Here is a 133,617-nt window from a genome sequence, read left to right as displayed (position 1 = left end):
ACAGGGGGCTGTGGGTCAGGAGTGAGGGGCACCAGCACGGTGGGCAGGGCAGGGGGCTGTGGGTCAGGAGTGAGGGGCACCGACAGAGCTCGGGGGGACTCAGCTAGCAGGGGCTGGGGTCGGGATTGAGGGGCAGCGGCAGAGCTGGGGGAGCTGGGCTGGCAGGGGCTGCGGGTCGGGAGTGAGGGCACCGGCCACGTCTCACCGTTTCGTGTCCACCGTGGTGACGTTGAAGGTGACGCCTTTGAGCCACAGAACCATGAACAGCCGCTGGGAGAAGGGGCAGTTCCCGATCTTGGCCCCATCGCTGCCAGCCTGGCACAGAGCAGAGGGGTCTCAGCATCCACCCAGTGCCCGGCCCCACCTCCCCCGGGCCCAGAGAGGGGCAGGATCGTCCCCAGAGCTTCCACCTGCCCACCCCTGTCCTGCCCTGGAGCTGCCACCCCACAATGGGGCAGTGCTGCCCCGCCCCCGGCGTTATCTAGGCTGCAATACCGGCAGCCACCACCAGGTGGCGCCCCCTTGCTAGACAGACCCGTAGGGGGTGTGGCTGCCATACCCGCCTTGGCCACCAGGCGGCGCCCCCTTGCTAGACAGACCCGTAGGGGGTGTGGCTGCCATACCAGCCTTGGCCACCAGGTGGCGATCTAAACCTGCCCTGTAGGGACCCTGCAGCGGGTTCCCCTTTTCAAGTCCCCATGGCCCCCTCGGCTCCCCCAGGGGCTGTGCTCCTCCGCTCACCCCCTCCTGCTCAGTGCCATGGGGGCGGGGCAGGGACTGGATCTCCAGGGATATGGGGGGAGGTGCACCCCATGGGGGGGGAGGCGCTGACTGACAGGCCCTCTCCTGACAGTGCCTTGGGGGCTGATGGGGAGTGCCTTGGGGGCTGATGGGGGGGGAGCTGGGGGCGGGGGTAGCAGCAGGAAAGGGAAGGACCTGTGGGGTGAGCTGGAGTCTGCAGCGGGGCAGGGAGGCAGCGATGTCTCAGGGTAGGAGGGGATGGGGTGGGTGCAGAGAGGAGGTGGTGTCTATGGGGGGCAGGGGTGGGGGCAGGAAGGGTTGTCTGGGGCACGAGGGGATGGGGTAGGGGCAAAGAGGAGGGGATGTCTATGGGGGATGGGAGGCAGGGGTCTCTGGGACAGGAGGGGGTGTTGGGGGCTGGTAGGAGTGTGAGGTTCAGGGCAGGAGGAGGGGCACAGATCTCTGGCTGTTGGGGAGGGAGTTGGCTGGGGGGTTAACCCCCCCTGCCCCCTCCAGTTCAGGGGGCCACAGGACACCCTGCCCCCCCCCCAACGCAGGGGTCACAGGGCACGGCCCTGGAAACAGGATCCCGGCTCCTGAGCCAGATCCTGCTGCCTGTTGCCAACACCCACCAGGCCCCCAGCGAGTTGCCAGGGAGATGCCCGGCAACCAGCCCCCTCCGCCAGGTGACAGGCAGAGCCCGTTGCTGGGCAGCTGCTTCACACCCGCCCTTTCTACCAGCACCCACAACCGGTGCCTTTGGAAACACAACCTGACACACACAACTACCCCTGCAAAGGGTGGCTACAGTGACACAAGGCCCCACCCCTCTCGTCTGGGCCACACCCACAGCCGGTTGCTGTACAAACAGGTCACACACACACACAAGGTGTCAGGCCTGCTGGGTTGCCATGGAGAACAATACACTCTGTCCAGTGATGGTTATTACAGAGACACACCTGCCCCTCCCTGCTATAGCCGGCAAACCCGGACGCCTGGGTTCTCTCCCTGGCTCTGGTAGGGGAGTAGGGTCTGGTGGTCAGAGCAGAGGGGGCTGGGAGCCAGGACTCGTTTCTCTCCCTGGCTCTGAGAGGGGAATGGGGTCTAGTGGTTAGAGCAGGGGGGGCTGGGAGCCAGGACTCCTGGGTTCGATTTTTTGATTGACTACCTGTCTCTGGATGAGGGGTGGGACATGGGGCCTTCCCCATCTTGGGGCCTCCAGCTCTGACCCAGCCCCAGAGCAGGAGCCCAGCTGGCTGGGGAGGGGGGGAGGCGCAGCGGGGGATGGGATCCGACTCAGGCTGGGTTTATGGGTTTACTTTGAGCCAGGGAGGGGGAGGCAGTCGGTGGCTTTGGGGACGATTCATCCCTAGCCAAGTCCCAGTAGAAAAATGTTAATGCTGGGCAGGGAGTAGCAGTGGGTGAGGAGTGAGGGGCACTGGCAGAGCTGGGGGGGGGGGCATCGGGTCAGGAGTGAGGGGCGCTGGCAGCCCTGGGGCCGGGGAGAGACTGGGGCTGGGCTATCAGGGGCAGTGGGTTGGGAGTGAGGGGCACCAGTAGACCTGGGTGTGTGTCATATGCCCTGTACCATGAAGTGCTGCAGTGATTCCCCTTTGACTATCCCCTCCCTGCTCTCCCCTGTGGGTCCAAGCCCCCAGCATCCACCTTCACCCAGTCCTCAAACAACCAGATCCCTGAGATAACGCCCGGCACCCCCATTCCCACCTCCAATCTGTCCCCCCTCCTCCTGGGCCGGTGGGCCCCATCCCTGCCCGACAGTCTGAGAAAAGGAAATGCAGGGCCTGTCCCTTTAAAACCAGCCCCCCTTTCCGTGTAACGCCCCCCCCGTCCTTACATCAGCCCTGGAGGGACATTCCAGCCCCAGGGACTCCAGGAGGGTTTTATAGGGAGACTCGCCCTTCCCAGGTATAATCTGGCCAGGCGGAGCTGGGAAACGTTGCGTCAACCCGAGGCAGGTTCTTTACTGCGCAGTGGTTGTGGCCCGCTCACCCCCTTCCCTACAGTGATGTCACCCCAGCAGGTTATTTCAGTCACATTCCTTCACCCCCTTGGGTTAAATGGTTCCTTCCTCTAACTTCAGTCGTCCCCCCCGCATCATGGATCTGCTGCGGGGGGTCAGCAGGGGGCACCAGGTTGCAGGGAGGGGGATCAGCAGGGGGTGCCGGGCTGCAGGGAGGGGGGTTGGCAGGGGGTGCCGGGCTGCGGGGAGGAAGGCGGGGGGTCAGCAGGGGGCACCGGGCTGCGGGGAGCCGGGTGGGGGTCAGCAGGGGGTGCTGGGCTGCAGGGAGGGGGCTGAGCAGGGGGCGCTGGGCTGCAGGGAGCAGGGAGGGGGCTGAGCAGGGGGCGCTGGGCTGCGGGGAGCAGGGTGGGGGTCAGCAGGGGGTGCTGGGCTGCGGTGAGCCCGGTGGGGGGTCAGCAGGGGGCACCAGGCTGCAGGGAGCAGGGAGGGGGGGTTGACAGGGGTTGCTGGGCTGCGGGGAGCAGGGTGGGGGTCAGCAGGGGGTGCCAGGCTGCAGGGAGCCGGGTGGGGGGTCAGCAGGGGGCGCCGGGCTGCGGGGAGCAGGGCGGGGGGGGGTTGGCGGGGGTGCTGGGCTGCGGGGAGCTGGGTGGGGGTCAGCAGGGGGCACCGGGCTGCGGGGAGCAGGGAGGGGGCTGAGCAGGGGGCACTGGGCTGCGGGGAGCAGGTGGGGGTCAGCAGGGGGTGCTGGGCTGCGGGGAGCCCGGTGGGGGGTCAGCAGGGGGCACCAGGCTTCAGGGAGCAGGGAGGGGGGGTTGACAGGGGTTGCTGGGCTGCGGGGAGCAGGGTGGGGGTCAGCAGGGGGCACCGGGCTGCGGGGAGCAGGGCGGGGGGGGTTAGAAGGGGGTGCTGGGCTGCAGGGAGCCGGGTGGGGGGTCAGCAGGGGGCAGGGCAGGCGGCTCGTCTGGGGCCTTTCTAGAATCAGGGACCCGCACCAGGTGCTGCACAGACACGTAAGGAGAGAGGCAGGCCCTGTCCTGCCGAATTTACTCTCTACCTAGAGAAACCAGAGAGAAATCAGATCCCCATTCAACAGATGGAAAAACTGAGGCACAAGAGAACGAGTGACTTTCCCAGGGTCCTCCCTCCTAGGACTGGGGAGAAAACCCAGGAGTCCTGGCTCCCCACCCTGCTGATCTAACCCACCAGCCCCCACGCCCCTCCCAGTGCCAGGGACAGAACCCAGGAGTCCTGGCTCCCAGCCCCCCCTCTAACCCAGCAGATCTCACTCCCCTCCCACACCGGAGTCCTGTTCTGCTGTAACTAAAGTTACACTAATTTGCAGCCACTCTGAAGTTCAAGGCGCCGCACCCCAGGGAGTGGGTGAGCCCAGCCCACGGAAACCAGCCCTCAGCCCTGTTTGGATTTTAAACAGACAAAGAAAATCTGGTCCAGGAACCTGCTCCAGGGGAAAACAACAGGAGACAAGAGGGGGTAGCTAGGAAGGAAAACCAGACACAGGAGGGACCATGCACCGCTGAGGATAGAACCCAGGAGTCCGGGCTCTGAGCGCCTCCTTCTCTAACCACTAGCCCTCACTCCCCTCCCAGAGCCAGGGAAAGAACCCAGGAGTCCTGGCTCCCAGCCCCCCTGCTCTAATCACTAGCCCCTCCCTTCCTCTCCCCTGGGAGAGAAGCCAAGAGTCCTGTTTTGTATCCCTGCCCCACCCTGATCCAGACATACACACAGGAAAGAGGAAGAAAAAGATAGAAAGAGGGGAACAGAACAGACACCGCAAGAAAGAAAGAAAATCAAAGGAGGAGACGGAGCAGAAGGAAAGGCCGTGGCTGCGTTACTCAGCTGCTGGGGCGTACAAAGCTCGTATAAAGTTTGGATTAAGATCTCCCGGGGGTGAGATTTATGGGGCGGGGGCCTCCTACTAGGGAGGGAGAGAAAAGAGGAGTGGGACAGAGCCGTGAGAGAGGCAGACAGTTTAACAGAGCCCATCCCCAAGCACAGCCCAGTTAAACCGGCCAGCAAGCGAGAGAACGAAAGGCAGGCAGAGAAGGAGGGAAGGAGAGCGAAACAGAAGAGGAACTGGACAGACCCCCCCGGCTGTGTAAACAGAAGCAGCCCCAGTTTGATTGTCCAAGGTGGATCTTCAGACCAGTTGAAAAGTTTTCCTCCAATGAACTTTTCCCCAAATCAAATGTTTCAAACTGCTGGCAAAAAAAATGGTTCCAGCCGAATCACTGGTTTTTCCCCATCTTGGTTCAAAAATTGGCCCAGTTTCGGGTGTTGCAAACCCCGCCCCAGGCACACTGGCTTCCGAGCGGCTTTATTTCGGTTTAGCTTAGGCCACTTGCTCACCACCGGCCTTGTTTACATGGGAAACTCGCTTCAGTGTTTGAACAGATGCAGGTGCTCCGGGGATGCGTTGGGCGGCCTGGTGGTGGTTTCATGTCACCTTACGTGACAGAGTTGAGTCTTTTGGCCGCATGGCCAATTAATTCGAGTTGGCTGCATTCGAGATAGCGTAGTCGAGCTGCAGTGAGACTGCCCACAGGACAAATTAACTCCCAAGATCCCCAGAGCGGGCGAATTAGCCGCTGATCAGTTGCGCCGTTTCAACCCGAAGCCTCAGACTAAACCCAAAACGGCTTTCAAATCATGCGCGAATTTGAGAGTTTGAACATTTTTCATTCCCAAATTGGGACAAAAAGCCAAAATCTCAACATTTTACGCCACCCGGAAATCTGACCAAAAAACCCGCTTCTGGTGAATCAAAACATTTGGTTCATTTCAAAGTGTTTCTTTTCGGTCTGGATCTTTTTAAAACTCAAACTTCCAACCCAAAAGTCATTTCCAAGCGAAAGCCGAAGCTTTTCATTCCAAGAATGGCAAAAAACAGGATGGGTCAACATTCGCCAAACTTTTCCCCCCGATTTTTTCACCCCGGAACAGAAACGTTCATTGAAATTGACACTTTCACAAAGGAATGTAGGTGCTGGGAAACTGGGGTTCCCCTCATAGTGAAAAATGTTTCATGGAGAAAATTCTCCCGCACCCCGTACAGTCGTTGGGCCAAGCCAGGCACGAGTAACGCTGCACTCAGGGGAAGATTAATCCAGGACTTAAGTGCTTTCATTAACCCTACAGCTCGTCGTGATTTTTCAACAGCTCTTTTTGCATTAAAAAGTGTCACTTTGTTGAAAACGTCGGCAAAACAGGATCGGTTTTGACAAATCGCCGACTCAAAAATAAACCACCGACAAAAGTTGTGGCTACATTTTCGAAACAAAACCAAACAACTCCGGTTTTACGATTCAAACCAGCTTTTTATTGGGACACTTAAACTAATCAGACCGAAACAGTTTTTTTTAAAGTTTGAAAACAGGAATTCAACATTTTGATTAACCCAAACTGACCAAACGTTTGGGGGTTTTCAGTCACGTCTGGTGGAAATGGCCACTTTTCTCTCTCCATGCAAAGCTCTAAGATATTCGTGGGCTGGGGAAGCCAGCACCAACCCAGCTCGGCTGGACGTGGGCGATTTCAAATCAGGTTAAAAGCGTCTCAAAGCAGTTTGTATCTGAGGGAGGCGAAACCGCTGTAAAACCAGGGATCACGTGCTGTGCTGTGGGAATTCAGATCTAGCAAGGGCAAATGGCTGGAAGTTGAAACTGGACAAAGTCAGAGGGGAAAGAAGGTGTAAATTTTTTTAACTGGGAGGGGAATTACCCACTCGGACAACTTGCTGACGGAGGTGGTAGAGTCTCCGGTTTTAATTCAAGATGCAAAGATCTGCCCAGGCTGGGCCAGGAATCAACGCAAGGAAGTGCCAGGTCTGCGTCAAACAGAGGCTGGATCACAACGGATCCTCAAATCTAGGAATTTCGCAGCCCCTCCGGGGGCTGAATATTAAAGCGCAGGAGTCCAGGTGCTGAATAAACGGTGGACGTCAACGGAGAGCAGCGAGCTCAGGGCTCCTGATGCTCGGTGGTTTTTGATTTGGGCGTAGGCCAGGCCGGAGAGAAACAAAACACACCTGCCGCCAGGGAATGAAAGCCATGCAAAGAGGCCGTGTGTATTTGCATCCGGTGCTAACTTTAGCCTCTATCAGTCTGACTTTCCCACCTGGGCCGGTCCTGCACGAGTGTCTTCTGCCGAGCCCGTGACACCCTAGCCACGCTTGGAAACGTCTTACACGCAGATCTCAGAGCAGGATCAGGCCGGAGCTGGGGCGGCCGCGGCAGATTGCTCAGTTCCTTGGTCATTTTGAAAAGGTGGTTTGGGGGGGGATTAATTGGGGCTGGGGTCAGACAAAGCTTCTTTCTGGTCGAACGCCCGGCTGACGAAGCAGTTTCATTTTCAACCCTTTCAGCGTCGGAGGAGAGGAAGGATGCAGGCCGCAAAGTTAATTTCTCCCCCACCAAAAAACTAAATGAATCGAAAAGCTTCGAATTTTTCTAAGCCACAAAGCTCGTCTGAGCAGCCCCGAATTCGCGGGACACGTCAGGGTCTCCCAAGCTGCAGTTTTCGCACACGCACCCCAAAAAGAGTTGCACCCCCAAGAAGTGCACCTAATGATCTATAGGGTACGGGACAGACCCCGTGTGTGGTTGTGGGGTCCCGGCCCAGCACACCTTGTCCCATGGCCCACCCGGGCGTGGCCGGCTGGGGCTGTGGCATTTCGGGGCCGGAATCCGTTGAAGACACTTCCCCAAATGGGGCCGACGTGAGTCTCCGAGTGACCCCGAGAAAGAGCCGGGGGGTGGGGCACAGGAAGGTGGGACCCACCCGGAGGCTGGGGAGGGAAAAGGAGAGCGAGGCAGAGCCAGAGGAGGAAGGCAGAAGAGGAAGGGAGGAAGTGGGGGGGGAAGTGAACCGGAGCCAGGCGAGCGGCGGGAAAGGGGGTGTGAAAAAGACAGAAGGGGGCAAAAGGGTGTGAAAAGGAGGGGAGGGGTGTGAAGAGGGAAGCACCCTGAAGGGAGGGAGACAGGAGGGGTGAAAGGAGGAGGGGGAGTGAAAAGGGGAGCGGGAAGGGTGTGCTAGACGAAGGAGAAAGGAAGGGGGCAGTGGGGGCAGGAAGGAGTCAGAGCCCCCCCACTTCAGGGGGAAGGAGGAGGGAAGTTGGTCCCCCTCCCCCCAGATAATCAGCTCCCCCCGCCCCTGGGGGGGGATTCGGAGGGCGGGGAGTGAAGTGGGGTTGGGGGGGGTCTCTCTCTGCTCCTTCCCGGGGTCTCATTCTCTGGCCCCACTCCCGTTGTGGGGGGGAGGGGCATGCCGGGCTCCCCCCGGGAAGGGGGGTCACAGCGGAGCGGCTCCGGAGTTTGGGGCGCCCCCCCTTACCTTCACAAACAGCTCAACCTGCGTCTGCTCCTCGGCCATGGCCCGGGGCTAGCTCCGGGGCGGGGGGTTAGAAACGGACAAATCACCCCTGCTCCGCGGCTCGGGCGCGTTTCAAGGCTCCCCCACGGGGCGGGAAAAGCCGGGGCCGGGTCGTGGGGCGCGAATCGCCCCACTTCGGAGTCCTGCGAGCAACTCTCGGCGCAACACGGAGCCGATCCGGAGTGGCGGGTCCGCCCCGCCAGCCCCACCCAGGAAGAGAGTGAGTCACCGGGAGGGGAGGGGGCAGGCTGGGGCGGGGGGGGGGCTACCTCTCTCTCCTGCCAGCCCCGCCCCCTCCCTCCCTCTGCCCCCCGCCCCCTCCTTCCCCGGCGCCCTCTGCCCCCCACTTTCCCCCACCTCCCGCCCTCTCCCCCTGTCCGGGACAGACAGATGGTACCAGTGAAAGACTCGAGTCCTTTGGGGGCAGCGGCAGACAGACAGAGCGGCCCCCACGGATCAGGACTCCTGGGTTCTCTCCCAGCTTTGGGAGGGGAGTGGGGTCTAGTGGTTAGAGTGTGGGGGGGCTGGGAGCCAGGACTCCTGGGTTCTCCCCGGCTCTGGGAGGGGAATGGGGGCTGGTGGGTCAGAGCAGGCGGGGCTGGGAGCCCGGACTCCTGGGTTCTCTCCCAGCTCTGGGAGGGGAGTGGGGGCTGGTGGTTAGAGCAGGGGCGCTGGGAGCCAGGACGCCTGGGTTCTCCCCGGCTCTGGGAGGGGAGTGGTGTCTAGTGGTTAGAGCAGGGGCGCTGGGAGCCAGGACTCCTGGGTTCTCCCCGGCTCTGGGAGGGGAGTGGGGTCTAGTGGTTAGAGCAGAGGCGCTGGGAGCCAGGACTCCTGGGTTCTCCCCGGCTCTGGGAGGGGAGTGGGGTCTAGTGGTTAGAGCAGGGGCGCTGGGAGCCAGGACTCCTGGGTTCTCCCCGGCTCTGGGAGGGGAGTGGGGTCTAGCGGTTAGAGCAGGGGCGCTGGGAGCCAGGACTCCTGGGTTCTCCCCGGCTCTGGGTCGAGCAGGGGGGCGGGTACAGGGAGGAAAGGCCCACGTGGCCGTGGCAGGGCGGAGACTTGAAGCGACACAATAAAGCGCTGTCCTGAGCCATGAATGAGCAGCCCCTGGCGAGAGGCCACGGAAATCCGGTGTCAGTCATTTCAACGGCTCACAGACCCGGGGGCCGGAAAACTGGAGGGGGGCGGGCACGGATATAAAATCACCCCACACTGATAACTGACACCCCCCAGGGGGCTGCGGGTCGGGAGTGAGGGGCACCGGCAGGGCTGCAGGGGGGCAGGGCTGGGCTGGCAGGGGCTGCGGGTCGGGAGTGAGGGGCACCGGCAGGGCTGCGGGGGGGCAGGGCCGGGCTAGCAGGGGCTGCGGGTCGGGAGTGAGGGGCACCGGCAGAGCTTGGGGGGGCAGGGCCGGGCTAGCAGGGGCTGCGGGTCGGGAGTGAGGGGCACCGGCAGAGCTGGGGGGGCAGGGCTGGGCTGGCAGGGGCTGCGGGTTGGGAGTGAGGGGCACTGGCAGGGCTGCGGGGGGGCAGGGCCGGGCTAGCAGGGGCTGCGGGTCGGGAGTGAGGGGCACCGGCAGGGCTGCGGGGGGGCAGGGCTGGGCTGGCAGGGGCTGCGGGTCAGGAGTGAGGGGCACCGGCAGGGCTGCGGGGGGGCAGGGCCGGGCTAGCAGGGGCTGCGGGTCGGGAGTGAGGGGCACCGGCAGGGCTGCGGGGGGGCAGGGGCTGCGGGTCGGGAGTGAGGGGCACCGGCAGGGCTGCGGGGGGGCAGGGCCAGGCTAGCAGGGGCTGCGGGTCGGGAGTGAGGGGCACCGGCAGGGCTGCGGGGGGGCAGGGGCTGCGGGTCGGGAGTGAGGGGCACCGGCAGAGCTGCGGGGGGGCAGGGCTGGGCTGGCAGGGGCTGCGGGTCGGGAGTGAGGGGCACCGGCAGAGCTGGGTCCCATGTTCCCCTCCCTCCAGCTCTGTTGTTTACCAGGGTCAGGGGGAGGCTGATCACAAAGCTTCCCCCACTCTCCCCCCCCCCACCCCAGTGCTTGGGGTGTCTCAGGCCTGGCCAGTCCCATAGGGACCAGAGCCAGCCTGCTGCCCCTCCCCCATGTGTATCTGTGCATCCTGCGCTCTCCCGACCCCCCCGACCTCTATCCACCCCCCCCATCTGGCTAATCCTGGGCCCCCCCATGCGTCCCCTGTCCCCCTCCACTCCAGCATCACCCCCCAAGCTGCCCCGCCCCCTCCGCTCATGCCATGCCTGCTCTGTCAATATTGAGCTTGGCAGCTGCCCGGGGGCCTGTGACCCCTGCTGGAGGCCGGAGCCCGGGGCTGGGGGACGCCTCGGGACCCTGAGCTGCTCCCTGAGGGGCCCAGCCGGGCTCCTGCCCACGGGGGGCTGATTTAACCCCTGGTAGCTCATATCCCTCCCCAGCACACCCAAGGGATCCCCTGGACTGCGGCTGGGCCTGGGTTACCCATTAACCAGCAGCAGCCTCCCCTGCCCTGGGACTGAGCCTGCAGCTCCAGGCCAGCACCAGGGTCCCTGGGTAACCAGCCACCCGCGTCCCACCCCAGAGGGGCCGCACCTTGCACGGGTGAGGGGGCCCCGTGTCAGCCCCCCCACACCCTAGGGGGGCGCACCTTGCACGGGTGAGGGGTCCCCGTGTCAGCCCCCCCACACCCTAGGGGGGCCGCACCTTGCACGGGTGAGGGGTCCCCGTGTCAGCCCCCCCACACCCTAGGGGGGCCGCACCTTGCACGGGTGAGGGGTCCCCATATCATCAGCTCCCCCCCCACCCTAGAGGGGCTGCGTCTCCGTGCCGGGCGAGAGTCCCTAGGTAACCAGCCGCCACGCCCCACCCCAGAGGGGTCCCTGTATAACCAGCCCCTACCCCAGAGGTGGCTGCATCTCGGGGTCAGTGATGAGACAGCCAAACATAGGGGCCCAGCGAGCCACGAACAAGAATCCTCAGCCGCTCAAGGGCCACGAGATGCCCACAAACTGCCCCGTGGGGTAGAGCCTGTGTGATGGAGCAGGGGCTGTCTGTGTGGGGATGGGAGAGCCGGGGATGTCTTTAGGTGAGGGACAGGACCTGAGCCTGTAACCTGGGCCAGGTGGGGGGAGGGGTTAACACCTTGGCCCGGGGAAGCTGGACAAAGGAATCGGCCTGGAGGAGGGGCTGGTCAGTTTCGGTTTTGGGCTGGATGAGGGGAATTCAGGGGATCCTATGCTGGACCCAGGCACCCTGAAAGCCCAGAAGGACTCGGTGGAGGGGTCCTGACTGTGCCTGCAAGCTCTGCTGTAACCGGTGTTCCTGTTGTCCAATAAACCTTCTGTTTTACTGGCTGGCCGAGAGTCACTGTGGGTCCCAGGAAGAGGGCTGCAGGGTTGGACTCCCCCACGCTCCGTGACAGCCTGCCAGGACCTGGGCTTCTGCCCCGATCTGTCACCACCCCCAGGGCAGAAGCCCCAAGCTCCCCCCTGCCTGGTCTGCCCCCTCCCAGACCAGCTCTGCCGGTGCCCCTCACTCCTGACCTGCAGCCCCTGCAACCCCAGCCCCTCCCCCCCAGCTCTGCTGGTGCCCCTCACTCCCGACCCGCAGCCCCTGCCAGCCCAGGGGGACTCTGGCCGTTCGATGTCTGGCTGTTTCTCTCTCTGGTCCCCAGGGCTGGCGCCTCCAGATCGAGTTTCCTGGCTCTGGCGGGTTGGCAGGAGCAGCTGTCGGCTCCAGGCCCAGGGACCGTCTGTTCATCTCCCCTGGGCACCGGGGCGGGGGGGACGTGGGCCCAGCCAACACAGCAGCTGCCACTCACGGCATCTGGGACTCAGAGCCCCAGGAACCGGCCTCGGGCCTCAGGACAAAGGAGGAAAGTGGCAGAAAAAAATCAGTGATCTGGTGGCAGCAGGGGTGGGGGGGGCCTGCCCAGGACTGGGCTGGCAGGGGGTTGTGGGTCAGGAGTTGAGGGGCACTGGCAGAGCTGGTGGGGGGGCAGGGCTGGGCTAGCGGGGGGCTGCAGGTTGGGAGTGAGGGGCACCGGCAGAGCTGGGGGAGGGGGGCAGAGCTGGGCTAGCGGGGGGCTGCGAGTCGGGAGTGAGGGGCACCGGCAGAGCTGGGGGGGCCTTGCCGTCCGCATGGTGCAGTGCTGCTACTGGCCACAAGGTTTCAGGCTTCTGCCACTCAACCTCCCTCCCCCGCCCCCCCAACCACTAACCCCCCCATTCCAACCAGCCCCCTTCTCCAGGAGTCTCCCGCAGGAGCTGGAGGTGGATGCTCCGATCGGGGGGAGGGGGACAGCGGGGGGGTGCTGGGGGGCGGGGGACAGTGTGTGGGGGAGGGGCGGAAGGCCGGGGGGGGCCAGGCTGAGGGCCCCTTGCTCCACGGGGGGGTACAGAGGCCACCAGTCCCTGGCTTGGGCTGAGCTGACTTTACAGTAGGTCCTGCAACAAGCAGCATTTCCGCAAACCCGGCCCCAACAAACCAGAGAGACCCGACCATAACAAACCAGCCCTGCCCAGCGCTCACTGGAGACCCTACAATAACAACCCACCCACCCACCCTGCAGCGCTGACAAGAGACCCGACCATAACAAACCAGCCCTGCCCAGCGCTCACTGGAGACCCTACAATAACAACCCACCCACCCTGCAGCGCTGACAGGAGACCCGACCATAACAAACCAGCCCTGCCCAGCGCTGACAGGAGACCCAACCATAACAAACCAGCCCTGCCCAGCGCTCACTGGAGACCCTACAATAACAACCCACCCACCCCGCAGCGCTGACAGGAGACCCGACTATAACAAACCAGCCCTGCCCAGCGCTCACTGGAGACCCAACCATAACCAACCTGTCCCACCCCCGTTTTGATACAGGAGACCCTACAATAACAAAGGGTGCCCAGACCTGGGGAGCAGACGAGGAGGCTAAAGGGAGGGCAGCTGATGGGGGCAGCGGCTGGGTTCTTTGGGTCTCCTCCCACCCAGGGCTTGGCCCCCTGGCCCAGATCCCAGAGTGGGGAAGGTTCATTAGCTGGAGCCGCTAATCAGCTGGCCTGGAGGATTAAGAGGACAGGCTGGTGAGTCACATGACCGGCTCTCAGCTGGGATCACCCCCCCCCGCCTCTCCCCCCAGCTGCTCTGACTCCAAAATGGGCAGGCGAGGGACGGACAGACAGACGAAGCCACCGCCACGGAGAGAACCCAGGCGTCCTGGCTCCCAGCCCCCCCTGCTCTAACCCACCAGGCCGCACTCCCCTCCCGGAGAACCCAGGAGTCCTGACTCCCAGCTCCTCCTGCTCTAACCCACCAGATCCCACTCGCCTCCCGGAGAACCCAGGCGTCCTGGCTCCCAGCCCCCCACCCTGGTCTGACCCATGACCTCCCTGGTCGCCTCCCCTCCCCCTGCTGCCCCCGAGGACCCTGCCCTGGGCCTGGCCCCACGGCTGCCCCGGTCCTTCCTCCGCAGCCTGCGGACCCTCTTCGAGATCCTGGACGAGCAGCGGCACGGGGCCGTGCACCTCTCGGAGATCGAGAGCCGCTGGGGCCGGGGGGGCCCGGGCCTGAGCCCCCCGGTGGGGGCGCAGCACGAGCACCTGCCCCCCGGGGTGCTGCCCGCCCTGCAGCAGGTGGCGGGGCCCAGCGGGGGGTTTCTGAGCTTCCCCCGCCTGGTGGCCGGGCTGAGAATCGCGCTGCTCCAGGACCAGGAGGGGGAGCAGGGGCCTGGCCCGGAGCTGGCTGAGACCGGACACAACTCGGCGCAGGAGAGGCCGAGCGGGGGCCAGACGCGTGAGTGAGGGGGCAGGGCGGGGGGCCCGGACTCCTGGGTTCTCCCCCCAGCTCTGGGAGGGGAGTGGGGGGCTGGTGGTTAGAACAGGGGGGGCTGGGAGCCAGGACTCCTGGGTTCTCTCCCCAGCTCTGGGACAAGAGTGGGGGCTGGTGGGTTAGGGCAGGGGGGCTGGGAGCCAGGACTCCTGGGTTCTCTCCCTGGCTCTGGGAGGGAGGTGGGGGCTAGTGGTTAGAGCAGGGGGGCTGGGAGCCAGGACTCCTGGGTGTTCTCTCAGCTCTGGGAGGGGAGTGGGGGCTGGTGGGTTAGGGCAGGGGGGCTGGGAGCCAGGACTCCTGGGTTCTCTCTCAGCTCTGGGAGGGGAGTTAGGGCTGGTGGGTTAGGGCAGGGGGGCTGGGAGCCAGGACTCCTGGGTTTTCTCCCTGGCTCTGGGAGGGGAGTGGAGCTGATGGATCAGAGCAAGAGGGGCTGGGAGCCAGGACTCCTGGGTTTTCTCCATGGCTCTGGGAGGGGAGTGGGGGCTGGTGGGTTAGCGCAGGGGGAGGGCAATGGCAGCTCTCGGGGGTGGGGGTGGGTACAGGATCTGTAGGGGAATGGAGGGCAGCCATGATGCTGTGGGGCCAGCCCCCCAGTCTCTCAGGAAGCGGGGAGTCAGCCTGGCAGCATACGGCCGGGGGCTTAGCAGGGCTGATCCTGTCTGCCCAGCCATGGAGAGCCCCAATCCTCTTAGAGCTGGGCCCGCCCCGACCCCACGGCCAGCCAGAGCCCTGGGGAGCCGGCCCCATGGCGGGGGAGGGGTGAACCATTCAGTTCAGCTACGAGAGGGGCCCGATGCTGCCCCCCGCTCCCACGGGCGCTGCTCCCAGCGTCTCGCCCCCGGCCTGGCACCTGGGAGTTTTCCTTCGGGTTAAGCCGCAGATTAAGGCGTCTAATCCGACCCACCGGCCGGCCGAGCGCCAGCCCCAGCTGCTGAGGACGCCTCCTTCCCGGATCGCCGCCCTTGGCCCACGAAACTCCCACCAGAGGGTACAAGCAGCTTCCCCGCCCCAGAGGTGGCTGCATCTCTGACCCGGGGGAGGGGTCCCTGTATAACCAGCCGCCTTGCCCCAATGATGGCTGCATCTCCACCCCGGGGGAGGGGTCCCCATATAACCAACCACCCTGCCCCAGAGGTGGCTGCATCTCCACCCCGGGAGAGGGGTCCCTGTATAACCAGCTGCCATGCCCCAGAAGTGGCTGCATCTCCACCCCGGGAGAGGGGTCCCTGTATAACCAGCTGCCATGCCCCAGAAGTGGCTGCATCTCAATGCCGGGAGTGGGGGCTCCAGCCTGGGGCCATTGGGCATGAGTGACAGAGCCCAGAAAATCTTTGGTCTAACAGTGACAGGGAGGGGAACCTCAAACAGCCCGGGCCTGCGGGTCGGGAGTGAGGGGCACTGGCGGAGTGAGGGGAGCCCAGGGGCTGCGGGTCGGGAGTGAGGGGCACCGGCAGAGCTGGGGGGAGCCCAGGGGCTGCGAGCTGGGAGTGAGGGGCACCGGCGGAGCAGGGGAGAGCCTAGGGGCTGCGGGTCGGGAGTGAGGAGCACCAATGGAGCAGGGGGGAGCCCAGGGCCTGCGGGTCGGGAGTGAGGGGCACTGGCGGAGTGAGGGCAGCCCAGGGGCTGCGGGTCAGGAGTGAGGGGCACCGGCAGAGCTGGGGGGAGCCCAGGGGCTGTGAGCTGTGAGTGAGGGGCACCGGCGGAGCAGGGGGGAGCCCAGGGGCTGCGGGTCGGGAGTGAGGAGCACCAATGGAGCAGGGGGGAGCCCAGGGGCTGCGGGTCGGGAGTGAGGGGCACCGGCAGAGCAGGGGGGAGCCCAGGGGCTGCGGGTCGGGAGTGACGGGCACCGGCAGAGCAGGGGGGAGCCCAGGGGCTGCGGGTCGGGAGTGAGGGGCACCGGCGGAGTGAGGGGAGCCCAGGGGCTGCGGGTCAGGAGTGAGGGGCACCGGCAGAGCTGGGGGGAGCCCAGGGGCTGCGAGTCGGGAGTGAGGAGCACCAATGGAGCAGGGGGGAGCCCAGGGGCTGCGTGTCGGGAGTGAGGGGCACCGGCGGAGCAGGGGGGAGTCCAGGGGCTGCGAGTCGGGAGTGAGGAGCACCAATGGAGCAGGGGGGAGCCCAGGGGCTGCGGGTCGGGAGTGAGGGGCACCGGCGGAGCAGGGGGGAGCCCAGGGGCTGCGGGTCGGGAGTGAGGGGCATTGGCGGACCTGGAAGGAGCCCGGGGGCTGCGGGTCGGGAGTGAGGGGCACCGGCGGAGCAGGGGGGGAGCCCAGGGGCTGCGGGTCGGGAGTGACGGGCACCGGCGGAGCAGGGGGGAGCCCAGGGGCTGCGGGTCGGGAGTGAGGGGCACCGGCGGAGTGAGGGGAGCCCAGGGGCTGCGGGTCGGGAGTGAGGGGCACCGGCGGAGCAGGGGGGAGCCCAGGGGCTGCGGGTCGGGAGTGAGGGGCACTGGCGGAGCAGGGGGGAGCCCAGGGGCTGCGGGTCGGGAGTGAGGGGCATTGGCGGATCTGGAAGGAGCCCGGGAGCTGCGGGTCGGGAGTGAGGGGCACCGGCAGAGCAGGGGGGAGCCCAGGGGCTGCGGGTCGGGAGTGAGGGGCACCAGCGGAGTGAGGGGAGCCCAGGGGCTGCGGGTCGGGAGTGAGGGGCACCGGCAGAGCAGGGGGGAGCCCAGGGGCTGCGGGTCGGGAGTGAGGGGCACCGGCAGAGCAGGGGGCTGCGGGTCGGGAGTGAGGGGCACCGGCGGAGCAGGGGGCTGTGGGGCGGGAGTGAGGGGCACCGGCGGAGCAGGGGGCTGTGGGTCGGGAGTGAGGGGCACCGGCGGAGCAGGGGGGAGCCCAGGGGCTGCGGGTCGGGAGTGAGGGGCACCGGCGGAGCAGGGGGGAGCCCAGGGGCTGCGGGTCGGGAGTGAGGGGCACCGGCGGAGCAGGGGGGAGCCCAGGGGCTGCGGGTCGGGAGTGACGGGCACCGGCGGAGCAGGGGGAGCCCAGGGGCTGCGGGTCGGGAGTGAGGGGCACCGGCGGAGCAGGGGGGAGCCCAGGGGCTGCGGGTCGGGAGTGACGGGCACCGGCGGTGCTGCCTACGTGCGGTTGGGCATCGGGCAGCACAGCTGTGTTAGTGGGGGCGGGAGGGGGGGTCGCTCCTGGCACCAGGCCCCCGCTGCCCTGTTCCTGCTGAGTCGGCCGGGCTGGGAGAGAAGCCCCGGCTGTGTCCCTCCCTCTGTCTCCATGGGAACCCAGCCCCATGGACCCCTCAGCTCCTCAGCCAACCCTAGAGCCTCCCATCCCCCTCAGTCCCCCCCAAACTCTCCCTCACCCCTTAAATCGCCCTCCTTCTCTACCATGCACGGCAAGGCCAAGCCGAGGGGCTGAGACACAGAGAGGAGGATGGGGGGAGCCCAGAGCTGGGCTAGCAGGGGCTGCGGGTCGGGAGTGAGGGGCACCGGCACAGCTGGGGGGGCAGGGCTGGCCTAGCAGGGGCTGCGGGTCGGGAGTGAGGGGCACCGGCACAGCTGGGGGGGCAGGGCTGGGCTGGCAGGGGCTGCGGGTCGGGAGTGAGGGGCACCGGCAGAGCTGGGGGGGCCCAGGGCTGGGCTAGCAGGGGCAGCGGGTCGGGAGTGAGGGGCACCGGCAGAGCTGGGGGAGCAGGGCTGGGCTGGCAGGGGCTGCGGGTCGGGAGTGAGGGGCACCAGCACAGCTGGGGGGACAGGGCTGCGGTAGCAGGGGCTGCAGATCGGGAGTGAGGGGCACCGGCAGAGCTGGAGGGGGCAGGGCTGAGCTAGCAGGGGCTGTGGGTCGTGAGTGAGGGGCACCGGCAGAGCTGGGGGGGCAGGGCAGGCCTGGGCTAGCAGGGGCTGCGGGTCGGGAGTGAGGGGCACCGGCAGAGCTGGGGGGGCAGGGCTGGGCTAGCAGGGGCTGTGGGTCGTGAGTGAGGGGCACCGGCAGAGCTGGGGGGGCAGGGCAGGCCTGGGCTAGCAGGGGCTGCGGGTCGGGAGTGAGGGGCACCGGCAGAGCTGGGGGGGCAGGGCTGGGCTAGCAGGGGCTGCAGGTCAGGAATGAGGGGCACCGGCAGGGCTGGGGGGGTCAGGGCTGGGCTGGCAGGGGTTGCGGGTCGGGAGTGAGGGGCACCGGCACAGCTGGGGGGGCAGGGCTGGGCTAGCAGGGGCTGCGGGTCGGGAGTGAGGGGCACCGGCACAGCTGGGGGGGCACGGCTGGGCTAGCAGGGGCTGCGGGTCGGGAGTGAGGAGCACCAGTGTGGGACGCACGGGGCCAGTTAATTACATTGACGAGGACTGTGTCCGTGTCTCCAATACGAGGATTGATGGATCAGTACAGGCCCAGCTGGGCAATCAATGAGCCTTGTAATTAATTAGTGGTTTAATTACAGCAGCGAGGACGGGACAAGAGGACAAAGGCCCCCAGAGGGGCCAGGTCCCTGCCCCATTCCCTGCCCCCCTGAGCCAGCCAGTCCCCGCCCTGGGGCCGAGGGGGGGGGAGCTGGCGCCCCTAGAGGGGACTGGCCCCATGGCCAGGCTGGGGCTCACCCCCACCCTTTCACCCCAGGTGAGGGGGAGCCGAGGGGCGTGACCCGATCCCGCAGCATCAACAGCTCCCTGGGCCAGGCCGGGCGTCCCCGGAGCCTCCGCGTCCAGAAGGAGCCACGACGCCACACGATCACCCACGGCATCGACTATGGGGCGGTGAGTCCCCTCAGCCCGGCCCGGCGCCCCCCACTCCCGACCCGCAGCCCCCCAGGCACCCCCCAGCCCAGCCCCATTCCCCGCACTCCTGACCCGCAGTCCCCTGGGCCCAGCCCCACCTGCCCCCCCCCACTCCCGACCCGCAGGCCCCCAGGCGCCTCCCAGCCCAGCCCCATTCCCTGCACGCCTGATCCGCAGTCCCCTGGGCCCAGCCCCCCCGCTCCTGACCCACAGCCCCGTGGGTCCACCCCGGTGCCACCTACTCCAGACTCACAGCCCCCGGGCTCCCCCCAGCTCTGCCGGTGCCCTCACTCCCGACCCGCAGCCCCCCAGATGTTCTCTATTGGTGAGGAACAGAAGTCCTAGAGGATGGGAGGAAATGGGGCACCAGGCCTGTCCCCTCTAGGGAGAGCCGGCTCCCATTTGGCCCCAGGCTCAGGGGGGCAGAGAATGGGGCAGGGGCCTGTCCCCTCTAGGGCTGGAGGGGGTAGTTTCTTTCCATCCCCAGCTCTGTCCCCCTGCCTGGCCCAGCCGGGCGGAAGCCGGGGCTTAGGGGCCATTGTCTCGGCGCTGCAGGAAATGCTGGGCTCAGCGGCCGGGCGGCTTAGCCGGGCACAGGGTCCCCCCCCAACTGGGCTCCCTGAGCCAGGCCCCTCAGTCAGCACCGGGCTGGGCTGCCGAGCGGGAGCCGCCGGAGGGGCAGAGAGGAGGTGTGAAGAGGGCAGCGCAGAAGGGGAAGGACACGGCGCAGGGGCTGGGATGAGGGAGGGGGTGCCCCGCCAGCCCCCCCACCCTGCCATGCGGCGCTGCCCCCTGCTGTCGCTGCTGCTGCCCCCCGGGGCCGTTCAGCGCAGCTACACCATCCTCATCCTGCCCCTGGGCACCGGGCTGGGCAGCTGGGAGGCGGAGCACTTCTTCCTGAGGGTGAGTGACAGCCTCGCCCTCGGGAACCCAGGAGTCCGGGGCACCCTGCTCTAACTACCAGCCCCCACTGCCCTCCCAGAGGTGGGGAGAGAACCCAGGAGTCCTGGCTCCCAGCCCCTCACCTCCCACTCTAACCACTAGACCCCACTGCCTTTCCAGACCTGGGGGAGAACCCAGGAGTCCTGGGTCCTAACGCTCCCCGCCCTAACCACTAGACCCCACTCCCCTCCCCAGGGAGAGAACCAGGAGTCCTAGCTCCCAGCCCCCCCCTGCTCTAACCACCAGACCCCACTCCCCTCCCACAGCCAGGAGAGAACCCAGGAGTCCGAGCTCCCAGCCCCCCCTGCTCTGACCCACCAGCCCCCACTCTCCTCCCAGAGCCGGGGAGAGAACCCAGGCATCCGGGCTCCTCGCCCCACCCTGCTCTAAGCACTAGACCCTACTCCCCGAGCCGGGGGGAGAACCCAGGCATCCCGGCTCCCCGCCCCACCCTGCTCTAACCACTAGACACCACTCCCCTCCCCGAGCCGGGGGGAGAACCCAGGCGTCCGGGCTCCCCGCCCCACCCTGCTCTAACCACTAGACCCCCCTCCCCGAGCCGGGGGAGAACCCAGGGGTCCGGACTCCCCGCCCCCCCCTGCTCTAACCACTAGACACCACTCCCCTCCCCCAGCCGGGGGGAGAACCCAGGCGTCCGGGCTCCCCGCCCCTCGCTGACCCCCGTCTCCCCCCAGCTGCAGCGCAGGCGGGCGCGGGAGCGGGAGCGGGACGCGCTGCTGCAGGGGCTGGAACTGGCCGAGCGCCTGCGGGGCTGGTACCGGCGCCACCTGCTGGAGGCCCAGCGCGGGCAGGAGCAGGCGGGGGCGGAGCCGGTACGTACCATCGCCACCTTAATACGCGGGGGGAATGGGTCAGGGCATTGTCTTTGGGGGGATGGGAGGGGTCAGATCAGTCCATTCTCACAATGGGGGGTCATGTTGGGGTGGGCAATAGATCAGTCCATTGTTTTTAATGGGGGTGGATAAAGCCATTAGCCTGGGGAATATGGATCAAACCATTTTTATTGGAAAGAGGGACGGATCAATCCATTATTATTGTGATGGGGACTGGATTGATCTGTTAGTATTAATTAGGAGATAGGGATGGATCAATCTTTGGGGTGGATCAAACCATCGTGATTAGAATGGGGATGGATCAGTCCATTGTTAACATGGGGAGGTGGAAGGATCAGTCCATTTGGATTATGGGGGGAATAGATTGGGCCATTGGTATGACTAGAGTTGCAATGGAGCAGGCTGTTGTTACTGTGGGGGGCGGTGGGAGCAGAGCTCAGTCCATTGTGTGAAGGGAGTGGTTTGATCCATTATTAATAATGGGGAGATGGAGCAGTCCACTGTGTTTAATGGGGGGTGCAGAGAGAAGAGATTATTTCATTATTACTGTACAGAGGAGAGAGGGTTACCAGGTGTCCCGTTTTCGACTGGAACGCCCGGTCGAAATGGGACCCTGGGGGCTCCGGTCACCACCGCCCATTGGGCCGTTAAAAGTCTGGTTGGGGGTGCTGTGGGGCTAGCAAACTAATCCCTACCTGTCCTGGCACCGCACTGCACCCCAGAAGCAGCCAGCAGGTTCGGCTCCTAGGCAGGGGAGCCATGGGGCTCCACGCGCTGCCCCTGCCCTGAGCACCGGCTATGCATTCCCATTGCCTGGGAACCACGGCCAATGGGAGCTGTGGGGGCAGTGCCTGCAAGTGAGACTGGCGCGTGAAGCCTCCTGGCCCCACTACCTAGGAGCCGGACCTGCTGGCTGCTTCCGGGGTGCGCGCAGCGTGGTCAGAGGGGCCAGGACAGGCAGGGAGCCTGCCTTATCCCCCCCCCACTTCATTGTCCCACTAACCAGGAGCCGCCCAAGGCAAGCCCATGCCCTGAGCCCCAACCCTCTGCCCCATCCCAGAGCCCCCTCCCACTATGGCACCCCAACCCGCAGCCCCCTCCCACACTCCAAATCCCTCGGTGCCACCCTCCCACCTGGAGCCCCTCCTGCACCCCAAGCCCCTCATCTCCACCCTGACTCCAGAGTCTGCACCCCCACCCCCTGCCCCAGCCCAGTGAAAGTGAGTGAGGGTGGGGGAGAGCGAGCCAATGAGGGAGGGGGAATGGGAGGGGGCAGGGTTTTGGGAAGTGGAGGGTCTTGGGTGTTCAGTTGTGTGTGACTAGAAAGTTGGCAACCCTAATTGAGGTGGGTTGTTCTGTTATAAAAAGTAGGTGGGGTGGATCAGTCCACTGTTATCATTAGGGGTGAATGGACTGGTCCATTGTTATGTGGAGGGGGAGTGGACTGGTCCATTGTTACCATAAGGGGTGAATGAACTGGTCCATTGTCACTGTCTCATGAAGGGGAAATAGACTGATCCATTGTAATTGCTGTGGGACAGAAAGATCCACGGTATTATGGGGAGGAGATGATGGGTCATTCCATTCTTATTATTAGGGGAATAAAGGGGAGGAACAGTCCATTGTTACTACTGGATGGAAGATATTGAATCATGCCATAAATATTTAGTGTGGATGGGTCATTCCATTGTTTAGTGTTGGGGGAGTGAAATGGATCATTCCATTTTCCCATGACAGGGGGGTGAATTGTGATATGGGATGCCCAAGCTGCCCAGGGTAGGTACAGGGGACCCAGGCATCCAGCAGGGGACCCAGGCGTCCGGCAGGGGACCTGCACACTCGTTGCAGAAATTTTCCCCATTGACTATTTCTTCTCCCCTCCCCCTAGGATTATTTCCCAGATTCATGCCCCAATCAGAGCTGCCTCCTGCTGGCCAAGATCCAGGAGGTGAATCTCGGGCTGCGAAACCTACTGGCCAGTCCTGGAAAGGTCAGCGGGGGGTGGGGGCTAGCAGGGGCTGCAGGTCGGGAGTGAAGGGCACCGGCAGAGCTAGGGGGGCAGGGATGGGCTAGCAGGGGCTGCGGGTCGGGAGTGAGGGGCACTGGCAGAGCTGGGGGGGCAGGGCTAGGCTAGCAGGGGCTGCGGGTCGGGAGTGAGGGGCACTGGCAGAGCTGGGGGGGCAGGGCTAGGCTAGCAGGGGCTGCGAGTCGGGAGTGAGGGGCACTGGCAGAGCTGGGGGGGCAGGGCTGGGCTAGCAGGGGCTGCGGGTCAGGAGTGAGGGGCACTGGCAGAGTTGGGGGGGGCAGGGCTAGGCTAGCAGGGGCTGCGGGTTGGGAGTGAGGGGCACTGGCAGAGCTGGGGGGGCAGGGCTGGGCTAGCAGGGGCTGCGGGTCGGGAGTGAGGGGCACTGGCAGAGCAGGGGGGGACAGGGATAGGCTAGCAGGGGCTGCGGGTCGGGAGTGAGGGGCACCGGCAGAGCGGGGGTGGGGGGAGAATGGGGAGCTATGCACTCTCTTGGCTAATATGAAAAGGGACTCGACTGATCTGTTCTTCCCCCCCATCCAGGCTGACCCTCCCCCCTGCTTCCCCTCCAGCCGGTTTGGGGCCCCCCTCTTCCAAACGGGGAAGCAGCAGGAATTTCAGCAGCAAGCCGTGAACGTGCTGAAGGAGCAGAACCGCCTGCTCATCAAGGTACGGTGGTGCTCATGGGCCCAGGAGGGGGAATTCAGGACTCAGAAAATGGCAGCAGAGAAGGGTTCAAGATGGCTGACTCTGCAAAGTCCACCCCGCCTCCTGCAGGGTGCAGCAATTGGGCAAGATGGCCAGCACTGTGGGGGTCTCTGCCCTGTGGCTTGGTTGGCTCAGAAGTCGCATAACAAGATGGCCACCTGGTCACTCTATTCCTAGAGTGGAAAGGGGTGAGATTCGAGATGGCCAACGATCTTGTGGCATGGCTGGGTTTGAGGCCCGGATTCAAGATGGCAGCCCAGGGTGCCTAGCGGTGCGGTTGGGCGGGGGCGTAGGACAACGAGTGGAGAGCTCTTCGCTGCCATGTTTCGGCGGTGGGTTCAAGATGGCCACCTCACAAGTCTTCATTGCCAGGTAGCTAGAAGGTGAGGCAAGGAGGTATTGCCCCAAGATGGCCGCCTGGGGAAGAGGCAGTGCCACCCAATGGCCACCACAATGGTCTTCCTTGATAGATTGGGTGAAGGCCCAAGATGGCCGCCCGAGAAGCGAGGGATAAGTGATGGGCAGCGCAACAAAATGGCCGTCTGAGACGTCTTCCCTGCCCCAGCGCATCCAGGGGGCTCAAGGAGACCGGGAGGTTAGCGCCACCCGCTGGCTGCCTGAGGAGTCCGCACTTCCCCCCTTCCCCTCCAGGGGGGTGGGGGGAGGCCAATATGGCCGCCCAAGCGTGACCGCTGTCCTCTCGGCGGCAGGAGGTGTCGGAGAAGAGCGACCGCATCGCCCAGCTGGAGCAGGAGAAGGCGGCTCTGTGCAGGCGACTCCAGGAGAGCCCGGGCTACCGGCTGCCCAGCCACAAGGAGTCGACCTTCATCTGACGGACGAGGTCACTTCCTCCCGTCGACCTACCAGACGAGGTCACTTCCTTCTGAGAGCAAAGATGTAATTTTCTCCTGGGGCAATGATGTCACTTCCTGTCATTTGCCCAAGGCCAGTGAGGTCACTTCCTTCTACCCCACCCCCCAGTGCAGTCATTTCCTGCTGGACCTGGAAGGAACTAGCTCACTTCTTCCTCCTGTCCTGTTATGTCATTTCCTCTGTCCTGTCATTGGTCTATGATGTCATGCTCCTGATGGTGTCACATCATCTTCAGACTCTGCTGACATCACTTCCTCTTCAGAGCCTTTAGGCGTCACTTCCTCCTCCTCGCTTTTTCTGGTGATGTCACTGACTTCTTCACTTCCCGTCCCTTCTTCCTTCAGCCCATGTGGTTGTTTCATAGTCAAGTCCAACCCTGCCCCACCCTCAGAGGTCACGGCCTTTCTTGTGGACACACATACACAGTCTGACACAACCACTCCATGATGTCACACTCCTGGCTTCCTGTCATCTGGGAGCCTCCCACTGACATCACTTCCTGGATTATGGGTAACAAGAGGGCTAATAACTGACTGTCCAAAGAGGCTTTCAATGGGGAATACCCACAGTGCTTTGCACCAGCTCCAGCATGACCCTTAGCTATAGATCTATGGGGTCCCCATCCCGCCCTGCATACCCCTCTGCTTCCCCCACCCCCTCAACCCACACTTTTACTTGTGTGCATTTTCAGGGTTCCCTCCCTGACCCCTTTGTGGGGTGTGACACATTGTCTATGTTTAAGTGCCCTCTAGTGGCTGGATTCAGACCTGCACATGTGTCATTAGCCCTCTAGTGCTTAAAGCTGATGGGGCTCCTTTTGACAACACATAGCGTGAGCTTTACCCTCCACGTTAGCCCCCATCCTCCCCCACTTCAGACGATGGAGGTGGGGGGGAAGACTCCAAGGTATTTATTCTAATCGCTGTAAATAGCTTGACTGCAATTAATATAATAAACTTGGTCAAAAGGAAAGGACAGAATTCAAGCTTCACTTCTTCATTCATTGTCCCAGTCCCTGCCTTGCTGAACCAGCCAGTCCCTTGGACTGGGGCTGGATGAGAGACAGTGCCCCCTAGAGGGGCCAGCCCCCTGTCCCATTCCCCACCCCCATGAGCCAGCCAGTGCCTGCCCTGGGGCCAGGTGGGAGCCGGCGCTTCCTAGAGGGGACAGGCCCCATGTCCCAAATCAGAACTGGAATTCACCTCTTCTGCAGCATTATCAATTTCCTTTATTAACAGCAGTTTAATTAAAAAACAAAAACAAAACTAACCAAAAAAAAAACTAACCAAAAAAAAAAAAAGCACAGCCACCCAAACAATAAACCCAATTTAAAATCATCACCCAGAAATACCAGAATCACTGGAAATAAATAAATATAATCCAAAAATAATTCACTTATTCAAAATAAGTAGCCAAAATATACAAATCCCCCACAACTCTTCCAACCATTAGGAGATGAAATTTAAAAAGCATCTCGGGTCGGGATGATCATGGGCAGCTTCGAAAGGCAGAATACAGATCACAGCCCTGTCATGCCAGGCACTGCAAACCCCGCCCTCCCCAACTAAGATCAGGGCGCCAGGCGCTGCACATACCCCTCCTGACTAAGATCAGGGCCCCTGTTGCACTAGGTCTGCATACAGACACTGGATAGTTTCAGCCTGGAAGTGCTTACAGACTAGACAGACCAAGGGGAAACTGAGGCACAGACAAGGAAAGGGACTTGCCCAGCAGAGGCAGGAATTGACTCCAGGAGTCCAGACATGCAGCCTTGGGCGTTAACACAAGGCAGCCTGGCCATTCTGTGCTCTGCGGCCTAGGAGAACATTCAGCAGAGGGGCACCCAGGAGGTTCTGAGTTTGAATCCCACCACTGTGACTGAGAGGCCCTGACCTCCAGGAGCTCTCGCCATGACTCACACTGGGCGATGGTGCTGGGAAATGGAGTCAGGGGTGTAACGTTCATCCCACAAAGTTGGGGGGAAATATATTATTTTTTGCTGGAAATTATTCGTATTTCTGGTGTCAGCTCAGAAAAGCATCTCAAACAGCCCGTCCCGGATTCCCGACCTGGGGGTGTCACGGTATGACCCCCACCCCAGTTCTAGGAGACAGGATATCGCCATTAATTTAAGAGCGTCCCAGCCCGGTGCGGTACCACTTGTCTCCACTAGGGGGTACCCTACAGGAAGAGCATCCCAGCCGGGTGCAGTACCACCTGTCTCCACTAGGGGGTGCCATAGCCAGGACTGGATGCTGTACCTTAGCTACACACACACTAGGGGGCGCCCTGTAGCATCAGTGCCCCAGCCCGACATAAAAGGCCACCTGAACGGCCAACGCTGCCATTCCCCACCAGGGGGTGAGGGCCAGGTCCCCCGCGGCGCCAGCAGGAGGCGCCGCCACTGGGCACCGATACTCCTCTCCCAGCCGGTTGGTCACCAGAAGCTCCGCCTCCCGCGTGCAGCAATCAGAGGAGTAGGTGGCGGTGGCAGCCTGGCCATCAGCCCAGTGGGGTACAGCCGTGCCCCCTGCCTGCACCGACCGGATGCCGTCCCCGTCCCAGATCCGCAGCCTGGCCGTCCAGCGGCGCTCGCGGCAGGGGGACCCTGGTGGGCCACAGGTGCCAGCCACCGAGGTGACGTTGCAGGGAGGAGAGGCGCGATTCGGCACCTGCAGGAAAAAACCGACAGGGTGGGCGAACAGGCCAGCGCTGGGACATGAGCCCACCGGCTAGGGGGGCGCACACAGATTTTTACACGTTAACAACTCACCACGTTTAGGGGTGTTTCATTTCCTTTGTTTTTGTCTTAATGATTCATAAAGCTTCCTGGGTATTGAATTTCCCCCATCGTATCGGGAGCTCACTCCGTTTCTTTGTGTGTCGCTTCCCCAGTTTTATAGAAACGCTTCACAAAGTGTTTGGGTTGTTATTTGCCCTCATTTGATATTAACAAATCACCACATTTCTTCGCTATTTCATTTCCGTTAACGCTCAATGACGTTTAACGGCCTTTAACAGCCCTCGTTTTACCCTGACAACTCACGTCGTCTTTGACTATTTCATTTCCCTAGTTTTAGGTCAATTACGCTTTGGCATTTCGCTTCCCTCAGTTTATAGTGAAAACTCACAATGTTGTTTTTTTAACATTTCATTTCCTTAGTTTTACATGGGCAGATCGCAACATTTATGGCATTGACTTTCCCTAATTTTATACTCACGAGTCACAATTTGGGGGTGCCTTTACATTTCTCATCTTACCCCAAAATCTTGGGGATCATTATTTCATTTCTCCAGTTTTATGCTAATGATTCACAGAGTCTAGGGAATTAATTATCCTGGTTTTCTATGGCTGACTGACAACGCTCTGGCCACCTTCTCGATCCCTGTTTTTTTCAATGACTCACAAAGCTTTCTGGCATTTGATTTCTCTGGGAGTGTGTGACGTTGCACTCTGTACGATTTTATGAAGTGTGCTGAGGAGTGGGAATACGATGTAACTAAAACATGCTTCATGCAAAAGGTCTCTTGGAAGGTATCATTACAAAGCTTACAATCTACTGAGCATGGACATCCTATTTGTATAAATGTACCACTCTTGTATCTGAAACTAGAATCATGAAATATTAACTCTGAGGGCCTATTGTACTTGTGCAAAGTGTGGGCCGTTAATGGTGGTTTGAAATCTTGATCGCTCCCAGGAGCCAGGACAATTGGCTGCAGATGGATGTGTTTCACCTGGAAGTTTTCCTGCAGATGTGTGTGCTGACAGGTGGGCAATGAAGTCCTGCCGTGACATGTGATCATGTCACCTGAACTGGAATCCATCTTTAAATGGGCGCTTTTCCATTGAGAAGGAGGGGTGGGAACCCAGGGCAGCGCCATAACAAGGGCCAGGTGAATGAGGCACCTGTCTCGGGCATGCAAAGCGGAGGGACGCAGCCTCCACCATGATCGGTGGCGCTTCGGCGGGTCCCTGAATCCCTTTTGGAGGGAAGGATCTGCCGCCGAATTGCCGCCGCCGCTTCATTCATTCTTCGGCGGCAGAGCCTTCCCTCCGACAGGGACTCAGGGACCCGCTGCCGAAGAGCCTGGAGCCGGCCCTTCCCTCGGCTGCAAAAATTCCTTGTTACGGCTCTGACCCAGAGGGACAAAGGATTCCCACCTTGTGCCCAAGATCTATAAATGGGTGGAAGAGAAGGAGCCATCATGAGGAATCCCTGAGCTACCACCTGAGCTGGAACAAGGGCTGGAGCAGGGGAAGGATTGTGCCCAGACTAGGAATGTGCCTGGTCTGTGATAGAAGCTTATTGAAACGTCCGAGGGTGAGATTTTATCTGTATTCAGTTTATTACTGCAGTAAGCTTAGACTGGCGCGGTTTATTTTATTTCGCTTGGTAATTCACTTTGTTCTGCCTGTTACTACTTGGAACCACTTAAATCCTCCTTTCTGTATTTAATCAAATCACCTTTTACTTATCAACTAACCCAGAGTGTGTGTTAATACCGGGGGGAGGGGGAACAGCTGTGCATCTCTATCAGTGTTATAGTGATGAGTTTACCCTGCATAAGCTTTATCCAGGGTAAAACGGATTGATTTGGGCTTAGACCCCACTGGGAGTTGGGCATCTGAGTGTTAGAGACAAGCACACTTCTGTCAGCTGCTTTCAGGTCAACCTGCAGCTTTGGGGCAGGTAATTCAGACCCTGAGTCTGTGCTGGAGCAGACGGGCGTGTCTGGCTCAGCAGGAGGGAGTGCTGGGGGCCCCGAGCTGGCAGGGAAAGCAGGGGCAGAAGCAGTCGGCAGCCCCAAGGGGGTTTCTGTGATCCAGCCCGTCACAGAGTTTTCTCAGAAACTCACAAAGTTTGGGCCGTTGCATTTTAGTTTCAGCAGCTCAGGAAGTTCTGCTGCAGGACGTTTCATTTCCCTGCTTTTTTGCTGAACAGCCAAGAGCCATTGCAGAGCGAGCGCCCTGGTGCCATCGGCTGGCTGCGGCTGTGCATGCCCCCCCGGACTCACCGACGGCCAGTGCAGCACCAGGAGCTGGATGAAGGCAAAGTTGGCGTCCCCGGCTGGGGAAAGGGGGTCGGCGCGGAGGGTGACGGTGACGGCCGAACCGGGGGGGGCACTGCCGGGCACCCGCAGCGAGATGACACCCGTCGCCGTCTGGTTCCTGCCCAGCTGCAGCCTGCGCGAGAGGCGGGGTCAGCACCGGTGGGGGCGGGCGGGGCCGGGGAAAGGGACAGATGGATGCAAGCTAGGAGCCGAAGAGGGACAGATGGATGCTCTGGGGCAAGGAGGGACGGGCAGAGAGACCGACCCCGGGAGCCAAAGGATGGATGGACGGACCGATCCAGGGAGCCAATGGACAGATAGCCTGGGAGCCAAGGGATGGATGGACGGACACACCAACCCTGGGAGACAATGGACAGAGGCACAGACAGCCTGGGAGCCAAGGGATGGATGGACGGACAGAGCAACCCTGGGAGCCAAGGGACGGATGGGTGGACAGAGCAACCCTGGGAGCCAGTGGACCAACCGACGGACAGACCGATCAACCCAGGGAGCCGATGAATGGATGGACAGACCGACCCAGGGAGCCAGGGGATGGATGGATGGTCGGACGGACAGACCGAGCCAGGGGATGGATGGATGGTCGGACGGACAGACCGAGCCAGGGGATGGATGGATGGTCGGACGGACAGACCGAGCCAGGGAGCCAGGGGATGGATGGATGGTCGGACAGACAGACCGAGCCAGGGGATGGATGGATGGTTGGACGGACAGACCGAGCCAGGGAGCCAGGGGATGGATGGATGGTTGGATGGACAGACCGACCCAGGGAGCCAGGCGATGGACGGTCGGACGGACAGACCGAGCCAGGGGATGGATGGACGGATGGACAGACCGAGCCAGGGGATGGATAGGCAGGACACACCGACCCTAGGAGCTGACGGATGGACAGACAGACGGGCGGCCAGCCTGCGGAGCCGAGCACAGACAGACAGACAGACAGATGGGGCCCCGGGGCGTTACCGTGGGCTGGAGGTGCTGACGGGGTAGCTGGGGTCGCTGCTCACGGCCAGGCCTAGCTCCTGGGGCTCCTTGGGGTTCCAGACCCACCAGGAGACGGCGCCTGTCTGCCCTGGGAACAGGGGCCCGGTTCTGCTCAGCTGGGGGGAGAACCGGGGAGAGCTGGCTCTGGGGTGGAGTGCACACCGACCCCCACTGGGCCCCCCACCCCCGCCGCATAGCGACCCCCATAGCCTCCCCACCCCCTCCCTGCAGCACGGAGCCCCCACCCCCTCCCTACCACACGCTGACCCCCACTGGGCCCCCTCTTTGCCGCATGGCAACCCCCATAGCCTCCCCCCCCCCTCCCTGCAGCACGGAGCCCCTACCCCCTCCCTACCACACGCTGACCCCCACTGGGCCCCCTCCCTGCCGCATGGAGACACCCATAGCCTCCCCACCCCCTCTCTGAAGCACAGAGCCCCTCATTGCACCCCCGGTCCTCTCCCTGCCCCACAGCACCCCCCAGAGCCCCTCGGCCCCTCCCTGGAGCCCAGGTCCCCTAGCGCCACCCTGGGCCCAGCAGCACCGACCTGCAGCAGGAACCCCACGGCCGAGGTGACCTGGGGGGCTGGTCGCTCCACGCGCCCGCCCCGGCTGTCGGACCCTCGCAGGATCAGCACAAAGCCCCCCCGGGGCAGGGCCGGGGGCAGGGCTGTGGCATAAAGCCCTGTCCCCTTGGCCACTTCCTGGAGCAGCAGCTCCTCGCCCAGCCGCCGGCCCGTGACGGGGTCCGCCAGCTCCACGGCCTCCATCCGCACCGAGCCCCCACCCGGCCGGGTCAGCCCCGTCACGGCCAGGACCAGCGACAGCGGCAGCCCTGTCGGGTCAGAACCAGAACCGAGTCCAAGCCCCCATCGAGACGATCCCCGACCACGGCAGAGCCCAAAGCCCTTGGGCTCGGATGCGGCCGCTTCTGGGGCGGGGCAGCTGGGAGAACAGCTACACACAACGCCACATGGGGAGGGCTCGCCTGGCATGGAGATGCAGCCAGCTCTGGGGCAGGGCGGCTGGGGAACAGCCGCACATAACGCCACATGGGGAGGGCTCGCCCAGCGCGGAGATGCAGCCAGCTCTGGGGTGGGTGGCTGGGGAACAGCCACACAACGCCACATGGGACCGGCTCGCCCGACACGGAGATGCAGCCAGTTCTAGGGCGGGGCAGCTGGGGGAACAGCCCCACAACAACTTGGGAGAGGAAGTGATGGGAGATTCACAGCTGAGTGAAAGCAGAGTGACCCCAGGCTGGAATCTGGCCAGCGCACTGGGGCTCCCCATACACAGCCCCCTAGCACTGCCCTGGGGCAATGGGGCCAGCCCTGATGGGGAGGGGAGAGCCCCCTGCTAAGCCCCTCCGCCCCCCGCTCTTACCTCTCACGGGACGACTGTCCAGCTTGAAAAGTCCTGGGTGGGGCCCCTTGGCCGGGACAGCGAAGTAATACAGGAAATCCAGCGAGCTGTTGCCTGGTAACACAGCGGGGGGACCCCATTAGGGGACAGGCCCCTGCCCCATTCCCCCCCCCGAGCCAGCCAGTCCCTGCCCTGGGGCCGGGTGGGAGCCGGCACCCCCCAGAGGGAGCAGGCCCCATACCCCATTCCCTCCCACGTTTAACCCTTTCCTCACCTCGCACGTGCACCGAATAGTTGCCCTGCGCCTGCACCTCCAGGGTCCAGAGGCCGACGGGTGGCCGGGGCGAGAGCTCGAGCCGGTGGAAAGTCCCGAATCGCCGGCTGGTGCCCAGGGGGCCGCTGGTGGCGTCTGAGGTCTGGGAGGTCCCTGTGGGGCGAAGGGGCAGATGGGGAGAGGCTGGGACACGCAGATCCCTCCCCCCGATTGGGTGGGGCGTCTCCCCCTGGAATCACCCGTGGGGTCGCGGAGTCGGAAGGTGCCGACGTCCCCCTGGACGGTCACGACAGCCCCGTCCACCCGGCTGTCGACCCAGAAGTGGTGGCTCTCCCAGGCAGCCCGTTTCTTTCGCCCCCTCCGGCCCAGCCCCCCAGGGCCCGAGCTGCCCCCCTTCTGGTACTGAAACAGGGTCACCTGGAAACACAGGCCCCCCACCCCCAAAACACAGCAGGGTCAGCACTGTCCCGGACGCCGAGGTCCCTCCTCTCCATCCCCCTCCAAGAAGCAAGGGACATGAGCTGCTGTCCCGGATGCCTGGGTCCCATTCCCCATCCCTGTCTCCGCCTCCCGGGGGACAACTCTGTGCTGCTGTCCCGGACACCTGGGTCCCATTCCCCATCCTTGTCTCCAGCCCCACCCGGGGTGACAACCCAGCGCTGCCGTCCTGGACGCCTGGGTCCCCTCTCCATACCGAGGAAGCAGTGGTCTCTCCAATGACGCCCGCCACCTGCCGGATGTTGTCGTTGTCGGTGAAGATGACCTGGCCCCCGGAGGTGCGGGCCAGGCCCACGTACAGGTCAAAGCGGTCAGCGGCCAGCACCTCCCGCCTCACACGCGTCCTGGAGGGGTCCTCCGTGATCAGGAAAGTCACCTGGTGAGGAAGCAAGAGGAGCTGCGAGACCATGGCTTTGTTATTGTAGGGCCTACTCAAAGCGCTGGGGTGGTTGGGGTTTGTTATTTAATCCTTAGTGGGACGGTTTGTGTTATATCCAGGCCTAACCCAATGCTCTTTTTGTTCTGGTTTCCTCTTGGTGTGTTATTGTAGGGCCTACCAAAAGTGCTCTCCTTCCTTCGATTTCTCACTTCTCTCAGTTTGGGTGGTTTGTTATCGCAGGGCCTCCCGGAAGTCCTGACATCGGTTTGCTTTGCTCTGCCAGGTTGTTAGTGTAGGGTCTCTTGGGCATCCGTTTGTTTTGGGATGGTCTCTCACCCGCCAGGGGCTGCCCACCTTGCACCTGCGCTCCTGGATCAGGGCCTCCACGCTGGTCCGGAGGTGGGCGTCCTTCGCCGAGGCGTCTGTGAAGACGAAGATCTCGGACATGGGGGGCGAGTGCAGCAGGGCCAGCTGGGGGGACACAGAGAGCTGTTGGGGGGGGACAGATGGGGGGGGCTGTGGGCTGGGGGGACCAAAGTTGGGGGGGAGCGGGAGATCAGAAATGGGGGTTTGTGGGGAGAGGGGGAGTAGAATGGGGAGAGGGGAAGGGAATGGAAGGTAAAAACTGGGGGTTTGGGGGAATCAGGGGAGCAGGATTGGGGGCTGTGGGGTGGAATTTGAGGGGGATGAGAAGTGGGAGGGCTGTGGGCGGCGGGGGAGCAGGATTGGGGGGCTGAGGGGCAGGGATTGGGGGGCTGAGAAGTGGGGGGTTGGGGAGCAGGATTGGGGGGATGAGAAGTGGGAAGGCTGTGGTGGGCAGCGGGAGCAGGATTGCGGGGCTGAGGAGCAGGGATTGGGTGGCTAAATGGGGGGGTTATGGGGGCAGGCACGGGGAGCAGGATTGGGAGTGATGAGAAGTGGGGTGGCTGCAGGGGAAGCAGGATTGAGGCTGCGGGGCAGGGAATGGGGGGCTGAGAAGTGGGAGGGTCATGGGGGGCAAGATTGCAGGGGTGAGAAATGCGGGGGGGCTGCCAGGGGCAGGACCCGGCTCCGGTACCTGCAGAGCCGACAAACACATCTCAGGCTCATCGCCCCCGGCCAGGGGGCTGATCGAATTCAGGATCCTCAGGAACTCGTCGGCGTCGCTCGTCTTGTGCACGGGCCCGAAGCCTGAAGGGGGAAACTGAGGCAGGGGGGCCAGGCTCGGGGAAGGGCGGGAGTCAAAGAGCAATCGCCCAAAATCCCGCTGGGCCCCACCCCCAAATGCCCTGAGCGGTCTCACCCAGCCCCCCAATTCTCCCTCTGAACCCCACAGCCCATGACGTGTGTCTGTTACAGACGTGTCTACACTTGGGGAAAACCCACTAGCCTGGACTCAGCCTGGGATGGACCCACACTCCACCCCTGCCCCCAAGCCCCCATCCCGCCTCTTTCCGGCTTCCGCCCCCGAGTGACGCTCGGAGCTGGCGGGACGGGGTGGGACCGGTCGTTCCCTTGCTGCTGGCCCCATTGCTGACCCCCAGGCGTCCCCCCGAAACACAGGGCCCCCCGAAGCCCAGACACTGGTGGAGCCAGGCCCATGTGTTTGGTGGAGCCAGGCCCGTATAACTCGCTGCCGATGCAGCTGAGAGCAAAGAGCCTAGACTTGGGGGGGACGGGCTGAGCCCAGGCTGGGGGTGTCTGGCCTGTGACAGGAACAACTGGGGGGTTAAGCTGCAGGCCGGGGCAGCTGGCCCCAAAAACCTCCGCCAGCTGCCTGGGACGGCGTTTGGGGGGGAACTTGCTGCTTACAACCAGCAGCTTTAGCGCATTAAACTTTGTTTGCGTGTTGCTCTGATCCGTTCGCTACGCCGCACAGGCACGGGAAATCTCTCGTCTGGAGTTAATAAACTTGGTGAGTTTGGTCTAGAACCCGGAGCTGGGAATCCTGCCCCGGGCAGAAAGCTGGGGGGTTCCCCTTCCCACGGAAGGAGGGGGCAGACTTCGCGAGCCTGCGCTGGGCAGGACGAGACGGTAACGTTTGGGGTTCGCCCTCCCATGCGGAGCCGATCCCAGTGTCTGGGGCAGCCGCAGCCGGGCGGGTCGTGTGCTGGTGAAAGGGTGAGACCGGGAGCGGGTCTGCAGTGCCAAGGGATCCCGGGCTGGTGGGTCAGGCGGCCTCAGTGGGACCCCAGGGGGAACCTGTCACACCCCCCAGCCCCCCAACGCCCCACCCCCCTCCCACCGACTCTGGGGACCCATCGCCCCCTTCCCCGGGCCCAGGGACCCCCGAACGCACTGGGGTCGTGGAAGGGGACGAGCAGGTAGAAGTCGGGCTCCTCGGGCCCCCCCAGCCGGCGGGTGAGGATGTCGTGGGCCTGGAGCCGGGCAGCCCCGATCTCCTCGCCCATGCTGCCCGTGGTGTCCAGCACGAAGCTGAGCCCCACGGCGGGGCTGACGTCCAGCAGCCTGCGGGACCGGGGGACACAGACAGACGCTCGGTCACCGCCGGGAGGGATGGGGCCAAGCAGGGGGATGTGACCCTGGATCTAGGTGTGGGGGATCTGGCTGTGGGGGCCTGGTCCGAGTGGGGCGACGTCACCCCAGGATCTGGGTATGGGAGCCAGGGCCAAGTGGGGGGACACCCCGGATCCAGGGATGGGGCCGATACAGGTGTGGGGGGCCAGGCCTGAGCAGGTGGACATCACCCCACGAGCCGGGTGGGGGGGACAGGGCTGATCTGGTGGTGTGGGGAGGGGGCCCGAGCGGGGTGGGGGGGGATGGCTCGCGGTGGGGGCCTCTCACCTCATGAATCGCTTGTCATGGGCCAGGTCCCGCCGCAGGTCGCGCAGGAACTGGGCCGAGGCCTCGAGGGCCAGGCTGGCCGCCGGGCCGTGCAGATAGTGGTGGGGGGAGAAGAGGGGGGACGAACTGTCCTTGTTTATCCCCCCTTGGGGGTCCCGCAGGCGGCTGCTGTCGAACTGCCCCCCATGGCTGCATTTCCCTGGGGGGGTACAGAGGAGAAAGGGTTCAATTAGCCTCCCTGCTCCCCTAAATCGCCCCCAGGACCCCCCAAAACCCCTCCCCATTAAAATCTCCCCCCACATTGTCCTGCCTGATTTTTGGGGTCACCCTTTGTTGATGCCCCATGATCCCAATATCAACCCCAACCCTGCTCCCCAATTATTGGGGTCACCTCTGCCTCCCCAAAGCATAGCCAGCCACCCCTTCACCCCCGAATCATCCATAGCAACCCTGAGCTCCCTGAAAGGTAACCCACACATTATCGGGGTCACCGTCTTTGCCCCCCAACCCATTCGCCCTCAGTATTAGGTGCTCATTGCTTGCAGCAGAAATAAGCAGCATCCCCGTAAATTATTGGGGTCTTGCCCTCTGCCCCCCCACCTAACCAGGAACCCCAAATCAGCAAGCTTCATAGCTCCCCCAACATTGGTATCACCCCTTAAAATCTTGGGGGCCCCTCCCTAATGCTTTGGCAGACACCAGACATGCACCCCAAGACTGGTGTTTCCACATCACCCCCACATAAGCCCTCCCCCTGGGGGGATCAGAGCCCCCCTTTGTTCCCTCTGCACTGCAAAATGTTGGGGTGCTGGTCAATGCTGCAGACCCCCAGGCTGTGGGAAATTGGAGGCTGTGCAGGAGGAAGGTACTGGGGGGTGTCTCCCCTACCCAGGGGAGAACGGGCACCCCCAAACCCAGCCCCACTGAGCCATACCAGGCGGTTTCTCTGGCTCGGAGCCAAAATACCCGCTGGTGAGCAGCCCACGCTCCCGCAGCGAGCCCAGGAGGTTCCCCTCGCACGTCCAGCCGGTGCAGGAGCAGCAGGTCCGGACATCGGCTGCGGGAGAGACCGGGAAAGGGGGGGTCCGAAGGTAGATCCGGCCGCACACCTGGGTTCTGTCCCCAGCGCCGTCCCAGAACCTCCCCTCCTCCGGGCACGTGGCTGCTCCATGCCTCAGTTTCCTCAGGAGAAAGGAGGACCAGGAATTTCTTAGGAGTGCAGCACCCGGCGCGACGGGGCCCCAATCTCAGGTGGGGGGGGTCTGGGCAGTGCCCAGGGCAGTGCCCATTGTGACAGTGCCCTGATCTCAGTGTGTGGGGAAGCTGGGAAGCACATGGCACAATGGGGCCCCAATCTCGGTTGGGGGGTCTGGGCAGCGCCCGGCGCAAGGGGGACCCCGATCTCAGGCTGGGCAGACGGCCAGGGTGGGGCTGGTACCTCCAGCAATGGAGCCCAGCTCACGGCTGGGTTGGAGCAGGTCCGGGTGGATCCTGCGGTGACCCAGTTCGACCCAGTTACTATGGCTGTAGAAATCCTGCCGGGAGGGGAGACAGATTGGGGGGGGAAGGAGCAGGGGGGAGATGGGAGAGAAATAAATGGACGGACCATGGAGCACCCCCGGCCACCCCCTCCTGGCCTTCTGGGTCACCCCAAGGGCCGTCAAGTGTGAGAGCACCCCACCCCACCCCCCACGCTGGGCGGAAGGGAAGGGGGGCAGCAGCCGGGAGAGAGATGGGAGGAGATGGGTGGATGGACAGAGCTGGGATGGAGGGATGGACAGAAGGGGGCAGAGATGGATGCGTGGATGGACACAGATGGATGGACGGACAGACGGGCAGAAGTAAATGGGTATCATGGACAGATGGATGAACAGGGCAGAGATGGATGGATGAACAGGGCAGAGATGGATGGATGGATGGACAGATGGAGGCAAAGATGAAGGGGTAGCATAGATAGATGGACAGAGGGATGGATGGGGGCAGAAGTGGATGAATGGATGGACAGATGGATGGACAGAGGGATGGATGGGGCCAGAGGTGGATGAATGGATGTACAGATGGATGGACAGAGGGATGGAGGGGGGCAGAGGTGGATGAATGGATAGATGGATGGATGGACAGACGGAGGCAGAGATGAAGCAGTAGCATGGACAGATGCACAGATGGATGGACAGACAGCATGGACAGGTGGCATGGATGGGGGCATGGGTGGATGTACCGAAAGATGGGAGCAGAGATGGACAGACGGATGGATGGGGCAGAGGTGGATGAATGAATGGATGGACGAGGGAAGAGACGGACAGATGGATGGACAGAGGGATGGATGGATGGACGGACAGACGGGGGCAGAGATGGATGGACAAATGGGAGCAGAATTGGATAGAGGGATGGATCGGGGCAGAGGTGGATGGATGGACAGACGGATGGATGGGGGCAGAGGTGGATGAATGGATGGGGGAAGAGACGGACAGATGGACAAACGGGGGCAGAGATGGACGGACAGATGCTGGGTAACCAGAGGGCTGGAGCTGAGCAGCGCCGGGCGGACAGACGGGGCTGGACAAGAGGGCGGAGGGACCCCGGCGGCCGGGGCAGACCTGCAGGGAGTGGAGCAGCTGGCCGAGGTGCTGGCGGGCGAGGGGGTACAGCTCGGCGCCCAGGGCCTGCAGCACCTCGTGCCGGGCGTGCAGGAGGGAGGCGCTGGCCGGCCGCAGCAGCTCGCCGTCGAAGTGCAGCACCGGGTCGTCCCGTGCCGCTGGCAGGAAGTCCAGGGCCGCGTTGGCGTTGGCCACCTCCACCAGCGCCGCGCGGAACCGCCGGGCCGACGCCCCGGGGCCGTAATACGCCGCAAACACCTCGTCCGCCAGCAGGGGCCGGCCCTGGGGGGAGAGAGAGCAGCCGTGAGACGCCGGCGCCTTCCCTGGGGGCGCTGGCTGGCTCAGGGGGGCACGGAATGGGGCCCGGGACCTCTCCCCTCTAGGGGGCACCAGCTCCCACCTGGCCCCGGGGGGGGACTGGCTGGCTCAGGGGGGCAGGGAATGGGGCCTGGGACCTCTCCCCTCTAGGGGGCACCAGCTCCCACCTGGCCCCGGGGGGGGACTGGCTGGCTCAGGGGGGCAGGGAATGGGGCCCGGGACCTCTCCCCTCTAGGGGGCACCAGCTCCCACCTGGCCCCGGTGTGGGGACTGGCTGGCTCAGGGGGGCAGGGAATGGGGCCCGGGACCTCTCCCCTCTAGGGGGCACCAGCTCCCACCTGGCCCCGGGGGGGGGGGACTGGCTGGCTCAGGGGGGCAGGGAATGGGGCCTGGGACCTCTCCCCTCTAGGGGGCACCAGCTCCCACCTGGCCCCAGGGCAGGGACTGGCTGGCTCAGGGGGCAGGGAATGGGGCAGGGCCCTGGCTCCTCTAGAGGGCGCCGGCTGCCCCCGGCCCAGGCTCACCTGGAACTGCTCCCAGGCAGGGCGCCGGCCGTGGGGGGGGCGGCAGGTCCCGGAAGAGCTCCAGGGTGGCGTTGAGCAGCGCGTCCTCTGTCAGGTCCTGGTGGGTGGTGGAGCCCCAGGCCAGGGCCATGGCCCGGGACCAGAAGTTGGGGAAGAAGCCGAGGGCCCCGTGGGGCGCCAGGAGCAGCAGGGGCAGGGCCCACAGGGGGCCCCACGGCCGGGCTGCAGAACGCGCCATAGCGGGGACATGGAGCTGCAGGGAGCAAAGGGTTAAAATAGGGGAAGCTGCTCCAGGCGGGGCAGCACCCCCTAGTGCCGCCCTGGGGCATTGGGTCCTGCAGTGCCCCCTAGTGCCCCCCACCCTGCTCCCTGCAACCCAGCTCCCCCTGCTGCCCCCACCCCGCTCCCTACTGACCCCCACCCTGCTTCCTGCAGCCCAGCTCCCCCTGCTGCCCCCACCCCGCTCCCTACTGACCCCCACCCTGCTTCCTGCAGCCCAGCTCCCCCTGCTGCCCCCACCCCGCTCCCTAGTGACCCCCACCCTGCTTCCTGCAGCCCAGCTCCCCCTGCTGCCCCCACCCCGCTCCCTACTGACCCCCACCCTGCTTCCTGCAGCCCAGCTCCCCCTGCTGCCCCCACCCCACTCCCTAGTGACCCCCACCCTGCTTCCTGCAGCCCAGCTCCCCCTGCTGCCCCCACCCCGCTCCCTAGTGCCCCCCACCCTGCTCCCTGCAACCCAGCTCCCCCTGCTGCCCCCACCCCACTCCCTAGTGACCCCCACCCTGCTTCCTGCAGCCCAGCTCCCCCTGCTGCCCCCACCCCGCTCCCTAGTGACCCCCACCCTGCTTCCTGCAGCCCAGCTCCCCCTGCTGCCCCCACCCTGCTTCCCACAGCCTAGCGCCCCCTAGAAACTCCCCACCCCCCACCCTACAGCCCAGCACCCCCTGCTGCCCCCCACCCGCTTCCCACAGCATAGCACCCCCTAGAAACTCCCCACCCACCTCCCCCTGGTGCCCCCACCCTGCTTCCCACAGCCTGGCGCCCCCTAGAAACTCCCCACCCCGCTCCCTACAGCCCAGCTCCCCCTGCTGCCCCCACCCCGCTCCCTAGTGCCCCCCACCCTGCTTCCTGCAGCCCAGCTCCCCCTGCTGCCCCACCCTGCTTCCCACAGCCTAGCGCCCCCTAGAAACTCCCCACTCGGCTCCCTACAGCCCAGCTCCCCCTGCTGCCCCCCACCCTGCTTCCTAGTGACCCCCACCCTGCTCCCTGCAACCCAGCTCCCCCTGCTGCCCCCACCCCGCTCCCTAGTGACCCCCACCCTGCTCCCTGCAACCCAGCTCCCCCTGCTGCCCCCCACCCCGCTCCCTAGTGACCCCCACCCTGCTTCCTGCAGCCCAGCTCCCCCTGCTGCCCCCCACCCTGCTTCCCACAGCCTAGCGCCCCTAGAAACTCCCCACCCCACTCCCTACAGCCCAGCTCCCCCTGCTGCCCCCCCACCCGCTTCCCACAGCATAGCACCCCCTAGAAACTCCCCACCCACCTCCCCCTGGTGCCCCCACCCTGCTTCCCACAGCCTGGCGCCCCCTAGAAACTCCCCACCCTGCTCCCTACAGCCCAGCTCCCCCTGCTGCCCCCCACCCGCTTCCCACAGCCTGGCGCCCCCTAGAAACTCCCCACCCCGCTCCCTACAGCCCAGCTCCCCCTGCTGCCCCCACCCTGCTTCCTAGTGACCCCCACCCTGCTCCCTGCAACCCAGCTCCCCCTGCTGCCCCCACCCCGCTCCCTAGTGACCCCCACCCCGCTCCCTATAGCCCAGCTCCCCCTGCTGCCCCCCACAGCCTAGCGCCCCCTAGAAACTCCCCACCCTGCTCCCTACAGCCCAGCACCCCCTGCTGCCCCCACCCCGCTCCCTGCTCCCTAGTGACCCCCCCACCCTGCTTCCTGCAGCCAAGCACCCCCTACTGCCCCCCACACTGCTCCCTGCAACCCAGGGCCCCCTACTGCCGCCCTGGGGCACTGGGTCCTGCAGCATCCCCTGCTGCCCCCACCCTGCTCCCTGCTCCCCAGCGACCCCCCACCCTGCTTCCCACAGCCCAGCACCCCCTGCTGCCCCCACCCCGCTCCCCAGCGCCCCCCCACCCAGCACCCCCTGCTGCCCACCCTGCCCCCTACAGCTCAGCGCCCCCTAGTGCCGCCCTGGGGCATTGGGTCCTGCAGCGTCCCCTGCTGCCCCCACCCTGCTCCCTGCTCCCCAGCGCCCCCCCTGCTGCCCCCCACCCTGCTTCCCACAGCCCAGCGCCCTCTGCTGCCCCCACCCCGCTCCCTGCTCCCCAGCGCCCCCCCGCTTCCCACAGCCCAGCACCCCCTGCTGCCCGCACCCTGCTCCCCAGAGCCCCCCTGCCCAGCTCCCCGCTGTCTCCCTGGGTGCAGCTGCCTCCCCCCTTCCCCGCACGTTATCTCTGCAGAGCAGTAGGGTGGAGAACGGGGGCGGGGTCCTGGGGAAGTAACGGCCCGGACTCCTGGGTCCTCGCTTCTCTCCCGGGGAGCAGTGGCTTCTCAGGCAATGCCCTCCCCCCCAATCCCCACTATGCCCCCCACAGCCAGGACCCACAGAGGTGGGGGGACCCAGCTGGCAAACTGGGATCTGCCCTCAGCAGGACACATTTGGGGGCAGGGGGTGAGTTAGGGGTTCCCAGGTGGTGGGGGGGCATGTGGGATCCAGCCTCCTTGGGGGTCCCAGACAGCAGAGACACCCCAAATCCCCCCAGGCGCCCCACACACACAACCAGCAGTTCCCCCCTGCATCCGAGACACAACGCACCCCACCGCACAACCCTGGAGACCCTAACACAACCCCCCCAGCACAGCCAGACCCCAACACCGCCCAGAGACACACGAAAACCCGCAACACACACATCATACATTTGCACACACACGCAACACGCACCATCACCTCCCACAAACACACAACACCTGTGCACACCAACTAGACACACCCCACACCACCCCTCAATACCTGCCAGAGAGACACCCCCACACATACACACACCACCCCTCACAACACATTTCCTAGAGACACACAACACACTCAATCCTCTGGAGACATGCACATTACACAACACCCCCCCCCCCCAGTGTCACTAACAACCCACACCCCACCTATAGACACCACTCGACACCTCCCACCCATAACTGCCAGACCCTCTCCCCACCACACAATCCCGCCCAGCCGGGATACATCCCCCCCACCCCCCCGAGACACCACATCCAGCTGCTAGCAGATCCCCACCCCCAACTCCCTAGAGAACACAACCACCCCCAAACGCCTGCCCCCCGGACGCCTGGGTTCCCTCCCTCAAGCTTCCCCCCCAAAATCCCAGAGCCCAGCACCACCTACTCCCTATAGCTACTCAGCCACGTGGGTCTCAGCTTGGCCCCCCAACTACCGGCTCAGCCAGGGTGGATAGACCCCAGAACTGACCCCTCCCTCAGGGATCCCCTAACCCACCCCCTGCCTTCCCTGGGATATCACCCCCCCACCTGCCCCAGCACCCTTAACCCCCCAAACACGGGGCTCTCTGTACCTGGCTGGCTCCGTCCTCCTCGTCTCCTTCCCCCTCTTCTGACTCCCCGTGGGCGGTCCCCCCCCTACACATACCCAGCCCCCTACGCACCTCCCAGCTCCGGCTGGAGCGACGGCAGGAGAGAGGGAGGGAGGGGGGCCTGGGGCGCCTCCCTCTGACAGGACAGGGGGGCTACCAGGGGAGGAAAATCCTACTGGGGAAACTGAGGCACAGAGCCAGGAATAGAATCGAGCTGTCAGGGCTCCCAGCCCCCCTCCTCGCTGATGTATCCCACCATACCCCACTCCCCTCCCAGAGCCAGAGAACCCAGGAGTCCTGGCTCCCAGCCACCCCCCGCCAGACCCCACTGCCCTTCCCCGGATTCCTGGGCCCCACTCCCTGCCCTCCTAGGGACGAAAGCGCTGCGTTACCATCCCGGACGCCTGGGTCCCATGCCCTCCCCCCACCTGCACTGCGGCTGAGCCGACAGCCGAGCAGGTCCCTGGCCCCAGGCCCAGCGCTGAGTCACCCCAGCCTGGCAGAGACGGGACGAGGGAAAGTGGCCTGCAGGGTGCACCAGCGACCCAGCCAGCCCAGCCCCACAGCTAGGGGCCAGGGGGGCTGGCTGGAGTCTTGCCTCTTTCCCCCTAAACCCCACATCCTCCCACCAGGACACTCTCCCCCGCCCCCTTTGGGGTCCGAATGCCCCGGTGCTGGAGGGGGGTGAAGGGCGAGTCAGACACAGTGCCCCACATCAAGGGAGGATAAAAGCCCACCTGCTGCTAGTGGTGGTGGAGCACCCCCCACGGCGCAGCCCCCACCCCCAAACACCCCAAGGAAGACCTGAGCTTTTCTAAATCGGCAAAATAGTTTAATATCTCCAAAAAAAAAATAGAGCGGGCAGGGGGAAATCAGAGAGCAGTGGGGTTGGGGATTAAGCCGGCCGTGGGGCAGCCCCCCAGCGGGGGGGAGGGGCTGCGGGGTCCATCTGTCTCAGATCATCCTCTGGAAAGTTTCCATCGCCTCCGTCACCTTCTGCAGCTCGGTCTGGCTCTGCTGCAGCTGCGGGGGACACGCGGCCGGGGGTGAGGGGGGGACACGCGGCCGGGCCCCCTCCAGCACAGCACCTTCCCCAGCTTCCCTGCTCAACCCCCCCCATAACACAGCATCCCCTGCTCCTGAGTCCTCCCAACAACCCCTGCCTGGCCCCGCACATTGCAGCACCCCCTTGTCCCCCTGCAAAGCATCTCCTCCCTAGCCCCCCAGAACAGCCCCCCACTTGCAGCACCCCCTAGAGCCTCGAGAAGGAATGTGCCTTCCTGACCCCAGCAGGGGGGCTGCCCTGAAGCATGAGGGTGGGAGCCCCCTGCTGGGGGGACAGCTGGGTACCTTGGCAGCGTCAGACTCCTGGACCTTGGGGGGCACCTTGGTGCCATAATCGGGGGTCTCCATCCGCTCCCGCAGCCGGTCGATCTGCTTCTGCAGCTCACCCTGCTTCCCAGACAGCTTGGCGATCTCCTTCTCCGCGTCGATCAGACCCTGGGGGGTGCAGAGCCCTGCCCGTCAGCCGCACGGATGCTGGGGTCCTACTTGCTGGGGAGAGGCCCCCGCAGGACCACCCGGGGTCCCGCTCACTGGGGAGAGCCACCCACAGGGCCACCCGGACGCCGGGGTCCCGCTCGCTGGGGAGTCCCTCACAGGGCCATCGCGGACCCTACTCGCTGGCTGCGGTTCTGTGGGGAGAGCCCCCCTGCAGGGCTGTCCTGGACCCTGATCAATGGGAAGAGTCCCCCGCAGGGCCACCCGGATGCCTGGGTCCTGCCTGCTGGCTTCAGCCATCTAGGGGAGAACCCCCTCTCCCCCGGACACCTAGGTCCAATCCCCAGCCCAGTCTCCAGCCCCCTAGGGTTGAGAGCCCTGTGCTGCCGGCCCGGACGCCTGGGTCCCAGGCCCTGGCTCCTCTCACCTTGAGCAGCAGGTGGACGGTGCACTTGTCGGAGGCGACGGCCACGGCGCAGCCAGCGGGGGGGGCCTCGCCCGGGCCCAGCACCCGCACCAGGCCGGAGGAGGAGAGGCTGCGGATGTAGGCAGAGCAGCGGCTGGCGGCGTCGGCCGCACCCGAGTCCAGGCACTGTAGAAAACCTGGAGAGGGGGAGGGGGGCGACAGGAGAAAGGTCAGGGGGTGCTGGGAGAGAGGTCAGAGGTCACGGCGTTTGGGGGGGCAGATCCCCCCCCAGGCGGATACCCACAGTCTGCTCTGGTCCGGGTGAGGCTGTAGTCGGCCCGCAGGGAGCGCACGGCGCGGACGATGCCCAGCGAGAACTCGACCGAGCCCTCCAGCCCCCCCGTCCCGCCAAGCAGAACTGGAGCGGAGAGGATAAGAGGAGAGGGTTAACGGTGCCCCTCACTCCCGCCCCGCAGCCCCAGTGTCCCTGCCGCCCCGCAGTGCCCCTCACTCCCGACCCGCAGCCCCTGCTAGCCCAGCCCCCCCACCCCACAGCCCTTGTCCCCAGAGCCCCGGGTCCCCGCCCCACAGGTGCCCTCACTCCCGCACGGCCACCCCTTGGTGTCCCCCTCCCATGCCCCGTGGGTGCCCCTCACTCCCGCCCGGCCACCCCTTGGTGTCCCCTCCCGTGCCCTGTGGGTGCCCCTCACTCCCGCCCGGCCGCCCCGGGTGTCCCCTCCCATGCCCCGTGGGTGCCCCTCACTCCCGCCCGGCCGCCCCGGGTGTCCCCTCCCATGCCCCGTGGGTGCCCCTCACTCCTGCTCGGCCGCCCCTGGGTGTCCCCCCCCCGCCCCACTGGTGCCCCTCACTCCCGCCCGGCCGGTTACCTGTTCGGGGCTGGGGTAGGGGGTGACGCAGATGCTGAGGGGCGCCTGGGGGGGCGCGGCGGGGCAGGCGCTGGAAAAGCTCCTCGCTGACGAAGGGCATGAAGGGGGAGAGGAGCCGCAGGCCGGCGTCCAGGCAGGTGTAGAGGGTGCAGCGGGCGGCCACCACGGCAGCCGCCTCCCCCTCGGCGAACACGGGCTTCAGGCACTCCTGGGGGGAGGGGGCAGGTCAGCGCCAGCGCCCCCGGGGGGGGACAGGCCCCGTCTCCTAGAGCCTCCCCAGTCCCTGCCCTGGGGCTGGGACCTGGTGTCCCTGGGGGGAACTCCCCCCCCAGCCAGCCACGAGCCGGCGTCCGGGGGGGGAGGGGGGGGGAAGGCCCATGCCCCATTCCCTGCCCCTCCCCCCAGCCAGCCACGAGCCGGCGTCCCTGGGGGGGGTGGGAAGCCCCATGCCCCATTCCCTGCCCCTCCCCCCAGCCAGCCATGAGCCGGCATCCCGGGGGGGGGGGAAGCCCCATGCACAATTCCCTGCCCCTCCCCCCAGCCACCCACGAGCCGGCATCCTGGGGGGTGGGAAGCCCCATGCCCCATTCCCTGCCCCTCCCCCCAGCCAGCCACGAGCCGGCATCCCTGGGGGGGTGGGAAGCCCCATGCTCCATTCCCTGCCCCTCCCCCCAGCCAGCCACGAGCCGGCATCCCTGGGGGGGAAGCCCCATGCCCCATCTCCCCTGCCTCACACCCCCAGCCAGCCCTGTGCCCAGGGGCCAGCCCCACCCCTCCCGAGGGCCCCCCTTACCAGGTAGACGTCGCAGAGCTCGTAGAGCCAGAAGTTGTAGATGGCCGTGGTGACGCCCGGGAAGTCGTAGGCCCGGAACCCGGCGTCGCTCAGCTCCACGGCCAGGCTGAGCCGGCTCAGGATCCAGCGATCGATCAGGCTCTCGGCACCGCTGGGCTACAGCCGGGGACGAGACGCTGCTGAGCGGGGAGGGCTGGTGCTGCAGGCAGCGGGGGGCGCCGGCTGTGGGCCTCGGCAGGGGGCGCAGGGAGGTGCTGGGCTGTGGGGCCTCGGCAGGGGCACCAGGTGGGGGACAAGAGGGGGTGCCGGGCCGCAGACTCAGCAGGGGCCCTGGGCCATGGGCTCAGCAGGGGGCCCCAGGCGGGGACATAACGGGGCACCGGGCCGCAGGTCCCTCTCACCTCCGGTCCGGGCGGGGGCTGGAACTCAGCCCCCAGGCTGCGGACGGCGAATTTGGTGGCGTTCCAGAGCTTGTTGCAGAAGTGCCGGTAGCCCAGGATGCGGTTCACGTCCAGGTTGATGTCACGGCCTGGCGGGCGAGGCAAGGGGGGGGGGACACAAAGTGGGAATTTGAGTCGTGTTTTCAGGAGGCCGATGTGTGCCTCAGTTTCCCTGGGGCTCAGCATGGGAAGAGCTAAGAAGCCAGGGCAAGGCAGGGCCTGGCGGGGTTCAGATCTCTGGGGTGGTGCAAATAGGCCACTATAGGGCGAGCTGAAACAGACCCACGGCAATGGGTGGCCGGCCCCCAGCCGTCGACATGGGGCAGAGCCAGGCCGCAAGCTGGAGAACGAAAGGGGCAGGTGACTGGGGGCAGGACGGTGCTGCAGGGAGAGACACCGGTGCCCACAGACAGAGAGACGGAGCCAGAGACAACGAGGGAATTTTCTGTTGTGTTTATGGCACACAGGTGTGCCTCAGTCTCCCTGTGTAGGTTGCACGGCTCCCCCAGGGGTGCCAAAGGGTCCTGGAGTAGTACAGAAGGGGCTAGCTGGGGGCAAACTTAGCCCAGATCAGCCGAGGGGCTGGGGACCTGGGAGGGCAGCCAGGGCTGGGAGCAGGGGGGCCGGGCCAGCCAAGGGGTCCCTCCCTGGCCCCACGGCAGGACTCTCAGGGGAAGCCAGGAACTCACCCTGGGAGGTGTACGCGCAGAGGGCGAAGCGCAGGGCGTCCGTGCCGCACTCCGGGATCCCAGCAGGGTAATCGCTTTTCTAGAAGGATGGAAAGAGGGGGATCAACTCCCAGCCAACGCCATTGTCCCCCCATCACTGCCCCCCACATTCAGCCCCACGGGCTCCCGCTTTCCCCCAAGCCCCTCACCTGGCCCTGCCTGGCCCGCTCCACCTCGGCCGGCTCCAGGTTGCTCTCCAGGAGCTGCGCATGCAAACCCTGCAGAGGGAGAATGGATACAGCTAAGGACGGCGCCAACCGGGGACATGGGCCCAGGCTGCCGAGAGCCTGAGTATTGCCTGGAGAGCCGCACACCATCCCAGGAATCACCACGGGTTGTTCACTCTGAAACCTACTGATGGACAGCTTCCAGCTAACCCCGCTGTAGGCACAGACGGGAAGCCCCCTGCCGATCCAGGCGGCTGTTGGGCTACATGGCAGGGCAAGGGCTTCGGTTACATCTGGGAGGATGGGTTAGGGGGGCCAGATGTCCCCCCCCCCAGCGGTTACCTCCAGCGTGATACCGCTGATCACATCCAGCGGGTCGATGACATTGCCTAACGACTTGCTCATTTTCCTGCCGTGGGCGTCGCGGACAACGGCATGAAGGTAAACCTGAAACACAGCCAGGTTGGGGGGGGGAGGGTGTCAGGGTCACCCCGAGGCCCCCAGGCGGGGTTGGGGGGGGCCCCGTACTGGCGGGGGGGGCACCGTGCCCCGCTCTCACCTCGCGGAAGGGCAGCTTGCCCGTCAGCTTCAGCCCCAGCATGACCATGCGGGCCACCCAGAAGAAGAGGATGTCGTGGCCCGTCTCCAGCAGGGTCCCCGGGTAGAAAACCTGCAGGTCTTCACTCTGCCGGGACAGACAGATGGTGACGCGACCGAGCTGGACACCTGGGTCCCATTCCCCAGCCCCAGCCGCATCCCCAGCCCCACTGCGGTGAGCCCCTGTGCTGCCTTCCCATCTCCCATCCCTCCCGAGGGGTGAGCGCCCTGGATGCCTGGGTCCCATTCTCCAGCCCGGTCTCCACCAACCCACACAGCTAGGTGTGGTGCCCTGTGCTGCTGACCTGGACGCCTGGGTCCCATTTCCCCCAGCCCCTCCCAGGGGTGAGCACCCAGCACCCCTGTCCCAGATGCCTGGGTCCCCCTCCCCGCATCGCAGACTCACGGCGTTGGGCCAGCCGAAGATGGAGAATGGGAAGAGGCCGGAGGAGAACCAGGTGTCCAGGACGTCGTCGTCTGAGAACAAGAGCGATGGAGAGACGGACAGACATTAGTACAGGAGCCCATGGCACGCGCCAGGCGACCGGAAGGGGGCGCTGTTGTAAAAGCAGCGCCCCCCACACCCGACCTGCAGCCCCAGGACCCCCCCGCCATACCTTGCCGCAGCGAGATCTTGTCCGGGGTCACCCAAAGGCCTTAGCCGCTTTGTCCTTGGCCTCCTCTTCGCTTCGCCCGCTCACCCAGTATTGGCCGTCCATGTCCTGGGAGGGGAGTTACCAGACATCAGACCCAGGGCCCATCGACCCCGGCGTCCCACCCCTCCCGGCTCAGACCCCTGGCCCACCGACCCCAGCGTCCTACCCCTCCTGGCTCAGCTCAGACTCCTGGGCCCATCGACCCCGCATCCTGCCCCTCCTGGCTCAGATCCAGGGCTATCTGGCTCGGTTTCCCCATTACATAATCATGTTGCAGTGAGTTCCACAGGTTAACATGAATCAAAGCTGAATTCCCTTGTGTCAGTTTGTTTCCTTCTGCTGCCTCCACAATACTGCCCCACACCTACGGTTTTGGGGTGGGCACTGACATAAATTTGTTCCCGTCCCCAAATACTTCCTGGGGTTTCTGTCCCCCCCTCACCTCTCCTGGGGGCACCGAGGGGTCGTCCACGGTGACAAAATAGGCCGGGACGCGGTGGCCCCACCACAGCTGCCGGGAGATGCACCAGTCCCTGGGGGAGAAAATGCCTCAGATGTCACCTGGGATATTACTGCCTCCTTGTGGCAGGGCAGGGTGGATAAAAGATCTACTACCGCTGCTGTACCACAGCCAGGGAGGCAGGGCCTGCAGGGGGGAAGGGAGGCAGGCAGCAGGTTCCAGCTGCGCCAATGCGGAGAGGTGTGTGAAGCAGGTGGATAAAAGCCCTATTATCGTGGCTGCAGCGGAGGGAGCGCTCCCGGAGCCTCACCTGATGTTGTCCATCCACTGGAACCAGGTCTTGCAGTGGAAGGGGGGCAGGATGCGCAGCTCCCCACGGCGCACGGCATCGGCCGCCCCCCGGGCCAGCCCCTCGCAGCGCACGTACCACTGCGGCTTCAGCAGCGGCTCCACCACGTCCTTCGAGCGGCTGGGGGGTGACAAACAGTCCCTGTGTCCTTCCGCCAGCCCTATCGCTCCCCTCATGGGGCAGCCGTCCGGTGCCCCCCATAGCTTTTATTTTTATTTGAACTAGAACTGGAAGGGACCTTGAAAGGCCATCGAGTCCAGCCCCCTGCCTTCGCTAGCAGGACCAAGGACTGATTTTGCCCAGATTCCTAAGTAGCCCCCTCAAGGATTGAACTCTCAACTCCTTCTTTCTGCACAACGTATCCCTCCGCCACCGAGAGCCGCCCTCACCTCTCCTTCAGATACCCGGCCCCCCACATCCTTCCTGATGCACAGATATCCCTCCCGCCCTTTGCACCCCGACTCCCTGTATCCTGCACAACCCCGGCCCCCTACACCAACAGCCCACCCCTCAAAAGTCCCCCACTGGCCAATCAGCCCCCCCTTCACAGATACCCCTCCGCCTCCTTAGCGAGCGCTGCTCTAACCCCTGCCCCCCTATGAGGATATCCCTCCGCCCCATCAAAGAGTCCCCCTCACCTGCACACACGGGACTACCATGGGTTGTCCTTCACTTCCTTGAACAGTCCCTTCTGCTTCAGGGCCTCCAGCACAGCCCCCCGGGCCTCGAACCGCTTCATACCCTGCATTGGGGGAAGCAAGGAGGGTCAGATCCCTGGGGCCCATCCAGCCTGGTATCCTACTTCTCCCACCACAGATCAGACTGCACACCAGGGCCTGTTCAGCCTCATATTATCCCACCTCTGCCACCACGGATCAGAGCCCTGGGCCCGCCCAATCAAGTATCCCACTACTGCCACCACAGATCAGAGCCCCTGGGGCCTGTCCAACAGAGCATCCCACTACTCCCACCACGGATCAGAGCCCTGGGGACCGCCCAACCCAGTATCCACTACTGCCAGCACAAATCAGACCCACACCGGGGCCCATCCAGTCTAGTATCTCCTGCCCTAGATCAACCTAAGAATTCCCCAGCCCCAGTTTGATGCCCCACTGCTGACACCACCGATCCAAGCCCTGGGCCCATCCAGCACAGTATCCACCCCCCAGCCCGCTGGTCCCTCCCATACCAGGAAGGGGGGAGGTACATTGATGAGGCACCCGCTGTCGTCGATGATGGTGACGTAGTCCAGGCCATGGCGCTGCCCCACCTCATAGTCGTTGTGGTCGTGGGCCGGGGTGATCTTCACCGCACCTGGGGGCGGTGGGGGGAGCAGGTGTCAGACAAGCCTTGTGATTCACTGCAGCCTTGGGGCCCCTCCCCTTTCACCCCCAGCCTCACTCCACTCCCCAGGCATTGACCTCACCAAGACCCCACCCACAACCCTGGGACCTGGCCCTGGCCCTGTATTCACTCCATGCCCCATAGCCCCTCCCATGATTCTGGGCCCCACCCCAAGTCACTCCACCCCCCTTCACTTCCCTTGGCTGGGCCCCTCCTGTGTTTCACATCACACCTCCCTAGGCCCCACCCCCAGTCACTAGGTCCTGGCCCCATTGGCTCCTTTGTCAGGTCCCGCCCCCACTCCATTAGGCCCCTCCTCTCCTCCCTTTTCCCTCTTAGGCCCCGCCTCTGCCCTAGGCCCCGCCCCCACGTACCAGTCCCGAAGCCCATGTCCACGAAGTCGTCGCAGACGATGGGCATGCGCCGCCCGGTGAAGGGGTGCAGGACATGCTTCCCATGGAGATGCTGGAACGGGGAGCAGACGAGGGGGTCACTTGGGGGACCCCAAAACCAGACACCCCCGGGGTCACTCAGCAAGCCCCTCCCTCCCCAGCTCACACGCTCCCCACCCACGGCAGGCACCTGGTAGCGGGGGTCCTGCGGATGCACCGCCACGGCCGCGTCCCCCAGCATGGTCTCCACCCGCGTCGTCGCCACGACAACCTCCTCGTCTGTGGGGAGAGTGTCAAATGGTGAGACTCCCCCCCAAGTAAGCCCCACCCCACCACCGGATCAGAACCGCGCCTCCTACAGGGGACAGGTCCCATTCCCTGCCCCACCGGATCAGAACCGGTGCCCCCTACAGGAGACAGGCCCCGTGCCCCATTCCCTGCCCCTCCCCGACCTGGATCAGAACCGGTGCCCCCTACAGGAGACAGGCCCCGTGCCCCATTCCCTGTCCACCTCTGCCCAGGATCAGAACCGGCGCCCCCTACAGGGGACAGGACCCGTGCCCCATTCCCTGTCCACCTCTGCCCAGGATCAGAACCGGCGTCCCCTACAGGGGACAGGACCCGTGCCCCATTCCCTGCCCCTCCCCGACCTGGATCAGAACTGGTGCCCCCTACAGGAGACAGGCCCCATGCCCCATTCCCTGTCCACCTCTGCCCAGGATCAGAACCGGCGCCCCCTACAGGGGACAGGACCCGTGCCCCATTCCCTGCCCAGGATCAAAACCGGCGCTCCCTACAGGGGACAGGCCCTGTGCTCCTTTCCCTGCCCCCCTAAGCCAGGCAGTCCCCACCCTGGGGCCAAATCGGAGGGAAAAGGCCCCATGTCCTGTTCCCTGCCCCATCCCCCTCCCTGGCCCTACCTGAGTCCTCGAGCTTGTAGGCGAATGACACCAGCACCCCAAATTCCACCTTGTCCTTGTACCCGGGGACGGGCAGGAGGGTCCGGCCGGACAGCTCCTTCTTATCCACCTGGGAGGGGGGAAGCCGAGACGTCACCAACCCTCCCGCAAGCCCCTCTAGCTGGACCACCCCGCTCCCAGCTCCAGGTCCCCTCACACACACCTCAATGTCGGAGATGGCAGAGTGCAGGGTGCAGGACCAGTTGACCAGGCGTTTGCTGCGGTAAATCACCCCCTCCTCGTGCAGCCGGATGAAGGCTTCCTGCACAGCGTAGGACAGTTTCTGCGGAGGAGCAAGAGGAGAGGTGAGATCCCTGCCCCCTGCCGGAGAGACGTCAGACCACACATCCCCGTGTCTTGCACCCCGCACTGCCACCCAGGGAGGGAGATTCTCCTACGTGTGGAGCAAGTTCCCACGGGGCCAGCTCTGACCCACATCGCCCCAGTGTGACCTCTGACTGCCCCAGGGATGGGAATCATGGGATGTTCCTCACGTTGGAGGTGGGGGGCACGCCACTGCACACGGCAGAACTGGGGAAAGGGGAGGGGGGTGATAGGAGCTGCATGGACCCACCTCTGGGGCCAGATGGGAGCCGGCACCCCCTAGAGGGGACAGGTCCCTGCCCCATTCCCCACCCCCCGAGCCAGCCAGTTCCCACCCTGGGGCCGGATGGGAGCCGGCGCCCCCTAAAGAGGACAGGTCCCACGGCGCATGGCAGAGCGTACCGGATCCATCGTGAAGCAGGCTCTATCCCAGTCCATGGACGATCCGAGCTTCCTGAGCTGATGGTAGATCCTGTCGCCCTTCCTGTGGGGAGACGGAGGAGAATCAGGGCGGCGCTAGGGTGTGCTGTGCTGCAAGGGGCTCTCCCCTGGCAGCCGAGGCAGCGATAGGGGGCTGTGCTCTGGGGTGGGGACACCCCGATCCCGGCACTCACTCGTTCTTTCCATTTTCCAGACCTCGCGGACGAACGCCTCCCGGCCCAGGTCGTGCCGCGTCTGTCCCCGCTCCCGCCACAGCTTCTTCTCCACCACCACCTGCGTGGCGATGCCGGCGTGGTCACAGCCCGGGTTCCACAGCGTCGTCTCGCCGCGCATCCGGTGCCTGCCGGGATGTCACAGCCAGGGTGAGGGGCACCAGCAGGGCTGCGGGGAGCCCTGGGGGCTGCGGGTCGGGAGTGAGGGGCACCAGCAGGGCTGCGGGGAGCTCAGGGGCTGTGGGGTGGGCGTGGGGGGCGTCTCACCAGCGGGTCAGGGCGTCCTGGATGGCGTTGGTGAGCGCGTGGCCCAGGTGCAGCGAGCCGGTGACGTTGGGGGGTGGGATGCACATCATGAAGAGCCCTTTGGGGTTCGGCTCCGAGACGCACTGCCGCTGGGGGAAGCAGGGGGAGAATCAGACTGTGTGTCAGAACTCCCGTACTGCCCGCCCGGAGGGTGAGTCCCTGAGAGCACACGAGGCTGAGATTTGGGAGGCCAAGGCTGGTTTTGGTTCGGCGGCACCCAAAATAGCCCCACACCTGGGTCAGCGCCCCCTGCTGGAGGGGACCAGCCCTGTCCTGGGTATCTTATCCCTCCTTCTGCTCCCACGCACAGGGGCAATTCCTGTTATCTGAGGGCCACTCAATTCCAGCCTTGGGCCCCCGCCCAGCCCCCACTCACCCCATACTCGGGTTTGAAGAAGCCCTGGCTTTCCCACCACGGGTACCAGGCCGCCTCCACGTACTGCGGGCTGTAGGCGTCGGGCATGGGGCCAGTCACGTCTGCAGGGGAAGGAGAGAGAGGCCTGAGCAGGAATCCCCCAGGGTCCTGATCCGCACCCCCCCATGTACATCAGAGCAGTGATTGGAGATGAACAGGCAAACGTCGTTAACCAGCCAGTCATCGGTCAGCCACCGTCGCCAGCCAGCCCGGCTCCAGAGCCCGAGATGTTCAGCATGAGCTGTCAGTCCGGCTGTTCGTCTGTTTGGCCATCCTCAACAACCCATGCCTCCAACAACACAGCCATCCATCCACCCAATAACCCCCCTGCAAACCAACTACCCCCCAATCCATCCCAACCATCCAACCACCAACCAGCCCCTCAACAACCCACCTGCCCCCCAAACAACCCATCCATGCCCCAAACCAGCAACCCCCCCCAGCAACCCAACTATCCATCCATCAACACTATCAATCCACCCAACAACTCCCCCAAACCATCTACCACACCCCCGCCTCGAATCAGGCCGAACAGCCAAGATCTCCAAGCCATTCGCTCGCCGACGAGCCGGCTGGGCCCCGTGAGGCCCCCGGGCGAAGGAGCCATCTCCCCAGCCCAGAGCCGGAGCCTGGTTCTGAAAACCGCGCGACACCCCCCATCCAGCACCCCCTCCACGTCTGAACCCAAAAGGGAATTTTTGACCGATCAGCTGCTCGGCCAGTCACCCCGCACCCACCACCATCACCCGCCCATCACCCAGCCCTAACCAACCAGTGACCATAACCAGCCACCATAGCCAATCAACTCTCCATGACCACCAACCAATCAGTTGGCCAGAGCCGGCTGCTTTAGCCAATCACCAGCCATCACACCCAACCACCTACCCACTATTGACAACCAATCGCCAGTGACCAGACATCAGTCGCGTCCAACCAGTCACTCATCAGCAATCAAGCAGATCCCAACCTCTACCTAACTAGCCGCCATCAGCCAATCCCCAACTGCCACCAAGCCACACCCCTATGACACCAATTGGGGTGGGGCAGAGGGGAGCTCCGCCTCCACTGCTGGCTCCGCCTCCCGCTGCTGGCAGCATCCCTCAACCCCACCAGCTGAGACCAGCAGCAACCTCCCTTTTGCTGGGGGGGGGGGCCCTGATGCTGAGCAGCCCCCCCCCAATCACAGGCCGAATGCCCCCCCCCTAGTACCTTTCTTCTCCCCCAGGCGCGTGGGGGTGTCGTAGGTCAGAACCCCGGGGTCTTTCTTCTCTTTCTTCTCAGCTTTTGCTTTCTTCTGGCTCCCGCGGAAACGAGAGAAGAAAAGAGAAAGGACGTGTAATGCTGCCCTTCGCCACGGGGGGCGCTGTGCTGCAGGGAGCGAGGTGGGGGGCAGCAGGAGGCGCCAGCATGTTCACTGCAGAACCCTTGTACTTCTCCCACCAAAGAGTTGGGGTGGGAACCCCAGCGTCCTGGCCAGGCCCCAACTCGGCTGACTCGATTGAGCCCTCGCTAAAACGCAGCCTGTAATTTCAAAACAGCTACAGGGTCCCCTGTCCTCTTCCAAACTCTTGTGCGGCGTTCCACACAGCTGTTCCCCAGCTGCCCCACCCCAGAGCTGGCTGCATCTCAGCACCGGGCAGGCCATCCCCAGGCAGAGTTCCATGCAGCTGTTCCCCAGCTACCCTGCCCCAGAGCTGGCTGCATCTCAGCACCGGACAGGCCATCCCAGGCAACGTTCCACGCAGCTGTTCCCCAACCGCCTGCTCCAGAGCTGGCTGCATTTCAGGAACGGGCAGGCCATCCTCAGGTGTTTCACGCAGCTGTTCCCCAGCCACCCCCACCCCACCCCAGAGTTGGATGCATCTCAGCACAGGCATCCTCAGGCAGCATTCCACGCAGCTGTTCCTCAGCCGCCCCATCCCAGAGCTGGCCGCATTTCCCTCACCTCCCCCTGCTGCTGTTGGCTTTTCTCCTTCTTCTGCTGGAATTTCTCCAGCTTCTCTTTCTTCTTCGCCTCTTTCTTCAGCTGAGAGGCGCTCTTGACCGGGGCCTCCCCAGGGCCAGGGGCTGACCCTGCTGCTGGTCCCATCTCTGCAGGCACCACAGGCTCTGGGGTGTGGGAAAAAATCAGGCTAGATTGGACCCATGAGCCTATCTAGCACAGTATCCCATGGCTACCACCATGAACCTCACCTGTGGGTCAAGCCAGCCAGGTATCCCCCCCCATTCCCACGGACACCCAGATCACATCAGTGAGCCCAGCCTCCAGATCAGATCAATGGGCTCATCCAAGCCGGTACCCCCATCCCAGTCCTGCCCCCAATCAGACCCATAGGCCCATCCAGGCTGGTATCTCGCCCCCACCACCATGAATCTGAGCCCTGGGTCAATCCAGCAGCAGGGAGTTCCACAGGCCACTGCGAAGCCAACGCAGCAGGGGCATTGCAGGCGAAGGAGGCTTGAAAGAGCGTGCTCTGGGCGGGTGTTGGGGGGGTCACTTACCCTGCGTCTTCGGTTTGGGGGCATCACCCCCACGCGCCTGTTCACACAGCTTCACTGGCCCCAGCACGGCCTGAAACTGGGGCTGGTTGACGCAAGTCAGGAACCAGCGCGTGACGTTGGGGTAAACAGCCCGGCTCGGGGGATCCAGCACCTGGGGAAAGACCACGAGAGATTGGGGGAGGGGGAAACCATTATTGGTATGGGGGGCATGGGAGATACCATTATTGAAACGGGGGCGGGAGAGAGAAAATTAGGAGATACCAATATATTCCAGGGTGGAGAAGTGAAAAGAAATCCTTAGAAAGGGGGAGAGGGAAGATACCATAATGGAGAAGGGGGCAATATCAGGAAAAAACCATTATTGGAATTGAGCGGGGAGAAGATACCATAACTCAAACTCAGGAGGGGAGGGGGAATATCAGGCAATACCATCACTGGAATTGAGGGGGAGATTATACCACTATTGAAATTGGAAAAGGGAGACACTACTATTGACAATAAAGGTGGTGGGGTGGACACAAGATGAGTTCCCAACCAAAACTGACCTTCCAGTCCCACACACAGACTGTGCCAAGTCCCCCCCACCCCCACGATGTTCTAATGGACACCCCACCTGCTCCCCAGTGTGTGGGGGAGAGGGTGGGGGTATCTTGCCTTCTCAGTCCCCCCCGCCACATTTCCTATCTTTCCCTCAGTGCACCCCCCACCTCCACCCAGCAGCTGGGAGAATGGGTCGTGGAGGGCGGAGCCACAGGGGAGCTGGGGCACCCACATATTTGTAAGGCAGCAGCAGGGCACAGGCCACGGTCACGTCCGCCAGCGTTACAGCCTCAGCCGCCAGGTACGTGCGCAGCTTCAGGTGCCCGTCCAGCACGGCCAGCGGCCAGGTGCAGCTCAGCCACCGCCCGCTCCACACACCTGAGAAGGCAGAGAGAGACACGCCAGGGTAATGCAACAGACACAGGACCCAGGAGTCCTGGCTTCTCCCCCCCTTGCTCTAACCACTAGACCCCACTCCCCTCCCTGAGAACCCAGGAGTCCGGGCTCTGCCCACCCCCCCAACACTAGACCCTGCTCCCCTCCCGGAGAACCCAGGAGTCCTAGTTCTCCCCCCACCCTCTAACAACTAGACCCCGCTCCCCTCCCTGAGAACCCAGGAGTCCGGGCGATCTCACCTGCTTGCTCTGCTCCACCAGACCCAGGGCAGAGAAGGCGGCTGCGCACGCGGCAGGGGCAATCTCCCCTTCAGCGTAGCTCACCCACTGCTGCACCAGCGCGCACCCCGCTGGCCCCTGCCCCCTCAGCCGCTCCGGGCACAGGAGATGAGCCACGGCGGCCGGGCCCGAGACCCAGACCCCCGGCCGGCTCTCCAATGCTGGCAGCTTGGGCAGGGGGCACGAGGCAGGGGGCTGCAGGAGAAGCCCCTGCTCCGGCAGCTCCACCACCTCAGGCAGCGTGGGGGCATAGTGGGCTGCGATCAGCACCCGGTGGTTCTGGAAATTTTCCGGGTGCGGGGAGAGGTACAGGGTGGGCATGGCGAGGGCTGAAGACAGACCTGGGGACGGAGAGACAGAGTTGGTGAGCCAAGGGGCTTTTCCCCTGCAAGTGGCACCAGTTCCCATCTGCCCCAGGGCAGGGACTGGCTGGCTCAGGGGGGCAGAGAAAGGGGCAGGGGCCTGTCCCCTCTAGGGGGCGCTAGCTCCCATCTGACCCCAGGGCAGGGACTGGCTGGCTCAGAGGGGCAGGGAAAGGGGCAGGGGCCTGTCCCCTTTGGGGGGTGCCAGCTCCCACCCAGCCCCAGGGCGAGGACTGGCTGGCTCAGGGGGGCAGGGAACAGGGCAGGGACCTGTCCCCTCTGGGGGGCACCAGCTCCCATCTGGCCCCAAGGCAGGGACTGGCTGGCTCAGGGGGGCAGGGAATGGGGCAGTTACCTGTCTCCTCTAGGGGGCACCAGCTCCCATCCGGCCCCAGGACGGGGACTGGCTGGCTCAGGGGGGCAGGGAACAGGGCAGGGACTTGTCCCCTTTGGGGGGCACCAGCTCCCATCCAGCCCCAGAGCAAGGACTGGCTGGCTCAGGGGGGCAGGGAACAGGGCAGGGACTTGTCCCCTTTGGGGGGCACCAGCTCCCATCCAGCCCCAGGACGGGGACTGGCTGGCTCAGGGGGGCAGGGAATGGGGCAGGGGCCTGTCCCCTCTAGGGGGCACTGGCTCCAACCTGGCCCCAGTGCTCGGCCCTGACACCAGCTGGGCTGATGCAATCCCAGCGCCTGGACCCGCCTCCGAGAATCCTCCCCCTGGGGCGGGGCAGGGCCAAGGGAGCTGTCACGGGGGGGGGGGGCGATCCAAGCAACCCCCCCCAGCCCCAGCCAATGGCCCTAGGTACCCAGCCACATCACCACCCCCCAGTCACAGGATGGACCACAGGCAGCTCAGAGGGAGGCAGACGGGGGTATGAACTGGGGACGGGAAGGTGCAACTGAGGGGATCATTTGGGGAGGCAGGAGGGGCTGAAGAGAGAAGGGGTGTTAGGCCAGGGAGGTGGAGGGCTAGGAGGTGTCCGGGCTGGGTGCTGTGTGGCGGGGGCGAGGACAGAGCAGATGTGGGGTTAGGGGAGGTGCTGGGTGTGTTTGGGGCGGGAGGGCTAGGACAGGGAGATGCAGGGCTGGCAGATCTATGGGGCAGGGGATGTCAGGACTGGTCGGCTGTGGGGCAGGAGATAGTGTCGGGGACTGTGGGGATTAGGACAGGGAGGTGGGGGGCTGGGAGATCTGTGGGGCAGGGGGTGTCAGGGCTGGTCGGCTGTGGGGCAGGAGGTAGTGTGGGGATTAGGACAGGGAGGTGGGGGGCTGGGAGATCTGTGGGCAGAAGGTGTCAGGCTGTGGGGCAGGAAGTAGTGGGGGGGCTGTGGGGATTAGGACAGGGAGGTGCGGGACTGGCAGATCTATGGGGCAGGGGGTGTCAGGGCTGGTCGGCTGTGGGGCAGGAGGTAGTGGGGGGCTGTGGGGATTAGAACAGGGAAGTGGGGGCTGGGAGATCTGTGGGGCAGGGGGTGTCGGTGCTGGGGGGCAGGAGGTAGTGGGGGGGCTGTGGGGATTAGGACAGGGAGGTGGGGGCTGGGAGATCTGTGGGACAGGGGGTAGGGGGGGCTGTGGGGATTAGAACAGGGAGGTGGGGGCTGCGAGATCTGTGGGGCAGGAGGTAGGGGGGCTGTGGGGATTAGAACAGGGAGGTGGGGGCTGGGAGATCTGTGGGGCAGGGGGTGTCAGGCTGTGGGGCAGGAGGTAGTGGGGGGGCTGTGGGGATTAGGACAGGGAGGTGGGGGCTGGGAGATCTGTGGGGCAGGAGGTAGGGGGGGCTGTGGGGATTAGGACAGGGAGGTGGGGGCTGGGAGATCTATGGGGCAGGGGGTGTCGGTGCTGGGGGGCGGGGTTCTATGGGGCGGACGCTCCAGCCTCCCGCGGTACCTGCACTCCCGGCAGCTGCTCCCGGCCCCACGTGTCTCCGCCTTTGGCTGATCCCGCCTGCAGGACCCGCCCCGGGCTGCCCGCGGCGCCGCCTGATCCCAGCGACCCCCGCGCCACCTGCCCCCCGGCCCCCGGCCCGCGCTGCCCAAGTCTGCCCGAGACCCCGGGGACGCCCCCAGCCCCACGCCGCACTAGCTCAGCCGAGGGGCGGGCTATTTCTGGTCAGGCACCTGCCGAGCCAGCCCCAGCTGGGGTCCTCGGCCTCTCGACCGACAATTGACGAACCATAGAGCGCTATGGGCCGGTGCAGAGAGAGGCCGAGCCACGCTCCCTACAGCAGGAAAAGGCCATAGAGAGGGATAGCGCTGGCGATCTCCCCTGGTGGCGGGAGTGAGTCACTTCAGCTCAGTGTATCGTGCCTGGCGCTATAGGGCAGGGATTGGGGGTGACCAGTGGGGTGGGGAGGAGAAATGGGGGCTGGGGCAGGAGATCCAGCCCAGCATGGGGAGAGAAATTTCTATTGAACCTCAGAGGGCGCTGGAAACCCACCAGCCCCCACTCCCCTCCCAGAGCAGAAGAGGACCCAGGCGTCCTGCGTCCCACCCACAGACAAAGAGCCGGGGACGCAGAGGGGCCAAAAAACCTTCTGTATTGAGCCTGGTGACTAGAAAACAAGATCAGAACCACTCCCCATTCACAGCTCTCGGGGCTCCCCTGCTGGGGGGATACCGGGGGGGGGGGGTCAGGCTGTGGCATGGCCCCCTGCTGGCGGGACGGGCCCTCAGCCCACAGGGTACCTTGCTGTCCCCCTGCTGGGGGGATGGGCTCTCAGGCCATGGGGCGTCCCCTGCGGCCTCCCTGCTGGTGGGACAGGCTCTCAGGCCACGGGGTTCCCCTGCTGGGGGGATGCGGGAGGGGGTGTCAGGCCGTGGTCCTCAGGCCACGGGGTTCCCCTGCTGCCCCCCTGCTGGAGGGATGGGCTCTCAGGCCACGGGGTTCCCCTGCTGCCCCCCTGCTAGGGGGATAGGCTCTCAGGCTGTGGGGCATCCCCTGCTAGGCCCCTGCTAGTGGGACAGGGCTCTCAGCTGCAGGGCACCCCCTGGTGGCAGGATGGGGCTTTCAGCCTACAGGACACCCCTTGCTGGCCCCCTGCTCACAGGATGGGCTGTCAGACAATGGGGCACCCCCCGGTGGCCCCCTGCCCGCAGGATGGGGCTCTCAGGCCGCAGGGCGCCCCCTTTTGGTGGGATGGGGCTCTCAGACTGCAGGGTTCCCCCTGGTGGCCCCGTGCTGGCAGGACGGGGCTCTCAGGCCGCAGGGTGCCCCTTGGTGGCCCTCTGCTGGTGTGACGGGGCTCTCAGGCCATGGGGCGCCCCCTGCTGGTGGGATGGGGCTCTCAGGCTGCAGGGCACCCCCTGGTGGTCCCCTGCTCGCAGGACGGGGCTCTCAGGCCGCAGGACACCCCCTGCTGGTGGGATGGGGCTCTCAGGCTGCAGGGCGCCCCCTGGTGGTGGGACAGGGCTCTCAGGCCACAGGGTGCCCCCTGTTGGTGGGATGGGGTTCTCAGGCTGCAGGGCGCCCCCTGGTGGTCCCCTGCTGGCGGGACGGTGCTCTCAGGCCGCAGGGCACCCCCTGTTGGTGGGATGGGGCTCTCAGACTGCAGGGTTACCCCTGGTGGCCCCGTGCTGGCGGGACGGGGCTCTCAGACTGCAGGGTGCCCCCTGGTGGCCCCGTGCTGGCAGGATGGGGCTCTCAGGCCACAGGGTGCCCCCTGGTGGCCCCGTGCTGGCAGGACGGGCCTCTCAGACCGCAGGGTGCCCCCTGGTGGCCCCCTGCTGGTGCGACGGGGCTCTCAGGCCATGGGGCGCCCCCTGGTGGTGAGATGGGGCTCTCAGGCTGCAGGGCGCCCCCGGTGGCCCCCTGCTGGTGGGACAGGGCTCTCAGGCCATGGGGCGCCCCCTGTTGGTGGGACAGGGCTCTCAGGCTGCAGGGCGCCCCCTGGTGGTGGGACAGGGCTCTCAGGCTGCAGGGCGCCCCCTGGTGGTCCCCTGCTGGCGGGATGGGGCTCTCAGGCAGCCCAGCTTGTTGCGCAGCGAGTTCTTGATGACGGCAGCACTGCTAGGCTGGAACTGGGACTGACCCACAGCATAGGCTGCGGGGGGGGGAAGAGAAAAGAGGGGTGAATGGCAGCAGGATCCCCCCCCACAGAATACCCTTATGATGGACCAGTCTATTATAACCTCTCCTCGGGCCAAATTATTGCCTTCCCTTTCTGGGCTGCACCATTACCTCACCCCCCCAGGCCATACCACCATTAACGCTCCCAGGCTGTACCATCACCTTGCACCCCTAGGCCGTGCCATCATTAACCCTCCAGGTGGTATCACTGCCTAGCCCAATATGAGCCATACCATCACTGCGACCTCCCCCACCCAGGCCATACCATTGCCTGACACACACTGCTGGGCCATACCATCATCCTGCCCTAGGCCACTCCATCATTGCCTCCCTCAGGCCATACTACTGCCTGACCCCACCCACTGGGGCCATACCATTGCCTGACCCTGATCCCTGGGCCATATCATCATTACCCTGCCCAGTCTGCAATACTGCCTGCCCCCCCGGGCTGTACCATCATTGCCCCTCCCAGTCCATACTATTGCCTGTCCCCGCCTCCCAGGGCCATACCATTGCCTGACCCTGATCCCTGGGCCATATCATCATTACCCTGTCCAGTCTGTAATACTGCCTGCTCTCCCCAGGCTGTACCATCATTGCCTCTCCCAGTCCATACTACTACCTGTCCCCGCCCCCTCAGACCATAGCATCATTACCCTGCCCAGTCCGCAATACTGCCTTCCCCCCCAGGCTGTACCATCATTGCCCCTCCCAATCCATACTATTGCCTGTCCCCGCCTCCCAGGGCCATACCATTGCCTGACCGCCCCGGACTCACCCACGATGGCGCTGACGACGGGGGGGCTGAGGCGGCGCAGCCCGTTCTCCCCGGACAGGTTGCTCCGTGCCTGCTCCTGGCGGGAGAAGAAGACGTCGAGCAGGAGCCGGGCCAGGGCCGTCTGGCTGCGGGCGCTGGAGCGGGCCAGGGCCAGCTGGGCGGGGTAGAGGAACACGCCCCCTCCCGGCACCAGCTCCTGCATCTGGGGGGCGGGGAGGGGGGCACAGAGGAAAGTGGGGTGGGGGCAGTAGGGGGCGTGGGGAGAGGAGGGGCAGTAGGGGGAGCAGGCAGAGGCCAGGAGTGGGAATGGAAGGAGGAGGGGGAGGAGACACTGTTATAATAGGGACCCCTGCCCTCTCAAAATCCCCCAACCCACTCCCCGTCCCCCAGCTCACCCCATATTTCCGAGGTAGTGCAGGGTCCTCATAGAGCCCAGGCTCCGGCCGCACGGACTCACTCTCTGTCTCCCTGGGCGGCTCCACATCGCCCCCTGCAGGGAACGGAGACGGGAGTGACCACTTGCTCCCACGCTACTTCCTGAGAACCCAGGCGTCCGGGCTCCCAACCCTGTCCCCCTGCTCTGACCCACAAGATCCCACCCTCGTCCCGGAGGACCCAGGCGTCCGGGCTCCCAACCCCGTCCCCCTGCTCTGACCCACAAGAACCCACAAGATCCCACCCTCGTCCCAGAGGACCCAGGCATCCAGGCTCCCAGCCCACCCCCCTGCTCTGACCCACAAGATCCCAAGCTTTTCCCAGAGGACCCAGCCATCCGGGCTCCCAACCCCGTCCCCCTGCTCTGACCCACAAGAACCCACAAGATCCCACCCTCGTCCCAGAGGACCCAGGCATCCAGGCTCCCAGCCCCGTCCCCCTGCTCTGACCCACAAGAACCCACAAGATCCCACCCTCGTCCCAGAGGACCCAGGCATCCTGGCTCCCAGCCCACCCCCCTGCTCTGACCCACAAGATCCCAAGCTTTTCCCAGAGGACCCAGGCATCCGGGCTCCCAACCCCGTCCCCCTGCTCTGACCCACAAGATCCCACCCTCGTCCCTGAGGACCCAGGCGTCCGGGCTCACCGAGTTTCTGGGCCAGCACAGCGTTCTGAGCCTCCACCTTGGCGTATCGGTCCCTCAGCGCCTCCAGCTCTTGCCGCATCCTCTCGCACTCAGGCCTGGTGCAGGGCTCGGTGAGCCCCGCCCGGATGCCTGGGTCCGCAGGGCCAGGGGAGCAAGGAACCCCGCAGCCAGAGCTGTCCACGTGGGGGCGGTCGGGGGAGGAGGATTGCCAGGTTTCCGAAGATGAGGTGCTCTGGGGGGTCGCCCAGCCCTCTTCCTCAGACACTTGGGTCCCTTCAGGGTCGAGCACCGAGGTGGTGACGTCATCGGCGTTGCCTCCTGGAATGAGACAAGAAACCTTCACTGAATCAGACTTCTTGGTCTCTAGGGGAAGGGGACCCAGGCGTCCGGGACAGCAGCGCAGCGCTCACCCTAGGGGGCTGGAGACCGGGATGGGGTATGGGACCCAGGCGTTCGGGACAGCAGCGCCGCGCTCACCCTAGGGGGCTGGAGACCGGGATGGGGTATGGGACCCAGGCGTTCGGGACAGCAGCGCAGCGCTCACCCTAGGGGGCTGGAGACCGGGATGGGGTATGGGACCCAGGCGTTCGGGACAGCAGCGCAGCGCTCACCCTAGGGGGCTGGAGACCGGGATGGGGTATGGGACCCAGGCGTCCGGGACAGCAGCGCAGCGCTCACCCTAGGGGGCTGGAGACCGGGATGGGGTATGGGACCCAGGCGTCCGGGACAGCAGCGCAGCGCTCACCCTAGGGGGCTGGAGACCGGGATGGGGTATGGGACCCAGGCGTGCGGGACAGCAGCGCAGCGCTCACCCTAGGGGGCTGGAGACCGGGATGGGGTATGGGACCCAGGCGTCCGGGACAGCAGCGCCGCGCTCACCCTAGGGGGCTGGAGACCGGGATGGGGTATGGGACCCAGGCGTCCGGGACAGCAGCGCAGCGCTCACCCTAGGGGGCTGGAGACCGGGATGGGGTATGGGACCCAGGCGTCCGGGACAGCAGCGCAGCGCTCACCCTAGGGGGCTGGAGACCGGGATGGGGTATGGGACCCAGGCGTCCGGGACAGCAGCGCAGCGCTCACCCTAGGGGGCTGGAGACCGGGATGGGGTATGGGACCCAGGCGTCCGGGACAGCAGCGCAGCGCTCACCCTAGGGGGCTGGAGACCGGGATGGGGTATGGGACCCAGGCGTCCGGGACAGCAGCGCAGCGCTCACCCTAGGGGGCTGGAGACCGGGATGGGGTATGGGACCCAGGCGTCCGGGACAGCAGCGCAGCGCTCACCCTAGGGGGCTGGAGACCGGGATGGGGTATGGGACCCAGGCGTCCGGGACAGCAGCGCAGCGCTCACCCTAGGGGGCTGGAGACCGGGATGGGGTATGGGACCCAGGCGTCCGGGACAGCAGCGCAGCCCTCACCCTAGGGGGCTGGAGACCGGGATGGGGTATGGGAACCAGGCGTTCGGGACAGCAGTGCCGCGCTCACTCTAGGGGGCTGGAGACCGGGATGGGGTATGGGACCCAGGCGTTCGGGACAGCAGCGCAGCGCTCACCCTAGGGGGCTGGAGACCGGGATGGGGTATGGGACCCAGGCGTTCGGGACAGCAGCGCCGCGCTCACCCTAGGGGGCTGGAGACCGGGATGGGGTATGGGACCCAGGCATCCGGGACAGCAGCGCAGCGCTCACCCTAGGGGGCTGGAGACCGGGATGGGGTATGGGACCCAGGCGTTCGGGACAGCAGTGCCGCGTTCACCCTAGGGGGCTGGAGACCGGGATGGGGTATGGGACCCAGGCGTCCGGGACAGCAGCGCAGCGCTCACCCTAGGGGGCTGGAGACCGGGATGGGGTATGGGACCCAGGCATCCGGGACAGCAGTGCCGCGCTCACCCTAGGGGGCTGGAGACCGGGATGGGGTATGGGACCCAGGTATTCGGGACAGCAGTGCCGCGCTCACCCTAGGGGGCTGGAGACCGGGATGGGGTATGGGACCCAGGCGTTCGGGACAGCAGTGCCGCGCTCACCCTAGGGGGCTGGAGACCGGGATGGGGTATGGGACCCAGGCGTTCGGGACAGCAGTGCCGCGCTCACCCTAGGGGGCTGGAGACCTGGATGGGGTATGGGACCCAGGCGTCCGGGACAGCAGTGCCGCGCTCACCCCTAGGATGCTGGAGTATGGGACCCCCGGTGTCTGGCACGGGGCAGCACCCACCTGTGCTGTGTTTCCTTCTCTCGGGGGGCACTCTGTCCTGTCTCCATGTCGCCACCCAGCGGTGGGGGGGGCCCCGCAGCATCCCAGCCCCCCAGCTCCTCCTGGGACAGTCCCCGGCCCGGACCTGGATCCACTTCAACTCCTGCCTGTCCCCTGTGGGGAGAGAAGAAAGGATGGAGGGACGGACGGAGGGTTCTGGGGGGGAGGGATGGAGGGACAGACAGAGAGGTGGGGAGGGAGGGATGGAGAGGTGTGGGGGGTACGACACAGGGGTGCAGGGTGGACCAAGGGAGGGACGGACAGAGAGGTGTGGGGGGATGGACAGGAGGTGCAGGGGGATGGACGGAGAAGTGTGGGGGGACGGACAGGGAGTGCAGGGGGGACAAGGTGTGGGGGGATGGACGGAGGGAGGAAGGGACAGACGGAGAAGTGGGATGGGGATGGAGGGAGGGAGGGAGGGACAGATTAGTGGGGCGGGGACGGATGGAGGGAGGGAGGGACAGATGGGGGGAAGGACGGAGGGAGGGACAGACGGAGAGGTGGGGGGACGGACCGAGAAGTGGTGGGGATGGACAGAGTGGGGAGGATGGACGGAGGGAGAGGTGTGACGGGGACGGATGGAGGGAGGGAGGGACAGATGGAGAGGTGTGGGGGGATGGACAGGGTGTGGGGGGACAGATGGAGGGAGGAAGAGGTGTGGGGGAGACAGACGGAGAAGTGAGGGAGATGGACAGGGTGGGGAGGGACGGAGGGAGGGAGGGAGAGGTGTGGGGGGGGTGGAGAAGTGGGGGGGGATGGACAGGGTGTAGGGGGACAGATGGAGGGAGGGAGAGGTGTGGGGGGGACAGATGGAGAAGTGGGGGGATGGACAGGGTGTGGGGGGACGGATGGAGGGAGGGAGGTGGGGGGGACGGACGGAGAGGTGGGGGGATGGACAGGGTGGGGAGGGACGGATGGAGGGAGGGAGAGGTGTGGGGGGGGACGGACGGAGCAGTGGGGGGATGGACAGGGTGTGGGGGGACGGATGGAGGGAGGGAGGTGGGGGGGACGGACGGAGAAGTGGGGGGCTGGACAGGGTGTGGGGGGACAGATGGAGGGAGGGAGGTGGGGGGGACGGACGGAGAAGTGGGGGGATGGACAGGGTGTGGGGGGACGGATGGAGGGAGGGAGGTGGGGGGGACGGACGGAGAAGTGGGGGGGATGGACAGGGTGTGGGGGGACGGAGGGAGGGAGGGTGTGGGGGGACGGACGGAGAAGCGGGGGGGATGGACAGGGTGTGGGGGGACGGAGGGAGGGGGGGGGACGGACGGAGAAGTGGGGGGATGGACAGGGTGCGGGGGGGACGGACGGAGAAGTGGGGGGATGGACAGGGTGCGGGGGGACGGATGGAGGGAGGGAGGGGTGTGGGGGGACGGACGGAGAAGTGGGGGGATGGACAGGGTGTGGGGGGACGGATGGAGGGATGGACAGGGTGTGGGGGGGACGGACGGAGAAGCGGGGGGGGTGGACAGGGTTTGGGGGGACGGATGGAGGGATGGACAGGGTGCGGGGGGACAGATGGAGGGAGGGAGAGGTGTGGGGGGGGATGGAGAAGTGGGGGGGATGGACAGGGTGGGGGGGACGGATGGAGGGAGGGAGGGGTGTGGGGGGACGGACGGAGAAGCGGGGGGGATGGACAGGGTGTGGGGGGACGGAGGGAGGGAGGGAGGGGGGGACGGACGGAGAAGTGTGGGGATGGACAGGGTGTGGGGGGACGGATGGAGGAAGGGAGAGGTGGGGGGGACGGACGGAGAAGTGGGGGGGATGGACAGGGTGTGGGGGGACGGATGGAGGGAGGGAGAGGTGTGGGGGGGACGGACGGAGAAGTGGGGGGATGGACAGGGTGTGGGGGGACGGATGGAGGGAGGGAGAGGTGTGGGGGGGACGGACGGAGAAGTGGGGGGATGGACAGGGTGTGGGGGGACGGATGGAGGGAGGGAGGGGTGGGGGGGACGGACGGAGAAGTGGGGGGATGGACAGGGTGGGGAGGGACGGATGGAGGGAGGGAGAGGTGTGGGGGGGACAGATGGAGAAGTGGGGGGATGGACAGGGTGGGGAGGGATGGATGGAGGGAGGGAGAGGTGTGGGGGGGACGGACGGAGCAGTGGGGGGATGGACAGGGTGTGGGGGGACGGATGGAGGGAGGGAGGTGGGGGGACGGACGGAGAAGTGGGGGGATGGACAGGGTGTGGGGGGACGGATGGAGGGAGGGAGGTGGGGGGGACGGACGGAGAAGTGGGGGGATGGACAGGGTGTGGGGGGACGGATGGAGGGAGGGAGGTGGGGGGGACGGACGGAGAAGTGGGGGGGATGGACAGGGTGTGGGGGGACGGATGGAGGGAGGGAGGGGAGTGGGGGGACGGACGGAGAAGCGGGGGGGATGGACAGGGTGTGGGGGGACGGAGGGAGGGAGGGGGGGACGGACGGAGAAGTGGGGGGATGGACAGGGTGCGGGGGGGACGGACGGAGAAGTGGGGGGGGTGGACAGGGTGCGGGGGGACGGATGGAGGGAGGGAGAGGTGTGGGGGGGCGGACGGAGAAGTGGGGGGATGGACAGGGTGTGGGGGGACGGATGGAGGAAGGGAGAGGTGGGGGGGGACGGACGGAGAAGTGGGGGGGATGGACAGGGTGTGGGGGGACGGATGGAGGGAGGGAGAGGTGTGGGGGGGGACGGAGAAGTGGGGGGATGGAAAGGGTGTGGGGGGACGGATGGAGGGAGGGAGAGGTGGGGGGGACGGACGGAGAAGTGGGGGGATGGACAGGGTGTGGGGGGACGGATGGAGGGAGGGAGGGGTGGGGGGGGACGGACGGAGAAGTGGGGGGGATGGACAGGGTGTGGGGGGACGGATGGAGGGAGGGAGGTGGGGGGGACGGACGGAGAAGTGGGGGGGATGGACAGGGTGTGGGGGGACGGATGGAGGGAGGGAGGGGTGTGGGGGGACGGACGGAGAAGTGGGGGGATGGACAGGGTGCGGGGGGACGGATGGAGGGAGGGAGGGGTGTGGGGGGACGGACGGAGAAGCGGGGGGGATGGACAGGGTGTGGGGGGACGGAGGGAGGGAGGGAGGGGTATGGGGGGGACGGATGGAGAAGTGGGGGGATGGACAGGGTGTGGGGGGACGGATGGAGGGAGGGAGAGGTGTGGGGGGGACGGACGGAGAGGTGGGGGGATGGACAGGGTGTGGGGGGGACGGATGGAGGGAGGGGTGTGGGGGACGGACGGAGAAGCGGGGGGGATGGACAGGGTGTGGGGGGACGGACGGAGCAGTGGGGGGATGGACAGGGTGTGGGGGGACGGATGGACGGAGGGAGAGGTGGGAGGGACGGACGGAGCAGTGGGGGCAGGGGTGGAGGGGGTGTGTCCGGAGCAGGGGGGCGCTCGCTCACCGCTGAGGGCCAGGATGCGGGCGCGGTTCAGCCCCTTGAAGAGGGGGCACCGGGCCTCCACCTCTTGGCCCGGCCGGTAGTGGGTGGGGTCCCGGCGCGGCTCGCTCACCGCCCCCAGCTCGATGATGCTGGAGAAGCCTTCGTCCAGCCAGTCCACCAGGGCCAGGTGCGCCGACATGGAGAGCGCCCTGGGGAGAGACGGGGTGAGCCCCCTGCGCCCCCTGCCTGGCCCCCCAAGCCTCCTGAACCCCCCGCCCTGGCACCCCCTGGGGAGAGATGGGGTGAGCCCCCCGCACCCTTTGCCTGGCCCCCCAAGCCTCCTGAATGGCCCCCTGCCCTGGCACCCCCTGGGGAGAGACGGGGTGAGCCCCCCACACCCTCTGCCTGGCCCCCCAAGCCTCCTGAACCCCCCGCCCTGGCACCCCCTGGGGAGAGACGGGGTGAGCCCCCCACACCCTCTGCCTGGCCCCCCAAGCCTCCTGAACGGCCCCCCGCCCTGGCACCCCCTGGGGAGAGACGGGGTGAGCCCCCCACACCCTCTGCCTGGCCCCCCAAGCCTCCTGAACGGCCCCCCGCCCTGGCACCCCCTGGGGAGAGACGGGGTGAGCCCCCCGCACCCTCTGCCTGGCCCCCCAAGCCTCCTGAATGGCCCCCCGCCCCAGCGCCCCCTGGGGAGAGATGGGGTGAGCCCCCTCCACCCCCTGCCTGGCCCCCCACACTGCCTACCTGGCCCCCCACCCCAGTGCCCCCAGGGGAGAGATGGGGTGAGCCCCCCGCACCCTCTGCCTGGCCCCCCAAGCCTCCTGAGCTGCCCCCCGCCCTGGGGGGCCCTGGGGAGAGATGGGGTGAGCCCCCTGTGCCCCCAGCCTGGCCCCCCACACCTCCTACCCAGCCCCCCACCCCAGCCCCCCCAGGGGAGAGATGGGGTGAGCCCACCACACCCCCTGCTCTGGTGCCTCTTGCCCAGCCCCCCACCCGGCACCCTCTGCCCCAGCATCCCCTGCCCAGTGCCCTCCCTCCCTTGCAAAACCCCCCACCCCAGTGTCCCCTGCCAAGCCCTTACCCCATTCCCCCTTCCCTCGCACCCCACACAGCCCTGCTCCCCGCAGCACGGCGCCCCAGCTCTGCTCCCCCTAGCATCTCACTGGGGCACGGGGGCCAGCCCTGACTGCCGGGGGAGAGCGCCCCCTACCGACTCCGACTCCTTGCCCCCTGCAGTCCAGCTATGGGGCCTGTTGCATTAATGCTAAATATTGGGGTGGGGTCCCCCACCGGCCAAGGGCCCCTCAGGGTCCTGTCATGGCCCCCTCAGCGCCCCCCTGCTGCAGCAGGAAGGTACCTGGGTTTCTCCTTTTGCCTGCAAATGCTGCTCCTGTCTCCTCTGCTTGCAGCCAGCTGCAAAGGCTGCTGGGAAAGGGGGGGCAGAAAGGGGTGGGGTCCCCCCTTTCCTCTCCCTTCCCCCCCAGCGGTGGCACCAGCTGCAATCGGCCCCCAGGGGTCTGCAAACAGTTTGCAAATGGGGAATGGGGCAGGAGGGGGGTGTGAGGGGGTGTCCCTCTGAGTGAGTGGGGGGTGTTGGGGGCTGCTGCTTGGGGGGCTCTGGGGAGGGATAAGCCCTGCTGGTGCAGAGCGTTTGCCGGATGTTTGCAGAGTATTTGCGGCGGCGGGGGGGGGATGTTAACCCCTGGGTGCCCAGGCTGCAGGCAGGGATGGGGATTCAGGGAGTGCTTATGGGATTGGGGTGGGGGGGCTAAAGGGTGATCATTTAAATAGGGAGGGAGGAGCCAAGGAGGGAACCCAAGAGTCCTGGCCCCTAGCCCCCACAGCTCTAACCACCAAACCCCACTCCCCTCCCAGAGCCAGGGAGGGAACCCATGAGTCTTGGCCCCTAGCCCCCCCCGGCTCTAACCATTGTACCCTACTCCCCCCAGGAGTCCAGCTACCACCCCAACCCACTAAACCCTATTGCTCTCTGTAGAAGCATGACTGCAGTCACCCTGCCTTCCCATTGGCTGGCACTGTGTCCCCACCCATCTCATGCCAACCAATCAGCAGCCAGTTGAGGGGTGAAGCAGCCAATCCCCAGCCTCAGGACCATTAAAGGGGCAGCACCCACAGCAGTGACCTCACCTCATGAAGGGGATTACACAATACTCTTCGGGTGGGCGTGGCTTCAGCAGCCACTATGACATCATCAAGCCACAGGTCACAGCCTGGCCCATGAGGTCACAGCTACTCTTAAGGAGGGCCAGGCCTGATGACATCACCAATGGGCAGAGCTTTGAGCCTGCTGAAGGTAGTGTGGTGGAAGGGGTGGAGCCTTATCTGATGACATCATTTTTTTTTTAAAGGAGGCACATGGAGTCCCCTCATGATGTAATATTTCTTAAAGGGCAAGATCCCTTAGGACAGGGCATGTGAAAGGGTGGAGCCTATTGCAAAGGGGTGGAGCCTGATGATGCAGTAAACTCAGTGGGCAGAGCCTCCTGGGCTTGCAAGGGCAGAACCTTTTGTGACAGAGGAGGTAGGTCATCCTGAGAAAAGGGCGGCGCCTGAGTAACATTTAAAGTGCGAGAATCCCGTTGGACAGTGACGTAAGGTGGAAGGGGCAGTACTTTCCCCAGGGTGATGTCACAGAAAGTGTTTGATGATGCAATATTACGTAAAGGGACAGGCACCCTTGTGTGCAAAAGTGAGAAGCAGCCGCTCCTCCTGCTCAACCCATCGGCTCTGGAGGCCCCGAACACACCACCAGCATCGAGGGAGCAGATGAGAGAAGACTGGGTCATAGCTGAAGGCCCGGACCCCTGGGTTCTCAGCCCTGCTCTGGCCTGGATTGCTTTTGATAGCAAGGAAGTCACCTCTCTCTGTGCCTCAGTTTCCCCACATGTAGAACGTGGATCAACCCAGGCAGCCAGGTCCCTACATGGGAGCCCAAATGTCCAGGAGCCTGCACGGCAGCTCAGCATCTATAATGGGGGAAATGGGGGGAGGCGTGGAGATGAATCTGGGCCAAGAGAGGACGCTGGGCTGGAGCAGACAGTAGACCCTACCATAAACAACAACAAAAGTTTGTAACCAGGCTCCAAAAACTTTTATTCCACCCAAGACTTCAAGCCACAAATCAAACATACAAAAAACCTTCATCCCCCTCGGCCTGAACCCTAAAAAAACCCCAGTCCCCCCTGGGGAAATTCAAACACCCCACAACTCTTCCAGGATTTTGCCAGCTGGGGTTAAGAGCACCCCAGGAGCGCAGTCCCTGCTCCTCCAAAGATGTGGGGGGGGGACTAAACACCCCCCTTAAAGAACATGTAGAAATTAGAGTTTAAAAATAAACATGAGGCTTAACTGGCCATGGAGGTGAAAGAGGGGGCTGGGGAGATTCAAACCAGAACTAAGGGGACCCCCATAATCTTTTCCCCCCAAGGGGGGGAGGACATGACAAACCTAGGAACCACCCTGATATTCATCCCAGAAGAGATAAGCAGCTCAGGGAGCACACAGAACTCAGGTGTCCTAGATCTGGGGATACTGGGGGGCAGGGGAGTTGAACCCAGGTGTCCAGGCCCCTAAAAAGGGCACAGCCCCCACCCAATTCTCTTGAGTAGAAGCTGAGTCCCCATGCAGGGCCCCAGATGCCTGGGTTCCCCTCTGCTTTTCCTGTTCCCTCCCGAACACAAGTGGAGACAAACCCAGGAGTCTGGAGGCCTGGGCTTGCAGAGAGACACTCAGGCCTCTGGGGCCTGGGAAAGCAGGGTGAAAAGGAAGAACCCAGGCATCCGGGCTCCTGGATAGGGGCTCGGCTCCTACTCCCAGAGCGTGGAGGGAGAAGAGTGGACCCAGGTGTCCGGGCTCCTGGACAGCGGCTCAGCTCCTGCTCCCAGCCAGGAGGGGGAGCAGCCACGGACCCAGGCGTCCGGGAGCATCTGTGTCGTGGCAGGAGCTGCCGAGCAGGGGGGCTAGCGGGAAGCAGCCAGGTGGGGCCGGTCTCTGCCCTGCACCCCCTGCAGCGGTGGGGGGGGTCACTGCTTCTGCTGCAGCGCCTCCTTGCGCGCGGCGTCCTGCAGCAGCTGCGTGTCCACCTCGTCCGCCGGCAGCTGCACGTAGCGCACCACGGAGCCACGGATAAAGCAGTTCTTCACCGACAGCTGGGGGGAGAGCGCGGGGTTAGGGGGAGCACCCCCTGCTGGCAGGGGGGTCTCAGAGCTTCCCCCCGTCCCCCCGTGTGTCCCCACCCCCTGATGGCAGAGGAGGGAATCCGTGTCTGCCCCCCTGCAGGCTGGGAAGATCAGCCCCCGCCCCCTGTGTCTGTGACCCCGCCCCCTGCAGGCTGGGTGAAGACGCCAGACCCACCTTGTGAGAAATGCCATCAGCACATTTGACCCCCCCCCAACTCCCCGGACAACCTCCCACTGCCCACCACGCTCCCCCCACACCCCGCCAGCAGGGCCCCCTCCACCCCACCCCAGAGGGAGGCCAGCCCCTTACCATGTGGGGGTACTTCTCCGGATCCGTCACGCTGATGTCGGTCAGCTTGATGTTCAGGTACTGGCAGGACGGACAGACACACGGACAGTTAACACCCAGACGGGGGGTGGGGGGGCCCAAGGGGATACCGGCTGCATCGCTTTGCCAGGAAAGGGGGTGTGCGGCAGGGAATGGGGCACTGGGCCTTTCCCCTGTACGGGCATCAGCTCCGATCTGGCCCCAGCGCGTGGACTGGCTGGCTTGGGGGAAGAGGGGAGTCCATGGGGGCGCCGGCTCCGATCCGGCCCCAGGACAGGGGACGGGCTGGTTCGGGGGGTTGGGATGAGTGGGCACAGGGGGCACCAGCTCTGATTTGGCCTCAGGATGGAGGAATCTCTTGGGCCAGGCCCCCGGGGGGGGGGGGGGGGACACGCTCTGAAAATAACACGGAAATTTCTTACCTGATCCACAGAATGGAGGGTCCCACAGATACTGCAACAGAGAAAGAGGGGTGTTACCCCAGGGGAACGGGGTGCGGGGGTTACAGGAGGGGAGGGGGGGGAAGGGGACTGAAAGCCAGGACTCCTGGGTTCAACCCCAGCTCTGGGAAGGGAGTGGGGTTTGGTGAGTTAGAGCAGGGGGTTTGGGAGCCCAAACTCCTGGGTTCCCTCCCTGGCTCTGGGAGGGGAATGGGGACTAGTGGTTAGAGCAGGGGGGCTGGCAGGCAATAGGGGACCCCCCTGTGCACCAGGACTCACCTCAGATCATTTTTTAATTCCACCACCACGTCCTTCCCCACCAGGGATTTGAAGAACGAATAGAAAAGCTGGCGAGAGAAGGGTTGGGGGGGAGGTGAGACCCCCATGGAGAGACAGAGACATCACAGTTCCCCACCCCCGACTGCCCCCTTGGTCTGGGGCACTCCACTATCACCTCCCTGCAGACCCCCAACCACATCCTCCTCCCACTCACTGTTCACCCTCCACCAGGCCAGTGCCCCCCAAGCCCTGGCGCCAGCCATCAGGCCCGGGGGGGGGGGGGGTTTGGTGCATGTCACCACCCCAGGGCCCCTCCATGCCAAGCGACGGGGCCTAGCCCGCTGGCAGGGCTGGGGCATCTCCCCAGGGACTCACTGCATATCCCCCAGCTCCCCAAGCCCTCCCCCTGCATATCCCTGACCCCCCCATATCACCCAGCTCCCCTACACCCCTACCCTGCATATCCCCCAGGTCCCCCTGCATATCCCAGACCCCCCGCACATCCCCCTGCTCCCCCCGCATATCCCCCTGCTCCCCCAGACCTGCACCCTGCGTATCCCCCTGCTCATCCCCCAACTCTCCCACATAACCCCCTGCTCCCCCCATATATCCCCCTGCTCAACCCCACATATCCCAGACCCCCCACAAATCCCCCAGTACCCCAAACCCCCACCCTGCATATCCCCCAGATCATCCCCCAACTCCCTCACATATCCCCCAGACCCACACCCTGCGTATCTCCCTGCTCATCCCCCTGCTCCCCCAGATCCCCACCCTGCATATCCCCCAGCTCCCCCAGACCCCCATCCTGTATATCCCCCAGCTCCCCCAGACCCCCACCCTGTATATCCCCCCAGATCCCCCACATATCCCCCTGCTCATCCCCCAGCTCCCCCTGCATATCCCTCACATATCCCCCAGCTCCCCCAGACCCGCACCCTGCATATCCCCCTGCTCCCCCTGCATATCCCCCTGCTCCCCCTGCATATCCCAGACCCCCCGCATATCCCCCAGCTCTACACCCCCACCCTGCATATCCCCCTGCTCCCCTAGACCTGCACCCTGCATATCCCCCTGCTCCCCCCGCATATCCCAGACCCCCCGCATATCCCCCTGCTCCCCCAGACCCGCACCCTGCATATCCCCTTGCTCCCCCAGACCTGCACCCTGCATATCCCCCTGCTCCCCTACACCCCCACCCTGCATATTCCCCAGCTCCCCCAGACCCGCACCCTGCATATCCCCCTGCTACCCCAGACCCGCACCCTGCATATCCCCCTGCTCCCCCCGCATATCCCAGACCCCCTGCATATCCCCCAGCTCCCCCCGCATATCCCCCAGCTCCCCTACACCCTCACCCTGCATATCCCCCTGCTCCCCCAGACCCGCACCCCGCATATCCCCCTGCTCCCCTACACCCCCACCCTGCATATCCCCCAGCTCCCCCAGACCCGCACCCTGCATATCCCCCAGCTCCCCTACACCCTCACCCTGCATATCCCCCAGCTCCCCCAGACCCGCACCCTGCATATCCCCCAGCTCCCCCAGACCCGCACCCTGCATATCCCCCAGCTCCCTCCGCATATCCCCCAGCTACCCTACACCCCCACCCTCCATATCCCCCAGCTCCCCCAGACCCGCACCCTGCATATCCCCCAGCTCCCCTACACCCTCACCCTGCATATCCCCCAGCTCCCCCAGACCCGCACCCTTGCATATCCCCCAGCTCCCCTACACCCTCACCCTGCATATCCCCCAGCTCCCCCAGACCCGCACCCTGCATATCCCCCAGCTCCCCTACACCCCCACCCTGCATATCCCCCTGCTCCCCTACACCCCCACCCTGCATATCCCCCTGCTCCCCTACACCCCCACCCTGCATATCCCCCAGCTCCCCCAGACCCGCACCCTGCATATCCCCCAGCTCCCCTACACCCTCACCCTGCATATCCCCCAGCTCCCCAGACCCGCACCCTGCATATCCCCCTGCTCCCCCCGCATATCCCAGACCCCCCACATATCCCCCAGCTCCCCCCGCATATCCCCCAGCTACCCTACACCCCCACCCTGCATATCCCCCTGCTCCCCCAGACCCACACCCTGCATATCCCCCTGCTCCCCCCGCATATCCCCCTGCTCCCCTACACCCTCCCCCCGCATATCCCCCTGCTCCCCCAGACCCACACCCTGCATATCCCCCTGCTCCCCCCGCATATCCCCCAGCTCCCCTACACCCTCCCCCCGCATATCCCCCTGCTCCCCCAGACCCACACCCTGCATATCCCCCTGCTCCCCCCGCATATCCCCCAGCTCCCCTACACCCTCCCCCCGCATATCCCCCTGCTCCCCCAGACCCGCACCCCGCATATCCCCCTGCTCCCCCCGCATATCCCAGACCCCCCGCATGTCCCCCAGCTCCCCTACACCCTCACCCTGCATATCCCCCAGCTCCCCCAGACCTCCACCCTGCATATCCCCCTGCTCCCCCCACATATCCCCCTGCCCCCCCCGCATTTCCCCTGCGCGCCCCCCCCCGCATGTACCCCACTCCCCTCCCCCGCGGCGGGGGGGTTCCCTCGCGGCAGTGACGTCACGCACTCACCATCCCGGCGGCGGCGCGAGCCGCGTGGGGCAGCCTGAGCCCGACAGCAGCGGTCCGGGACGCGCAGGCGCACTGGAGTCGGCTTCGTTCCGGCGCGAGCTCCGGCGGGGGGGGGGGCGCTCCCTCGTCACGTGACCCAGGACTTGGGCCGAACGCGGAAGTGAGGAAAGAGAGGAGAGGACGCTCTTACAGGGGCCGCTCCCTGTTACTCCTCTTCTTAAAGGGGCCGCTGCTTGTTACTCCAGCTCTTAAAGGGGCCGCTCCCCAATACCCAGGCTGGCTCTTACAGGGGTCCCCGCCGGTTTCACTCTCATCCCCCCAGCTCCTGCCCCCCTTGCTCACCATGCGGCTCCCCCCAGCTCCACCAGCCCCCCAGGGCCACCGCGAGCCCCAGAACAGCGCCGGGGCCTGTCCCTCTGAGGATTGGTTTGACCTGCCCCCAATGTGGGGCCCAGACTGGCCTTGGCACATCATCCCCCCAATGACACCTGCCTGTCTACAGCCCCACGTGGGGTCACCGTTTGGGCCAGAGGGACCCCACATCACGCCACAAGGAGCCTGAGACTGGCCCGGCCCAGCCCAGCGCCCCTCAACCTCTCCCACTGGCGGATCCCGTCTCCTGAAGGGAACTGGGGGGGAGGGGAAATGGATAACTGGCCCTTTGAGATAGTGGGGCATGGATGGGGATAAATGGGTCTAATCCCCCCAGAAGGGGCTGGTGTCACCGTGTCCCCACACCCCTGAATGTGCAGCACCTCACTCAGTGGGGGCCATGATCAATAGGGGTCTAGGGCAGCAGGGGAGGGCTGGGAGCCAGGACGCCTGGGTTCTCTCCCTGGCTCTGGGAGGGGAGTGGGGCCTGGTGGTTAGAGATGGTGGGGAGGGCGTTCGGAGCCAGGTTTCTCATTACAGGAGAGCGGCTGATGAAGAGCTGGATGGGAAGGTGGGGAGGAAATTCCAGCATCACTTTAGATCCCTTGAGCAATATTGCTCCTGGGGAAGCTGAAGCCAGACGCCCACACTTGTGCCAGCCAAGACTGGATCTACCAGCCCCGGCGGGAATTGTGAAATCTTCACTTGGCCCCGTCCCCTATTATACTCCAATACTTGTCCAAGAGTTTGGAGCAGAGGGCTTTTCTCTGAAACCTGTAACCAAAAGACAGGTGAAGGGAAGACCGAAAACTGCTATTTCTAAGGTTCAAAAACTCCAGTAGTAAGAAAATCTTTCTAAAAATTAATGTGTTATACTCCAGTGCTTGGCTAATAGCATGGAGAAAAACACTCATTGCTAAAACCTTTAACTCAAAAACAGGCAAAGGGACAACTGAATGTTGCAGCTACTTCTCAGGTAAAAAATAAATCCACTATTTCAGAAAAGCTGCGTCAACATTAACATGTGTTGAGCTCAAATGCTTGGCTGACAGGTAGGAGAAAAATGCTTCGTTCTAAAACCTTCTTTAACTAACCCAGTGGGTTTAAATCTTTTGTCATTTGTGGACCCCTACAACATTTTGAATGGAACCGTGGACCCCTTTTCTGTGGACCCCTGGGAGTCCGTGAATCACAGATTGAAAACAACTATTCTATGGTAACAACAACCTTTTGTGGACCCCTTGGACATATTTTGCAGACCCTCAAGGGTCTGCAGAGCACAGGTTGAAAGCCACTGAATTAAACAACAGGTGAAAAGAAGAATGACTGTGCCTGCTATTTCGAAGGTAAAAATAGCTAATAGGCAGAAAAACTGTAAACAATACTTATTATACTCAAATGCTTGGCTAAACGCAAGGAGAAAAATGTTCTTTTCTAAAGTGTCTGGTTCCTTCTAGTAAAAAACCCCCCCACGGGTGACAGGGACAATGATTTTTGTATTACTATTTTTATGGCTAATTTAAAAAATGAGGAAGAAAACCTGGTAAAAATGAACGCTTCTACTCCAACGCTTTGCTGACACCTCAGGGTGATGATGGCTTGTAACGGGCTAATGGCTGAATGGGGAGGGGGGCTAGACATGGGCTGGGGTGGGCTATGTTGTAGGGCCTGATGGAGAAAGAGACTCACCAATCCTCACTCCTCAGCTTAAAGATCCTGTAACCACCGGATGGGAAAACTGTCAGGGTTTGGGACCCTAGGTCGCTTCCCCTTCAGGCTTCAAACATCTCACAGCACGACCAAAGGTCCGGCAGATCCATCAAAGAGAAGGGCTGGGGGGCTGCCCCACGCGCTGGCCCGGCCCTCCCAGCCCCCTCCCACCAGGGGTGCCGGGCACCTCCACGTGTCACCGCTGAGCTTTCCTTTATGTCAATCTGCTTTCGCTTCATGCTCCCACCCCAGATCCCCACTCACTCAGGGGGCAAAAGTGGAGACACTCCCATAGGGGCAGGGTCCCCCAGATCCTGGCTCCCACGTCGGGGTGGAGACACCCCCATAGGGGCAGGTCCCCCAGATCCTGGCTCCCATGTCGGGGGTGGAGACACCCCCATAGGGGCAGGTCCCCCAAGATCCTGGCTCCCATGTCAGTGGTGGAGACACCCCCATAGGAGCAGGTCCCCCAATATCCTGGCTCCCATGTCAGGGGTGGAGACACCCCCATAGGGGCAGGTCACCCAAGATCCTGGCTCCCACGTCAGGGGTGGAGACACCCCCATAGGGGCAGGGCCCCCCAGATCCTAGCTCATGCCAGGGGGCAGAGAGAGAGGGTCAGACACCCCCCTAGAGTGACAAGGGTCTCCTCAAATCCCAGCTCACTTAAGGGGGGCAGGGATGGGGAATCAGACCCCCCCTCAGAAGGGCAGCCCCCCCCAGATCCCATAAAGGGAGCCGGGGGGGTTCAGATCTGCTGTGCCCCAATTCCACCTCCCCCAAATCTCACCCCCCACCTTATCCCCCCGGAAAGAATCATCCCTGGCGAGGACCGAGGTGGAGGATGCTGGATTCAGTGACATCCTGGCAGGCTACCAACCCTACCGGCTGCTCGGTTGTGAAAACACCCCGACTTCTCCCCACCCTGTGACTTCGCCCCGCTGTGATCCAGCCGGTCTGGGCATTCAGGGTGGGGCAGCGGGTATATAAACCCGGGGCCATTCCCAGAGGATGAGGGAGAGGCACCTGGAGTGGGAAGACGCCAGAGACGGGTAAGGATCTCTCTGGCGGGGAACGGAGGGGACACGCACACCAGCCCATGGCCCAGTGGCTCTTGTGTGTGGGCCCGGGGGGCTCCCTCCTGGGAAATTGGCTCTGGCAAAGATTTGGGGGCGGAGAAAGCACCGATGCCATCCTGGGCCATGTAAACAGGTCTCTGGAGCTGGGATTTGCCCTCTGGATTCGGCCCCGGTGCAGCCACGGCTGGGATCCAGTTCTGGGGGAGGGTGTCAGTCAGTTGCCGAGGGCTCAAAGAAGGGCCACAAAAATGATGAAAGAGCTGGAAACCCGACTCCAGGAGCTCGGTCTGCCTAGCTCCACAGAGGGGTTACGGGGAGACAGGAGCCCCTCTAGGGATGGCTGGAAGGGGGACCAGAAGTTCGAGGCCAGAGAGTTTTCTGATCCGACGGCTGGACGCTGGCGCCAGCCAAATTCAGACGGGAAGCGAGATGTGACTTTGTACCAGGGAGAGGAATGAACCCCGGGCGCACTTTACCGAGGGTCGAGGCAGAGGCTCCGCCCCGGGCTGTTTCGAGCGAGACCAGGAGTTTGGTCGGAAGGATCTGTTCTAGTTGAATTGGGAATTAATTCAGGGAATCCTGGTTAGAGAGGTCGTCAATCAACCTGATCAAGGGGGTCCCTCGGGTTCTGGGAATGGAGATCGGTCAGAGATCTCCCGCTGACCCTGGGGCCCGGAGGGCGGCTGCTGCTGGGTCCTGGTTCCAGCGACCCTGTTTAAATCCCGAGCGACCCCACTGAGGTCAGGGGAGTCCGGGCCGGCCCTGGCATGAATCCGGAGCCAGTCCACTGCTGCCGGTGCTGTTTTTCTCACGGCGCGGACCCAAACCGGATTGGCCGTCGATTCAGGACGACCGGGGGTCTAGGCAGGAGGCGCCCGGCAGGTTAGCACAGGGATCTGATTGCCAGGCCGCTGCGGAGGCGGGCGGGTGGGGCGGTTAATTATCGAGGTGACGGGCGAGCGGGAGCAGCTGCCAGCAGCATGGACCCTGGGGAAATGGCACAGCTGGGGGTGGGAGCGGATCTCCATGTGAAGAGGATCCACCCCGGACAGCGTGCAGGGGGGTCACGCTAGGATCCTGGCTCAGAGCCGGGACCCCCCATCCCAGGCGAGCCGGGCAGCCAGGCGCAGGAGGGGGCACGAGAGGTCTGAGCCCGGGGGCAGTGAGCAGGCCAGCCCGGCAGGGGATTGGCGAGGCGGGCAGGAGGGACTCCGGCCCCGGCACTGCCTGACCACTGGCCCTGGCGTTCCCCCCTTTCCGCCAGGCGCAGGAGGGGGCACGAGAGGTCTGAGCCCGGGGGCAGTGAGCAGGCCAGCCCGGCAGGGGATTGGCGAGGCGGGCAGGAGGGACTCTGGCCCCGGCACTGCCTGACCACTGGCCCTGGCGTTCCCCCCTTTCCGCCAGGCGCAGGCGAGCCCACGATGTGCAACCAGTGCAAGTGCTTCTGCCTCCTGCTGCAATGGGCATGGCACGTCCTCAAACGGCTGTGCAGGAGGAAGAGAGGTACTGGGGGGGGAAGTGAGCGGGGCACTCGGGAGGGATGGGTGGGTATCCTCGGTGTGGGGAACAGGGGCAGACACACCTATGGATCCGGGTGGGGGGCAAATGGAGCAGACACACAGCTATGGATCCGGGGATGGGAGGTGGGGAATGGAGCAGACACGCAGCTATGGATCCATGGATGGCGGGGGGCGGAGATGGGGCAGACACACGTATGGATCTGGGGGAGGATGGAGGAACGGGGGGGAATGGGGCAGACATGCAGCTATGGATCCCGGGGGGAGGATGGAGGGACGGGTGGGCAGACACACAGATATGGATCCAGGGGGAGGATGGAGGGACGGGGAGGGGGGATGGGGCAGACACATGTATGGATCCCGGGGGGAGGATGGAGAGACGGGGGGAATGGGGCAGACATCAGCTATGGATCTGGGGGGAGGATGGATGGATGTGGGGGGGGGAGACACACAGTATGGATCCGAGGGCAGGATGGAGGGACCAGGGGGGGAGACACGCAGATATGGATCTGGGGGGAGGATGGAGGGATGCGGAGGGTATGGAGCAGACACGCAGCTATGGATCTGGGGGGAGGATGTAGGGACGTGGAGGGGGCAGACACACAGATATGGATCCAGGGGGCAGGACAGATGGATGGAGGGGAGGGGTATGGGGCAGACACACAGCTATGGATCCAGGAGTAGGACGGAGGGATGGAGCAGACACGCAGATGGATTTGGGGGGAGGATGGATGGATGGATGGGGGGGCAGACACACAGATATGGATCCAGGGGGCAGGATGGATGGATGGGGGTATGGGGCAGACACACAGATATGGATCCGGGGGGAGGTTGGAGGGACGTGGGGAGGGGGCAGACACACAGATATGGATCCAGGGGGCAGGATGGATGGACGGGGCTATGGGGCAGACACACGTATGGATCTGGGGGGAGGATGGATGGATGGATGGGGGGGAATGGAGCAGACACATAGATATGGATCCGGGGGGACGAGGGCTAGATCCAGAGCCCGATCCCGTGTACGGGGCTGGACAGAATATTATTGGGCTTAGGTTTAAATTTCCATCTCTGCAGCGATGCCTGCGCTTTGCACTGCCCCCTACTGGGTGCAATAAGAACTGCGCTGCTAATCTTCCCCGGACATAGACCGTTCCCATCTGCAGAGGAGCAGGGATACTGGGAGCCAGGACTCCTGGGTTCCGTCCTCAGCTCTGGGAGAGGCGGGGGCCCAGCGGTTACAGCTGCGGGGGGGCTGGAAGTCAGGACTCCTGGGTTCTATCCAGGGGCGGCTCCAGACATTTCACCGCCCCAAGCACAGTGGCATGCTGTGGGGGGCGCTCTGCCGTTCACCGGTCCCATGGCTCTGGTGGACTTCCCACAGGCATGCCTGCAGAGGGTCCGTTGGTGCCGCGGCTCCACTGAAGCCGCAAGACCAGCGGACCCTCCGCAGGCATGTGGCCGAAGGCAGCCTGCCTGCCGCCCTCCCGGTGACCAGCAGAGCGCCCCCGCGGCATGCCGCCCCAGGCATGCGCTTGGCGTGCTGGGGTCTGGAGCCACCCCTGGTTCTGTCGCTGGTTCTCCTCTCCATGCCTCAGTTTCCCTTTGAATTGATATTTCGCTCCCACTGAGGCCAGGTGAACAGCTTACCCTTAGCTCAGAATCCCACCCTGTCTCCCTGGAGGGCAGTGGGGTCGCTCCAGACTGACACTGGCTCAGGATCCAGCTCGGGCGGCGTTTGTCAAGACAGAACAGCAGCTGTTCCCCTGCAACCAGCTGCAAACTTGGGCAGAGGCTGGTGACACCAATTAGCCGGCGAGTGGCCAATCTGCTGATTGGGCCACTTCAGGGTTGGAATGAAGCTAGTCAGGCCCAGCAGCTCTGAAGAATCATCCACCCCAGTGCTGGTCATGAGGGAGGTGAACTGAGGCACAAAGGTATTTGGAGGAGATGCGGCGGCAGCTGAGTCAGGAGATGGCCATGGGGTGTGGCTGCTGCTGTTAGAGGTAGAAGGGAATGTTCAGCCTGATCTAACCACTAGACACCCCTCCCTGAGCCTGGAGAGAGCCCAGGAGTCCTGGCTCCCAGCCACCCTCACTCTAACCTCTAGACCCCACACCCCTCCCTGAGCCTGGAGAGAACCCAGGAGTCCTGGCTTTCAGCCCCCTCTGCTCTAACTCCTAGTCCCCACCCCCTCACCAGCAGCTCAGTGGGTTCACTGGTTGAAGACTCCCCCCGTCTGTGTTTTCATTGCAGAATCTCGCAGGAGTGCCGACGAGACAACGTCCTTACTGGGCGACAGGCGTAATGCGGGGTCCTGAGGGGAGCCCATCCCAGAGCTCTGCCATCTGCCAGAGCCCCCCGTCCCCTCCCGCGAAGCCGGCTTTGGCCTGGCCACTCCCGCTTGTCGGGGGGCTCGGATTCCTGGTCAGACCTGTCTGTGGAAGGAAAGAAAGAGCCTGTGGGGGCCGTGCCCCCTTGTGACCCCTTCTTTGCTACCCACATGTGTTTTTCTTTTGCTTTTAATTATTAGTGAATGGTAGGGGGCTGGGTGGTAGTTTTAGGCTAGAAATCAGGTCTGGCTGGCTGGCCTTATGGACAGGGGGGGATCACGGATGAAGAGACACCTCCCCCCCCACAGCCTGCCAAGGAGCCAGAGCGGTTAGTTTGTTCATTACTGGCATTTCAGCTCAAATGTCTGGATACCAGTTGGGAGAAATCCAGTCTGTGTTAAAACTCAAAAGCCTCTGACTCCTCCCAGCACGTTCCTGGTCGTTTTCTGCCGACGAAAAGCAGCGTACAGGAGCTCGGTGTGCTGCTTAGCACTAAAAAGAAGAGGAGACAGAAAAGGACGGCTGCTTGATAATACAGATATTGAAAAACATCAAATCGATCATCAAACTCAGACGCTCGGAGATGATTTTGGAGGCAGACGCTCAGGGTGAAAAGTGAAACGGTCCTGGTTTCAGCTGGGAGGATGAGATATGCCATGACACTGTCCTCTTTTTAAAGGTAAAAAGACCATTAGAATCGAAACCTCCCTATTCTACCCAAATCTTCAGCTGTTAGGGGGAAAATGCCTCTTGCCAAAATGTCTGGCTCCTTTTGGGTAAAAATAACAGTGAAAGAATAGTGCTGCTATTTTGGGGGTTCAATAAAAACCCACTCATAAGAAAAGCTGTAAAAAAAATCATACTTCTTAGACTCAAATCTCAAGTAACAGTTACAGAAAACACATGGTGCTAAGAATCCCCAGCTGATGAAGTTAGTTTTAGCCCATGAAAGCTTATGCCCAAATAAATTTGTTAGTCTCTAAGGTGCCAGGAGAACTCCTCATTGGCCAAGCTCACTGTGTCTTCCCCCAAAGATGGCGTTAACTTTGCGGATATTTCAACAGTCCAGCACTAACCCCACAATAATACAATATTTAAAAAAAAATCCATATTCTCCTCCAATGCCTGGATCCCAGCTTGGAGAAAACCGCTCTGTGTTGAAAGTCTGAAGCTGCCCGTCCTTCCAGAGATGTGGTGGGAACAGTTCCTGTTCTAGCTAACAGGAACTGTGTTCAGAAGTGAATCGCGGTTCGACTCACACGTGTGGCTGAGGAGGGAAACAGTCTTGGTTAAAACCCCAGAGCTGGGTCTTCCTTCAGCGCACCTCGGGTGACGTTGCTGCTGCTTCTAAGGTTAGAACAAACGGTGCAGATTCCTTGCCCAAAGCTTTGCCCAGCCAAAGGAAAGTAAAGAAGAAACCAATGCCACCCTAAACCCAGCCACCTCTGTGCCCCTACAGCCCCCGCGGGCACCAGCCAGGCCCAGTGTGCGCTGCGCAGACGGGGGATTCCCAGCCCCAGCGCATTGTCGGCTGAGCTCTCTACCTCTCAGCGGAGCGAACTGTGGGGCCGGCAGGGGCTGCGTGCCAGGGAGAGGCAGCTGTCGCTGGATTCCTTTGCCTGGCACGCCAAAGCCGACCGGTGTGTAAATAAATCATACATTGAGCTAACAGCGTCCTTGGGTCTGTGTTTGTATCTGCACTGGGGAGAGAACCCAGGAGTCTTGGTTCCCAACCGCCCCTGCTCTAACCACTAGCCCCCACTCCCCTCCGAGTGCTGGGCTATTCGGTGTGGTGCCAGAGGAATCTTTCTCCAGCCAAGCTCTCCTTGTGGGTCACTGTCTAGGTGAAAACAGGCCTTTGTGTTGGCCGAGGGCTGTGCCAGCCTCCGGTAGCCAACAGGCCCAGGAGATGTCGGCACTGTGCCCCCCCTGCAGAGGGGCACCCCTCGCTCCAGCCCCCTGCTATCACCCCCAGCCGGCTCATGTTGCAAAGGGTGCCCCATGGAGGGCTGTCCAGGCCCCCTGTGTCCCTCCCCTGGGCTGCCCATGGGGCAGAGAGGGGCTAGGGGTGGCGGGGGGGCTCCCTCACACACCTGGGGTCTGGCCAGTCACCAGGGCTGGGGTTCCCCCATCCTGTGTGGGGAGCTTGGGGGGGGTTCTCAGCTTCTGGGGGGGAGATAATGAAGCCTTTTCCCCTCCTCCCATAACTAAGGGGGGGGAGCCAGGGATCCCCCCCCACAGCTCCATCCTGTCACCATGACAACCCACTGCGGCATCTACCTCATCCCAGGTCCATCAGTGCAGGGAGCTGGTTGCCATGGTGACAGCTGGTGGGTGTGAGGGGGGCTGGAAGGGGAGGGGAGTCTAGTGGTTAGAGCAGGGGGGGTGGGAGCCAGGACTCCTGGGTTCATCTGGGGGGGTGTATGGGAAGCTGTTTGCTGCATATACCACAGCAGGCAGGTGCGTCTCCTTGGAGACAAGCACCATGGATACCAGGTGGGAGCTGGGGTGTCACTGATCTCCCCGCTGGGAGTCCCAGGGGGTCCCAGAGCCGGACCGGGGCAGAGACTAGGAGCCTTCACCTCGCATTGAGATGCAGTCGCCTCTGGGGCGGGACAAGCGGGTACCAGCCGCACAGAACACCCCGCCGGGGGGGGGGACCGGGAATGGGACAGGAAGTGAAGGCGACTTGTGGGTCGGTCTCTCCCCTCCCTCCAGCGTCTGTCTCCATCCCCGGTTCATTCACAAATTCAGCCCCCCCCCCCACCCACACGCTCCGCCCCCCCCAGCCGGGAGGGCGGATCCAGAGGCGGGGATCCCCCCCCAGCTCGGAGCGATGCGGACCCTGCGCTGGCTGGCGGCCCTGGCAGCTCTGCTGGGGCTGGGGCTGGCCCCGAGGGCCAGGGGGGCGGCAGGTGAGAGGGGGACAGGGAGGCGGAGGGGCATCGGGGGTGTGTGGAGCAGAGTAGGAGGGGCTGGGAGCCAGGACACCTGGGTTCTATTCCCTGGTTCACAAGGCTGCGGGTCAGGAGTGAGGGGCACTGGCAGAGCTGGGGAGGGGGCAGGGCCGGGCTAGCAGGGGCTGCGGGTCAGGAGTGAGGGGCACGGGCAGAGCTGGGGAGGGGGCAGGGCTGGGCTGGCAGGGGCTGCGGGTTGGGAGTGAGGGGCACTGGCAGAGCTGGGGGGGCAGGGCTGGAGGGGGCTGCAGATCGGGAGAACAGGAGCAAATGTCCATCTCTCTTCCTATTTAATCAAAGATTTTCTCCTCTGATCTTTTGTGCTCCGGCTGTCAGGGGATTATGATTTTAAGAAGCAGGGACAGATGTTGAAACATCGGGGAGGGGGGTCTAGTGGTTAGAGCAGGGCGCTGGGAGGCAGGACTCCTGGGTTCTCTCCCCGCTCTGGGAGGGGAGAGGGGACCCGTGATTACAGTGGGGGTCGTTCCGGTTCTCTCCCCGCAGGCCCGACTGCGGTTTGCCCACCGCGGATCCGGCTGAACTGTCTCCTACAGCGGCGTAAGGGCTGCGGCCCCGGAGGGATCCGGACCTGTGGCCCCTGCATCCGCCCCTACCATGAGGACCCCGGTGGGGACTGTGTCCTCGAGACACCGCACAAGAATGGTGAGGGGCACCGGCAGGGCTGGGGGGGCAGGGGCTGCGGGTCGGGAGTGAGGGGCACCAGCAGGGCTGGGCTAGCAGGGGCTGCGGGTCGGGAGTGAGGGGCACCAGCAGGGCTGGGCTGGCAGGGGCTGCGGGTCGGGAGTGAGGGGCACCAGCAGGGCTGGGCTAGTAGGGGCTGCAGGTCGGGAGTGAGGGGCACCGGCAGAACTAGAGGGGGGCAGGGCTGAGCTGGCAGGGGCTGCAGGTCGGGAGTGAGGGGCACCAGCAGGGCTGGGCTAGTAGGGGCTGCAGGTCGGGAGTGAGGGGCACCGGCAGGGCTGGGGGGGCAGGGCTGGGCTGGCAGGGGCTGCAGGTCGGGAGTAAGGGGCACCAGCAGGGCTGGGCTAGTAGGGGCTGCAGGTCGGGAGTGAGGGGCACTGGCAGAACTGGAGGGGGGCAGGGCTGGGCTAGTAGGGGCTGCAGGTCGGGAGTGAGGGGCACCGGCCCATCTCCCTGCGTTTCTGCCTCAGGCGACGGAGCCAATTCGGACGCTGGACCCAGCGACCTGGCCACCCTCATCCGCTCCCTGGTGGCCAACAAACAGAAGGGATCCAGGACCCCTGGGACCAAGACCCCTGAGCATGGTAGAGACTGAAGGGAACAGGGGGCTCTAGGCTGTGGGGCGCTGGGTGGGGGTCGGCAGGGAGTGCTGGGGGGCAGGATGGGGTCAGCAGGGGGCACTGTGCTGCTGGGAGCAGGGCAGCAGGGGACACTGGGGAGCAGGACAGGGGGTCAGCAGGGGGTGCTGGGCTGTGGGTGGCAGGGCAGGGGGCAGCAGGGGGCGCTGGGCTATGGGGGGCAGGGCAGGGGGCAGCAGGGGGCGCTGGGCTATGGGGGGCAGGGCAGGGGGTGCTGGGCTATGGGGGCAGCAGGGGGTGCTGGGCTGTGGGGGGCAGGGCAGGGGGTCAGCAGGGGGTGCTGGGCTGTGGGTGGCAGGGCAGGGGGCAGCAGGGGGCGCTGGGCTATGGGGGGCAGGGCAGGGGGCAGCAGGGGGCGCTGGGCTGTGGGGGGCAAGGCAGGGCAGGGGTCAGCAGGGGGTGCTGGGCTGTGGGGGGCAGGGCAGGGGGCAGCAGGGGGCGCTGGGCTATGGGGGGCAGGAGCGGGTCAGCAGGGGGGAGCTCTAACAACTCTATCTTTGCAGCTGGCTCCATGAGGATTGACCCCCAGGTTCCTTCGGTCACCGAGACCCCCCCTACATCTCCCCCTCCCCCCACTGCTCGCCCCTCCCCCCTGACGCCAGGCTCCAGTGCCCCCTGGCTGGAGGAAGATCTGAACTCGGGTCCCCCGACTTCCCGGCTCAATGAGGCCGTGTCTGTGTGTAAGTAACGGGGGGGGGGGGGGGAGTTTGGGAATGGGGTAGGAACAGAGCACCTGGGAGGCAGGGAGGTGTTGAGGGGGCTGGGGGGGCCCAGTGCTCATGGGGTTAATGTTTCTCCCCCCCCCAGTGTTGGTGCTGATGTGCTCCGTGACCGGGGTCTCAGGGCTGCTCGTGGCTGCCCTCTGCTGGTACAGGTAGGAACTGCCCCCCCACTGCAGCCCCCGGCCCCCCAGCTCTGCCCCCCCCACCCTGCCGGTGCCCCTCATTCCCGACCCGCAGCCCCTGCCCCCCAGCTCTGCCCCCCCGCCCTGCCGGTGCCCCTCATTCCCAACCCGCACCCCTTGCCCCCCAGCTCTGCCCCCCCGCCCTGCCGGTGCCCCTCATTCCCGACCCGCAGCCCCTGCCCCCCAGCTCTGCCCCCCCGCCCTGCCGGTGCCCCTCATTCCCGACCCGCAGCCTCTGCCCCCCAGCTCTGCCCCCCTGCCCTGCCGGTGCCCCTCATTCCCAACCCACAGTCCCTGCTCCCAAGCTCTGCCCCCCTGCCCTGCCGGTGCCCCTCATTCCCGACCCGCCGCCCCTGCCCCCCAGCTCTGCCCCCCTGCCCTGCCGGTGCCCCTCATTCCTGACCTGCAGCCCCTGCCCCCCAGCTCTGCCCCCCCGCCCTGCTGGTGCCCCTCATTCCCGACCCGCAGCCCCTGCCAGCCCAGTCCTGCTGGTGCCCCTCACTCCCGACTGGCAGCCCCTGCCCCCCAGCTCTGCCCCCTCCAGCCCTGCTGGTGCCTCTCACTCCTGACCTGCAGCCCCTGGTAGCCCAGCCCAGCCCCTCAGCTCTGCCGGTGCCCCTCACTCCCAACTTGCAGCCCCTGCCAGCCCAGCCCTGGACTGCCCCACCCACCGCTTTGATCCCCCCCACTCCGTGCCCCCAGGTTGCAGCGGGAGGTGCGTCTGGCCCAGAAGTTGGCATATACGGCGTATCGGGGGAATCATTATCGATACCACCAGCCCAGAATGGTGAGACCCCCCCCCACGCTCACCCCAGTGGGTCAGGGATCAGGATGGGGAATTGGACCCAGGTGTCCGGGACGGCACTGCAGGGTGCTCACCCCAGGGGGTCGGAGATCAGGACAGGGAATGGGACCCAGGCGGACGGGACGGCACTTCAGGGTGCTCACCCCAGGGGGTCGGAGACCAGGACAGGGAATGGGACCCAGGCGGACGGGACGGCACTGCAGGGTGCTCACCCCAGGGGGTCGGAGAACAGGACAGGGAATGGGACCCAGGTGTCCGGGACGGCACTGCAGGGTGCTCACCCCAGGAGGTCGGAGATCAGGACAGGGAATGGGACCCAGGCGGACGGGACGGCACTGCAGGGTGCTCACCCCAGGGGGTCGGAGATCAGGACAGGGAATGGGACCCAGGTGTCCGGGACGGCACTGCAGGGTGCTCACCCCAGGGGGTCGGAAATCAGGACAGGGAATGGGACCCAGGTGTCCGGGACGGCACTGCAGGGTGCTCACCCCAGGGGGTCGGAGAACAGGACAGGGAATGGGACCCAGGCGGACGGGACGGCACTGCAGGGTGCTCACCCCAGGGGGTCGGAGATCAGGACAGGGAATGGGACCCAGGCGGACGGGACGGCACTGCAGGGTGCTCACCCCAGGGGGTCGGAGATCAGGACAGGGAATGGGACCCAGGTGTCCGGGACGGCACTGCAGGGTGCTCACCCCAGGAGGTCGGAGATCAGGACAGGGAATGGGACCCAGGTGTCCGGGACGGCACTGCAGGGTGCTCACCCCAGGGGGTCGGAGATCAGGACAGGGAATGGGACCCAGGCGGACGGGACGGCACTGCAGGGTGCTCACCCCAGGGGGTCGGAGACCAGGACAGGGAATGGGACCCAGGTGTCCGGGACGGCACTGCAGGGTGCTCACCCCAGGGGGTCGGAGATCAGGACAGGGAATGGGACCCAGGTGTCCGGGACGGCACTGCAGGATGCTCACCCCAGGGGGTCGGAGATCAGGACAGGGAATGGGACCCAGGTGTCCGGGACGGCACTGCAGGGTGCTCACCCCAGGGGGTCGGAGATCAGGACAGGGAATGGGACCCAGGCGGACGGGACGGCACTGCAGGGTGCTCACCCCAGGGGGTCGGAGATCAGGACAGGGAATGGGACCCAGGTGTCCGGGATGGCAGTTTCACCTGACCAGTGACCATCTCCCCCCATCTGTCTGTCTGTCCCCCCAGTACATGGACGCCCGGCTGGCCCAGTCCTGCCAGGTGCACCAGTACCAGCGCCAGAAAAAGATCCTGACCAATGAGGAGTGAGTTCCCCTCCATTCCCCACCCCCGTTCACTCCATTGGCTATGGGTGGGGAGGGGGAGGGGCTTAGGGAGGGCCCCCCTGAATCTGCCCCCCAGAATCAACTCCTTCCCTTCCCCACCCCATGGCTGCTCACCCCGCCTCCAAGCCTCCTATCCCCCAAAATCTGCCGCCACCCTGAATGCACCCCCCAAATCATGACCTCAAACCACCTCCCCAACTCCAGACTCACCCTTGAATCTTCCCCTTCCCATCCCCCACGTCCCCCCAATCCGCCCCTGCCCCAAAACCCAAACCCATCCAAGTCACCCCTGACCTCTGCCCCTCCACCCCATTCTGTCCCCTCCAACCTTCCCCCCACAATCCAACCCAGAAACTTTGCACCCTAAAATCTCACACACACCCCAGTCCTTCAGCCCCCTGCATCGTGAGCTGCCCCCTCTACCTTCCCCCCACTTTGGGGGTGTCTCAGGGACAGTTACTCCCTTCCCTCTACCCCCGGTTTTCCACACCTCCCTGGAGGACTGGAGATCACCCATCATCTAGCCAGGCCCATGGGACGTTGGTGCTCGGGTCTAGGTGCCCCCCCAACCCCCGGATACCTGGGTCCCTTGGATCTCCTCCTCTATCTGAGGAGCTGCCTCAGCCCCCAGATCCCCCCCCTGATCCCCCAGGTTAGACCCCGACCACAGCCCCGGTTCTGGCTCGTGAGGTTCCTCACCCCGAGTCTGGGTCTGTCCCCCCAGGAGCCCCCCAAAGCCCATCCAGCAGCTGTCGACGGAGTCAGAGACTGAGAACAGGGATTTTACTGTGTACGAATGTCCCGGACTGGCACCGGTAGGGGGCGCTGGGCTGGCAGGAGCAGGGGGGCAGAAGGGGGTGCTGGGCTGTGGGGAGCAGGGGGGCAGAAGGGGGCACTGTGCTGGCGGGAGCAGGGGGGCAGCAGGTGGTGCTGGGCTGTGGGGAGCAGCGGGGAGCAGGGGGCGCCGGGCTGGTGGGAGCGGGGGGGGCAGCAGGGGGTGCTGGGCTGCGGGGAGCAGGGTGGGGGGCAGCGGGGGTGCTGGGCTGTGGGGAGCAGGGTGGGGGGCAGCGGGGGGTGCTGGGCTGTGGGGAGTGGGGTGAGGGGCAGCAGGGGGCGCTGGGCTGCGGGGAGCGGGGTGAGGGGCAGCAGGGGGCGCTGGGCTGTGGGGAGCGGGGTGAGGGGCAGCAGGGGGCGCTGGGCTGTGGGGAGCGGGGTGAGGGGCAGCAGGGGGCGCTGGGCTGTGGGGAGTGGGGTGGGGGACAGCGGGGGGTGCTGGGCTGCGGGGAACAGGGTGGGGGCAGCAGGGGGCGCTGGGCTGTGGGGATGTGTCTGGTTCGCTGCGCTCTTCCCCTTGCACGGTGCCCTCACTAACGTCTCCCTTTCTCTCTTTCTTCCCCCGCGTTCCCTGTTCCCAGAGTGGGGAGATGGAAATCCACAACCCGCTCTTCAACACGGCGTCCGCCCGGCAGCGCTGCCCCCCCTAACCCTGCCCCCCCGCCATTCAGCCCCCCTCCCCGGAGAAGCATGGCCTCCCCAGGTGGAGACACGGGGGGGCAGGTGGATCTACTCAGATTTTGGCAGCATCTTCCCCAAGAACTTGCCCCCCCCTCCCCAGAACGACTGGGGGTGGGGGGAGGTTAAAGGTGAAAGGTCATCACTCTGATTTGGGGACCTCCCTCAGGACTCTCCCTTGCTCCCCTGCTCTCTACCTTCCCTGTAGACCCATCAGTCCAGAGCATGGTTCCTTTCAGGGGGCAGGGGCTGTGCTATGGGGCTGGTCCATGGGGGCGGGTATTGACTGGGGAGAACTACACAAGGTAGGAACCATAGGAGGGTCTCAGTGGGTTCAGGAGTTGGGGGGATTGGATTTGGGGTGACACCAAGAGAAAATTGACCAGGGGGCCCATATAGAAGGATACTGACTGAAACTAAACAGTGTGTGTGAGGGGGAGCTCTTTGGGTCAGACACCGTGGGCCCCTCCCACCTGAAACAGCCTACTCCCAGCAGGCCAAGGAGGGGGCTGGAGGGTACCCTGAGATCAGGGCTGTATTAAGGTGACACCAGGAGACAGCCAAGACGGCCTCTATAAGGGGTATATTGACCGGGGGAACCTAAACAGGGAAGAAACCAGTGGTGGTGTCCTGCTGGGAGGAGGGGGACATGTATTGATGTGACACCCCAGGACGATACCCAGTCATAGACTAAGAGGGGAGGGGGACTTAGGGGGACCCATTTTGAGGTGACACCAAGCTCCCCTACCCACCCCACAGGAGTTTGACGAGGAGGCCAATATAGGGGGATACGGACCAGGAACCGCCCCTCCCCCATACACTCTCCTTCCCCCTAAGGCCAAGCAAGAGAGATTTGGAAGATCCTGGCCGTGTGCCGTGTCATACGTGTGCTGGCAGCCAGGTTCCCTCATCTGTGATGCCCCTGGGCGTCGGGCTTACATGTGTGTCACAGCCGTGTCAGTCACGTGGCTGCCGGCTCGTCCGGACACGGGGCAGGTCTGAGCTCCCCAGCAAGGGGCACTGACAGAAACCCAGTCTGGTCCATACACTGGTTTTACCAGGCTTCTGGGAGTTCAGAGAGAGATGCCCCCTATCCTGCGCCTGCCCAGCTGCCCCCCCATACTGCTCCCCCTCCAGTTTCCCACCCTAAGTCCTATTTATTCACCCCTCCAACTTGGAATAAAAGCGAAAAGCAAAAGAGACGAAGGCATCTGCGAGTCTGGGACAGGGGGCCTGGCCCCTCCAGGAGGTGCTGGCTCTGATCGGGGGGCAGGGGGAAATGTGTCGGGGGAGGGGTGCTGTCCCTGCTTGGGGTGATGCAGCCGTGGGGCTGTGGTCCCATCTCCAGGGCTGCAGGACAAAGGGCTGGGCCATGGGGCAGTTGACTGGGGCAGGATGGAAGACACGGAACCTACACCCCATAACCCTCCATTCCCACCCCCCCCTTGGCTGGTCATGTGACCCTGAGATTTGGGGAACCCCCGTGTCCTTCACCAGGGCCCCCGCAAACACCAAAGTCTCTTTGGCAGCTCATCTATCACCGTCCCCCCGAAATATCTGCCACCCTGAATCTCAGCCAGGGCGCCCCTGCTAGACAGGACCCCCAGACTCAGCAGCCCCCCTCAATCCAACTGGACCCCAGGACGCTTCAGTGAACCCTGCCCCCACCCAGTGCCCCCAAGGAATCACTCCCAAATATTGGGCATTTGCTCCCCAAATTATCTTTGAATGCTGTAAATACACCCCAGCTGGACCTGCCCCCCAGACATGGGACCCCAAATTCTCCCTGAGTTTTCACCCTCAAGTCTCTACCAGATCCCACTAACTTTGCAGTGCCCCTCACTCCCGAACCGCAGCCCCTGCCAGCCCAGCTCTGCCCCCCACAGCCCCTGCCAGTGCCCCTCACTCCCGACCCGCAGCCCCCAGGTTTAACAGCCCATCCACCGATACACAATGAGCCGCTCCCAGGTCAGCTGGGCCATTGATACCTGAATAGCTGAGTGTGTCACTGGCCATCCCGGCCACAATAGCACCCTGGCCGGGCATTCACCCCCCAACGGCCTGCTAAGTGCTGGGGGGCCAAACCCTGCCCCACCCAGTCGGGAGAGCCTAGGAGTCCTGCCTCCCAACCCCCTCTGCTGTAACCACTAGACCCCACAGCCCTCCCAGAGCCTGGCAGAGAACCTAGGAGTCCTGGCTCCCAGCCGTAACCCACCAGCCCCCACTGTCCTCCCAGAGCCAGGGAGAACCCAGGAGTCCTGGCTCCCAGCACCCCCAGCTCCCACTCCCCGCCCGGAGCCGGGGAGAAAACCCAGGAGTCCTAGCTCTCAGCCCCCTCTGCTCTAATCTACCAGCCCCTACTCCCCTCTCAGAGCTGGGGAGAGAACTCAGGAATCCTGGCTCCCAGCCCCCCCCCCCGCTCTAACCACTAGGCACCACTCCCCTCCCAGAGCCGGGGAGAGAACCCAGGAGTCTTGGCTCCTAGCTCCCCCGCCCTGCCTCACGCCCATCACAGGCTGCAGAGTGATCAAAACCCGACCGAAACCAAGGGGAGATAAACCCAGCCCCTCCCCCGCCCTCCTGGTGCCCCCCCCCCCCCGCCCCACACAATGTATCAAAGCCATTCTCTTGCTAAGCGTCCGGCTCTCACATCAATGGGGCAGGCCGGACCTTGATGGCTCCCCCGGGGGGCTGGCTTCCTGGCTGCCTTCGCTGCCTGGCCACCCCCCGGGCCTCCTCCCCCAGCCCTTGGCCGTGAACCGCCCGCCCCCAAAGTCCAGTGATGGGCCGGGGAGTGGGGCCGATGGGCCTGGCTGAGGGGGGCTGGGAGCCAGGACGCCTGGGTTCTGCCATTCAGGTCGTCAGTGATTTCACCCTTTTGCGCCCCACTTCACTATCCTACCTGTAACCCCCGCCCCCCGACTTCAACCAGAGCCCAGGAGTCCTGGCTCCCAGCCTCCCCCCGTCCGCTCCAACCACTAGTCCCCCATCCCAGAGCCAGGGAGAGAACCCAGGAGTCCTGGCTCCCAGCTCCCCTGCTCTAACCACTAATCTCAACTCCCCCGCCCCAGAGCTAGGGAGAGAACCCAGGAGTCCTGGCTCCCAGCTTCCCCCCTGCTCTAACCACTAGCCCCCGCACCCCTCCCAGAGCTGGGGAGGGAACCCAGGAGTCCTGGTTCCCAGCCCCCTCTCCTCCCGGAGACCCCAGGAGTCCTGCCCCCTACTCTCAGCGCCCTCCGGCAGGCCCCGGGGCCATTGTCTGGACCTAAGTGGGACCCATTGAGCGGCGATGGGGCACTTAGCGGCGGGGGGGCGGCCTTGGCGGAGCCCCTGGCTTTGATCCGGGTGGGAGGGGCTGGCTCCTTGGAGCTGAAGCGGGGGAGGGAGGGGGGCAGCCAATGCCTGGGGTGTGGCCCGGCCAGGGAGGGGTTAACGGGGCAGTGGGGGGGGGGGGGGCAGGCAGCACTGGCGCAGAGGCAGGAGCTCCTGCTGGCTGGGGTCCAGCTTCTCCTGGACGCCTGGGTTCCCTCCAGCCCCCCTTGGGCCCACCGGACAACTAGGAGGTCAGAGCAGTGAGGGCCACGTTCTCCCGGACGCCTGGGTTCCCTTCAGCCCCCCTTGGGCCCATCGGACAACTAGGAGGTCAGAGCAGTGGGGGCCACGTTCTCCCGGACGCCTGGGTTCCCTCCACCCCCCTTGGGTTTCACTGCTTGCCCAGAGGTCCGAGGAGTGGCAGCCCCGTTGTCCAGGACGCCTGGGTCCTCTGAGCTTCCAGCCCCGAACTTTCCCCGGACGCCTGGGTTCCTCTTGGACTTCGCCTTGGCAGAGATTTAGGGGCCAGAAGCTCCCGGTCGCCTGGATTCTTACCAGCTCCTCCGACTTAACCTTGGCCAGGACAGCGCAGGAGGTAGGTGCCAAATTCTCCCGGACACCTGGGTCCCTCACTAGCTGAGCTTCACCCCCGGACGCCTGGGTCCCTCGCTGGCTTAGCTGCACCCCCGGACGCCTGGGTACTCACCAGCTGAGCTTCACCTCTGGACGCCTGGGTCCCACCGCCGGCTTAGCTGCACCCCCGGACGCCTGAGTCCCTCACTGGCTTAGCTGCACCCTCGGACGCCTGGGTACCTCACCAGCTGAGCTTCACCCCTGGACGCCTGGGTCCCACCGCCGGCTTAGCTGCACCCCCGGACGCCTGGGTCCCACCGCCGGTTTAGCTGCATCCCCCGGACGCCTGGGTCCCACTGCCGGTTTAGCTGCACCTCCGGACGCCTGGGTCCCACCGCCGGCTTAGCTGCATCCCCTAGACGCCTGGGTCCCACTGCTGGCTTAGCTGCACTCCCGGACGCCTGGGTCCCACTGCTGGCTTAGCTGCACCCACCAGACTCCTGGGTCCCACTGCTGGCTTAGCTGCACCCCCGGACACCTGGGTCCCACCGCTGGCTTAGCTGCACCCCCGGACGCCTGTGTCCCACCGCTGGCTTAGCTGCACCCCCTGGACGCCTGGGTCCCACCGCTGGCTTAGCTGCACCCACCGGACGCCTGGGTCCCACTGCTGGCTTAGCTGCACCCCCGGACGCCTGGGTCCCACCGCTGGCTTAGCTGCACCCCCGGACGCCTGGGTCCCACCGCTGGCTTAGCTGCACCCACCGGACTCCTGGGTCCCACCGCTGGCTTAGCTGCACCCCCTGGACGCCTGGGTCCCACTGCTGGCTTAGCTGCACCCACCGGACTCCTGGGTCCCACTGCTGGCTTAGCTGCACCCCCGGACGCCTGGGTCCCACCGCTGGCTTAGCTGCACCCACCGGACTCCTGGGTCCCACCACTGGCTTAGCTGCATCCCCAGACGCCTGGGTCCCACTGCTGGCTTAGCTGCACCCACCGGACGCCTGGGTGCCACCCCCCACCTTAGCTGCACCCCCGGAAGCCTGGGTCCCTTGCTGGCTGAGATTCATCCCGGACGCCTGGGTCCCACCACTGGCAGAGCTTCACCCCAGACACCTAGGTCCCGCTGCTCCCTTGGCCCGGTGCCCGTGGACCGAGCCGTGCTCTCGAGGTGGCCGTCTCCGGGCATCCCCTGGCCCGTTGCCATGGCTGGCCACGTGGGGCAGGAACTGGGGCGCCCGTACCCCTTGGCGGGGCAGGGCCTGCATCTGGATGCCGTCCCGCCAGGCCCGGCCAACGGGGCGCCCCACGAGGGGCCCGGCAGCTTCCTGCCTGAGGCCTACAATGGGGCGGCCCCCGGGCAGGGCTATGGCTACCGGCTGGACTACGGGCCGCAGGGGGGGCTCCTGGAGACGCAGCCGGGGGACCCCGCCGGGCACCAGGCCCTGCTCCGTGCCTGGTGCCCCTTCCCCATGGGCGGGGAGGGCTGGGCGCCCCCCTACGGCCCTGCCCAGCCCGCTGCGGCCTACGAAGGCCTGAAGCCTGATGTCAAGTCGGAGCGGGAGTGCGGCCAACAGGGCCCCATGTATGGGCACCCGGCCCAGGCCTGGGGGGGCTGCTTCCTGCCCCAGGCTGCTGCTCGCCCCCTGGCTGCCTTGCCCCCACCACCCCCCGGCCCCGCGGGCGAGGGGGGCGAGGGCAGCGGGGCCAGCAGCCCCCAGAGTGATGGCAGTGGGGGCAGCCCCGGAGCGCCGGCGGCCCCTGGCGAGGTCAAGGCAGAGGAGGCTGAAAGTGGGGACGAGGTATGGACGGGCTCTGGGGCTGCGCGAGATCCTGGGGGTGGATCTCCTGAGATCCCAGCAGATCCCCCAAGCTATGGACCAGGTCCCTCAGGATCTCTGCTGGATGCAACCTGTGGTGCTAGAGAGATCCCAGCAGATCCCACCACATCTCAGCTGGGCAGAGTTTGGGACAGGAAGTGAAGTCAAGTCCTGGCTCCCAGGCCCCCTTTCTCTAACCACTAGCCCCCACTCCCCTTCCAGAGCTGGGAAGAGAACCCAGGAGTCCTGGCTCCCAGCCCCACCCTGCTTCAGGCTGGGCCCTGTGTGCAGCTGCCCCAAAGGAAGATATGTTCCTGCTCTCTAATTGGGACTACTCCCTGATTTACAATCAGCTGTGAATTCCCCCTTGAGCACACTGGCCTGGCCCCACTCCCCAGCCCAAGGGGGTTGGGAGCCAGGACTCCTGGGTTCTCTCTTGGCTCTGGGAGGGGAGTGGGGGCTGGTGGTTAGAGCAGGGGGGCTGGGAGCCAGGACTCCTGGGTTCTCTCCCTGGCTCTGGGAGGGGAGTGAGGGTTAGTGGTTAGAGCAGGGGGGATGGGAGCCAGGACTCCTGGGTTCTCTCCCCGGCTCTGGGAGAGTAGTGGGGGCTGGTGGTTAGAGCAGGGGGGCTGGGAGCCAGGACTCCTGGGTTCCCTCCCTGGCTCTGGGAAGGGAGTGGGGGTTAGTGGTTAGAGCAGGTTGGATGGGAGCCAGGACACAACTTCCCTTCTTGTCTCAAAAGCGGGTGGGTGTCACCCAGCCGCTGTTCCCCAGAGGTGGCTGCAGTGCAGGAGGAGCTGGTCAGACAGGTGTGGGGTTGTTTTCATTCCTGAGTGATGGGGCCATTGCCTGGGTGATGGGAACAGATCCTCCATGCAGCGCCCCAGGTCTCCAAACACAGGGGCAGGAGCCAGGACTCCTGGGTTCTCTCCTCTGCTTTGGGAGGGGAGTGGGGGGTCTAGTGGTTAGAGCTGTGGGGGACTGGGAGCCAGGACACCTGGGTTCTCTCCCCGGCTCTGGGAGGGGAGTGGGGGTCTAGTGGTTAGAGCTGTGGGGGACTGGGAGCCAGGACTCCTGGGTTCTCTCCTCGGCTCTGGGAGGGGAGTGGGGGCTGGTGGGTTAGACAGAGGGGCTGAGAGCCAGGACGCCTGGGTTCTCTCCCCGGCTCTGGGAGGGGAGTGGGGGCTGGTGGGTTAGACAGAGGGGCTGGGAGCCAGGACTCCTGGGTTCTCTCCCCGGCTCTGGGAGGGGAGTGGGGGCTGGTGGGTTAGACAGAGGGGCTGAGAGCCAGGACGCCTGGGTTCTCTCCCCGGCCCTGGGAGGGGAGTGGGGGCTGGTGGGTTAGACAGAGGGGCTGAGAGCCAGGACACCTGGGTTCTCTCCCCGGCTCTGGGAGGGGAGTGGGGGCTGGTGGGTTAGACAGAGGGGCTGGGAGCCAGGACTCCTGGGTTCTCTCCCCGGCTCTGGGAGGGGAGTGGGGGCTGGTGGGTTAGACAGAGGGGCTGAGAGCCAGGACGCCTGGGTTCTCTCCCCGGCCCTGGGAGGGGAGTGGGGGCTGGTGGGTTAGACAGAGGGGCTGAGAGCCAGGACACCTGGGTTCTCTCCCCGGCTCTGGGAGGGGAGTGGGGGCTGGTGGGTTAGACAGAGGGGCTGGGAGCCAGGACGCCTGGGTTCTCTCCCCGGCTAGGTGGGGAGGGCTCTGGGTGTGTCAGGAATGGACAATCTCTTCACAAAGATTCAATCCGCTCAGCCGGGGCAGTTGTTACCTGGGCTCCATCTGTGTCCTCAGCCCCGGGACTGGGGCGGCCAGATTCCTGCCAGACGATGAGCCCGGCTGCAGGCTGGAAACTCTCCCACCCCAGCTCTGCTGGTGCCCCTCACTCCAGACCTGCAGCCCCCTGCTAGCCCAGCCCTGCAGTCTGCCTCCAGCTCTGGGAGGGGAGTGGGGTCTAGTGGTTAGAGCAGGGGCAGGGCTGGCAGCCAGGACTCCTGGGTTCTCTCCCTGCCCCTCCTCACTGATAGGCCCTGTCCCCTCCTCCAGGAGACCCCGAGCACGGAGCAGATGGAGCAGTTTGCCAAGGAGCTGAAGCACAAACGGATCACGTTGGGGTTCACGCAGGCCGACGTGGGGCTGGCCCTGGGCGTGCTGTACGGTGTGTGTCACTGAGGGGGCACCCGGACGCCGGGGTCCTTTCCTGGACGGGCTGGGGGGATGCCAAGGGGCTGTTTCTCCCCAGGTGGGGGTGGGGAGGCTCACGGGACTCCAGGGTTCCTTCTGAGAGGGGAGGGTGTCCCAGGACACCTGGGTTCATTTCCAAAGGGGCGTGGGGGAGGGGTCCATAGGCCAGGCTCTGTTCACAGGGCAGGGGCGTGTCCCTGGACACTTAGGCCCATTTCCAAGGGGAGGGGGAGGGGGAGGGTCCCGGACGCCGGGGTCCCTTCACAGGGTGGGGAATGTCCCTGGACACCTGGGCCCATTTTCAAAGGGGGCCCGGATGCCAGGGTCCGTTCTAGGGCAGGGGCTCCCCCCTACAGTGAGATGGCTGGGGGGGCTGCCCCCCGCCCTAGGCCCTGACTCCCCCCTCACGCCCTGCAGGGAAGATGTTCAGCCAGACGACCATCTGCCGCTTCGAGGCCCTGCAGCTCAGCTTCAAGAACATGTGCAAACTGAAACCGCTGCTGCAGCGCTGGCTGGACGAGGCCGACGGCAACGCCAACCTGCAGCAGGTGGGTGGGGTTGGGTGAGATCAGGGGGGCTGGGCCCAAAGGGTGGTTGGGAAGTGGGGCGGGGGACAGTCTGCTGGGTATTTGGGGGGGGGGGTTGGGGTGACTAGGGGGTGGTGATGGCCTGCTCTGGGGTGGCTGGGGTGAGTGGCTGGGTTGGTGTGTGTGTAGGGGGGCAACGGCCTGCTGGGGGGCTGCTGGTGTGACTTGGGAGGGAAATGGGGGGCACTGGGTTGACTCTGGGAGGGACTAGGGCTGGGTGGGATGCTGAGGGGACTGTGGAGGGAATGGGGGAGCCAGGGGCAGGCGGGGGGCTGGGGTGAGTGCGGGGGTTGACATGTCAAGGGGGCAGTGGCCTTCTGGGGTGACTCTGGGGGGGGGATGGGGGAATGGGGTGAGTCGGGAGGCTGAGGTGACTGCGGGGGACGGGGTGAGTTGAGGCGCTGCAGTGACTGCAGGGGGACGGGGTGAGTCGGGACAGTGCAGTGACTCTGTGGAGAGATGGGATTTGGGGGCACTGCAGGGGGACAGGGTGAGTCGAGGCGCTGCGGTGACTCTGGGGGGGAAGGGGTGAGTCCGGGCAGTGCAGTGACTCTGCGGGGGACGGGGTGAGTCGGGACGGCGCAGTGACTCTTGGGGGGATGGGGTGAGTCAGGGCGGTGCAGTGACTCTGCAGAGGGATGGGGGGATTTGGGGGCACTGCACGGGGACAGGGTGAGTCGAGGCACCGCGGTGACTGCGGGGGGACGGGGTGAGTCGGGGCGGTGCAGTGACTCTGTGGAGGGATGGGGGGATTTGGGGGGCACTGCGGGGGGACGGGGGTGAGTCAAGGTGCTGCGGTGACTCTGCGGGGGACATGGTGAGTCGGGGCGGTGCAGTGACTCTGCGGAGGGTTGGGGGGATTGGGGGCCACTGCGGGGGGACGGGGTGAGTCGGGGCGGTGCAGTGACTCTGCGGAGGGATGGGGGATTTGGGGGCACTGCGGGGGGACGGGGTGAGTCGGGGTGGTGCAGTGACTCTGCGGAGGGCTAGGGGGATTTGGGGGCACTGCGGGGGGATGGGGTGAGTCGAGGTGCTGCGGTGACTCTGGGGGGGGGGCGGGGTGAGTCAGGGCGGTGCAGTGACTCTGCGGAGGGATGGGGGGATTTGGGGGCACTCTGGGGGGACGGGGTGAGTCAGGGCGGTGCAGTGACTCTGGAGGGTTAGGAGGATTTGGGGGCACTGCGGGGGGACGGGGTGAGTCGGGGCGGTGCAGTGACTCTGCGGAGGGCTAGGAGGATTTGGGGGCACTGCAGGGGGACAGGGTGAGTTGAGGCACCGCGGTGACTGCAGGGGGACGGGGTGAGTCGGGGCGGTGCAGTGACTCTGCGGAGGGCTAGAGGGATTTGGGGGCACTGCAGGGGGACGGGGTGAGTCAGGGCGGTGCAGTGACTCTGCGGAGGGCTAGGGGGATTTGGGGGCACTGCAGGGGGACAGGGTGAGTTGAGGCACTGCGGTGACTGCAGGGGGACGGGGTGAGTCGGGGTGGTGCAGTGACTCTGTGGAGGGATGGGGGGATTTGGGGGCACTGCGGGGGGACGGGGTGAGTCAAGGTGCTGCGGTGACTCTGCGGGGGACATGGTGAGTCGGGGCGGTGCAGTGACTCTGCGGAGGGTTGGGGGGAATTGGGGGCACTGCGGGGGGACGGGGTGAGTCGGGGCGGTGCAGTGACTCTGCGGAGGGATGGGGGATTTGGGGGCACTGCGGGGGGACGGGGTGAGTCGGGGCGGTGCAGTGACTCTGCGGAGGGATGGGGGGATTTGGGGGCACTGCGGGGGGACGGGGTGAATCGAGGCGGTGCAGTGACTGGGGGGGATGGGGTGAGTCCGGGCGCTGCGGTGACTCTGGGGGGGAAGGGGTGAGTCCGGGCAGTGCAGTGACTCTGCGGGGGACGGGGTGAGTCGGGACGGCGCAGTGACTCTTGGGGGGATGGGGTGAGTCCGGGCGGTGCAGTGACTCTGCAGGGGACGGGGTGAGTAGGGGGTGTGCAGTGACTCTGGGGGGGGGGCGGGGTGAGTCAGGGCGGTGCAGTGACTCTGCGGAGGGATAGGGGGATTGGGGGCACTGCGGGGGGACGGGGTGAGTCAGGGCGGTGCAGTGACTCTGCGGAGGGATGGGGGAATTGGGGGCACTGCGGGGGGACAGGGTGAGTCGGGGCGGTGCAGTGACTCTGCGGAGGGATGGGGGAATTGGCACTGCGGGGGGACGGGGTGAATCGGGGCAGTGCAGTGACTGTGTGGAGGGCTAGGGGGATTTGGGGGCACTGCAGGGGGACGGGGTGAGTCGAGGCGGTGCAGTGACTGGCAGGGATGGGGTGAGTCCGGGCGCTGCGGTGACTCTGCGGGGGGACGGGGTGAGTCGGGGCACTGCAGTGACTCTGTGGGGGGGGGGGGCCCGCCTGTCCCCCAGATGTGCAGCATGGAGAGCGCCCTGCTCCAGGCCCGCAAACGGAAGCGAACCAGCATCGAGACGGCGGCGCGGGGCTCCCTGGAGAGCTACTTCCTGCGCTGCCCGAAGCCCAGCCTGCAGGAAATCGCCCACATCGCCCACGACCTGCGCCTCGACAAGGACGTGAGTCCGGGCCCGGTGGGTGGGGAGGGGCGCAGGGGGCATGTGTGCGTGGAGAGGGGGCTATGTGGGGGAGGGGCATGGGGGGCTGTGTGCATGGAGGGCTGCGGGTTAGGGGCTGGGGAGGGTAGGGTGTGGCACATGGAGCTGTGGGGGGCTGTGTGCATGGAGGGCTGTGGGTTAGGGGGCTGGGGAGGGGAGGGTGCGGCCCATGGAGCTGTGGGGGGCTGTGTGCATGGAGGGCTGTGGGTTAGGGGGCTGGGGTGGGGAGGGTGCGGCCCATGGAGCTGTGGGGGGCTGTGTGCATGGAGGGCTGCGGGTTAGGGGCTGGGGAGGGTAGGGTGTGGCACATGGAGCTGTGGGGGGCTGTGTGCATGGAGGCCTGCAGGTTAGGGGGCTGGGTAGGGGAGGGTGTGGCACATGGGAAAGCTGTGGGGGAAGGGAAATATGGGGCTGTGTGCATGGACTGCTGCAGGTTAGGGGGCTGAGGTGGGGAGGGTGTGACACATGGGGGAGCTGTGTGGGGAGGGACGTGGGCGGCTGTGTGCATGGAGGGCTGCGGGTTAGGGGGCTGGGGAGGGGAGGTTGCGGCACATGGAGCTGTGGGGAAGGGGTGTGGGGGGCTGTGCATGGAGGGCTGCGGGTTAGGGGCTAGGGAGGGTACGTCACATGGGGGAGCGGTGTGGGGCAGGGGCACAGGAGGGCTGGGGGGCAGGGCACAGGGGCAGTGCATGGAGGGCTGCGGGTTAGGGGCTGGGGAGGGTATGTCGCATGGGGGAGCTGTGGGGCGTAGACACAGGAGGACTGGGGGCAGGGCACGGGGGCTGTGCATGCAGGGCTGCGGGTTAGGGGGCTGAGGCAGGGAGGGTGTGACACATGGGGGAGCTGTGGGGGGAGGAACATGGGTGGCTGTGTGCATGGAGGGCTGCGGGTTAGGGGGCTGGGGAGGGGAGGTTGCGGCACATGGAGCTGTGGGGAAGGGGTGTGGGGGGCTGTGCATGGAGGGCTGTGGGTTAGGGGGCTGGGGAGGGGAGGGTGCGGCACATGGAGCTGTGGGGCGCTGTGTGCATGGAAGGCAGCGGATTAGGGGGCTGGGGATGGTATGTCACATGGGGGAGCTGTGTGGGGCGGGGGCACAGGAGGGCTGGGGGGCAGGGGCACGGGGGCTGTGCATGGAGGGCTGCGGGTTACGGGCTGGGGAGGGTACGTCGCATGGGGGAGCTGTGGGGGGGGACAGGAGGGCTGGGGGGCAGGTCACGGGGGCAGGCCGTCCCATGGGGCTGACATCCCTCCGTCTCCCCCGCCCCCCAGGTGGTCCGCGTCTGGTTCTGCAACCGCCGGCAGAAGGGGAAACGCAGCGGGGGCTGCTCTGTCCGTGACGACTGTGAGGGGGGGGGCCTGCCCTTTGCTCCCCCCGCCCAGCTGCCAGGGCCCCCCATGGGGCACCACCCCCCGCCCCCCCAGGGCTACAACGCTGCTGCTTTCGCCACCCTCTACATGCCCCAGTTCCACCACGGGGGGGAGCCCTTCGACCCCACTCCCCCAGGCCCCCCCCTCATGGGCCACCCTATGCACTCCACCTGAATGACTGGGGGGTGGGGCAGGTGGCCCTGGCGGGGGGCAGACACTGACAGGCCTGTGGAAGGGCGGGGAATTTTAACTGGAACCCCCCCCCCCCTTAACTTTATGGCAAAGGATTGTGGGTAAATTTCCCAGGAGGGGGATGATTTGCACCACCCCTCCTCTCATTTTTAATTTTAAGGCAAGGGATTGTGGGTATGTTTTTATTTACAGGCAAATCTCCCCCCTCCCCCCCAGTCTGAAAGGCCTCTGCATGAAATGACCCAATGCGGGGGAAGGAACGGTTCTAGATCAGCCTTGTCTAGACAGCAAGTGTTCTTGAGCCAGTGGCCCATCTTGGCTCTAGAGTCTCTGGACCACAAACACCCTCAACCAGGCTGGCTCTAGAAGTGGGATGTTCTCAATGTGCTCTAGAACCCACCCTGTTCCAGCCACCGGAGGTCTAGAACAGCTACCACCTCTCAGTGGACAATCTGGAACTGATGGTGTTCTAGGTATCTCAACAGTCCTATAATATCTTTATAGGTCTAGAAATAGCTAAGAAAGCTCTGGTGGCTCGAGTCCTGTCAGCTCCTTTCAGGTATCTTGGGATGCAGGTCTGAAATCCAGAACATCGGCCCTTCAAGGTGGGAGGGGTCCAGTACAACCATGAATGCTTTAGAATCAGGCCACCCATGTTGTGGGTGTTGATCTAGAACCTCCAGTGTAGCCCTTCAGTGTGGTGGGGCTCTAGAACATCCTGGTGAAACTAGGACTCCACCCTGGTGATCTCTTGTGAACCTATGTATATGCGAGCTAGACCAGGGCTTCTCAAACTTCATTGCACGGTGACCCCTTTCTGACAATAAAAATTACTACATGACCCCAAGAGGGGGGAACCGAAGCCTGAGTCCACCTGATTCCCAGTGCCTGGGTGGGGGAGCCAAAGCCTGAGCCCAATCCACAGTTTGAGAACTGCTGATCTAGACTAACCCCTCTGGCTCCAAAGTCCAGTCACCCACTTCAGAGGCCTCCACCCACAGAGGGTCTAGAGCAGGGGTGTCCAAACCTTGTCTCCCCTTCAGGAACCTCGGGTTGCAGGGGGGATGGTCCAGAGCCACAACAGCTCTTTGACTCTAGAACAAGTATGGTAAGTCTAGAACCTTGCTCCCTTTGCCAAAGACATCACAATACCAAACCATGGTGGTTCTAGAACCAACACGTGTCACATCTAGACCCGCAGTGACTCCAGCCCCAGGACAGGAGGAGTTTAGAACCACCATGACTCCAGAACCACACAACCCCCTCCAGGATGCTCAGGGTCCAGCTGCTCCACAACCCCCCGGGACCCCACAGCCCCCCATCTCCCGTCCCAGGAACCTCAGGGGTGGATTCTAGATCAGCCACATTCCTCTAGACTTTGTAGCTCTCTTTTAGGGAATGGTGTAAATAGTGTAAGACTCTTTCTCCAGCAGGAGGTGAGAGGGTCCTGACTCCTCTGGCTGCATCCCTGCCACCTGCTTCCCCTCCGAGCTTTTCTCTCTCTTTTTTTTGCTGCTGAATCTGACGTGGGGAAAGTGATTTGGGTTTCACTGGGGGGAGCGAGGATCCTGGGCCGTGTCTTGCCGGGAAGCTGCTGTGCACTCGTGCCTGCCTCTTGGTGCCTTATTAAATGACTCGTTACCCAAACGGCATGTGGTGTCCATGTCTGGCTTTGTAACGTGGGGAAGAGCACCCCCCTCCCCGTCCTTCCTGCAGCCCAGCACCCCCTCCCGTCCTTCCTGCAGCCCAGTACCCGCTGCTGAGCCCCCCACCCACAGCCCAGCACCCCCTCCCGTCCTTCCTGCAGCCCAGTACCCGCTGCTGAGCCCCCCTCCCCACAGCCCAGCACCCCTTCCCGTCCTTCCTGCAGCCCAGCACCCCCTCCCGTCCTTCCTGCAGCCCAGCACCCGCTGCTGAGCCCCCCACCCCACAGCCCAGCGCCCCCTCCCGTCCTTCCTGCAGCCCAGCACCCCTTCCCGTCCTTCCTGCAGCCCAGCACCCGCTGCTGAGCCCCCCACCCCACAGCCCAGCGCCCCCTCCCGTCCTTCCTGCAGCCCAGCACCCCTTCCCGTCCTTCCCGCAGCCCAGCACCCCCTCCCGTCCTTCCTGCAGCCCAGTAACCGCTGCTGAGCCCCCCTCCCCACAGCCCAGCACCCCCTCTCGTCCTTCCTGCAGCCCAGCACCCCCTCCCGTCCTTCCTGCAGCCCAGTACCCGCTGCTGAGCCCCCCACCCCACAGCCCAGCGCCCCCTCCTGCCCCATTCCCTGCAGCCCAGCGTCCCCTCCTGTCCCGTTCCCAGCAGCCCAGCGTCCCCTCCTGCCCCGTTCCCTGCAGCCCAGCGTCCCCTCCTGCCCCGTTCCCTGCAGCCCAGTGCCCGCTCCTGCCCCGTTCCCTGCAGCACAGCGCCCCCTACTGGGTCCCCAGCCTGCTCCATGCAGCCCAGCGTCCCATCCTGTCCTGTTCCCTCCAGCCCAGCACCCCCTCCTGCTCCGCTCCCTCCTGCCCAGCTCCCTGCAGCCCAGCACCCGCTGCTGAGCCCCCTGCACCATTTCCTGCAGCACCGCACCCCCTACTGGGCCCCCACCCCGCTCCCTGCAGCCCAGTGCCTCCTGCTGAGCCCAGCACCCCATCCTGGCATTAGCTGCAGCACAGCACCCTCTACTGGGTCCCCACCCTGCTCCCTGCAGCCCAGTGCCCCCTCCAGTCCCGATCCCTGCAGCCCAGCGTCCCCTGCTGAGCCCTCGCCCCGCTCCTTGCAGCCCAGATGGGCACAGGTCCAGCACTCGGAGCCAGGCACAGCGCCCCCTCTAGTTTCTGAGGCAGAGCTCGCAGCGTGACTGCACCACACCCTGCTGCATGGAGTGACAGGCGGCGTGCGGCTCCAAGCTGCAGCAGGGAAGCTAAGACGCGACCCAGGACCCCGGTTGCTGGCTCAGGGAGGGGCCTGGCTGGGCAGGATTTAACACCCCCCACCCAAGCCATGGCTACCTCTCCATCTCTTCCCAGCCAGGAAACCCCCTGCCCTGGGCCAGCGCTGCAGCTCTGACACTGCCTCTTCTCACTGGGGCAGGTGTAACAGGAAAAGACTGAAGCTCAGGTCATGGGGGCAGCAAGAGAGAGAATGCAGGAGTCCTGGCTCCCAGGTCCCCCTGCTCTAACCACTAGGCACCATTCCCCTCCCTGAGCTGGGATAGAACCCAGGAGTCCTGGCTCCCAGGCCCCTTGCTCTAACCACTAGACCCCACTCCCCTCCCTGAGCTGGGGAGAGAACCCTGGAGTCCTGGCTCCCAGCCCCCCTGCTCTGACCACTAGGCACCACTCCCCTCCCCACCTGAACCCGGACCAGGCAGAGAGCTGCCTGCAGCTTCGGTTTGGTTGTGTGGGACCCGATCTGGGGAAGCGACCGCTGTGGCCAGCAGGGAATGGGACCGAACTACAGATGACAGAATAAATCCTGTGAGGGGGTCTTGGTCTCCCAACTCCCTGCCCCCTGAGCCACAGTTCCCCCCTGGGGGTGTCCCTCAGCTTCTCCTGCCCCCAGGGAGTCAATTCCCAGGCTTGCAATACCAGCCTCCCGCCAGCAGGCGCGCAGTAGCTGAGGAGGGAGCTAGGCACACCCCTGTGCTGCAGCAAATTCAGAGTGGGCAGGAGTTACACACAAACCATTCGCCGGGATTTGGTCCAGTGGTGCAGGTTAGACTGCAATGGGCGCAAGTCGAGTGGAAGGTGGAGAAAAACGAACAGGTGATTGGTTAGAAACCCCTTTTTTTGGTACCAGAGCGAAAGAAGGAAAAAATAACCCAGGGGAGAGGTGGATCCGTGTCTCTGTCCGTGGCTGCTCCGGGAAGGCATTCACCAGCGTCGTGGGCAGGAAAGGTCCGGTTTAGGAGTAGGAAGAAGAACAGGCTGAAAACTCCAGTGCTTCTGGCCTTTCCGGTGTCTTTTCACTCCCTTCTTTTCCGTCTCCCCGCCCCTGGAAGGAAGAAGGGAGTGGGAAAGCGGCTCCATGGGAGGCCATGCTGACTGGGATTATTCGCATGGGGAAATCCAGGCGCACGGAGAAGCAGTTGCTACGGAAAGAAGGAAGGGAATGTGGTGTAAAGGCCAGTGGATGATTCAATCGCACGGGGTGTGTGTGTGTGTCTTGGATGCCCTCCTGGAGTCCCCGTGGGTGTGGAAACAGCCAGGTCATCTCCTCGTGCGAGGCTGCACAGCTGTCTTGTTTTGTCACGAAGGCCGCGTGTAATCTCTGCGAGTTGTCTGCTTCAATGCTCGTGCTGCGCACGACTGCCGAATGCTCTGATGAGGCACCGGGCAAACGTCCAGCCCGATTGAGAGCGATATCCCGGCACGGTCAGCGTGAAACACTGCTCATGCATCAGCGCTCCATTGGCGCGCACCCGCTGGGCACATTTTCACAACCCATGGTTCACGTGTGCTGAGGCTGGATTGTGGAGCCAGTGCTCCGTAGAGGGGAAAGGCCCCGTGTTCCATTCCCTGCTCCCCTGCAGGGAGACAAAAATCTCAGCCCAAGGAGGACGTGCTCAGCTCCCAGGTTTGCACAATTGTCTTTGCACTTTTGCACAAGTCACAAGCCGGGCATCTTTTGTTTCCATTGCCAGCCACGTGCCCGGCTTACGTTTCGTGCTTCCCTCTCCTCAGCTGTTTTCACCCAGTCTCCACTTGGCTGGCACGGTGTCACCAGTCGCTGTGAGGGTGTGCATGTTTTCACCCGCCACTGTTTGTGCGTGCACAATCGCCTGGCACAATTTCACCAGTCATTGCTTGTCTCCCACAATTCCACCAGTCCCTTCTAAGGTGTCATGTTTCACCTGTCGCTGCTTGTAAGTGCAAAATCGCCTGGCACGGTTTCACCAATCACTTCCTGTGTGCACACAATCGCCTGGCATGGTTTCACCAGTCACTGTCTGCACACACAATTGCCTGGCATAGTTTGACCAGTCACTGTGTGTGCACAATTGCCTGGCACGGTTTCACCCGTCACTGCACGCACAATCGCCTGGCACAGTTTCACCAGTTGCTGTCTGTGCGCTCACAATCACCTAGCACAGTTTCACCAGTTGCTGCCTATTTTGCACAGTCTCCAGGCCACCCTGTGCTCCGTGTCTTCCTGCCCTGCGGCTACGTGCAGCAGCCCCCGCAGCGGAAGTCGGCCTCCTGGACGGCACTGTAGCTGCAGCCCACGCAGGCCACATGGAACCAGGCGTCGCAGCCATCGCACTGCACCCACTGCACCGTCTCGTCCTGGGGCAGGCGACAGCGCGGGGCTGCGCAGGGCTCTGCCGCCAGCAGCGTCTGCGAGAACACCTGGCAGGTGTCACGCAGTGGGTGCTTCCGTGGCCGCCCCCGCCGCTTCCTGCAACGGGATGGGAGAGGTGAGCGATGCCAGGCCTCCTGCTTTAGGGGCGTCGGCTCCCATCCGGCCCCAGGGCAGGGGACTGGCTGGCTCAGGGGGGCAGGGAATGGGGCAGGGGCCTGTCGCCGCTAGGTGGTGCCAGCTCCCATCTGGCCCCACGGGCAGGGACGGGCTGGCTCAGGGTAGCAGGGAATGGGGCACGGGACCTTTACCCTCTGGGGGGGCTGGCTCTCATTCAGCCCCAGGGTGGGCACTGGCGGGCTCAGGGTGGCAGGGAATGGGGCTCAGGGCCTGCCCCTCTAGGGGGCACTGGCTGGCTTCACTAGCCCCTAATGTCATCACAGGATCCTACAAGCCAACTGCTGCCTCAATGTAAACCCGATGGCTCCCCCTTCACCCATGCTGGCCTCTGAGAGGTCCTGATGCCAGGCTGGAGCCCCCACACCGTACTATAAGTTTGGGGCCTTTTGTGCGCCCAGCTCTGGGGTGGAGCACTGCAGGCAGTGTCACTTGTAACACTGTCCGGATGATGACTGCTGAGGGTAGCAGGGCAATCTCCGGCCCTTTCACGGGAGATGTAGGTGCTATGATCCTGCCCCCTCCGCAGAGCATGCTGGGAAACCGACTCTACTCACCCGCTTGGCGTGACCTGGACCTTCAGTCGCTCGTCCGGCTGCGCCCTGCCGCTCCCCGCCCCCTTCGGCGCCCTCCGCAGCGGGCTCTGGCAGTTGTATCCGTCCGGCTCACAAGGCCACTGCTCCTCGTCCAGCCGGGTCACCTCGTCCTCCAGCTCGGGCAGCAGCGTGTGGGCCGACTTCCGACGGTTCCTGGAGGCCCCAGGCCGGGCGGGCGGCTCTAACCTTGGGCCCCGGCTCAGGGTGAAAGTCAGCGGCTGCGGCTTCAGCTTGCTGATGCTGCCGATGGAGCTGAGGATCAGGGTGGCCTTGGGGCGGGACGGGCGGGAGGGCCCCGCCGGCCGGGCTAGCGGCCGGATGCGATGATTGCCACCGGGCAGCACTGGTTTGAAGCCGCAGGGGAGCGGCCAGGGGGCCTTGGGGGCCGTGATGGCGGCGAAATCCTGGGGCTGCACCCGCACCTTCTGGAAGAGGAAGCAGAACTCCGAGTCGCCAGGCGGGGGCGCCAGGGCGCAGCCCTCGGGCACAGGGTCCGGGTGGCCGAAGGTGACCAGGTCTCCGTCGCTCAGCTCCAGGCGCTGGCCCCGGGGCACCCGCACTGCATTGACGTAGGTGCCTGGCAGAGATGGGAAGGAGAGAGCGGGGTGAAGGGGAAGACCAGGGGTCCCCGGCACAGGTGGGTGTGGGCTAGTGGCCACGGGGGAGTGAGTCCTGCTCATGGGAACCACCGAGTTCACGGAGGGGACATGCACAGAGCTTTGGGTCACGGAATTCCCGGGGGGGGGGGATTTTAATTAAATAAATAGAGGCAGAAATGGATGGAGAGATGCTAGATATTGGGGGAGAGAGATTAGAGACATGGGGGTATATGGGGATGGATAGATAGACAGAGACGTGTACGGGGACAGACGGACGTGTATGGGGACAGACGGACAGACAGACGTGTGTGGGGATGGATAGACAGACGGACATGTGTATGGGGACAGACGGACGGATAGGTGTGTGTGGGGATGGATAGACAGACGTGTATGGGGACAGATGAACAGACAGACGTGTATAGGGATGGAGAGAGACAGGTAGATGTGTATGGGAGGGATAGATTGATAGACAGACCAACAGGTAAGTGGGGAAGAAGACCTGGAGATGGGTTGGAAACAGGAGGAAGCACGGGCTATAATGGCAGAGAGGAAGGAGGGTCAGGGCAAAGCTAGGAGGCAAGATCAAACCAGTATCTTAGATGCCTATATACAAATGCGAGAAGTATGGGTAATAAGCAGGAAGAACTGGAAGTGCTAATAAATAAATACAACTGTGACATTGTCGGCATTACTGAAACTTGGTGGGATAATACACACGACTGGAATGTTGGTGTGGATGGGTATAGTTTGCTCAGGAAGGATAGACAGGGGGAAAAGGGAGGAGGTGTTGCCTTATATATTAAAAATGTACACACTTGGACTGAGGTGGAGATGGACATAGGAGATGGAAGTGTGGAGAGTCTCTGGGTTAGGCTAAAAGGGGTAAAAAACACAGGTGATGTTGTGCTGGGAGTCTACTACAGGCCACCTAATCAGGTGGAAGAGGTGGATGAGGCTTTTTTCAAACAACTAACAAAATCATCCAAAGCCCAAGATTTGGTGGCGATGGGGGACTTCAACTATCCAGATATAGGTAGGGAAAATAACACCGCGGGGCACAGGCTGTCCAATAAGTTCCTGGACTGCATTGCAGACAACTTTTTGTTTCAGAAAGTTGAAAAAGCTACTAGGGGGGAAGCTGTTCTAGACTTGATTTTAACAAATAGGGAGGAACTTGTTGAGAATTTGAAAGTAGAAGGAAGCTTGGGTGAAAGTGATCATGAAATCATAGAATTTGCAATTCTAAGGAAGGGTAGAAGGGAGTACAGCAGAATAGAGACAATGGATTTCAGGAAGGCGGATTTTGGTAAGCTCAGAGAGCTGATAGGTAAGGTCTCATGGCAATTAAGACTGAGGGGAAAAACAACTGAGGAAAGTTGGCAGTTTTTCAAAGGGACGCTATTAAGGGCCCAAAAGCAAGTTATTCCAATGGGTAGGAAAGATAGAAAATGTGGCAAAAGACCACCTTGGCTTACCCTTGAGATCTTGCGTGACCTACAAAATAAAAAGGCGTCATATAAAAAATGGAAACTAGGTCAGATTACAAAGGGTGAATATAGGCAAATAACACAGGAATGCAGAGGCAAGATTAGAAAAGCAAAGGCACAAAATGAGCTCAAACTAGCTATGGGAATAGAGGGAAACAAGAAGACTTTTTATCAATACATTAGAAGCAAGAGGAAGACCAAGGACAGGGTAGGCCCACTGCTCAATGAGGAGGGGGAAACAGTAACGGGGGACTTGGAAATGGCAGAGATGCTTAATAACTTCTTTGTTTCAGTCTTCACTGAGAAGTCTGAAGGAATGTCTAGTATAGTGAATGCTTACGGGAAGAGGGTAGGTTTAGAAGATAAAATAAGAAAAGAGCAAGTAAAAAATCACTTAGAAAAGTTAGATGCCTGCAAGTCACCAGGGCCTGATGAAATGCATCCTAGAATACTCAAGGAGTTAATAGAGGAGGTATCTGAGCCTCTAGCTATTATCTTTGGGAAATCATGGGAGACGGGGGAGATTCCAGAAGACTGGAAGGGGGCAAATATAGTGCCCATCTATAAAAAGGGAAATAAAAACAACCCAGGAAGCTACAGACCAGTTAGTTTAACTTCTGTGCCAGGGAAGATAATGGAGCAGGTAATCAAAGAAATCATCTGCAAACACTTGGAAGGTGGTAAGGTGATAGGGAATAGCCAGCATGGATTTGTAAAGAACAAATCGTGTCAAACTAATCTGATAGCGTTCTTTGATAGGATAACGAGCCTTGTCGATAAGGGAGAAGCGGTGGATGTGATATACCCAGACTTTAGTAAGGCATTTGATACAGTCTCACATGATATTCTTATAGATAAACTAGGAAAGTACAATTTAGATGGGGCTACTATAAGGTGGGTGCATAACTGGCTGGATAACCGTACTCAGAGAGTAGTTGTTAATGGCTCCCAATCCTGCTGGAAAGGTATAACAAGTGGGGGTCCGCAGGGGTCTGTTTTGGGACCGGTTCTGTTCAATATCTTCATCAACGATTTAGATGTTGGCATAGAAAGTACGCTTAATTAAGTTTGCGGACGATACCAAACTGGGAGGGATTGCAACTGCTTTGGAGGACAGGGTCAAAATTCAAAATGATCTGGACAAATTGGAGAAATGGTCTGAGGTAAACAGGATGAAGTTCAATAAAGATAAATGCAAAGTGCTCCACTTAGGAAGGAACAATCAGTTTCACACATACAGAATGGGAAGAGACTGTCTAGGAAGGAGTATGGCAGAAAGAGATCTAGGGGTCATAGTGGACCACAAGCTAAACAGGAGTCAACAGTGTGATGCTGTTGCAGAAAAAGCCAACGTGATTCTGGGATGCATTAACAGGTGTGTTGTAAACAAGACATGAGAAGTCATTCTTCCGCTTTACTCTGCGCTGGTTAGGCCTCAACTGGAGTATTGTGTGCAGTTCTGGGCACCGCATTTCAAGAAAGATGTGGAGAAATTGGAGAGGGTCCAGAGAAGAGCAACAAGAATGATTAAAGGTCTTGAGAACATGACCTATGAAGGAAGGCTGAAGGAATTGGGTTTGTTTAGTTTGGAAAAGAGAAGACTGAGAGGGGACATGATAGCAGTTTTCAGGTATCTAAAAGGGTGTCATCAGGAGGAGGGAGAAAACTTGTTCACCTTAGCCTCCAATGACAGAACAAGAAGCAATGGGCTTAAACTGCAGCAAGGGAGATTTAGGTTGGACATTAGGAAAAAGTTCCTAACTGTCAGGGTAGTTAAACACTGGAATAGATTGCCTAGGGAAGTTGTGGAATCTCCATCTCTGGAGATATTTAAGAGTAGGTTAGATAAATGTCTATTAGGGATGGTCTAGACAGTATTTGGTCCTGCCATGAGGGCAGGGGACTGGACTCGATGACCTCTCGAGGTCCCTTCCAGTCCTAGAGTCTATGAGAGGAGTATGAGGGGTGAGGGACAGACGGACGGATACCTCAGACCAGTGGTTCTCAATCTATTTACCATTGTGGTCCACGTATGCAGCCCACAATGTGTTACCTGGGCCACAGGCTGAGAACCACAACATCCCCCCCGACCCTATGCCCAGTGCCTCCCGCCCAGAGACTGCTCCACAGTGTGCGGCCACGAGTGGAGCCCTGGGAGGAAGGACGAGCAGCAGGGACCCCAGATGCTGCTGTGTGGGGCCGGGCAGCAGCCCCAACACTGACCCCAGACTCTGTAGGGCTGTGGCAGCCCTGGACCCCACAGAGCCAGCTAGCGACCCCAATGCACCACGCCGGACAGCCAGGACCGAGCATGGCCCAGTAGCCATTCGCACACAGCTGTGTGCTAACTGGGCACCATGCAGCCTGCGAGCCCAGAACCGCTGCCTTAGACAGCGGGGTGTGTACAGGAGAACACAGAGAGGGAGAGCGGATTGGTTGTGTGCGAGATAAGATCCCAGAGGATAAGTTGTCAGTCGCCACTGACACGCAGCCACCTCTGGGGTGGGGCGTGTTTAGTGGCCACCCAGGCACCCTGCACTGGGATGACTGGCCTGGGCTGAAATGCAGCTGCCTCTGGGGTGCGGCTCGGAGGCTACCAACCCGGGAGAGTCTTTAAATAGGAAGTTAAAAGGAAATCGTCTCCGATGCGAAGTGCAAAAGAAGGAATTAACTGAGCAGGGATCCAGAACAACAGTGTCGAGACACTGGAGCCAGTGCTGACAGCCAGGGCACAGCCTCCACTGCTGAGCTCCCGCCTCATTCCCCCCAACACAGGGCCCCCCAGCCCTCACCATGGGTGCTGCAATCCACCAGGCAGACCCGCCACTCCCCGGCGGTGCTGTGGGGGTCCCTCTCGGCGTGGATCTCAGCATGGACGCGGGACACCAGCCCCGGGTTGCGCTCCGACACTAGGGGGACGTCGCAGACCTCAGCTCGGCGCCCCAGCCGGTAGGTGCAGTGTGGCCCGGCTGGCCGGAAGGTGTGCAGGTCCCGGTTCGGGTCATCCCCCGGGCAGGCTGGGCCCATCCGCAGCAGCTGGAAGCAGGGCAGGGCCTCAGACGGCATGGCCGGCTCCCCCTCCCCAGCATTGGGGAGGGGGTGCTGGAAGTCAGGACTCCTGCGTTCTATCCCAGCGCTGGGAAGGGAGTGGAGTCTAGTGGGTTAGAGCAGGGTGGGCGGGGGCAGGGCTGAGAGCCAGGACGCCTGGGTTCTATTCTTCTCTGAACAGTTTACTGGCTGAGACTGGAGCAACTCATAGTAGCAGTGTCTGGAAATTTACCCAGCTCCTGCCCCAGCCTCTTCTGCCCTGTGTGTGTGCTGGGGGGGGGGGGAATTAATTCCCTCCCATTACCTCCCTCGTTATCTAGCTCACAACACAATAACTCATGGCATTGTCTCCTCACCCTGGATGCTGCTAAAGTGCACTGGGGACCCTGCTACGCCCTCCGGGGGCTCAGGGGAGCCAAAGCATGGGGGTCTTGGAGGCTGAGATGGAGGGAGAGGGACGGGTTGGACCCCTCCCCTTTGCCCTCCTGTGCAATGCAGTTCTGGAGCCTGGCAGGTTCCTTTCCCAGCTCTAGACCCCCTGCTCTATGGCTCTAGAACCCCCCCTTCCTGACAGAGCTCCAGAAACACCCCCATTCCGTGCTCGTCTCCAGCTGTTCCCTCTGCCCTCAGGATCAAGAGCCTCTCACGAACGCCATTCTAGAAAACCTGCCCCCCCATGGGAAAGTGGCTCCTGAACATCGTGTCTCTTGGCAACGCTGCTCTAGAACTCAGACCCTGGTCGGCATGGCAACCAGGCTCCTGAGCAGCCGGAGCCCTTGTCTGACCCCTCCTCTCCCAGAGAACCCTGGTCTCCCAGCAACGCAGCGCTACAGCCCCCCGGCCTCCAGGGCAGCGATCCCTGGTCGCCTTGGCAACAAGGATCTAGAACTTCAGCCTCCTTGGCAGCACAGCTCTAGAACCCGGGCCTTGCTGGTAACCGGGTCCCCCGGTGACGTAGCTCCAGGACCCCGGTCTCCTTGGTAACGGGGTCCCTCTGGTGACGCAGCTGCTGCACCCCGGTCTCCCTGGTAACGGGGTACCGCCAGTGACGTAGCTCCAGGACCCCGGTCTCCCCCTCCCCTTGTCTCGGCCCGGCGCTGAGCGTCCGCCGGCCACAGCCGCTGCCCGGGCTCCCGTGCGGCGCGCGCTGCCTCGGGAGTCGCTCGCTGATTGGCCGAGCCGGGAGGGGTGGGCGCGGTCGCTGCTCCCCATTGGCTCTGACCTGGGCGGCCACTCCCTTATTGGTCGGGGCCGCGGAGTCACGTGGGGAGCGGGCCGGCGGGAGACTGCTGATTGGCCGAAGTTGACAGGAGAGGGGCGGGGACGGAGCGCGAGCGCTTCAAACTTTGGCGAGAAGGGAGGGGCGCGCGCGCATGCGCAACGGGGCAGGAGCCAGGTGGGCAAGGAGCCAGGAGAGAAGGGGCGGAGCTCAGACATAGGGAGGGGCAGGGTCCAGGTGAGAGGCGGGGCTCAGGCACAGGAAGAGGCGGGGCTCAGGGAGGGGCAGGGTCCAGGTGAGGGGCGGGGCTCAGGCACAGGAAGAGGCGGGGCTCAGGGAGGGCCGGGGTCCAGGTGAGGGGCGGGGCTCAGGCATAGGGAGGGGCAGGCTCCAGGTGAGGGCGGGGCTCGGGAACAGGGAGGGGCGGGGTCCAGGTGAGGGGCAGGGCTCAGGCCCTGTTTTTTTGCAGGGGGAGGAGGGTGTTACAGGAAACGGGGAGGGAAGGAACCCGACCCTCAGCAGAGGAAATGGGGGGTCACGGGGGAGCAGCTGGGCTGGGGGAGCAGCGGTGGCCCCGTGGCACAGATCCAGCACCCAGGCCTGGCCTGCAGGGAGCCCTTAGCTCAGGTGTCTCCCCCATTCCCCCTGCAGCCCCAGTGGCTAACTTAGGGAGTGGGGCAGACCCACCTTTCTTCATGGCGAGACCAGCCTGTGACATGGGTGGGGAACCTGGCCTAATATTGGCCCTGCCCCTGCCAGGCAGCATGGGTCAGGGTAGGAGATGGGGCGTGTCCCAACTGCTGGGGGGCACAAGGGGTCAAGGCAACAGCAGGGGGCCAATCGTTAAGAAACGTGAGTAATTAACAGCACCTCCTAATGGGGGTGCGTGTGTGTGTGTGTGTGTGTGCGCGGCGCGCATGCAAAATCCACAGCATTTCCCCACATACACCTTGCCGCAAACAAGGTATGTGGATCTAGGAGGGAAGTGGAGTCTAGTGGTTAGAGCAGGGAGGGCAGGAGCCAGGACTCCTGGGTTCTCTCCCCAGCTGTGGGAGGAGAGTAGGGTCTAATGGTTAGAGCGGGGGAGGGAAGGAGCCAGGAGACAGCTACAGGACCGTGTTCGTGTTTAATTCAAATGATCTTTATTCCACATCCATGAAAACGAGCTGCCAGATGGGGAGCAGCTCCCCCAGCCCCCATCAGGGCGACCCCTCCTCATCCTCAGCGCTGCCTTCCTCCCCTGGCGGCGTCTCCTCCTCCCGCAGGAGGGCCATGCTGAGGCTCTGCAGGTCGTCCAGCACTGCGGCCAGGGTCTCTGCGGGGAGATTAGCATGGGGGACATCGTAGCAGGTGAGGGTCGGGGGGCCATAGCCCCACCTGGGTGGGGATCCTGGAAGGGGGGAGGGGAAGGCAGGGGGGCCACAGCCCAGGCTGGAGGGCCTCGGATGGGGGCCTTCTGGGTGGGCCATGGCCTGGAGGAGGAGTGTGCTCTGGGTGGGATCCCAGCAGAGGGGAGGCAGGGGGATCCTAGCAGGGAAACTCTGGGTGGGCCACAGCCCAGGCTGGAGGGACTTGGGTGGGGGGCCTCTGGGTAGGATCCCAGCGGGGGGCTGGAAGCAGATCAGTACCTTTGGAGGGACTTGGGTGGGGGGCTGGAAGCAGATCAGTACCTTTGGAGGGAGGCCGGGCTCCCCCTTTCCCCAGCAGTGGCTGCTGGCCAGGCCCTACTGGCTCCCCTGGGTCCCGCCGGGCCGCCAGCCGGTTCCGCTTGTACTGGGCCAGGAGCCCCTCCTGCCGCAGCGTGGCCTGGGAGGAGAGGTGGGATCAGGAAGGGGGGTGCATGCGGCTCCCGCGGGAGCCCAGGCCTGGGACACAGGGGCTGCGGACAGGCACTGGGGGACTCCGGCAGCGGCACCCCCCAACCCAGCACCTACCATCAGCAGGTTCTTGTCTCTCTCCAGCGCCTGGAGCCGCGCCCCCAGCCGGCCCGTCTCCTCCCGCTTGGCTTCCTCCTGCAGCAGCGCCAGCTCCTGGCTCCTGGCTCTGTCCCGGGCCGCCTGGCGCTCGGCCTGGCGCAGGGCCACCACTGCGGGGAGAGGGCGGGTGAGGGGGCTGCAGGGCGGGGGGTGGTGGGGGGAGCCTGGGGCTCGGCTAGCTGGGAGGGCTGGGGGAGGCGTCTCTCACCGGCCTTCGTGTGCTCCCTTCGGGCCTCGCTGAGCCTCTGCTCCAGTGCCGAGAGATCCCGACGCAGCCGCGTCTCCACCTCCGTCACCTTCTCCTGTAGGGCTGGGGGGCAGAGGGGGGTTAGCACTGACTTCCAGGGGAGAGCGCCCCCTGCTGCGCCCTGGTGCCCCCCAGCCGGCTCCCCCCAGCCCAGTGCCCCCCACCAAGCCCCTGGTGCCCCCGCTGACCCTCACCGCCCCCTGCTCCCCCCAGCCCTGCTCCCCGATACCCCCTAATGCTCACCCCCCCCCGGCCGGCTCCCCACAGCCCAGTGCTCCCACCAAGCCCCTGCCCCACTCCGCATGGCATCCCCTGCTGCTCCCTGCAGCCCAGCACCTCCTGCCAAGCCCCCACCCGGCTCCCTGGTGCCCCCACCGAGCCCCTGCCCCGCTCCGCATAGCATCCCCTGCTGCTCTCCGCCCCACTCTCTGCAGCTCGGCACCCCCTGCCAAGCCCCCGCCCTGCTCCCTGGCGCTCCCCAGAGCCCCCACTCCAATCCCTGCAGCCCCCCATCGAGCCCCTGCTCCGCTCCCTGCAGCCTCATGCCCCTCACACCCCCTGCAACATGGCCCCCACACTTACCCCTGCCCCACTCTCCCCAGCATGGCACCCCCACCCTGCAGTATGGCACCCCTCCACCTCTGCCCTGCTTCTCCTAGCATGCCACCCCCCGCTGATCCTCTCCCCTCAGCATAGCACCTCGAGCTGAGCCCCATCCCGTTGCCTGAAGCACCCGCCCCAGCCCTCCCCACCCTGTACCTCTCTCATATTCATGCCGCAGCCCAGCCAGTTCCCGTCTCAGCCCCTTGGCCTCCTCCAGGCTCTCCCGCAGCTCCCGCTGCGCCCCCTCCAGCTGCCCCTGCTGCTGCCGCCGCTCTCGCTCTGCCTCCTCCTTCTGCTCCAGTGCCGCCTGCAGGCTCCGCGTCGCCTCCCGTAGCTCCCGCTCCGCTGCGACAGGACAGGTTTGTTATTGATCTGCCAGGACCTTGGGCCTCCTCCCTGCACTTCCAGCTGTGGCCAGTAGGGGCCGCACCCCAGCCAGTGGTGGGGAAAGACTGTCAGGTGTGGTTCCACCTGTGCCACCAGGGGCACCGTCGAGCTCGACCCGGCCCACGTACCTTTCTCCCGGGCTTCGCCCACCTGCTGCTCGAGGATCTGGGCCCCCTTCTTCAGCTCGGCCACCAGACGGTCCCGCTCCTGGTGCAGCAGGGCCAGCTCAGCCCGAAGAGCCTCGTGGGACAGGCTGGGAGGGAAAGGGGGAGCGAGGGAGTCAGACGGCCCCTTGCAGGAGTCCTGGCTCCCAGCCCCCCCTGCTCTAACCACTAGACCCCACTCCCCTCCCAGAGCTGGGGATGGAACCCAGGAGTCCTGGCTCCCAGCCACCCATACTCTAACCAGTGGACCCTACTCTCCTCCCAGAGCTAGGGATGGAACCCAGGAGTCCTGGCTCCCAGCTGCCCCTGCTCTAATCACATGACCTCAGTCCCCTCCCAGCGGTGGGGATGGAACCCAGCAGTCCTGGCTCCCAGCCACCCATACTCTAACCAGTGGACCCTACTCTCCTCCCAGAGCCAGGGATAGAACCCAGGACTCCTGGCTCCCAGCACTCGCTGCTCTAACCATTAGACTCCACGTCCTCTTGGTGTCCCTACAAGCGCTGTGTCATCGGCTGGTTCCCGTCCCCAGGGGTGGGGCTGGACAGGACTCACCCGTCGTTCTCTGACCCAGCGGTTTTGGGCTGTTCGTCTCTCTGCAGTCGAGCCAGGGCCACTTTACGAGACACCAGTCCTGCAATGGCACAGATGTAGAGCTATTGCCCAGAGATGCAGCCAGCTCTAGGGCAGGGTGGCTGGCAACAGCTGCACAGTAACTCTGCTCAAAAGTTTGGGACAGGAAGTGAAGGGGGATCATGTACCCTGTTGAGACCCACAGAAGATATGATCCAGGACCCATAGGTCTGCCATGGGGCAAGCAGGAGACTGGGATAGATGGGCCCCGTCGGTCGGATTCAGTACTCTGGTTCATCCCTCTCACCTTGGATGGTGTCGACTCTCTTGGCGGCGAAGGTGACTCGGTTTCCCAGGCCCACCAGGTTCAGTGCAGCTGCCTTCAACTCCGCCTCCTGCCCCCCAACCTGCTGGTGGAGCCTGTGGTCAGGATGAGACCGAGGGTCAGAGGGCATGACCTCGACATCCCGATCAATCACACACCTCATGTCCCACCCTCCAGGCCTACGACCCCAGAACTGGAGGATGAGGGGACAGATGGGGTCGTGACCTGAATCACGCCAGCCCCAGGGGCTGATGGTCCACAGATGCCAAAACACTACAGCAACGGATTCTGGGTAGCAGGGTAGTGGCGGGAGCAGCTGGTTATAAGTTAGTGCTAATGGAGGGACAAGATCAGAGTCAGAGATCCTGGGTGGGGCCAGATCAGAGCTGGCGTCCCCTAGGGAGGAAAGGCCTGTAGTCCCCAGAGGCCCCCTCATTTGTCCGTAGAGCGCCCCCCAGTGGTACCTGCTCACGATCTCCACAAGACCCCGCAAGGCGTCCTCGGCTGTTTCCGCCCGGCGCTGGAGATGCTGCCCTGATTCCTCCTGGTGAGCCAGCTCGGCCCGGAGCCTCTGCAAGGGAGCAGAATGCCAGTGCCAGTCCCAGCCAGTGCCTGCCCTGGGGCCGGATGGAAGCCAGTGCCCCCTAGAGAGGAAAGGCCCCGTGCCCCATTCCCTGCCCCCTTGAGCCAGGATCAAACCTTGTTGTTCACTCGTTCCATATCGGCCTCAGCTGTCTTGTCCTGAAGACTGTGAAGCAGCAGTGCCACCTTCTGGTCCCTCGACTCCACTTCGCCCTGCAGCTCTGAGACCTAGGGAAAGAGTGGGGGATAGAGCTACTCCGGGGGAGATTCTGCGCATCCGCGGATGTGCCCAATCCCTCGGTTTCGCACACTTTTATATTTTCCCCCATAAAAAACGTTTTGCCTAAGTGCTGCGGTTCCGCCTTTTGCCCACCAGAAGGCGCTGTGGCACCAGAACAGCTGGCTGCTTTCCTGAGACTTTGGAAGTGGAAGGCAGCGTGGATGAAAGTGACCATGAAATGGAAGAGTTCATGATTGTAAGGAATGGTAGGAGGGAGAACAGAACAATACAGACAATGGATTTCAAGAAGGCGACTTCAGCAAATTCAGGGAGCTGGTAAGTAAGATCCCAAGGGAAGCAACTCTAAGGGGAAAAACAATTGAAGACAGTTGGCAGTTTTTCAAAGACACATTATGGAAAGATGGGAGGTCTGGCAAGAGACCCCCCTGGCTTACCCAGGAGATCTTCAATGATCTAAAACTCTAAAAAGAGTCCTACAAAAAGTGGGAACTTGGTCAAATTACAAAGGCTGAATATAAACAAATAACGCAAGTCTGTGGAGACAAAATTAGAAAGGTCGAGGCACAAAACGAGATCAAACTAGCTAGAGACATAAAGGGTAACAAGAAAACATTCTACAAATACATTAGAAGCAAGAGGAAGACCAAGGACAGGGCAGGCCCGTTACTCAGTGAAGGGGGAAAGACAATAACAGAAAACGTGGAAATGGCCGTGGTGCCCAATGACGTCTTTGTTTCGGTTTTCACCAAGAAGGTTGGTGATGACTGGACACTAACATAGTGAATGTCAGTGAAAACAGGGTAGGATCGGGGCTAAAATAGGGAAAGAACGAGTTAAAAATTACTTAGAGAAATTAGATGCCTTCCAGTCACCAGGGCCTGATGAAATGCCTCCTACTCCAGGAGCTGACTGAGGAGATATCTGAGCCATTAGCGATTATCTTTGAAAAGTCACAGAAGACAACAGAGATTCCAGAAGACTGGAAAAGGGCAAATCTAGTGCTCATCTATGAAAAGGGAAGTAAGGACAACCCGGGAAATTACTGCTTAACTCCGTACCCGGAAAGATAATGGAGCAAATAACTGAGCAATCAATTTGCAAACATCTACAAGATAATAAGGTGATAAGTAACAGACAGCCTGGTTTTGTCAAGAACAAATCATGTCAAACCAACCTGATGGCTTGTGACCCTGTCAAAGAAAGTTTGTGGAAGGGGGGAAGTGGTAGACAGGGAATATCATTAGTAAGGCTTTTGATACTGTCTCGCAGGACCTTCTCATACATAAACTACAGAAATACAACCTGGATGGAGCTACTATAATGTGGGTGCAGAACTGGTTGGAAAACTCTTCCCAGAGAGGAGTTAGCAGTGGTTCACAGTCAGGCGGGAAGGGCATCATGAGTGGGGTCCATAGGGATCAGTTCTGGGTCTGGTTCTTTTCAATATCTTCATCAATGATTTAGCTCATGGCACACAGAGTACACTTATAAAGTTTGCAGATGATACCAGGCTGGGAGGGGTTGCAAGTGCTTTGGAGGACAGGATGAAAATTCAAAATGATCTGGACAAACTGGAGAAATGGTCTGAGGAAAATAGGATGAAATTCCATAAGGACAAATGCAAAGTGCTCCACTTAGGAAGGAACAATCAGTTTCACACATACAGAATGGGCAATGACTGCCTAGGAAGGAGAACTGCGGAAAGGGATCTGGGGGCCATAGTGGATCACAAGCTAAATATGAGTCAACAGTGTAATACTGCTGCAAAAAAAGCAAAAAGGCCTCAGCTGGAGTATTGTGTCCAGTTCTGGGCACTGCATTTCAGGAATGATGTGGACAAACTGCAGAAAGTCCAGAGAAGAGCAATAAAAATGATGACAGGTCTACAAAACATGAGCTATGAGGGAAGACTGAAAACACTGGGTGTGTTTAGTCTGGAGAAGAGAAGCCTGAGAAGGGACATGAGAACAGTTTTCAAGTACATAAAAGGTTGTTGCAAGGAGGAGGGCGAAAAATTGTTCTTCTTAACCTCTGATGACAGGAGAAGAAGCAATGGGCTTAAATTGCAGCAAGGGAGGTTTAGGTTGGACATTAGGAAAAGCTGTCACGGTGGTGAAGCACTGGAATAAATTGCGGAGGGAGGCTGTGGAATCTCCATCATTGGGGACTGTTAAGAGCAGGTTGGACAAACGCCTGCCAGGGATGGGCTAGATGGTGCTTGGCCCTGCCCTGAGGGCAGGGACGGGACAAGGTGACATCTCGAGGTCCCTTCCAGTCCTATGATTCTACGCTGTGTCCTAGCGCCACTGCGCCCTCAGGTGGGAAAAAGGTGGAACTGCAGCACTTCTTAGGCAAAATGTATTTTATGGGGGAAAATACAAAATTCGATGCCCAGTTCTGCAGAACCCCCCGGCTAGAGTTCACCACAGCACCCTGCCCGTGGAGCCGGGTTAGGACAGAACAGGGCACACGGGCCTACTGGGAGGGATGACGCACTGGGGTTCAGAATGGCTAGTCGGTGGCACAGACTGGGGCCTGGGATGATAGTGTTAAGCCTAGGGGCTGCAGAGACCCATGGGGCTGTGGGGTGCAGGGACACAGGCAGATGTGCCTGATTGAACGGGAGAGGCTTAGGGTCAGCCAGGGTCTGCATGGAGGAGAGTTCCCAACACCCAAACAATCTCGCCCCCGCCCCCCCAAAGAAAAACCTCCCACCCACACCCAACACCCTCCAGGCTCCTTCCCTCTCCCTCAGCTCCTCCGTTACCTCTGACTCCCCCAAGCCCTTGCACTGCTTCTGACGGGTGAAGGAAATACAGCTCTGTAGTGTCATTTAGATGAATTACACAAAGTTGTGTATTAATATGCCTCGTAAATAATCCATTTGTCAAAAAAATTTACCAGAATCTTTTTATGTTGGGTCTGTATTGTTAGCGGCATACTCGCTGACAGATAGTTTGAAATAAATGACCAAAATATAAGTGGCATGATTCTATTGTGTTATTCTGACAAATCAAATATGCAGGATTTTGGTGAGTTTTCAAATAGTGTGCAGAATTTAATTTTTTTGGCACAGAATTCCCCCAGTATAGAACCCAGGAATCCAGGCTCCCAGCCCCCTGCTCCCAGCACTAGATCCCGCTCCCCTCCAGCAGGCCCTCACCTTTCTCTGGAGCAGGTTGGTGGCATCCGCGTGGCCGAGTTCCTGTGATCTGAGCTGCACCATGAGGGCAAAGACCTTCTCCCGCCAGCGGCTCAGCAGGGACTGGCTCTTCTGGGCTGGCTCGGGCTGCAGGGGGTCACAGGGCTGGAGGGAGACATTGGGTCAACACCAGGCTACAGCACAGCCCCCTGCAGCACAGCGCCCCCTACAGCCGTCCTGGGGAACTGGGCCAGCCCTGGGTACCAGGGGAAAGCGACCCAGTGGTGCCAGGGGGCCGTTACCTTCCTGGTCAGCTCCAGCTCCTGCAGGGCCAGGATGTCGCTGAGCGAGGCCAGTCTGAGCTGCAGCAGCTCTGCTGTCGTCCTCAGGGCGTCGCGCTCCCCTTCTAGGTGCTGGGAGTAAGGGGAGGGTGTGAGTGCCCCCTGCTGAGGGGATCAGTCTTGTCCCAGTGTGTGTCAGCGTCGCCTGCTGAGGGGGGGCGGGCGGGTTTCAGTCCTATCCCCCACATGTGTGTGAGCGCCCCCTGCTGAGAGGGGAACAGTCCTGTCCCCCCCATGTGTGTCAGCATCCCCTGCTGAGAGGGGATCAGTCCTGTCCCCCCCGGCATGTGTGTCAGTGCCCCCTGCTGGGGGAATCAGTCCTGTCCCCCCATGTGTGCCAGCATCCCCTGCTGAGAGGGGATCAGTCCTTCCTCCTGCAGGATGCAACAGGAACTGCCCGTGTGTAGCTCATCCCTCCAGAGTCCCCCCTCCTCACCTGCACCTGGCCGAGCAGCTGCTGCCTCTCGGGGCCCAGCCCGCTCCCCTGCTCCCCCATGTAGGTCCGCAGCTGCTGCAGAAGGGCCTGCTGGGAGGCCAGCTCTGCCTGGGTCGTGCTGCGGGGGGAGAAAGCAGGGGGTTGACACATGAGGATGGGAGCTTCCTGCCTCCAGAAGGTGCCATCCCGTGGCTGTTCCTACCTGAGCTGCTCCAGCAGGCTCTGGTGCTCCTGTCCCTTCACCTCCAGCTCCTGCTCTAGTTGCAGGGCCCGCTGCCGCAGGGAGCCGACTTCAGCCCCATGGGCCTGGCAGAGACGGGAGAGCTGGGGGGAGAGAGGGGACCTGGGTGGAAAGAGAACCCAGGAGTCTTGGCTCCCAGTCCCCCCTGCTCTAACCCGCCAGACCCGACTCCCCGCCCAGAGCCAGTGATAGAACCCAGGAGTCCTGGCTCCCAGTCCCCCCTGCTCTAACCCACCAGACCCCACTCCCCTCCCAGAGCTGGGATAGAACCTAGGAATCCCGGCTCCCAGTCCCCCCTGCTCTAATCCACCAGACCCCACTCCCCTCCCAGAGCTGGGATAGAACCCAGGAGTCCTGGCTCCCAGCCCCCCACTCACCTCAGTCTGGTGCTCCCCCAGCGCCCCCTGCAGACGCTCTGTCGCCCTCTGGGTCTGGGCCTTCCCTTCCTCCAGCGCCGCCTGCAGCTCCCCCCGCGCCACCGCCAGCTCCTGCTGGTGCTGCTCAGTGGCGACCTCCAACTCCGCCCTCAGGGCGTCCGCTTCTGCTTGGCCACGCCTCCTCTGCTCCTCTAGCTCCGCCCTCAGGGCATTAGTTTCTGCTTGGCCACACCTCCTCAGCTCTTCCAACTCCGCCTTCAGGGCAGTAACTTCTGCCTGGCCACACCTCTTCTGCTCCTCTAGCTCCGCCCTCAGGGCATCGCCCTCAGCCTGGCTCCGCCCCCTCAGCTGCTCCAGCTCCCCCTGCAGGCAGGCCACGGTGCTCTCGCTGGCGGCCACCGTGGCCTCCTGCTGGAGGGCTGCAGCTCGGAGCCCAGCTAGCTCTGCCTCCAGCCGCTGGATCTCGTGGAGCTGGTGGGAAATGAGCTCAGCCTGCTGGGCTATGGGCAGGGTGTGACGGGCAGTTGGGAGCTCCGCCTCCCTGTCCAGGGACCTGCAGGGGAGGGAGACATGGATGTGGGGCCTTTCACTTCTAGGGGACTGCCTCTGATCCTGCTGCGAAAGACAGGGAAGAGACTGGCTGGCTCAGGGGGCAGGGAATGGGACATGGCCTTTTACCTGGTCCTGGCTCCAGGCTCCTCAGTCTCCGCTCCTGCCCTCCCCCTGGGTGCCCTGGCGCCCCCTGCTGTCCATCTGTGCAGCTCATCTCTGAGGCGCTGGTTCTCCTGTCTCAGCTCCGTAAGCTCCTGGCGCTGCCAACAGGGCGGCCAGGCCCTCCAGAGCGTCGGTCCAGAAGCAGCCAGGGGAGGCGCCGACCGGCTCTGGAAATGGGAGGGAGGGATCAGACCCCTAGGACCTATGGGAGAAAGGACATGGAATGGGACCCAGGCATCTGGGATGGCAATGCATGGGGCTCGTCCCTAGGGTGCCGGAGATGGGGAATGGGACCCAGGCGTCCGGGATGGCAGCGTGTGGTGCTGGGCTGAGGGGACTCTCAGAGCTGTGGATGTTACCGGGAGGTCTGAGGGCTCCGAAGGCGGCTGGTGGGTCCAGGTGACCCCTGGACTCTTCCCTCTTGTCCATTGTCCTGGGGGCGGCCGGAAGACTCCCCGTCCCTAGAGGGGAACAGACCGGCTCGTCTCTCTGCCCCGGCCACGTGCCCACCGGGAAGCTGCTGCAGCCTGGGGACTTATGATAGACCCTACAATAACATCCCGAGCTGCCACACTGCGCCAAGCAAGGCAGAGCCTCCACCCCCCATAGTCCCCCCCCGCAGGGCACGCCGGGAGTCTGGTTCCCCCCCGCACGGGGCACGCCGGGAGTCTGGCTCCCCTTCCCGCGCGGGGCACGCCGGGAGTCTGGCTCCCCTTCCCGCGCGGGGCACGCCGGGAGTCTGGTTCCCCCCCGCACGGGGCACGCTGGGAGTCTGGTTCCCCCCCGCGCGGGGCACGCCGGGAGTCTGGCACCCCTTCCCGCGCGGGGCACGCCGGGAGTCTGGTTCCCCCCCGCACGGGGCACGCTGGGAGTCTGGTTCCCCCCCGCGCAGGGCACGCCGGGAGTCTGGCCCCCCCCGCGCAGGGCACGCCGGGAGTCTGGCCCCCCCCGCGCAGGGCACGCCGGGAGTCTGGACCCCCCCCCGCAGGGCACGCCGGGAGTCTGGTTCCCCCACAACGCGCGGGGCACGCCGGGAGTCTGGCCCCCCCCGTGCAGGGCACGCCGGGAGTCTGGTTCCCCCCCACGCAGGGCACGGTGGGAGTCTGGTTCCTCCCCGCGCGGGGCACGCCGGGAGTCTGGCACCCCTTCCCGCGCAGGGCACGCCGGGAGTCTGGCTCCCCCCCCCGCGCAGGGCACGCCGGGAGTCTGGTTCCCCCCGCGCAGGGCACGCCGGGAGTCTGGCCCCCCCCGTGCAGGGCACGCCGGGAGTCTGGTTCCCCCCCCGCAGGGCACGCCGGGAGTCTGGTTCCCCCACAACGCGCGGGGCACGCCGGGAGTCTGGCTCCCCCCCCCGCGCAGGGCACGCCGGGAGTTTGGCCCCCCCCGCGCAGGGCACGCCGGGAGTCTGGTCCCCCCCCGCGCGGGGCACGCCGGGAGTCTGGTCCGGGTCCCCACCTGTCCGCACCCAACTCACTCCAGCTCCCCCCTCCGGGCTGCGCGAAAACCTCGCGAGACCAACAGCCTCTCCTCGCGCCAGGGGCCCGCGGGAACCCGAACGAGCCAATCAGCAGAAAGGGGGCGGGGTCATAGCGAGGTACGTCCCGTTCCCCTAACTAACCAATCCGCGCTGAGGGGAGGAGTCAGCCGGAGGGACATGAGCCCTAAGCAGAACTGGCCAATCAACGGGGAGAACGGGAGCCAGTGTCTCCGCCCCCAGTCAGTGCTGACCAATCCCAGCTGTAGGAGGCCAGGGCGGGGAGGATTGAGGAGGAGCTGGGGGCCGGGCTGTCCGCGCTGCTGGGCTCGGGGATCTTTCCCGCGAGCCTGGGGCTGGGAGCTCCTGCGTGTGCTTAGCCGCATTGACCCATTGGGTTTGTCTACATGGAGACCTGCTCCGGATTCATTAAACCGGATTAACCCTCCATGTGCATGTGCTTAATGCAGATTGAATCGTTTATCCCAGTTTACTTTAGCTCCATGTTCATTTCCACTCAGAGTTAAACTAAACTATACAGCTGTATAGGGCCAGCGCTGCAGAGTGGCCACACTTACAGCAACCAGCGCTGCAAGTGGTGTTAGATGTGGCCACACTGCAGCGCTGTTGGGCGGCTTCAAGGGGGGTTCCGGGAACGCGAGAGCAAACCGGGGAAGGAGACCAGCTTCGCCGCGGTTTGCTCTCGCGTTCCCCGAACCCCCCTGCAAACCACAGGGAAGGAGACCTGCTTGCTCGGGGTTCCGGGAACGAGAGAGCAAACCGGGAAAGGAGACCAGCCTCGCCGCGGTTTGCTCTCGCGTTCCCGGAGCCACCCTGCAAACCGCAGGGAAGGAGACCTGCTTGCTCGGGGTTCCGGGAACGAGAGAGCAAACCGGGAAAGGAGACCAGCTTGATTACCAGAGGCTTCCTCCTTCCACGGAGGTCAAGAAAAGCGCTGGTAAGTGTCTACATTGGATTACCAGCGCTGGATCACCAGCGCTGGATCCTCTACACCCGAGACAAAACGGGAGTACGGCCAGCGCTGCAAACAGGGAGTTGCAGCGCTGGTGGTGCCCTGCAGATGTGTACACCTTCAAAGTTGCAGCGCTGTAACTCCCTCACCAGCGCTGCAACTTTCTGATGTAGACAAGCCCTTAGTTTGAAAGTTCCCAGGAAAGTTGAGATGTGGATTGGCATCTCCCAAAGTCCATTATCAGTTAAGTGTTTCTTGACTGGGCACTTACTGAGAATAGTTCTCTCTCAAGAAGCTGACCCAATGCTTCACTGAGGCTAATTAGAACCAAAACAGATTGAGATACAAGTCTAGAACCAATATTCATAACTTCAACTACACAAATGACACATGCATAAAGATAACAGTCATACCCAGCAAATCATAACCTTCCCACGGACACCTCACATAACAACCTTCGTACAATATTTGCTCCAATATATGACAGTGGTTGCAATGATCTATACGGTCACAGGTTATGTCAGTAACGTCACAGCACGGTACATAAGTCTTTCATTACTCTCGACATGCAGGGAGTCCCTTGGTCTGTCCAGGGTCTCATCTGCTCCTAAATGTCCCCCAGACTGTGAGCGAACTCCAGTACGGCCCTAGTGTGCTTCTGTGGCACCAAGAGCTGTTTTACTACCTCCCCCGGTATTGGCACTACCCTGAGCAAGAGACCCTGCTTGATTATATAGTATGGCCCTGGGCCTTTGGTGGTTTTCCCTTCTACTGGCACGCCATTTAGCTCTACTAACTCCTCCTCCACGTTACCATACAGTGGGTCATAGGCTTGGTCCTGCCCAAAACACTTGCATGCAGGACTGATCTATTTGATCAGTCTCCTCCTCTTCTTCGCCTTCGCTCATGCTGGGGGCCATCTCTGTCCACGCTACCTTGTGGTTTCCCTGATGGGGCCGCCTCTCAACCAGGGCAGCTCTCTAGCTTGCTGCCAAAATCCTGGTTCCTAATCTTTTATCTGCCCTTCTTTCATGTCTAGATTTCCGGGATTTCCGGGGGGGTGAAAATAACTCTGGCGAAAACCCAGCAAAAATAGTGACAGGGCCACCTATGGATGCCTCGATCTCTGCCCGGGGTTTACTGCCCTCCCCTCACTCGATGGGAGGGGCGTAGGCTCTCAAACCTGGGAAAGTCCCTGCCAATTAAGACCAGGTAGGGGAGCTTGGGGACCACCCCTGCACTCATGTTGGTAGTATTCCCCTGGATCTCAATCCATATTGGGACTGTGGGGTAGAAATTTACTGTGCCGTGGACACACATCACTCTGGGGCTCTTGGCCCGGTTCAGCTGGTGTTGCCCCACTAACTTCCCTGAGACCAGTGTGACAGCATTCCCAGAGTCCACCAAAGCTATGGTCTGGATGCCGTTCATCTTTACCGGTCTGGTGTACTCATGTGGGGCCATCGCAACCGCAACCCCACCCCCAACCCCAGGCTGATTAAGCCACATTGGTCCTTGGGATCCCCCAGATTGCATTGCATGGGCTCCTCCCTCTTGGGGCACTCAGCTGCTATATGCCCCAACTCCCCACACTTGTTACAACGATACCTCATCCTGGAGGTTGCCCCCTGTCTGGGGTTCTCTGACCCGCTCCTCCAAGGCCCCCAGGTCCCTTTTGGGCCTCAGGCCGCTCCTTCGTGCCTGTTCTTCCAGTTATGGCTTTCCTGGAGTTCTCGATGACCCAGGGCCTCGGGGTCGGGACTGGCTTCTTGAAACACTGTGTTTCATCTCCTGGAGATTTGAACAGTTCATGAGCTGCCAGTTGTCTCTCCATGAGGGTGACCAGCTTATCATAGGTGGAGGGGTCACTCTGGCCTACCCAGGCTCGGAGGCCAGAGGGTAGTCCTCTCGTATAGCGGTCCAGCACCAGGAGTTTCAAACAGTTCTGACCATGGTGTCTTGTCTTCACTAGATTGCCATTCATGGAATCTCTGGGCTCTCAAAGCCGTCATGACCCCAGACCTGGCCAGGATCTCTGCCTTCAACCGAGAGTAGTCTGCTGCTTCCTCTGAGGTCATATCATAGTAGGCCTTCTGGGCCTCCCCACACAAAATGGGGCAAGGATGTCCAATCACTGGTCTTGAGGCCAGGCCTCCCGCAGGGCTGTCCTCTCAAAGGACAGGACGTACGCCTCCACATCATCCTCCTGTGTCATTTTCTGCAGACAGTAGCTGGCCCATATGGTCCGCATCCCGTCATACCCGCATCTCAGCTCTGTAAGGGCCTTCACCTGGTTCACTAGTTTCTGCAGCATGGCCCGATCTTGGGTGGCATGGGTCCCTTGCTGCAGCCACTTGGCCTCCTGTTGGGCGGCTGTCTGGACCCGGGTAGCCTCCGGCTGGGCAACGGTGGCTTGAACCAGTGCTTTGACCATGTCCTCCATCTTGGGGATGGGGTGGCCGTGACCCACCCTAGGTTACATTCACAGCATGGAAATCCCACCCCTGATACCACGTGTGAGAAATGGTAGGTATTGGTATGGCGGGTCCCATGCTTTTCTTGGCAGGGGGCTAGGACATCACCCCTTGCCCCTGCTCTTGGAGCACTGAGGCCCTGCTAGTGGCACAGGAAGGTGGTAGAGAAGGGAAGCAGAGAAGGGGTCTGGGTCTCGGT

At 63.6% G+C, this 133,617-nt stretch overlaps 9 protein-coding genes across 15 annotated transcripts in view; 2 read left to right on the top strand and 7 right to left on the bottom strand.

Moving 5' to 3' along the window:
* Nucleotides 1-8,323, bottom strand: part of LOC115640971 (chloride intracellular channel protein 1) — a 13,019-nt gene extending 4,696 nt beyond the window's left edge. The window contains exons 1-2 of the mRNA XM_030544032.1: nt 8,072-8,323; nt 206-315 (exon numbers count right to left, since the gene is read on the bottom strand). Coding sequence (XP_030399892.1) covers nt 206-315; nt 8,072-8,110 — 149 coding nt within the window. The 5' untranslated portion in view covers nt 8,111-8,323. The remainder of the gene's footprint in view (nt 1-205; nt 316-8,071) is intronic.
* A 16,915-nt stretch (nt 8,324-25,238) lies between these two features.
* Nucleotides 25,239-42,482, bottom strand: LOC115640706 (von Willebrand factor A domain-containing protein 7-like). Its single transcript, XM_030543581.1, has 17 exons — nt 42,411-42,482; nt 38,827-38,913; nt 37,985-38,266; nt 36,826-36,922; nt 36,322-36,444; nt 35,388-35,586; nt 34,882-35,051; nt 33,661-33,773; nt 32,958-33,074; nt 32,421-32,600; nt 31,966-32,143; nt 31,727-31,879; nt 31,474-31,566; nt 30,636-30,922; nt 30,067-30,203; nt 29,050-29,218; nt 25,239-26,702 (listed from the first exon to the last, which is right to left on the bottom strand). The coding sequence occupies exons 1-17, from the start codon at nt 42,480-42,482 to the stop codon at nt 26,328-26,330; spliced, it is 2,832 nt and encodes a 943-aa protein (XP_030399441.1). The 3' UTR covers nt 25,239-26,327.
* A 742-nt stretch (nt 42,483-43,224) lies between these two features.
* On the bottom strand, nt 43,225-59,828 carry LOC115640705 (valine--tRNA ligase-like). Its single transcript, XM_030543580.1, is given in 32 exon segments — nt 43,225-43,451; nt 43,779-43,928; nt 44,356-44,531; nt 44,639-44,752; nt 45,222-45,429; nt 46,015-46,170; nt 46,416-46,543; nt 47,144-47,222; nt 47,332-47,400; nt 47,692-47,796; nt 47,909-48,034; nt 48,353-48,423; nt 48,564-48,593; nt 48,596-48,668; nt 49,045-49,135; nt 49,373-49,531; nt 50,050-50,153; nt 50,601-50,725; nt 51,130-51,220; nt 51,338-51,426; nt 52,068-52,176; nt 52,270-52,389; nt 52,833-52,914; nt 53,041-53,211; nt 53,351-53,478; nt 53,766-53,866; nt 55,014-55,098; nt 55,750-55,913; nt 56,307-56,457; nt 57,079-57,224; nt 57,460-57,861; nt 59,772-59,828. Coding segments are annotated over 31 exon segments (3,852 nt in total). The 5' UTR covers nt 57,842-57,861; nt 59,772-59,828; the 3' UTR covers nt 43,225-43,382.
* A 182-nt stretch (nt 59,829-60,010) lies between these two features.
* LOC115640956 lies at nt 60,011-70,927 on the bottom strand. The gene is made up of 7 exons (XM_030544012.1): nt 70,780-70,927; nt 69,441-69,628; nt 66,015-66,167; nt 63,809-64,126; nt 63,123-63,217; nt 62,728-62,929; nt 60,011-61,923 (listed from the first exon to the last, which is right to left on the bottom strand). Exons 2-7 carry the CDS (start codon nt 69,616-69,618, stop codon nt 61,790-61,792), a joined length of 1,080 nt encoding a protein of 359 aa, XP_030399872.1. The 5' UTR covers nt 69,619-69,628; nt 70,780-70,927; the 3' UTR covers nt 60,011-61,789.
* A 1,584-nt stretch (nt 70,928-72,511) lies between these two features.
* Nucleotides 72,512-77,352, bottom strand: LSM2 (LSM2 homolog, U6 small nuclear RNA and mRNA degradation associated). Its single transcript, XM_030544030.1, has 5 exons — nt 77,271-77,352; nt 74,669-74,736; nt 74,372-74,402; nt 73,932-73,991; nt 72,512-73,591 (listed from the first exon to the last, which is right to left on the bottom strand). Exons 1-5 carry the CDS (start codon nt 77,271-77,273, stop codon nt 73,466-73,468), a joined length of 288 nt encoding a protein of 95 aa, XP_030399890.1. The 5' UTR covers nt 77,274-77,352; the 3' UTR covers nt 72,512-73,465.
* Nucleotides 77,353-86,675: 9,323 nt separating this feature from the next.
* Nucleotides 86,676-94,311, top strand: LOC115640967 (neural proliferation differentiation and control protein 1-like). 5 transcript variants are annotated; one of them, XM_030544026.1, is made up of 9 exons: nt 86,676-86,774; nt 87,740-87,898; nt 88,408-88,521; nt 89,079-89,255; nt 89,383-89,449; nt 90,182-90,266; nt 91,500-91,576; nt 92,322-92,387; nt 93,013-94,311. In XM_030544026.1, exons 1-9 carry the CDS (start codon nt 86,702-86,704, stop codon nt 93,236-93,238), a joined length of 1,044 nt encoding a protein of 347 aa, XP_030399886.1. In that variant the 5' UTR covers nt 86,676-86,701; the 3' UTR covers nt 93,239-94,311. The 5 variants fall into 5 exon arrangements, with proteins under 5 accessions (XP_030399886.1, XP_030399885.1, XP_030399888.1 ...); XM_030544025.1 differs by lacking the exon at nt 86,676-86,774 and adding an exon at nt 87,112-87,193; XM_030544028.1 differs by lacking the exon at nt 86,676-86,774 and adding an exon at nt 87,112-87,193 and having other exon boundaries at nt 92,322-92,412; nt 93,013-93,147.
* A 3,885-nt stretch (nt 94,312-98,196) lies between these two features.
* On the top strand, nt 98,197-105,726 carry POU5F1 (POU class 5 homeobox 1). The gene is made up of 5 exons (XM_030543579.1): nt 98,197-98,793; nt 100,853-100,964; nt 101,408-101,538; nt 103,984-104,145; nt 105,454-105,726. The coding sequence occupies exons 1-5, from the start codon at nt 98,197-98,199 to the stop codon at nt 105,724-105,726; spliced, it is 1,275 nt and encodes a 424-aa protein (XP_030399439.1).
* Nucleotides 105,727-109,492: 3,766 nt separating this feature from the next.
* On the bottom strand, nt 109,493-116,985 carry TCF19 (transcription factor 19). The gene is made up of 3 exons (XM_030543849.1): nt 116,674-116,985; nt 111,757-112,372; nt 109,493-111,121 (listed from the first exon to the last, which is right to left on the bottom strand). The coding sequence occupies exons 1-3, from the start codon at nt 116,945-116,947 to the stop codon at nt 110,887-110,889; spliced, it is 1,125 nt and encodes a 374-aa protein (XP_030399709.1). The 5' UTR covers nt 116,948-116,985; the 3' UTR covers nt 109,493-110,886.
* Nucleotides 116,986-119,271: 2,286 nt separating this feature from the next.
* On the bottom strand, nt 119,272-130,059 carry CCHCR1 (coiled-coil alpha-helical rod protein 1). 3 transcript variants are annotated; one of them, XM_030543659.1, is made up of 18 exons: nt 129,953-130,059; nt 128,857-128,958; nt 128,462-128,699; nt 127,784-128,336; nt 127,368-127,489; nt 127,166-127,283; nt 126,691-126,801; nt 126,410-126,553; nt 123,123-123,233; nt 122,888-122,994; nt 122,406-122,518; nt 122,081-122,159; nt 121,490-121,614; nt 121,131-121,319; nt 120,333-120,434; nt 120,083-120,234; nt 119,819-119,954; nt 119,272-119,463 (listed from the first exon to the last, which is right to left on the bottom strand). In XM_030543659.1, exons 2-18 carry the CDS (start codon nt 128,924-128,926, stop codon nt 119,348-119,350), a joined length of 2,586 nt encoding a protein of 861 aa, XP_030399519.1. In that variant the 5' UTR covers nt 128,927-128,958; nt 129,953-130,059; the 3' UTR covers nt 119,272-119,347. The 3 variants fall into 3 exon arrangements, with proteins under 3 accessions (XP_030399519.1, XP_030399520.1, XP_030399521.1); XM_030543660.1 differs by having other exon boundaries at nt 129,972-130,059; XM_030543661.1 differs by lacking the exon at nt 128,857-128,958.
* Nucleotides 130,060-133,617: the final 3,558 nt, after the last annotated feature.

Source organism: Gopherus evgoodei, unplaced genomic scaffold (assembly GCF_007399415.2).
Source record: "Gopherus evgoodei ecotype Sinaloan lineage unplaced genomic scaffold, rGopEvg1_v1.p scaffold_32_arrow_ctg1, whole genome shotgun sequence".
Lineage (NCBI taxonomy): Eukaryota > Metazoa > Chordata > Testudines > Testudinidae > Gopherus > Gopherus evgoodei.
Note: the sequence above shows the minus strand (reverse complement) of the source record. Positions and strands in the feature narration are given on the sequence as shown.

What these genes read in the sequence shown, in the direction of transcription:
- LOC115640706 (XM_030543581.1), bottom strand. Translation starts at nt 42,482, where the DNA reads ATGTGTAGGGGGGGGACCGCCCACGGGGAGTCAGAAGAGGGGGAAGGA. An exon ending in GCTGGGCTCCATTGCTGGAG is followed by an intron (nt 36,445 to 36,825) that starts GTACCAGCCCCA and finishes TCTCTCCCGCAG; the next exon opens with CCGATGTCCGGACCTGCTGC. An exon ending in CTATTCGGTGCACGTGCGAG is followed by an intron (nt 31,567 to 31,726) that starts GTGAGGAAAGGG and finishes CTGTGTTACCAG; the next exon opens with GCAACAGCTCGCTGGATTTC.
- LOC115640956 (XM_030544012.1), bottom strand. Translation starts at nt 69,618, where the DNA reads ATGTCGGCGCACCTGGCCCTGGTGGACTGGCTGGACGAAGGCTTCTCC. An exon ending in CCGCATCCTGGCCCTCAGCG is followed by an intron (nt 66,168 to 69,440) that starts GTGAGCGAGCGC and finishes CTCTCCCCACAG; the next exon opens with GGGACAGGCAGGAGTTGAAG. An exon ending in TGTGCTGGCCCAGAAACTCG is followed by an intron (nt 63,218 to 63,808) that starts GTGAGCCCGGAC and finishes CGTTCCCTGCAG; the next exon opens with GGGGCGATGTGGAGCCGCCC.
- LSM2 (XM_030544030.1), bottom strand. An exon ending in GAATTAAAAAATGATCTGAG is followed by an intron (nt 74,403 to 74,668) that starts GTGAGTCCTGGT and finishes TCTCTGTTGCAG; the next exon opens with TATCTGTGGGACCCTCCATT. An exon ending in CGGAGAAGTACCCCCACATG is followed by an intron (nt 73,592 to 73,931) that starts GTAAGGGGCTGG and finishes CTCTCCCCCCAG; the next exon opens with CTGTCGGTGAAGAACTGCTT.
- LOC115640967 (XM_030544025.1), top strand. Translation starts at nt 87,115, where the DNA reads ATGCGGACCCTGCGCTGGCTGGCGGCCCTGGCAGCTCTGCTGGGGCTG. An exon ending in CGAGACACCGCACAAGAATG is followed by an intron (nt 87,899 to 88,407) that starts GTGAGGGGCACC and finishes TTTCTGCCTCAG; the next exon opens with GCGACGGAGCCAATTCGGAC. An exon ending in GAGAACAGGGATTTTACTGT is followed by an intron (nt 92,388 to 93,012) that starts GTACGAATGTCC and finishes CCCTGTTCCCAG; the next exon opens with AGTGGGGAGATGGAAATCCA.
- POU5F1 (XM_030543579.1), top strand. Translation starts at nt 98,197, where the DNA reads ATGGCTGGCCACGTGGGGCAGGAACTGGGGCGCCCGTACCCCTTGGCG. An exon ending in AGGCTGAAAGTGGGGACGAG is followed by an intron (nt 98,794 to 100,852) that starts GTATGGACGGGC and finishes CCCCTCCTCCAG; the next exon opens with GAGACCCCGAGCACGGAGCA. An exon ending in ACCTGCGCCTCGACAAGGAC is followed by an intron (nt 104,146 to 105,453) that starts GTGAGTCCGGGC and finishes CCCGCCCCCCAG; the next exon opens with GTGGTCCGCGTCTGGTTCTG.
- TCF19 (XM_030543849.1), bottom strand. Translation starts at nt 116,947, where the DNA reads ATGCCGTCTGAGGCCCTGCCCTGCTTCCAGCTGCTGCGGATGGGCCCA. An exon ending in GGTGGATTGCAGCACCCATG is followed by an intron (nt 112,373 to 116,673) that starts GTGAGGGCTGGG and finishes CATCTCTGCCAG; the next exon opens with GCACCTACGTCAATGCAGTG. An exon ending in GTCCAGGTCACGCCAAGCGG is followed by an intron (nt 111,122 to 111,756) that starts GTGAGTAGAGTC and finishes ATCCCGTTGCAG; the next exon opens with GAAGCGGCGGGGGCGGCCAC.
- CCHCR1 (XM_030543659.1), bottom strand. Translation starts at nt 128,926, where the DNA reads ATGGACAAGAGGGAAGAGTCCAGGGGTCACCTGGACCCACCAGCCGCC. An exon ending in TGGGGGAGCACCAGACTGAG is followed by an intron (nt 127,490 to 127,783) that starts GTGAGTGGGGGG and finishes CTCTCCCCCCAG; the next exon opens with CTCTCCCGTCTCTGCCAGGC. An exon ending in AGCCTGCTGGAGCAGCTCAG is followed by an intron (nt 127,284 to 127,367) that starts GTAGGAACAGCC and finishes CTCCCCCCGCAG; the next exon opens with CACGACCCAGGCAGAGCTGG.